Genomic DNA, 144,179 nt, shown 5'->3' on the forward strand with positions numbered 1-144,179 from the left:
ATTATCATTGGGTGTCACAAGTTGTAACAGATGTGAAAGCTTTGTTTTGGCATTTTAGCTTTCCATTTTATCTTAGTGGACGCAAAGAAGAAGTGTGGAAATGTCAAACCTTTGTGCTGAACAACAGTCCTTGAAATGGAGCTCTTCTGAAGGAAACCAGCGCACTAACACTGAGAGGGAAGCCGTGGTTAAGCAGAGAGGGGTTGCGTCGAGGCAGTGAGCCAACAGAGTCATCCTGGGCCTCTTCTGGGTGCTTTTCCAAGTAAGACAACTGGAAACACCGACACAGCAGAAGGTTCAGGAACTGGGCCTATAGGAGAGAAGGTGGAGACCAAAATAAAAAGTTAAACTCAACTGTCATCAATTCTGGCAATATTCAGTAAGATGACAGACGAGGCTTAACCCGCTCTCAAAGGTTTGCCTTCAGCCTCTTCTTTTCACCTGACGGTGATCCAGAAATAGGACTTTCAAAAACATTTCTATGTGTCTCAACTCTTAAAACTAACCCAGAGGAGAAAAGAACAAAAAGTGTCCCAGAAGAGGCATAAGCCTGGATGTGGTAATGCATCATTTTATCATTTGTGGAAATGTTTTCAGCATCCACCCATGTCCCAAGGGGGTGTGGAACATTAATCACACAGTCTACGGCAATCAAAATCTAATTTATACAATAATGAGAAAAAAAGTACACGCTTTTATTTCTATGGTTTTATGTATTAGTCGTCACCAGGTCTAAAACAACACCACATGATTTAATAAAAAGGGAGAGCTGCAGCAAAGTGAATTAAAAGGGTAATATCACAGCAAGGTGCCCCTTATCAAAAGCACTTAACTGACCCGTAAACGCAACTACTTCAATGAAACTAAATGTTTTGGCACATCGTAACTGAGAAAACACTCTTGACAAATGCCAGGAGTTTGTTCCAGCACGTCTATCCCATGTTAGACGGGGCAGTCCCCAAGGAAATTTCAAAACACCCAAGTGCTGCATCTCAGGTTGCAGCATGTTAATGTTTGAAACAGTAGTTTGGAAAAAAAGACTTCACAAGTGTGGCTTGCTTTGTGAAGGCTAGAAGAACGCTGCTTCTTGCTAAAAGGGAACATGGTGCAGCCATGGCTTGGGTTTACTGTTGAGTCTGATCACAGCAGATGGCTTCTGGAGCAATATCCTATAGTTGGACAAGACTAAACTGGAAATGTCTGGCCTTAATAGTACTAGGTTTGGAGAAACCCAAGCAGACATAAGCAGGTTTTCTTATGGCCACCAATGCCAAACCAAACCCCAACAATTAACATTGCATACAGCAGAATCGCCCTGCTGAGCTTTCTGAGTCTTCTTTAGATTTAATTAAGAATTCATCAGTTACACTGCAAGATGTTTTTGCACTAAAAAAAAAAAAAGAAGTTTTGTCTATTATTTCTTAGGCTATATAATGAAAACGTGATCTTATTTTCCCATATTCAGTCCTCCTTTATTAACATTTGTCAGTGTGAAATCAACCTTTATTTGCTTAGATACTAGCCTTGTTCCCTTTGTGTCCTCAGACTATTACTCACCTTGATATTAGATTTGTATTTTTTTGTTTGTAAAACATGAAATTAGACTTTTCTCCCCCAGTCATGAAGATGGCCATCTTTTAATCTGGTTAAATTTCTCACACAGTGAACACATAACCTGCCCCAGCAATTATTTTCCTGATATGCCAAAAAGCAGACTGAGATCAGGTTTAAATTTGTCTGAAATTGTAAACAAATCCATAGCTCTTGATTGATGTTTTATAAATCTCAGGCTGTCAAATAGCTGAAACAAGATTAATAATTAAAAGTCAGTTGGTATGCCTTCTTGACATGAATCAAACATTTGGAATGGAATTTAATCTCCAAATTTGCAGCACAAGTTAATATTGGTTCAATTCCATTTTTTTTGTTAAAAAGATGCAATTCCAGACTTCTTTGCAGTAAAACTTGAGAGCATCTGGGTGATGACAGCAGTTACTTACCGCTCTGGCATGCCTTGCTTTGAAGACATGGCAGTAGAGTTGTGCATCAATGCTGCCTGGATTATGGGACACAAAAGCAAACTGGGCGTTGGCGGGGCGAGCGGTGGACAGGGAGACTCTGTGCAGAGCGTGGGCCATCAGGAGGGTCTGGAGGACAGAGAGAGAGAGTCAATCAATGAATAACTTTATTTGTCCCCAATGGGGCAATTAATCTTGCAACAATATGTAGACATATACACATAGTAAAAAAAGGACAACGACTTTAAATCTAAAAATCCAAGCCCCACAACAGCTACCTTTTCCTCATGGAATTGAGAAGGGAGATGGCAGAAGGTACAAAAGAATGTTTATGTCTGTTAGTTTTGAGAAGTGGAAGTCTGAGCAATGTACCCGATGGAAGAAACTGAAACTCTTGGTGTAGAGGATGGAAAAGGATAGTTTTTGCTTTCCTATACAGCTGTTTGTTATACAGGTTCTGTAGAGTCACCTGAGCAGAGCCAATTATTTTGCTACAGACATTAACCACCTTGGTAAGAACAGTTTTCTGCTTTACCCTAAGTGATGAAAACCAACAAATGAAAGAAAAAGTTAATACAGAGCGATAAAACATGGACATCAAGGATGAATCAACATGGAATTTGGACAGTTTTCTAAGACAGTACAGACGCTGCTGACCTTTCTTGTAAATTAAGTTGGTGTTACTCTCAAATGTCAGCTTATTGTCTATTATAGTTCCCAGATACTTATAGGACTCTACAATTTCTACATCTTGTCCGTTAATCACTTTCCTATCCGGAGAGGGCTGAGAACGTCTAAAATCAATACACATGTCCTTTGTCTTTGATACATTAAGAGTTAAAAAAAGTCATGCAAGAATGACAGATTAAAACAATATCACCACTCCCCTGTTGGATGTTCTCATAACAACCACGTCCCACTTACCGTCTCGTCCTCGTCATACATTTTCACCCCTCTATTGGAGAACTTCAGGGATACCGCCCTCCTTCTTTTGCATCCCTGATGGGAACAAACACAGCTTTGCATTATGTTCACAACTGCAGCCATGAGTGAGCAAACAAATCTCAGCTATAAATAAGGACTCACTTTCAGGGACTTGAGCTGTGTGTGTAATTGCTCTATCTGGTCGTCCAAACAGCAGTCTTCCACAGGAAATGAACCCACATACTTGAGGAGGAGAGATATAAGCTTAAAACAATAAACACACACACACACACAAAAAAGAAAAAGATAGAAAAACAACAGGACAGCCATCACATCTGTAGACAAACCTCTGCTGATCGAGTCACTGTACCCTCTCCTGTGGCCGGTGCCTCACCCATGCTGCCCGTTTATCCTGTTAAACCACAAAACAAGATCAACTTCTCCAAGAAGAATAAATATGAAGCACTGCTGCTCCTAACATGGAAAGGCGAGGCATTTTGACCCAGTAGATAGAGACATTTCGCCTTGTCGGCCCCTTTTCAAGGTTAAATTCGCTGCCATTACACGAGAAAACAGCTTTTCTCAAACAAACCCCATTACGCCTTAAATCCAGAATGGGTGAATTAAGGCTGATTTATAGTCCCGCGTTACACCAACGCGTACCCTACGCCGTACCCTACGGCGTAGGCTCTGCGTCGATTTAACCATAATTCAGGCTTTAATGTTACACGGTTTTGTAATGAAACAAAACTTTGAACCGCTTCAATTAGAGGGAAGTTAGAGGGAAGTTTTAAAAGACGTGGATACTCACGGTTTGAGAGTCCGGGCTTCCCCCAGCTCTTCCAGCTGCGACTCTGCTTCCCAGCGAGCTCCGCTCCGCTTTTAACCCTTTAACCCTTCACCTGCTGCTGCGGGGCCAGGTGTGCGGGGGGAATGGTCTTAAATTATTCTTCTTATCCCCAAGAAAAATAGACTCCAACAAAATTACTAAAAAGATTTGTGACGATCTTGTTTTCTGCTTTTTTGATGCATGCCCTAGTCCTTGCTCCTCTTTTTGGTATGGAAGATTAGGGCTGGAGGCAGGAGAAAAAATGTGTGAGGGGAAGATTTTTTTTAATGTGCACTTCGAGAAAAAAGTCGAAATGTCGACATTAATGTTGAAATACAATTTCTCAACATTTTCTCAACTTTCTCAACATTTCAACTTTATTCATGAAATTTAAACTTTTTTCTCGACATTTCGACTTTTTTCTCGAAATTGTATTTCAACATTAATCTCAACATTTCGACTTTTTTCTCGACATTTCGACTTTTTTCTCGACAATTCAACTTTTTTCTCAACATTTCGACTTTTTTCTTGAAATTGCACTTCAAAATTAATCTCGACATTTCGACTTTTTTCCTGATGAAAATGATATGTTTTGCCAATGGCACAATTGATCCCGGTGTATTTTCTCTAACGGCACAATTTACCCCCTTGCTGGGGGCAATTTGTGCCACAAAACCACTTTTTTTTTTCAAAAGCTACATTTCTCATACAGTTTACTTTAGATTCAAAGTGATTGTTCCCAGAAATGCACAACATCCTAAACTGTATACAGTTTTAGTTGGAGGCTTTGCTGTAATCCCCTTGCTTTTAAATGCACTTAAAGTAAAAAATGGTACTACTTACCCCACTCTCCCCTACTGTGATACTTTTATAGTTTGCCCTTTATAAAAAACCCTGTTTGTCTTTTATTTCAATATATAGTTAATGGTTTTTCTATATAGCTCTATATTTGACAGCATCTCATACTATCATCCTTACGAGAAGATGTTTAATTACTGTTCTATGTTGTTTTATTGTGTTCAATAAAGAAGAAGAAAAAAGTGTGCGGGGGGCGGGGCTTCGGGGGCCAGGTGTGCGGGGGCGGGGCTTCAGGACCAAGTGGGCGGGGCTTCTGGCGGGGGGAGGTGTTTGTCTGAAAGTAAACTCTCCAGATAAAGTCAAGGCATGGAGTTGGATCCCCCTCTCTCCCACAGATAGTTGTAGCTCCACACATTCCTGTTTATTGCGCAATGCAAAGCCACACTACAGGCCTGGCAGTAGAACATAGCTCAAAACATATGTTAAAATCAGTTTTCACAGAAGCATGTCATTGTTTTTAATCAAGTGTCATTCTTTGTCATGAATTCTTTTTAGCTTTCTGATCCTTGTATGTTTTATGTTTGTTTGTTTCTTGTTTTGATATGTTTTTTTTTTTTTGTAAAGTTACTCGTCCTTGTATGTATTTTCTTTTATATGAAACTGAATTTATTTTTCTGCTGCCATCTTGACCAGGACTCCCTGGCACAAGAGATATTGTATCTCAATGGGACTTTCCTGGATAAATAAATAAAATTAAGAACAAAGAAAACAAAAACGTAGCCTATTCTTAGCATTGATTAGAAAGTGGTCTCCTTATTTGTCATCCTCTATGATCAGTCCGGTAATACAGTCCTTGGTTTTCTGTCATCTGCAATACTACTCCGTTATATGGTCTGCAGCAGCAAAGAAAGAAATACATAAATTGCAAAGTTGGTTCAAAACAGAGCGGCTAGACTGGCACTTCACTGTTCAACACGTACATATATAGCTGATATGCACTCCCGACCTTCCTGGTTTACGGTTGAAGTTAGTTAGTTAGTTAATATTTATTTCGGTCAATCACAAACAAAAATCAACAAACAAGATAACACAGGTTTTTCCCTGGTTAACTTTGTGATTATTTGACCGAAAAGGTCTGGGCTTGAAGCATAAAGCTTATCTTTGCCCACCTTTTAACTGAATAGAATATACAAAAAGAGCAAATGAAGTATCATAAGTCAACACAAAATAATAATAATAGTAATAGTAATAATAATAATAATAATAATAATAATAATAACAATAATGATGTTGATAATAGTAATAATAGTAATAATAATAATAATAATAATAATAATAGCAATAATATGATAATAATAATAATGATAGCTCTGAAAACAGAAAGTGAAAAGATGCTAAGGAAACCGACAAAACCAATTTAAGTTGTCATTTTATCTCATGCATGTGTGCATTCTTCTTTGTTTGCTTATTGTGTTTCTATATATGTGTCCATTACCTTTGCTTTGAATAATATCTTGTATGCTTTTATTGAGTTTGCTCATTTAAGGTCGTTATCTAATGAGTTCCACAGTTTTACTCCTAAAACAGATATACATCTGCCCTTTGTATTTGTTCTTATTGCTGTTGTGTCAAACATTGCTGTTCCCCTGAGGTCATGTTTGCCCTCTCTTGGCTTGAATAGTTCCTGCATGCAGCCCGGAAGTAAATTGTTATAAGCCTTGTATATTATCAAAGTGGTGTTCAGATTAACTATGTCTTGCAATTTAAGTATATTGTTTTGAATGAAAAGTGGGTTTGTTGAAGTTAAACTCAGCTACAACATCCTGATGTTTTTTAGAAACATCATATTCAATCAGACACCTGCATATTTTTTCAACCAATTACTAAATACTAGAGACAGACATAAGCATTACACCAGAAATGCCAGCTCTGGATACCTGATACCTCCAACTCCGAGAACCTACTCAGACACTCAGTTATCTATCGTTCAATAATGTCCTGGAACTCTACCTCCTCACATATCTCTCTCACAAAACAAATGAACTTTTAAAAAACGACTTAAGGCTCACCTAATGCTGCAGACCATATGAGTGGGAATGTATTATTGATATTGAAATGAGTAGAATTATTATTATGATAGCAGTGACTGAAAATATATTAGCCTACTAATGTATGGTATTATTAGTGCTATTATAGTGTATTAGTATAATTATAGTGTTATTAATATATTATGATTTTATGCAAATATAACGTGTATGTATGTGTGTGTGTGTGTGTGTACATGTATGTGTATTATTGTTGTTGTTATTGTTGTTTTTGTTACAAATGTGGTTATGCTAGGAATGTATGACTGTGTGGATTTATGTCTTACATGTTATCTTTTCTGTAATATTTTATGACCCCAGGAAGATTAGTGGTCACCAAGGCGGCAGCTAATGGGGATTCATCCAATAAACAATATTCATAGCCTACTATTAATGACTTTTGATCAAATTTTAATCAAGAAAATGAAAAAAAAAAAAAAAAGTATATATATATATATATATATATATACACATACATATGTGTATATATACAGCACGGTGGCTTAGTGGTTGGCACTGTGGCCAGGCGGGGGTCTTTCTGTGTGGAGTTTGCATGTTCTCCCCGTGCTTGCGTGGGTTTCCTCCCGCAATCCAAAAACATAAATAGTAGGTTAACTGATGATTATAAATTGCCCGTAGGTGTGAGTGTGAGTGTGTCTGTTTATATATGTGGCCCTGCGATGGACTGGCGACCTAATATCGGCTGTATGTATGTATGTATGTATGTATGTATGTATGTATGTGTGTGTGTGTATGTATATATATATATGTATGTATATATATATATGCATGTATATATATATATATGTATGTATGTATGTATGTATGTATGTATGTATGTATGTATGTATATATATATATATATATATATATATATATATATATATATATATATATATACATATATACATATACATATAAAAAAACTAAGATTGTTGCAGTTCCACGACAGGCCGCTGGAGGCTGGCTCTAAAAGTGAGTCGATCTCATTCAAAGTGTCTAACTTTAGAGGATAAATAAACATATTTTTAGACTGACTCAAAAAACGGTTTTGGTCTCAATCCTTTGATTTCAGATCCATGACCATTTTGAAATTGAATTTTTGGAGGTATAATTTATATAAAGCCTTGAATTTATTTCTGACATGATTGATTGACAGTTGGTTCAGCCGATGGCTAGCCTTTCACTTCATCTGTAACGGACATGGTACCACACTTAGGGAAGCAACCAGCGGTTTGTACTGGCCCGGCATCAGCATCACCGTTGAGTCAACATGTTATATGGAATATTCGGCTGGTAACGTCTACCAGCAGCTCTGCAAATATTTCAGCGGGATCTGCTGTAGGAGCTGGTACCTAAATGTATTGCTTTATAGGTCACCAGTCCATAGCAGGGCCACATACAGACTAACAACCAGACATGCTCTTACACAAGTCTATTGACCATTAAGAATCACTGATTAACCCAAGATGCATGTTTTTAGACTGTGGGAGGAGAGTGGAGAACCTGGAGAAATAGAATGCACCAAGCTACCATAGTTGCCCAAAGAGAAACCCTTTTTAAATTAAGGATGCAGTCGGGGTTGGATATCTTTGTGATAAAGCAAGAGAGGCTAGATTGAGATGGTTTGGAAACATAAAGAGGAGGAATAGAAAGATGCATTCAAACACATCATAATAGGATGTTAGAGATGGAGCTGCAAAGGCGAAAGAGATTGCTGGATCGGTTGGTGTGTGACAAAGGAAGATGGAGAGGATCGATGGATAATCTGCTGTGGTGACCCCTGAAGGCTGACAAGAGGACGAAAAAGGTTCAAAAAAATAATACTAGAAGGAAAGAAACTCTTCCCAGACATGTAGCATTGTTTCTGAAATAATCAATAATTTATTAAGGACAATCCTTATTAAAATTAATAGATGTAACACTCAGAACTAGAGAATAACTAATAATCCAACAAAATGAGAAAAAACTGAAACTGAAAAGGAGAAATGTATTCACTTTCCAAGACTTCATCACGTTATAGGAGAATTGTCTCTGCAACTCTGCAAACCTCTAGACTCACTCCTTTTATTTCAAGAGTCTCCAAATTACAGCAAAGTGCTGTTTTTTTCACTCTTAGACTTATAAATATCTGCCCTAATGTTTTTGAATCAAGAATCTTACAAAAATCCTTCCAAAGTCTCGCTGCACCACCCGTCAATCTGTCAGGTGAAGTTAGGGATGTAAGAACGGACATTTCCCTCAGTTAAATGAAAACAGGAAGTGGAAATACATGGGACTGTAAAGAGAGTAAGTAGATCGAGTTGGGTTCCATTTATTGTCTGCTCATGAAGCTTTCTTGTCCACCTGAACAGATGATGCAAGATGATTTTAAATATTTAATAACTATAGTAGCAGGTTTAGTTGTATATGATTGATTTTAACAAAAACTACTCATTTAACCAGGCATTACCTAACTCATCCACCAAATCTACACACCTTTATACATTTTTGCATTTCTACGTGTCGTTATAGTGACTCTGCTTTTGGTGGCTTCTAAGAATGACCTTCACCCTCCATCTTGTGCTGCTTTTCTGAGGCAACAGCCTGTGAGGAGAGCCCAACATCTTCCTCTACCCATCCACGCATTATAACCTTAATGAGGTGTAGCTTCTCCAGCCCAAGACCTCATTATGACAAGGACCATGTTGAAAGCAAAGACATGGAGGACATCAGGCTGGTGATGCTTTTAAACTGGTGTTGGAAGTAAATCTGCTGCTCTTTTGGCATTCCATTCAATGAAGAATCAGCCGCCACTTGTCTTCTACTTTTAACCTGACTCACAATTACAATTACAAAAACACACGAATGACCAAGTCGGCAATTTTGCAGAACGGTCTACGATCGCTTTCGTAGGGCAAGCAAAAGTTATTCCGAGTGCATTACTTTGTATAGTTTTGAGAGGAATTACAGCAACTGTTGGACACATGGAATAAATACTGGTGCTACTTTGTGCAGAAAGATGGGGGAAAAAAAGAGCTTTTAATTTTTACTGGAAAAGTAAACGTATACATATTTTAACCGCTATAGTAAAACACTAAACTACACTTGAAGACTTGTCGTTTAACATCTCCAGCGCTGTCATATGTAACTTTAACCAAAGATAAGTGGTACAAATCATCATGACCAAATATGGCAACTTTGACCTTTATGCCAAATTATTCTGCTTTTAGATATAAAACATTTACATGTTTTGTGTAAATACACTGGAAATTAACATAAATCATTGTGAAAAAAGGGGACGGATGTACAGACATCCTGTGACCATATCACATCCGATAAGCAAAATTTAATTACAGCAGATTAATAATCACTACAGGTTTACAAATATAGCCATTTTATTAATGACTTGGAAAGAAGCTGAACAACACAAGGAATACATGCATGCAGGGTATGTATGAGCTATCGTCCTCCTGACTCTTATTCACAACACACATTTCTTTTAAATTTGGTACCGAGTTAATGCTGCAAAGCAAGAAAAACACATTTATGTACTGTATATGCTTGTTTACACACACGCCGAGATATATTTTCTTGAATGTGACTTGAATACTGACTGTTTTCGTGTGTTCAATCCTGCAGGCTTTTCCAGGTTTTTTTTTTCCATTAAAAAAATAAAATCATCGAAAAATAAAATGAATAAATATGGATATGATAATGCATGGCCAAAGTGTTGCAATTTTAATCGCAAAAACCCTGGACAACAGTCTCACCACTGTCTTTTATAAAGTGTTAACATTAGTAATCATTTTAACTCTTTAACCCACATTTAACCTAAAAATGGACAGCCCCTCCAAAAATAAAACCAACACAGATATTTCACTTCTTTTGAGATCAGGAATGTGTGCTGCCAGCAGGTAAAAAGTAAATGAGGAACATATAAAAAACAGAAGTGGCTACGCAGCTCTAATTACAGTAAGTCAGATTTCGCTCTGCCTTCTTGAGCTGGCAGCTTTAACAGCAACACTAACCAAGCTTCTCTATGGATTGTGATTAAAAAGGAATTTTAAGAAATCCTCCAAGTACAGCTAACGCAACTGGTAGGTTAACGTTCTTATTCTATAATAGAAAAAGGAAAAAAACAAAACAAAAACTACCATAAACCCATAAACTACTGCCCTTTAAAAGGGGCGAGAACGATGGTAAAAACAGAGCACTGAAACAAAGTGGCAGACTTCTGCATATTCAGCGCAGCCCAGTTTGTGGAAGGTGCTCCTGGGTTCAGTTCCTCCCTCTCTTGGACTTTCGCGCCGACTGCTTGCCGCCTTTTGCCCCTTTTGCCCCTTTTTTGACCTCCGGCTCAGGGGACGGCTCCTTGGGCTCCGACCGTCTGGACCCGCCTTTGGTTGCCTGCTTTTTAGCGGGAGGCTCCTCGGGGGACGAATCTTCGACTTTAATCCGCTTAGCGCCGCTCCTCGTCGTCTGCTTCTCCACGGCGGGCTCCTCGGGCGACGACTCCCTGCTCGCGGCTCTGTTCGCCCCTCTTCTGGAGAGCTTTTTGGGAGCTGGTGTTTTGGGCTTTCTTGAAGGCGTGCCTCTCTTTACTGGCGTCTCTTTAGGGGGTGGCGCGGATTCCTTCTTAGCAGCCGGCTGTTTCCGTCCTGAGCTCTTGGGCCGAGGTGCCGGTTTCTTGGCGGGAGACTTCTTTGTGAGCGCGCGTCCCCGGCTTTTGGCCTTAGACTGACTTGTGCTCCGGGATTTCTTGGATGGGGGAGGGCGGCGAGCTTTGGGTGGAGGCCTTCTCTGAGGTGCTCTGAGGGCAATTTCAAGAGTTACAGTAGTTAGAGTTGGAATTGTTGCCCTAAACGCCACCATTGAGTGAAAGGAAGAAAACAAAAGGAAAGAAAAAAGAGCTTGTTTATTGACACACACACCTCTTACGGGGAGCTTCGTCCTCAGACTCATCATCCTCTTCCTCCTCAGACTCTTCATCCTCCTCATCAGAAGATGTAGCTGTCTTCCTCCCTTTGGGTGGCTCTTTAAACTTGTCTGGGCACAAGATGTTGGGACTAAAAAGAACAAAAATGAAAAAGACATGAATATTGGAGCAGGCAGCATGTTTTATAGCAGATTCAGAGCTGAAACATACAAATTACAAGTTGTAGTATGGTATACTTTTGCAGCACAGCACAAAAACTGTTGTTGACGCTAGGAATGGGTGATATTTTACCGTTCATGATATACCGCCAAAAGAATTCTGCACGGTAAGAATTTGTCATCTCGCGATAAAAATGATAAATTCCCGTCGATGACGTTTTTGTGTAAAGTTGATTTGGAAAGTCTGAAAGTCTGATTGAGGAAAGAAGGAAGGAAGGAAGGAAGAAAGGAAATGAGCCAGAAAGAAAGAAAGATATGAGCAAGAAAGAAAGAAAGATATGAGCAAGAAAGAAAGAAAGAAAGATATGAGCAAGAAAGAAAGAAAGATATGAGCAAGAAAGAAAGAAAGATATGAGCAAGAAAGAAAGAAAGAAAGATATGAGCAAGAAAGAAAGAAATGACAAAGAAAGAAAGAAAGATATGAGCAAGAAAGAAAGAAAGATATGAGCAAGAAAGAAAGAAAGATATGAGCAAGAAAGAAAGATATGAGCAAGAAAGAAAGATATGAGCAAGAAAGAAAGAAAGATATGAGAAAAAGAAAGAAAGATATGAGAAAAAGAAAGAAAGATATGAGAAAGAAAGAAAGATATGAGAAAGAAAGAAAGAAAGATATGAGAAAGAAAGAAAGATATGAGAAAGAAAGAAAGAAAGAAAGAAAGAAAGAAAGAAAGAAAGATATGAGCAAGAAAGAAAGAAAGAAAGAAAGATAGATTGATGACGTTTAGTAGTATTTAGTATCTTTTAGAGCAGTGTTTTGGGGGCTCCAAAGACTGAATGTGGTGATAGATTTATAGTTAAAAAGGTGGAATTGAACTGGTATTTTTTTTATAGTCATTTTTATCGTTATCGGGATAAATGCCAGATTGTGATACATTTTTTAGTCTATGCCACCCATCCCTAGTTGACGCCCAGCAAAACATGTTATTGAACAAAACATACCTTGGGTAGAAAGGGAAGGAGAGCTGGTAGGTCCCTGTGAAACCATGACCGGTGATCTGCTCCATCCAGCCCAGCACTTTACACTTCGTTAGGGTCCTCCTAAGGTTGGCAACTACAGGAAAAAAGACATGATTTTGCATTTACTGAACTCAGATCTCATGGTACTGGTTAAAACAAAACCTGCATCATTTAAAATTAAAAAAAAAAAAAAAAAAAAAAACATTAAGTGGCACTAAAATCATACGTGGTTGTGAAGTATCTTCCATTCTGACGTTTTACACATTTTATTACAAAAAACACTATATGGCAGGGTGCAGGTAACAGAGAGCAGGCTGTTGTGTGCTAAAACAATCGAGCCAATTATTAGACGTCATTAATAACTGGGATGTGCAACATCTGATGGAGCTTATGGATTAACAGGCAGACACATCTGCAGGCAGCCCCATTTTGTAATGTTTAATTTATATATTAAAAAAAAAAAAAGAAAAAAAAAGGAGCCTGAACCTGACATGAAAAGAATTTAAAAAAAGTCTTACTTTTATTCTGTGACATTTATCCGTAGTATTGTAAATCAATAATGAGACTATTCACAAAGGAAATTGATTTGAATAAGAGCGCACATCCTTCAGACTAATGTTAGTTGAGGGATTGTTCTGTTTGCCTGAACCGAGTCAATCAAATTTGACGTGTTCCCCTCTAAAGTAATAATCTTTGTTGCACATGGAAAGTAATGCGATACATTTAATTATATCCAGTGGCAGTTGTGGCTTCAGCAGAACCAACATGTTAGACAACAACTCACACCAGAGTCTGACCAGGTTTGAAGATGAAATAAGATGAATCACGACTCGGCCACTTCAGCTGCTTTCACACCTCAGATGTTTGTGTTTTTTAAAAGGCCAATAATATGCTTTTCTGTGCAAACTTATATTATTGATGAACCTTGTTGAATAAATGCTCATCCAGCGGTCAGCTGAAGTCCTGCTCAGACATGCAGAGACACTTACCCAACTGGTTCTCCCTTACGTCCTTGTTGGTGTCGACTAGAAATTTGCGTAGAGACGTGGTGCTGCACGTCTTGGGCTCGTTCATGGCCGTGATAGCTACTGTGATGGCGTCTTCCAAGACGCTGCCCTTAACCAGGTTCTTGTTGCCGGCGCGCTTCAGCTGAGGAAAGTCGGAGACATGTTTCAGGACGCACCGGTTTGGGTAAACTCTGACATTTATCTCTCACTGGAACAGAACAGAACATTCAGTGATGAGTAGGGCTGAACGATTCATTGCATTTGCGATAATATTGCAATGTGATAAAACAAGATTTTCTAAACGCAAAGGCTGCGATTTGACCAGTCACGTAATGTGCGAGTGAGCAGAGTCGACATCAGTGTTAGGGCTCGGCCGGGCGGGGATTTCCTCCGCAGCTTGCGCTGAGAGCGGGTTGCGGAGGAAATATATGAGCGCGGAGGAAATATAAGAGCGCGGAGTCGGCGTGGCGACGAGCACGAGCCGGGTGCGCGTCGGCGGACAGTGGAGTCACGCTGTGAGCCACACCTGCAGCTCGTCAGCTCATCAAAGGTGAGGTTAAAGAGCGGGGCTGCCAGTTGTTCATTGCTGGTTCGTTTGTTAACTCTGAGCTTTGTTGGTTTGCTTGTTAGTTTGCTGGTGTTTTTTTTCGCCCTGTGTTTTTGAGTTATTTGTGAAGTTCTGACTTCCCTGTGAGGAAGGTTTTTTGTTCCCTGTGGGAGTTTTTTTTGTGTTTTTCTATTAAACTACGCCTCGTTTTGGCTAAAGTTTAACCCGGTTTGGTGTCGTGTGATTGGGTTCAGAGAGAACGACCCATAACACATATATTATACAGACGTGTGTAGACGTGTTAAAGAGGTAAAGCCACAGATTTCTTTTCTTTATCGTTGTAATCTGTGCTTTAAATAAATCTGACATTGTTTATTATAAAACAGACTGATTTATTACTTGTGTAGTTGAAAAATACATGAGAACAGGACCTTGAAAAAATAATCGCATATTAAATCGCAATCGCAATATTGAGGGAAAAAAAAATCGCAATTACACGATTTTCAAAAATCGTTCAGCCCTAGTGATGAGGCACAATTTTCTTGTAAAAAGCGACATGTTTAAGTGCTACATTTTTGGTTGATGAAGTGTCAAAAATGTGGGGAGACCTGCTGCATGATGACATGAGGACTTTATGAAATTATACTCTTTATGTAAAGTAGGACACCTTAAGTTGTTCTGCACCAGAATTGAAAAGTATCCAGGCAAAATTATTATTATTTTTTTCTAAATCTAAATGTTGCCTAATTTGGATAAGTATGACAATGACGATGTTATTCAGGGATTTACCTGGAAAGTCCCCCGAGCTCCTTTCCCAGTGATCTGCTCCAAGAGTCCTTTCTCCACCGCCTTCACCAGGGCCGTCTTCAGGACATCAGGCCTAAAAATCAAACCAAATCCCATTAGCATGCGGGGAGCTTTGTTATGGTTGACATCCATGATCATTCAGTTGGACGACATTCGCTTGTCATTTACAAATAAAAAGGTTTTATGAAGAAATATTGCCATATGTCTAAAATGAACACTGATCGAGTCCGATTTACTCTGGTAACGGTTATCGCAAGGTCCCCATCAGAGATGAAGGTTGTAAACATACAATTATATTGGCAGCTTCATTTCAAAATATATTTTTTTGTGTGTTAAAAAAAAAAAAAGAAGAAGTTTAGTTTGCATTTCTTAGACAAAAATCAATGCAGCCACTGGCTGATTTTCCCAGTACGGTTGGACAACTACTCCCCCCATATAAGAGTCTAAAAATAAAAGAGGATGGACTAATGTCATTAACTTAAACTTTAATGGATGCATTTACAAAAAAAAAAAAAAGTTTCCTAAATAAAACACAAACCACCAACTAGTGTTGTTTTTGTCAGTTTCAATTTTAGTTTTAGTCTAGTCTTTGGGTCAAGCTATCATTTTAGTTTTTATTAGTTTTAGTCACGTTCATTCTCCTTTTAGTCGTGTCAAGTTTCAGTCGACTAAAAGTCTGAGCATTTTAGTCTTATTTTAGTCAGAATTGTCCAGGACCATTTTAGTCTAGTTTTAGTCAAATATTGTTTTTAGCCAAACCCATTTTACAATTCAAACAAGGTTATCTTATTATTATATTATTGTTACCTTATAAACTCAGGAATACATTAATTCCAGATATAGAAGATGCTCTAATTTAGTTTACAACATATTTATTTTTCCGCATTTCTCCCCATCCTTTTCTTTTCCACGTCTATGTAGGAAAGTGTATCCAGTGATGATCTCTTCTTCTTCTCCCGGCCCCAGAGAAGATCCCTGCGTGGCCGGCCATCGGCCCCTTTCTCTATGTAACTTTGTTTTTAATGTACGTGAACCTAGAGCTCTGCGTTAACGGCATCAGCCTCTAACCTGCAGCTGCATCTTCTGGATCTTATTCCCCGCTGCAGTGACTGGGATGGAGAACGTGACGTCACCCAGCAGCAGAACTAAACCAGAGGAAACTACTTAAAACATGGAGTTTAAGGATCTTTGTTAGAACATTTTGTCTCGTCTCGGTCAACGAAAATGAAGACACATTTTAGCAGTTTTTATTTTGTAATCTACATTTTAGTCTCGTTTTTATCCGTTTACGATATTGCATTATATATTTAATTATCCTTATCGTCACATGACCATTATTTTTGTTGCGTCTCGTTTTCCTCAGGTGATAAAAAGTTCGTTGACAACGATATTTAGTCAGAATTTTCATTGACGAAAGCAACTTTACACCCAACAAAGGCTTTCCCGCAGATGCACCTGCACGGTCATTTTCTACATAATCCTCAAAGACTTTAAAGGTCAACAATGACTCCATTCCCATTCACTACTCTTTGGAGGTTTGGCTTAAAAACAAACTCATGGGGGAGCAGACGACTGCAGCGCTCGGCCATACCTGTTCTCGATGTTGAAGCTGGGGAAGTGCTGCTCCAGGTATTTCTTGATCAGGTTGTAGGAGGCCTCCTTGGGCTCACAGAGCCGCGTGATGATGAGAGGAAGCGCGTCTCCCAGAGGCTCCTGCTTCTGAGCACCTTTCTAAAACATTCAGTAGCACTTATGAGGATTGAAAGCAAACATATTACCGTCTCGTGGAGTTAAATGAGAGGGATACTGTTGACTGAAAGTCTTCATCATAAGTTGTGACACACTATCAAAGGCTTAGCTGTATGCTCTGGAGGTATTTGGAATATATGAGCGATAAAACTATAAACTAAAACGAGAATTTACATGAGAGCTTAACTCATGGCTAACACAAGAAGAGCAGTACCACGTAGGGCTGGGTGATATGGACCAAAAGTCATATCTCGATATTTTCTAGCTGAATGGCGATACTCGATATATATCGATATTTTTTCTGTGCCATAATTGGGGTTTCCCCCAAAGCATTATAGCATAGCATCTCTGTTAGCATCTCTGTTAGCTTCATTTTTTTCTGAGGCAACCCCTTAAAATAAAAGTCAGTTTTAATACAAAGCCTCGTGCCAAATGTCACACAGGTTCCTTTATTAACAGAGGTCTGCACAATATCAAAATGTATAAAACAAATGAAATAAAAATAAACTGCCTGCATATATAGAATAAAAATGCTTCTTGAATAAAATAAAACAAATATCCCTTTCCTGCATAACAATTAAATTAAAATACACTGTGCAATTAATACATTGTAGACAGTAACAGGCAGACTTTTCCACTGAGGTTGACAGTTGTGCAAATAACAAAACATTTGTGCAAATCTCAAAACATTCAAGTCAATTTGTCACAAAATAAGCTATATCAAAATCATAATTTTTTTTTTTTAATTCGATATAAACGATATTGTCTCGTACCATATCGCGTTTGAAAATATATTGATATATATTAAAATCTCGATATATCGCCCAGCCCCGGTACCACGCTTTCATTTTGTTCGTAAATATGAGGGAGACTGAAAAAACCATGGATCTATACAAAAAAAAAACAACTAAAAAACGGTGTATTACAGCAATAGTTAATTGTTTCCAGGCAATCTGTTACACAAAGGGCAATTATTGCTTTCTTTCACAAGGCGGTTCAGCACAAAGTGACCTTTACAAGGACATACCTTAGATGCTGGAGGCTGCTTTCCAATTGCAAAGGTCCCGGAGAGGCCTTTACCCTTCAGCTGTGACACAGGAAACACCAGGATTAAGCAGACTTGACATTTCTCATGATTTTAAATATTTTAGTAAAACAAAAAATCTCATTCGAAGTTACTATCCTACAAGGAACAAAGCGGCAAACGCTCGTCACCTGTTTGATCGTGCCCCTCTCCAGGTGCTTCTTCATTGCTTTCTTCAGAAGAAACTTCTTCTTGTTAAGATCCATGCCTGGATATTTTTTTAAAATATATTTCACAACAGACTGGAAGGAAAGCCCGGACCTGTCGCTAGAAGACTGCAAACAAAACAGACGACAAGTCACACAGACGTCTTTAAACAGAGGAAAAGAAAAGAGTTATAAGACTAGCTCGGAGAAGTTCAGCTCCTGGCCTTTGTACACATCGTACACACCGCTATAGCTTCCACGAGGATGTTATCCATTTTGTTCTGAGTGCCTGCATAGTTGGTAACGGGGATATTTTTTCTCGCAGCCATGCTAGCCCACGCAGGAATCGTCCGTTTCACCTTCTTGGCTTTCGATTTCTCATATTTGTAGCCATCCTTCATCCTGCCACCAGAGGGAGCAACACAAGTTCAGTGAAGAGGCCCGGCTGTTTACAAGCGATATTTCACTGTGATCGTCACCACCCTTATCTTTATCCCATCCTCACCTTAGTAGGAGAACATAGCAGTGTGTTGCACACTGTCCAGCCGCGCAGTCCTTGCATTTGTCACTTTGTCTGTTTGTCACCGACGGGAAAGACAAAATCAAATTTCAGAACAATTTGACCCTGAGTGAACTGAAATGTCACTAATCTATGTGATCAAAAGATGCTTTGAGGTCGAGGTTTAGGAGGATAAAAAGGTGAAGCATCAAACTTAACTTACTAGATTAAAAAGTCAAATTATAACCTGTTGAACCTTGAGGGTTAATACTGCTAAGGTTCACACAGAATTGGCTTATTTTCATTAAATTCTCAATGAGGCTACAGACAAGCCTAATGAGTTTAATGACATTTAGCCAAAAAAAGGATATATAAATAATATATATATAAATAAAATAAAGAGGGCACTTTCCCTGAGAGGCAGCATTTCCCATCCTGAGCACTTGCAGTTATAAATATCTTGAACTTTAGGGGAAGTTGTTGGTTTAATTACTGCTTTTAACCAATCACTGTCACCCTGGTAACAAAAGAAAGTGGTAATGAGGCTGCTTCGCCGGCGTTTAATCACCTTATGCGTTTATCTGTTATAATTTCCGTCACAACTGTTCATAAGGAAGACAGAATAGCAGGTTTGTAGGTGGAGATCATCTGGACAGTGAGACTAGGGCTGTTCGATTAATCGATTTTAAATCGTAATCGCGATTATGTAATTAGAACGATGTTAAAACGTGAAAATCGTAAAATCGATTTTTCACTTTTTTTTTTTTTACCTTGTCTGCAACATATATTAATGATTGATACCGGCTCGTGTTCCTTGCAAAAAACTTGCAAATGTGAATAGCAAATGTAATGACTGACATTACACACCTCTACCTCCTTCATGGGTTGCATTATTATTTAGCATGCAAAGACCCAGTTTAGTTTAATTAGAAAATGTCTTGTTTTATTTAATTGGAAATATAACTTACTGTATGTTTGCAAGTGCTGATTTTTTTCCAGAGATAAAACTTTATATTTTATAAAACTTTTTTTCAACTTATTTTACAGAGCTTTGCACTTTATTCATTCATTTTTGGTTTAATAAGAGCAAAGTTTGCACTTAAAGCCCAATGGGGCAAATGTTCAATAAAAAAAAAGCATATTTGAAATCATTTCTTTGCCTTTTGTCAATTCACAAAATAATCGTAATCGAAAATCGGATTTTGAGAGAAAAAAAAAAAAAAAAATCGAGATTTTATTTTTGGGCAAAATCGAACAGCCCTAAGTGAGACTGGTTGTTATGGCCAAATTAGTTACAGGATGCTGGTCGTGTAGTCAGCCATAACCTGACTGGGAATGTTGCCAGCGCTCTTATCAGTTTGACAAAACACCCAAAAGAAAATAAGAGCGTAATGATGCCCTCTTTGGCTCGGCAAACATGAAAGGAGGACTGTTGCGGTGCTTCTCCTCCATGACTGTGGGCAGGTCTATCTGATGACTGTCATTCAGGGACTTATGTGGCCGTGACGGGTCACGTCATGTGGAAATGCAACACTGCAACCTTGACGGGAGCAGCCTGCTGTCATCCGGCAGAGGTAAGGATAATATAAACAGATAAAAGTGCTATCAAAGTGAAATATCGCAGTATTTACACTTGCATACTACGTCTCTGTTGTGACTCACTCTTTCTTTTCCACCTCTTCTCCTTCTTTCTCTGCTGAAGCTTCTTCAGCCTTCTCTCCATTTTCTGCAGGCTCGGCACCACCGGACGTCTCGCCCTCCTCACCCTCGACCCCGGCAGCCGAAGAGACAGCCTGCTCCTCGCCAGCAGAGGGCGACTCCTCCGGGGAAGCTTCCGGCTCTAGGAAGACAAAGAAAATGAGGTTGAGACAACAAATAACCCTCAAAATGAAACATGCACAATAAAGCTTTCTTTTGTTATTTTGTAATTGCAGGTGTTAATTAAAATCTTATACTAGCTAATGTAAAAATAATATTCAAATTATGTCAGATTATTTATATATATATATATATATATATATATATATATATATATATATAAAAAAATCTAACTCAGTGAATCGCCCAGTTTTTAAGCCTTATAAGCAGCACATAAGTGCATTAGGCATCATTAAAAATATGGTTTTGACAAAACAGAATGGGTGTATGTATTTCTGTTTGTAAACACAATGCACCTTTCAATAACCATGTCTACCTCATACTGCTGCACCTTTCACTTAAAAAAAAAATTATTGTAAATATGTTAATAAGAGCTGTCATTGGTCTATTTACTGTACAGTGAGTGGAGTCAAATTCCCTGTCTTGGCCAAATAAACATGATTCAGATTTTTTCGTTTATTTGTGATGGGAGTAAATGGTTTAAACAGTAGTATGCCAAACTGCAAAAAAAAAAAAGATAAAATAAAATAAAAACATTAACCAGTTTAAAAACAAATATAAAAACATGATTTTCACGAGGTACAAAGAGGAAGGGATTTAGCGGCTTTTAGGGGCCTGCAGATTGGGTGAAGGGGTAGATTTGTTTTATACTTATTTATTATACAGAAATGGGCAGCTAATTATATGTGTGTGTGTGTGTGTGTGTATGTATGTATGTATATATATATATGACTCCATCAGGTCCACTAGGATATCCTCAATACTAGATTGCACTATACCATTTCGCCGCACTGTAACTGGGCAATCAGCTTTTTCTGTAAGAGCCACAAACCAGTGGAATACCTTACCTGATACTGTAAGGAGCAGGAGCTCTCAGATTTGTCTAATTCTCTCTAATTTGGGCTGTCTTCTGGGTTTGTGTATGTGGGATAAGGGATGGGTGGGTGGGAGGCGTGTCGGGGATTGCACGCAGATGTGTGCAGCCATGTTGTTTTAAATTGTGTTTTAAATATCCATATATTCAGGGCTGCACATAATTATTTTGGTCTGGTGCTCAGAGGAGCCCCTGGATATGTGACTTGGGCCTCCAAAAACGCGGTGACCCGTCTCGCCGGATCGATAAAAGAGGGATGCAGGAATAAGTTATAGGCAAAACGATATTTATTCACTTATAAAGATGAATGGCTCAATATGGTCCTTTACAAAGTTAATTTATTTCAATAATTCAACTAGAATATGGTGTAAAAGTTAATTTATTTCAATAATTCAACTAGAAAATGGTGTAAAAGTTAATTTATTTCAATAATTCAACTAGAATATGGTGTAAAAGTTAATTTATTTCAATAATTCAACTAGAATATGGTGTAAAAGTTAATTTATTTCAATAATTCAACTAGAAAATGGTGTAAAAGTTAATCTATTTCAATAATTCAACTTAAAAGGTGAAACTAATATATTACCTAGTCTTATTACATGCAAAGCAAGATATGTTAAACCTTTATTTGTTATAATTTTGATGATGGAATTGTTTATTGATTTCATAAAATATTCTCTAATTTATTTTTTATTTGGGATTTACATAAACTTTGAGCCATAATCAAGAGAGCAGCAGCTGGCGCAGGTAACTGCTGAACGCAGTGACGGACGCTGGCTGATTTATGGTTCCGCGTTGCACCAACGCAGAGCTTACGGGGTAGGATACGCGGGAGCACGAACGTACGGTGCGCGTCGCCGCGTAACATCATGCAGCCACTTCTCGGCGAACACACGTTTTCTGTTTCTATCCACGGTAGTGGTTCAGTTTTGGCATCTCTTTGTAGTTGGTGGTGGTGGAACACCAAAATAATTACTTAATGGCGCTTGCTTCTTGGACATTTTGACGAGACGTGTCGGGTTTTGTTCAGTAAAACTGATCCTTACCTCTCTCCCTGCGCAACCCACCGCAGCAACGGACGCGCTGTGATTGGCCAGCCCAGTACCAACTTTTAGTGGCAGTTCTGGGGAAAAGCTCTCCCAATAGATGTTTTAATATTATTATTCTGGTCTGGCCACAACCAATAATATGAGCCCCAGCTGTTGGTACGCAAAAGCGCTCCGCAGCACAAGCTTGACAGCGCACTGTGGATTTTGACGGCGCATGCGCTCTGGCGGCCCACTTATGTGCAGCCCTGCATATATTTCTCTTGTTATTGTATTACTTGTTACTGTATTTTTTTATTGTGGCCTGTCAAGGGACTGCAGATGCAAATTAGCTTAAAGCTAAAATCTGTTACAATGCATCAGATGGCAACATTTATGTTTTAACTGTACACTGTCCCTTTTTAAATAAAATTGAATATATAGGTATGTATGGGTGTATGCGTATGTATGGGTATATATATATATATATATATATAGATATGTGTGTGTGTGATTATGTGTGTAAGTAGATATATACTTAGATATAGAGCAGATGCAGCTAATAGAGACAGTATAGTGTAAATAAGTATATTCATATAAATATTCATATGGGCATGTGTGTACAAATATATAGAAATATTCAATTATGTGTATGTATGTATAGGTATGTGTGTGAGTATAATTACAGTATATAATAATTATACTGTTATTTAGCAGTGCGAGTACAGTGTGTGGGTATTTATAAATACGGGTTAAATGATTAGTGAATGGGGGTAGGATTAAATTAATTTACACTTCTTCCTACTCCTTTTTTGCACATGTAAATTAAGATTATTAAATTTTATGATTTGTTTTATTTTAAAATCATGCAAATTATGTTTAAAGCAAAATCAAAAATGCTCCCTGACCCAATACAGAGGTTATTTTCAATTCAGGAGACTCGTTACAATCTTAGAGGTGTCTGCAATTTCACAGTACAAATAGCTAAAAAAAAGGTATGAAAAGGAGATGTGTCTCCATCGTTGGAGTTAAATTCTGGAATGATGCCAACATAAATTTAAAAACATGTCATTCTTTTGTTGTATTTAAGAAAATGGTTTGTAAAGCTATTTTTGAAGCTTATAAGTGCAATTGACCATCTGTAAATGTTTCTTTGCTTTTCTATTATTTCTTTGCCTTTTGTTGTTTCTATTCTCTTTCTATTCTCTGTTGTTTTGTGTTGCAATGACTGAATGAACTTCATTAATTCATTCATTCATTATCAAGTGTTAAAGGATGAAATTCTTTGTTTTGTTTTGTTAAACTTCTCTTGAAGTGTTGTCTTTTTACATGAACAAAAATAAATCAAACTAGAGCAGGTTTAGAGTTGACCAAAGTGAAGTGTGGGCAGTTGATGGTGCGTTCAGGGTCCGCGGTTCAGCCGGACAGACGACCGTGGTGCGTTCACGGGTCCACGGCTCAGCCGGACGGACGACCCCCGCCTCACCTTTCTCTGCGGCCGCAGAGGGGGCCTTTTCCGGGGATGGAGTTGCTGCTGCTCGGCGAATCGGCATCACAGAGATGATTTACCTAAGAAACAGGAAAAAAACTAATTTATGCATAGCATTTTTTTGTTGAAAATGTGTCTGGTTGAAACGTGCAGAAAAAACCCCCTTCATTCATTAAGGTCCACCCCCTCCCCCCTCGACCAGATTAACAACTGCAATCAGTCTTTTGAGAATCACGAACGCATCCAGTGTGGATTATCCACCTCTGCTAGCGGCTCCAACCATGCTCGCGCGAAATCGGATACATTCATTGCTTTAATTTTTTTCGTCAATTTCGCCATTTTGTCCGATGGTTCGGAACACAGTAATGGCGTCGCACAAGGCGGATGAAACACATTTCAGTTGCATGGAGTAAAAACCAACAAAGAGTTGCCTTTTCCGGCATCACGTCCGTGCAACAGAGTGTTAAGCAAACGCCCCAACTTATTTTGAATGGAACTTACCTCTTATTTGTAGTGAAAAAGTGAGTTATTTTAGGGGGAAATTTCTGCACGATCCTTTATTTCGATTTCTCCGTGAACGAGCCCCGCCCCGCTGGCAACGTGTGACGTCACGCAAACGTCGGAGGATTTCCCGCCGGCGTAACGTTTAAAAATAATTACAGCAGAAAAGAAGAGGGAAACTTTTTTCTTTTTTTCTAATTCTTTTTAAAAAATGATTTAATTATTAAACCTCGCGATAAAATCTCACTGTAGAGCTAAAAAATGTAATTCCTACAACAATCTTTCTTTAAAAATAATAACAAAAAAGAAGAGGGAAACTTTTTTCCTTTTTTCTAATTCTTTTAAAACAATGATTTAATTATTAAACCTCGCGATAAAATCTCACTGTAGCACTAAAAAATAAAAAAATGTAATTCCTACAAAAATTTTTCTTTAAAAATAATTACAACAAAAAAGAAGAGGGAAACTTTTTTCTTTTTTTCTAATTCTTTTAAAACAATGATTTAATTATTAAACCTCACGATAAAATCTCACTGTAGCGCTAAAAAAAATAAATTAAAAAATTTAATTCCTACAACAATCTTTCTTTAAAGGACTAATTTTTACAAAAATAAAAATTCACGCAGAACTATCCGAATATAATTCTGTACATCTCTGGCTTGATCCTAAAGTTTTTATTCACCGAGCCCCTTTCAGATTTGGGGGTGAAATTATCCAGCATCCACATCAGGCTGCAATAGCTGTACCTGTGAAGTGGGTAAAACAAAGTTTAAAACCAAGCCTAAAAAAAAAAAACCCCAACCTGTTGGAATGGGTCATAAAGTGGAGTCTAGTGCGTGATTTTAGCCCATTACACCAAAAGATTTTGTTGGTATTTTGCCCAAAACATCAGATGATAGGTTTTTAACCCTTCTGTTTCAGTAAATCCATGCTGGCCAAAAAAACAAAAGACAGTTACCTATATAATTCTAAAACTACAACCATCAAGAGATTTTCACTGTCTGTTTTGTGGTGATTTGTAGAAGGTGAGATTTTAGACCAGTAAGAACTCCTCCTGGCAATGATATGTTATCCGAGATTACTCTCATTTTGATCAGGTTTAAATTTTACCAAAAAGGGATGAATTTGCAGGATAAAGCGGGTATAGAAAATGGATGGATGGATGGGATGAATTTGGAATCGGACAACTAAAGAAGAAAAACAGATATCTGAAAGTCTGGTGAAACGGATCCGAGCTTGAAAGACGACGCAACATGCAAAAAACAACTCGTTACTCAAATCCGATCATGCACAGTGATCGATTATCTGCCCCGTTTGCATTCAATCACTTGTTCATCAGTTATCATGGCTTCAGTGTATCAGGATTCAACTGAGCTTAAAGCCACTTCTTCAAACTGTCTTATCCAATCAAGAGATCACAAAGTTGAAAATTCTTACACTTCTGGTGCTGGATGCATTTGATACAAGCAGCTTTGGCAGAACCATTTTCCAGTTAATTCTCTGTTGATACATTTGACCTATCACATTGTTTTTGTGTCTGTTCAAAGCGGCAAATGGAGAACGACAAAACAGTTGTGACTGCAGACATTGTGTTATACATATATGCTATAAATACAAACAGGAAAAGAAAGTCTGCAAAACTCCTTGAAAAAGAAGAGAAGAAAAAAGAAGCCCCCTTACATAAACTTGTAACAAGAAGTTTAGGTAAGCGGGCTTCTTTTTTTGCCCAGTTTTCTCTTTAAAACACCAACTATTGTAAAAACTTGGGTGAATGAAAACACTTAAAGAGCTGCAACAATTTCCGCCAACAATTCAGAGTAAATTCACTTTGATGATTGATGCTTGAGTGGCTCTGTGGATCAGATTAGAGCTCTGAAGCCGGTCGGTCGGGTCTCCCTCAGGTCGGTCAGGTCGGCTTTTCTTGGTCCAGGACACTGAAACATCCCCTCAGTTTATTCAGCCTACGCCACACATCAAGCAGACACTTAAGAAAACTAGAAACCCACACCTCCAGGAAAAAAACAATCAAAAAGAGAATCAGCACCTTCTTTAAATACCTTTTTTTGTCTTTAATGTATTTACAAGCTTTAATCTGCTCTGTAGGTTTTAAGTATTACAAGCATCGCATGTTCAGTGACCCTGGCCGTTTTTGCTTTTTAAACTTGCACTTTTGCTCATTTCTGGTTTGTTCGCCTGCGTTATGAGACAGTTCTGATTAGCTTCTTGGATGCATACTTCTACCTCTCACGAGGCGTGTGTTCATATCAATGCAGAGCAAGTCAAGGCTGAGGAAGAAGAAAAAAAAAAAAAAAAAAAAAAAACAGAAACAAAAAACAAACACTTTATGGTTATTACAAGATAACCTCTGATCTGGAACAGCACGAACGGTTCCCGTTTATTCACTCCTTTTTTAAATATCCGCTTTCACTTCATCCCAAAATAACTGTTTTTTTTTGTTTGTTTTTTTCTTTTTCTTTTTTTACCCTGTTTTCAACCAAACAGCGTGAAATTCAGGGAGGATATCTATCTCACAATTATTTTGTTATTATAATTAATTATATTGTTATTTCTGTTGTCGTGTTCTTTTCGTGAGCATCTGCAAATGTTAAATAACTTCCATATTTGCAGTCCTTAAAAAAATAATAAATTAAAGAGTCCAGAACCTATGTATCTTTTAAGTTTCTTCTTAAAAAGTAACAAAAGAAAAGTAAGTTAAAATTTAAAACAAAAATATTTTCTATGTATGATACAGGTATTTAGTGCTTCCACCGTTGGAATCCAAACTCAAAACAGCGGCATGTTTCAGAACAGTACCGCAGAAAAAGAATTCCAGCCGTAAACTTCTTGTCCTGTCCGCGCAGCCATTTTGGAAGTTTGTTCTGCTGTTAAGGATGCAGTTCTACTACGCTGTGTCCCGGGTGTCTCCCTCGTCAATTATCCTCCGACTCCTCTTCTGCCTCCCGCAGCCACGTGAAGAAGGCCGTTACGGACTTGAGGGCCACCCCCTTACCCTGCTGCTCGGCAGGGTCTTTGCTCGTCTCCCACTTGTAGAAAGCGTCCTCCGAGATGACGTCCTCGTCATACAGACAGTCAAAGAACATCCGGAGGAGGTCTGTCAAAGAGCAAAGGAACAGCTGTCACTCCATTTCAAAGGCCTTCATTTATTAAAATGAACCACCAACAGATGAGATACCGCTAATAATGAGTAAAGTCAAATAAAACTGACATATCAACTAACTCTATGAGAAGTCACTTCTTTTTTTTTTTTGTTAGGGAATCAGAACCTTCATGGAACCTTTTTTTAGACCTGTAATTGCAATATAATTGCAATAGTTTTAACATAATGAGATCATGCCTGAACAAGCACCAATGTTCTGTAAAAATGTGTTATAACCTTTCAGATGAATGAAATAACTGCAGTGTGCTTTAAGAATAAAGAAAAAATCCAACACTAAAACCGCAAACGTAAGACGTATTTTCGATCATTGAGAAAATTTTCCAGAAAACGGCAAATAATCCATATATGCTGGAGGAGGAGCAACCTTGGGTCCTGAAGAGGGGTTTTGATTAAATTATGATTGACTTTATAGTTTTGGAACTGATCAAAACTGAAGAATTCTATTCATGACGATTTTGATACTTGTTTTTTGTCACCTGCTGACCGTGGTCTCCACATTCTGAGTTTAATGTCTTTGGAAGCTTTAAAAAAGCCACAGCTGAGCCGTGGATCTCTTGTGCCTTTCAACTTCTGGTTAAATATCTTAATTAAATGTAAAGCGGCTGAAAGTGTAGATAAACACTCCTTGATCATGTAATTCAAATCCAGTTTGATGGTACAGTAAGGAAAAACTTAATATAGTCCAAATAGATTTGATTTTATGCCTCAAGAGGAAAAACAAGAAAAAAAACAAGAAAAATCACCAACTTTCCTTTTTTTCCCCTTTTATCCATAAGATAAAAATAAATTTGAAAATATGTCACTATAAAGCTAAGCAGGGAAGTGATCACTGAAGTAATCCTTTCAAGAGTTCTGCAGCTGTTTAGTTATTTTATTTATCAGAAATGTAAATTAAGTCTTACTCATGAATATCTGAGAGACTGTTTTAGCCACTGACAGCAACTTAAATTGAATCACGTAAAATCCAAAAAGGCACTGCAGTTGGTGTTAACATCAATAATTAACAACAGACGGGACGTTCTGCAATTCTTAAACAAAAAAAAAAACAAAAACAATATTTCTGCTGATCAACAACTTCAAATCATCTTCCATGTTCTCTGCATTAACTTAGCTAAAAACAGCATTAAAACAAATGTAGTTCCTGGTGATGAATATTTGCTCGGTCGCAGCACTCACTTGGTGGCTGATCGAGGGTAACAATCAGCGCCTGAAGTGCATAAAGTGCTTGCAGCTGTCGCTCAGTGTCTGAGTTAAGGTACTTGAGTAATACAGGCAATCTTCTCTGGATGATGGCCGTGTCCACTCGGCAGCCGTTGCTATCATCTGTGAGGAAAAGCAGGGTACAGGGTGTTCTGTGAGTACCGACTCTGCCAGGATGTAAATACCGCCACTAGAATGGAGAATAGCTGGGTCTCTCCTCGAGGTGGCGGAGAGCTTACCTTTCACTGCTGCCTTGCACACAGCTGTCATCAACGCCCTCAGGAAGGGAGACGAGCTCATCTGAGAGTCATCCAGGTTTGCCTGGGAAACGGAGCACAAAACGACACGAGTTTCACTTGACCGACCTCAGCATTGATACGGCATCCGAGATCAGAGCGAGTGAGTGGGAGCGGGGTGTAACGTCGGAGCTGTGGAGCAACAGGGATTAACTGTCCACCGTCATTACTGTGTGCACAACAGTGCAAAAGTGTCTAGTACACAGCCTGTTTTTGGATGAGGATTTCTTCCGAAACACAACAGCGGCACATCATCATCCTGTTATTCAGGGTCACTTGACTCCTATTTGTCCACAAAAAAAAAATCTGGAACCAACTTGGTGGCCGAACTCACCATCCATCACCTCCGGTAGAGACTCAAACAAAGTGGAAAATGGATTACATCAATGGAGTGCTTTTATCTAAAGTGCTTTGTCATTTTAGTCACACACACACGCACACACACACTAATGGCTGTGAGCATCCACGTGAGGCGCTGACATGAACAGTAAGGTTAAGTGGTGTTCAGTGTCGTGCACAGACACACTGTCAGAGGAATAATAAAATCCTCGTGTTACTTGTTGTTGGCAAACATCAGTGGGGATTGTCTGAATTTGCTCAGAGTAAAAAAAACTGGTGAAGTCATGTGAAATTTAATGAGGACATTACTCGTAATACTCTTTAAAGCAGATAAAGAATATTTTATTATGGACTAAAATCGATAATAAAAGGTGGATAACACAAGGATATATGCAGGCTAGGAGCATGGATACCAGACCAACACATTAGTCATAAATGACAGATGGTTCCCTCTTTCCTGGGTCAGTTATTAAACTGTCCGAATCTGATCCCGAACATTTCTTGTACTAACCTAATCATTGGTGGGGACTTTAATTTAGTATTAGACACTTACTTGGATAGTTATTCTATGCAGAGGGTGGAACCTTCCAAAGCATGCAACCTTCTGAAATCTTATATTGAAAATATGAATCTTTTTGATGTGTGGCGGATTTCAAATGCCAATGGCAGAGAATATTCTTTTCATTCTAAGGTACACAATATCTACACTAGGATAAATTTTTTTTTAGTGGATGGCAAACTGTTGCCACTTGCCTATATTCCAAAGTATCACAATATTATGATTTCTGATCACAGTCAAATTTCGTTTTCATTGAAGCTTGGTGAAAGTGTACTTGCTCAGAAGAATTGGAGGTTTAATCCCCAACTTATTACGGATGCAAAGTTTTGTGACTATCTTGAAACAAATATTAAAATATTTTTTGAAACCAATGATAAAGAGGACACCTCCCCTACACAATTATGTGAGGCCTTTAAGGCCTACTTAAGAGGGTGCATTATTTCTTTCCAATCCTCTCTTAAGAAACGCAATAAGGCAAAACAACTCAAACTTGAGGATGAGATTCGCCAGTTAGACATGGAGAACGCCCTGTACCCCTCATTAGAAAAGCATGCCAAAATTTCAACTCTTAAATATAAACTAAACAAAATATTATCAGATAGAATTTGCAGAGCCTTTATTTTTACAAAACAGAGATATTTCGAATTCGGTGATAAGCCACATAAATTATTAGTAAGACAATTACGAAAACTTGAAAATGACCATCCACAAAATTAATTCTGGTTTAGGTAATATCCTTACCTCCCCCAAAAATATTAATGGAAGATTTAAGCAGTTCTATGAAACTTTGTACAATTCTGAAGTTAATTCCATAACAGAAACAATGCAATCATTTCTAAACAAATGAACTCCTGACACTGAACCAGATGGGTCATGATGTCTTAGAGGCAGACCTTACATGTAAAGAATTACTATTGGATCAATGAAAAATGGTAAAAATCCCAGCCCTGATGGGCTTAGCAATGAGATATACAAAAGGTTTGGAGGATTGCTGGCTCCCTATCTTTGTAAAATGTACACCCAGTCGTATGATGACGGGGTACTACCTCAGACGCTGACTGAAGCCACTATCACCCTTCTTCCCAAAAAAGGGAAAGACTTAGAAGAAGTGGGTTCATATAGGCCAATTCCACTATTAAATTCAGACCAAAAATTCTGGCCAAAACGCTGGTTAGAAGACTTAATGCCCACATGGGCAAGCTGATTCACCCAGACCAAACAGGGTTTATTCTCAAACGAAATCCTTTCTACAACTTTAGACGACTCTTAAATATCCTACACTCTCCTAGACTCCCCAAAAAGGATATTACCGTCCTCAGTTTAGATGCCGAAAAGGCATTCGACCGGGTCGAATAGCCATACTTATTTGCGTTCTTGCAGAAATTCAATTTTGGTGATAAATTTGTATCCTGGACTAAGTTGCTATACAAGAACTCCCGGGCCAGAATACTTACTAACCAAACACTTTCTGACCCCTTTCTGTTGAGTAGGGGCACAAGGTAGGGCTGTCCGCTTAGCCCATTGCTGTTTGCGCTAGTCATAGAGCCGCTTGCCGAAACCATTCGGTCACATCCTGAGATCCATGGCTATAATACAGAATACACTAAGAATAAAATTTCATTGTACGCTGATGACATCCTATTATACGCCACTCAGCCTAAGATTTCAATTCCAGTAACAGAAATCCAATGGGGGGCTAGCACTGCCTAATTTTATTTTATATTACTGGGCCACTGGGATACGCTCTATGGTATACTGGCTGGATGACAACCCATCATCACATGATGGGCTAGAGATGGAACGGGAGGATTGTCTACCATATTCTATTAGAGCGATTATATTATCGCCCGTCCCAATCAATAAAACTAGTCTTAAATATAATCCTATCATTTATGACTATTAGGATATGGAAACAATTGAGGAAACATTTCAAACTCAATACAATGTCATTTCTGCTACCCATAGCAGCAAACCCCTCCTTCGCACCCTCTGTTTTGGATAGGACCTTTATTACCTGGAAGCAAATAGGATTTGTAATGTGGGTAACCTATACATAGAAGGGACCTTTGCTTCTTTCCAACAACTTCAAAAAAGATACAACTTGCCAAAGAGTCAGTCTCTGACCTGTAGGTACCTGAAAACTATGTTAGAACTCATCTTCCTAATTTTGAGAAGGCAAACCCGGACGAGTTGGAGAGTTTATTTAATCTGCCCCCTAATCCACGTTATATAGTTTCACAATTATATAAAACACTACAAAATATGTGCCTTCCTAAAATGGATAAGATAAAAGAATAGTGGGAAAGAGAGACAGGAGCCTTGATACCTCCCAACATGTGGGAGGATAGCTTGGAGTACATTCATGAATGCTCCATCAACGCCCGGCACTGTTTAATACAATTTAAAATCTTGCACAGACTACATTATTCCAAGATGAAGTTGCATAAAATATTTCCTGAAGTCTCACCCTTGTGTGAGAAATTTGGCTCTGTGGAAGCTACTGTACCTTATTACATAGCTATGCTCTCTGCCACAGAATTCAGGACTACTGGTATGAAATATTTTAATTTTTTTCTGTAATTTTGGAAGTCCAGATAAAACCAGAGCCTATTTTAATAATCCTGGGAACATTTGTTGGGCTAAGTAAACTAATTATTGCACAGCAACATCTTCTGGCATATGGTATCATGTCAGCAAAGAAACTGATCTTGATAAACTGGAAAAAGAAAGAGGTGCCCTCTTTCAAGCATTGGTTGACAGACACCTTACATTTGGAAAGAATAAGATTTATTCTGAAAGATAAATTGAAGGATTTTTACAAAATCTGGCAACCTCTGGTCTCTCATCTCAAAAAGGAATCTGACTGAAACCATAGTTTAATGCACTCCTAGTGAGGGAGGGATAGGTATGGGGGGTGAGAGTCTATGTATTGTTTTGTTGTTGTTTGTTTGATTTTGGTATTTGTTATTTGTTTGTTTTTGTCTCACTGTCATTCTTGCCAGGGATTGTTTTTGTGGAATTATTATTTTTTTCAAATTTCTGTAAAAAAGGAAACATGATTGCCGACTGTCCATGCCACTGTTTATTGACTGGTTTCCCAATAAACATATTTGAAACAGTTATTAAATTGTCACTGGCTTAAGTTCCTTTTTAAATGTGTTTATTTTCAATGTCCTCCATATTTAAAAGAACTCATGATTCTATATAACTATCCATACTCACTTAGACATATGAATTTTCCTTTTTTCTTTGTTCCTAGAATTTTAAAAGAGGTTGGGAAAAGATAATTTTATTTTAAAGCTCCATCAGATTGGAATAATCTTCCCCTCTTTTTGCATTCTATTACCTCTTCATTGTTTGAAGTTGGCATTATATTCTCATTTTAAAACAAATTGCCTATGTTTTATGTGTTGTAAAACTGCTGCTTGCTGATTGGGTAACGTATTGCGTCACGCATCGCGTCACTTCCTGGTGTTTGCGGTCCGTTGCTGCTGCACGGCGTGCAGGCTCAGATCTCTCCCGACTTTTTATCTAAAACTTAGACTGTTTTCTGGTAAAATAGCACTATATCTGGTACATTACTGTCTTTATTTCAACACTCGCTCATTTTCTCTTCCGTAACTTTCACTGTCACCAATCACCGATACATTTTCTGTCCGTTAGCCTCCGTTAGCATCTTAGCATGGCCTCTCCGGCTCCCACCGCTTCACCGCTTTCCTGCTCAGTGTGTGAAATGTTTAGTTATTCCTCAGCCTCCTTTAGTGAAGACGGTAAGTGCTTAAAGTGTAGTTTATTTGCAGGGCTGGAGGCGAGGCTCAGTCAGTTAGAGGTCCGGTTCGGCCAACTAAACCATAGTCCGAGAGCCTCCTCAGCTAACCAGGCTAAGCTAGCGGCGGACCGGCCCGTAGCAGCTGAGCGTAGCCGCTCCCCTGCAGCTCCCGAGCAGCCGGCCAGGCAGGGCAGCTGGGTGACGGTTCGGAGGAAGACTAGTCTTAAAGGGCTCACAGAACACCACCACCCGCTTCATGTGTCTAACCGTTTTTCCCCACTCAGCGACACATCTGTTGAGAAACCGACCCTGGTGATTGGAGACTCTATTGTGAGACATGTGAGGCCGACTCCAGAGACCATAGTTAGGTGTATCCCGGGGGCCAGAGCGGGCGACATAGAAGCAAATTTGAAGCTACTGGCAAAGGGTAATCGTAAATATGGTAAAGTTATCATCAATGTCGGAGCTAACGACTCCCGTCTTCGCCAGTCGGAAGTAACCAGAATGAATATTGTCTCGGTGTGTAACTACGCCAAGACCATGTCGGACTCCGTAGGTTTTTCTGGCCCCCTCCCCAATCTGACCAGCGATGACATGTTTAGTCGCATGCTCTCGCTCCGCCGCTGGTTGTCTCAGTGGTGTTCAGAAAACGACGTGGACTTTATTGACAACTGGGAGACATTCTGGGGAAAGCCCGGTCTGATTAGAAGGGACGGCATTCATCCCACCGGGGATGGTGCAGCTCTTATGTCTAGAAATCTGGCCAATGTTATTAGACACTCCCCCTGACAATGCAGGGTCCAGGCCAGGATGCAGAGCTGTAGTTTAACACACTTCTCTGCTGCTTCTCGAGGACCAACGCCTGCCAACAAAACTGTAGGATTGCATTATGTAATTAGCGACTCTAAAACTGTAGGATTACATGATATTGGCGACTCTGGCCAGGTGCCTAGCAAAATAGAAGTGGTTGCAGTTCCCCGCCCTCCAAAAGTTCACCAGGTGCAGCGTTATAGAGGCGTTAACCAAGATAACCTTGTAAAAAATTAAAACCAATGTACATTTGGTACCAATTACAGACCGAAAAATTAGATGCGGACTACTAAATATACGATCATTAAGTTCTAAGTCTCTGTTAGTAAATGATATAATTACAGAGAGCAGGAGTGATATTTTCTGCTTAACAGAAACATGGTTACAGGAGGAAGAGTATGTTAGTTTGAATGAATCACCTCCGCCCGGCTACTTTAATCATCACATTCCTAGAAGCACGGGCCGAGGCGGAGGAGTCGCAGCAATTTATAACTCCGGTCTCCAAACAAAAATTGAACCTAAGTGCAACTATAATACATTTGAAAGCCTCATGCTTGGTCTGAAATTTCCGAGCTGGAAATCAGAGAAGCCAGTTGTGTTAGTGGTAGTGTACCGGCCCCCTGCTGGTGCGTATCTAGAGTTTTTGTCTGAATTTTCAGATTTCCTTTCTGGATTATTGATCAGCACAGATAAATTCATCATAGTGGGTGATTTTAACATTCATATGGATGTTGAAAGCGATAATCTTAAATTAGCCTTCGATTCTCTTCTAGAATCAATGGGTATCTCACAAAAAGTGGATAAACCGACGCACTGTTTTAATCATACTCTCGATCTCGTTCTCACCTACGGTGTTGAAACTGATGGTCTGTTGGTGTCACCTGTAAACTCCCTTTTATCCGACCATTACTTAATAACGTTTGAATTTAATTTTGTTGATGTTGAAGTGCAAAATAGGAGGTATTATTTTAGCAGATGTTTGTCTGATGAAGTTATTGTTAAATTTAGGGAGGCCATTGCTTATCTTACGACAGTGCGAAATAGTGATGTAATCAAGGCCAGTGACCTGGGTTCTACCTCTGCAGATGTTGATTTTCTTGCTAGTAACACTGCTGATTTGTTGCATTCAGCTTTAGATGAAGTTGCTCCTTTGAAAAGGAGGGTTTCTAGCCACAGGAGCTTAACTCCCTGGTATAATTCAGATATCCGCATGTTGAAACAAAACGTGCGTAAAATGGAAAGGAAGTGGTACTCTTGTAGGTCTGTAGACTCTTATCGTGAATGGAAAGATATTCTAATAGTATATAAAAAAGCCATTCGCAAAGCCAGAACAGCTTATTATTCAACGTTGATAGAGGATAACAAAAGTAACCCACGTTTTCTGTTCAGCACTGTAGCCAGGCTGACAAAGAGTCACAACTCTGTTGAGCCGTGCATTCCTGCAGCTCTCAGTAGTGAGGACTTTATGAGCTTCTTCAACAGTAAAATCGCGAGAATTAGAGAAGAAATCAACCAGCCGGTTGTAGGTGTTTCTTCAGCTTTAGCGACTTCCCTAGGCTCTGACTTGCCTCTAGACTGTTTTGATCCTATAGACCTCCCTGAGCTGACCTCACTCGTCAATAGAGCTAAGTCAACCACATGTATGTTAGACCCCATCCCGACTCGACTATTCAAGCATATTTTTTCTCTTATTGGTACGACAATACTGGACCAAATTAACCTATCCCTAAGTTTAGGATATGTACCACAGGTTTTCAAAGTCGCAGTAATTAAACCTTTACTTAAAAAACCTTCTCTTGACCCAGACACCTTAGCTAATTATAGACCAATTTCCAACCTTCCATTTGTGTCTAAAATTCTGGAAAAGGTAGTTTCAAGCCAGTTATGTGACTATTTGTATAGAAATGATCTGTTTGAAGTCTTTCAGTCAGGGTTCAGAATGCATCATAGCACAGAGACAGCACTGGTTCGAGTCACAAATGACCTCCTTATGGCCTCAGATAAGGGATTAGTGTCCATACTGGTTCTACTGGACCTCAGTGCTGCTTTTGACACTATAGATCATGGCATTTTACTGCACAGGTTAGAGCATGTTGTTGGGATTAAAGGGACAGCTCTATGTTGGTTTAAATCATATCTATCTGACAGGTTCCAGTTTGTTCATGTACATGAGGTTTCTTCAGAACAGTCAAGGGTCTGTTATGGTGTTCCGCAGGGTTCAGTGCTAGGGCCAATCTTGTTCAGTTTATACATGCAGCCATTGGGAAGTATAATCCAGAATCACGGCATACACTTTCATTGTTATGCTGATGATACGCAGCTCTACTTGTCTATGAAGCCGGATGAAACAGAACCGTTAGTTAAACTTCAGGCATGTCTTAGGGACATCAAGGACTGGATGTCCAGAAATTTCCTGCTTCTAAATTCAGATAAAACAGAGGTTATCATTCTTGGTCCAGAGCATTTTAGGAAGGGATTAGATGGTGTTGCGATGGCTTCCAGTGCAACTGTGAGAAACCTTGGTGTTGTTTTCGATCAGGATTTGTCGTTTAAACCATATGTCAATCAGGTTTGTAAAATAGCCTTTTTCCATCTCCGTAATATTGCAAAGATTAGGAAAATCCTCTCGCAGAGTGATGCAGAAAAACTAGTTCATGCGTTTGTATCTTCTAGACTAGATTACTGTAATGTGTTGTTAGCAGGATGTCCAAGTAATTTGCTGAATAGGCTCCAGCTGATCCAAAATGCAGCAGCACGAGTACTGACAGGAATTAGCAGGAGAGACCACGTCTCTCCAGTGTTAGCGTCGCTCCATTGGTTACCCGTAAAATTCAGAATCCAATTTAAAATTTTATTACTTGCGTATAAAGCCCAAAACGGCTTAGCTCCGCATTATTTGCAAGACCTGATAGTGCCTTATGTTCCTGTCAGAGCTCTCCGTTCTCAGAGTGCAGGTTTACTCGTAGTTCCTAGAGTATCTAAATGTAGATTTGGAGGGCGGGCGTTCTGCTATCAGGCACCACTACTATGGAACCAACTTCCAATCTGGGTTAAGGAGGCTGACACCACCTCCACCTTTAAAACTAAACTTAAAACATTTCTGTTTAGTAAAGCCTATAGTTAGTGTTTAGTAAACCTCTAGCTGGTGTTGGTAAATCTCTAGGTAGTGTAAACTTTAGTGTGTCAGAGTCGCTCCTGTAGTTTCTTGTGCTGGCCCCCCCTTCTCCTCCCTTTTCTCTCTTTTGTCCATGTTGCAGCATCCTTTGCCGGACACCGGAACCTGCAGGTGGTCGTGGGTGGCTTGTAGCTTGCATTACGGAGCACAAGTCTTTCCCTGACCCTGCACCCCAAACTGGGACTTGCTGATTGGGCCGGAGCTTCGGGAGCTGCATGCTGGCCTGCGGTCCCCACCCCTGGTCATCCCGTTGCTGGCCCCCCCCCTCTCCTCCCTTTTCTCTCTTTTGTCCTACAGGTGGTCGTGGGTGGCTTGTAGCTTGCATTACGGAGCACAAGTCTTTCCCTGACCCTGCACCCCAACCTGGGACTTGCTGATTGGGCCGGAGCTTCGGGAGCTGCGTGCTGGCCTGCGGTCCCCACCCCTGGTCATCTCGTTGCTGGCCCCCCCTTCTCCTCCCTTTTCTCTCTTTTGTCCTGCAGGTGGTCGTGGGTGGCTTGTAGCTTGCATTACGGAGCACAAGTCTTTCCCCGACCCTGCACCCCAACCTGGGACTTGCTGATTGGGCCGGAGCTTCGGGAGCTGCGTGCTGGCCTGCGGTCCCCACCCCTGGTCATCTCGTTGCTGGCCCCCCCTTCTCCTCCCTTTTCTCTCTTTTGTCCTGCAGGTGGTCGTGGGTGGCTTGTAGCTTGCATTACGGAGCACAAGTCTTTTCCTGACCCTGCACCCCAACCTGGGACTTGCTGATTGGGCCGGAGCTTCGGGAGCTGTGTGCTGGCCTGCGGCCCCCACCCCCGGTCATCCCGTTGCTGCTTCCACCTGCCTGCTGTGCTGTTGCCGTCCCTGACCCACCAGTCTGGCCCTCGGCAGGAGGGTCCCCCCCACCTGGTCCTGCTCAAGGTTTCTTCCCTCCTAAAGGGGAGTTTTTCCTTGCCACTGTTTGGCTTAAGGTTTTTCTCCCACTAGGGGAGTTTTTACCTGCCATTGTTTATGTAATAACTGCTCGGGGGTCATGTTCTGGGTATGGGTCTCTGTAAAGCGTCTAGAGACAACTCTGTTGTATTAGACGCTATATAAATAAAATTGAATTGAATTGAATGTTTTTAATTTATTTATGTATTTTTTTGTGCCTTTTTTCTATTTATTTATTTATTTTTTCTTTTCTCTCTGTTATGTTATATTTATCTCATTGTTTCGGTTATTTAGTTAGCCTATTTTGTAACTAGACTTATGTGGGTAGGGGTTGTGTCTGGGACGGGGTGAGCAAGATCTCTGTGTTTGTTTTATGTCATGTATGTCTGTACTGTAATGTGATATATTGTAATGTTGTATGTTTTATGGGACCCCCTTGAAAATGAGATGTTACATCTCAAGGGGCTATCCTTCACTAAATTCCTAAATTCCTGTCTGGCCCGTCATACCTCCACCCAGTCAAAGATCTGCTCGTCACTGGCCATGTCCTCTAAAAGAAGTCTCTCCAGCTGCTGGCTCAGCTCCTCCGCAGAGAAGATCCTTTTAGCCTGAGCATCCTCAGAACTGGAGCTGTCCGACAGAAGGAACTGGAGCTTCTGTTTACGCCGACACGAGAAGACGGGGGTCCAAACACGGTACCGGAGGAGGCACAAAGACAAAGGTGGTAAGAAGGGGCATTCACACAGCTGCTGGATGGGGACCGACTTTTCTGGGTGTGAACAGCGGCCGTCTGTCCTAACCTGCTGTGAGAGGAAAGCCTGGACGTCCTCTCCCTCTGGCAGAATGTCAGTCCAGTTGAAACCAGATTCCCTCCACAAAGACCCTACAGTTCTATGGCTCTGTGGAAACAGGAGGGAACTTCACATCTCTCTTCCAGTTTACACGTCTCCTCACAGATTTACTGATGTAGTTGAAGTGTAGAGGTGGACTTGTTTATCATTATAGTATAAGTAAGTCAAATCAAACATTTTGTAAATAAAAATGCACATAAAAAAAAAACAACATTTTGTGAAAAAAAAAAAACAAATATTAATTTCAGTTTCAGTTAAAATGAACCCAACACATTGGGCTCTCATATTACAGTGTACTTCCAAAGAAAAACCCTACTTATTATTTAATCAACCTGATAATACTGTTTTCATAATGCCACATATACACAGACACATTCTTTTGGTATCCTTCCATGAAAGAAAGAAAACCCTTCAATGGTCACTGAAATCACTTGAAAGTGATGCAAGTAATAATAAATAATACTTACTGAATATTGACTAATGAAAATCAGACAATACTTTTTGAACTGTGATTCAACAGAACAATTAAAAACAGATGAAACTGGCCTGGACAGAAATTGTGGGAGTTTCAGCTTAGTACTTTGTTGGGAAGGCAATGACTACGTTTACATGCAGTCAAAATTCAGGTTATTGCTAATATTCCGGTTACTGAAATATTCCGTTTACATGGTAATTAATCATTCGGGATATCTCGATCAAACCAGCGACGTGTGGAGAACATCATGACGCAATTCCCGTCATTTCAGCTGCTTCTTCCTGTATCCAAATTCAAAACAAATGCTGCTTTGCACAACTATTCGCTGCATGTAAACGCAGTCATTGAGTCCAGGAAGTTCTTCTAAACACGGAAAAACGCAAGAACATGCCACACGAGTGAGGAGGAGACTAATCACTTCATAAATGTAATGAAGGATATGAACATTTTGGCATTTGTAGACGGTAGAAAGTACGGGGATAGCGAGATTTACAAGAAGGTGAGCGAAAAGTTGCGCAAAGTAGCATTTGTTTTGAATTTGGATACAGGAAGAAGAAGCGGAAATGAGGGGAATTGCGTCATGATGTTCTCCGCGCGTCGCTGGTTTGATCGAGATATCCCGAATGATTAATTACCATGTATACAGGGATGACCCTATTTGCTCACGCATGTAAACGGAATATTACGAATGTTTCAGTAACCGGAATATTAGCAATAACCCGAATTTTGACTGCATGTAAACGTAGTCACTGTAATCGAGTGATTTCAGTAACTCTCAGTGAGACCTGTGCACCTGTAGAGAAGTATTCTGATCCACCGATGAACTAACTGATCCGTCTGTCAGGTTTGAAGGGTTTTTTCTCCAGATGACTAGTTTCACATCTTTCCACAGATCAACAGCATTTACACATAACCGAGCTTCCTCCATGTTCCACAGTAGCTACTGTGACTTATTAAACATTTCTAGTTCTGTTCCATATGTTCAAACATCGAGTCTCCCAGAAACTTTGTGTCTTATTGGTTTGTATTTAAACAAATACCTGTCTGGCTTTTTAATGATTTACTTTCAAGAGTGGAGATGTCACAATTGTCCTCTTGCAGCTACGTACGAGGAGGTCGGCTATAGTTCCTAAGCATCTGCATGAAATTTGCAACTGTAGTCAAAGGAGCATCCAGCAGCTTGATGGTCTTATGGCCCTTTTTCACTAGTACCTTCTCAGGCTCGCCTCCACTCGGTTTGGGGCAAGGGGTCTAACCGTGCCGAGTAGATACTTTTCCTGTATCTATTCTGCCGAGGTTCTAAGCGGCTGAGTCGGACTGTATCTGACGTCATCACACTACAGGCCACCGATTGGTCGGGGGTTCGGAGTCAGACGTCTGAGTCAGGATGTGACATCAGGAAAGAGCGACTGACGGCTGCTTCGGGTTCATTTTATTTGACAGGCAATGGCAGCGCAAAAGTCTGTTTCATGATGCAACTCTGAGGTGCAGATGTTCATAAACCTGGTGGCTGAGGAGAGAATTAAAAAAGGATCTAGATGGGCGATAAGGAACGACCAGATCCACCAGGAGCTCTGTCACTTTATAGCTGCTCGCGGCTACCAACGACTTTTCAGCAGCGCCAAGACCAACAAAAAAAAAATTAAAAAGCGTAGCAGCTTGAAGCTTCTCTCACTCTCATGTTTTAACTTGATATCGAACACAAGCCACAGACCCAGCAGCACATATATCATCTCCTCCATGTTCTACATCTTTAGTGTTGTTGTCTTCTTTGTTTGTGTCACACAAACAAATACATCACAGCAGCTTCACTCCAACCCTCCTACTTCTGCTCCAGGTGCTGAATTGTTATGGAAAAGAAACCAGGCCGATTTGAGCCGAGATGAGATGAGTAGAGCCGAGTAGGTACTAGTGGAAAAGTGCCAGATGATACCAAAACCGCAATTACTTTTCACCCTCTAATAGTCAGACTGACTGAAGACTAGTTTCACATGTCTCTAGGGTTAAATCATTTTCAATCTTTTTAAGGGATTACTAATAATTTGTCCAGGCCAGTTTATGTAGTCTGGGTTTAAAATTATTCTGTCGAACAGCAATTCAAAAATCAATGTCTGATTTTCATCGGTCATTGTTCAGTAAATTATTATTCATCATCACTTGTGTCAGTTTGAAGTTATTTCAGTAACTGTTGTCGTTTTTTCTTTCTTTGATTAAAGAGGACCAACAAATGTCCCCGTGTGTGTAGAGTAGACACAAGAAAAGTGATTCTTACCATTTGTTTGCATAGTATGTGCAGAATTTCAGATATTAGGATCCCAGCTCTTCCAACAAGAAGCAACGGTTTGCTTAATTCACTGTGAACACAAAAAAAACAATGTGAGTTATTTCCCTCAATATCATTTTCCTCAACTACAAATCAAACGTTCCTCGATTCATTGTATGCAACCTTAGCGGCACACGTGTCAGTACCTAAAGAGCTCCTTCATTGAGAAGCCCCCCTCCTTCAGCACAGGGCTGAGCAGCTCGGCCAGATACAGCCAGATGTGGGGAATGTCGATAGCCATGTCGTCCGCCATCTCCAACGTGTCCACAAACCTGAGAAAACACAAGGGGGCAGTGATGCTTAGACATGGGGCTGTTTTTTTTTTTTTTTTTTTTTAACAATATCTTTATACATTTTTCACTTTTACAAGTGAAGGATGGATACATAATATAATCCACAGAAATAACAAGCAAAACAGGCAAACAAACAAACAGAACAAAAAAAAACCCCACACCAGCTCAGATCCATATACATAATACCCCGAGTTACAGTAAAAATGTACAGTATGACCAATCAAGAAAATCCCTGCAACATGATATTAGAGAGACATCAGGCTCTACATAGTTCAAGTAGGGCTCCCAAACTTTATAGAATTGCTCTGTTTTTGAATGTAATATACATGTCAGGTACTCTAATGGCACTACATCAAACACCACTCTTTGCCTTTAACAGTTGGTACTTTTTCATTGATCCAATGCAATAAAATATTCTTCCTCGCTTCATAAGTAAGATTACAATACAGCCTCCTATTATGTTTTGATGTTAAGTGTTGGCTTGGGAGGCCAAATACGAGAGACACGGGGTCCATATCCAGTTTAAAACCCAATATCTTTTCTATTTCAGATAGCACATTAGACCAATACATTTGCAGTTTACAACATGACCAAAAACAATGAGTTAGGTACCAATTTCTATCTTGCATTTAAGGCACGTGGGTGAGAGAGTAGGATTGAAGTGATATGTGCATTCTGTGTATAATTTTTAACTGTATTGCTAGGGTGCGATTGCAAACTGAAATTGATTTAGCATGTCTCCAGACATCCTTCCATTCTTCATCATCAATTATGATGTTTAGCTCCTTCTCCCATGTGCCTTTAAGCTTGTCCAACCCAACTGGGGGGGTGAAATACAGAGCTTTATAGACATGGATCCGTTAACTTTTGAGGGCAGAGTGTGTCCCCAAAATCAAAATATCTGATTCCGGTATCAGTTACTATATCTCAAGCTTTAAAGCATGATCACTTTTAATATTTGGGGATGAAGTGAAGATATTAGACATCTAGGAGAGGGTTGACAATGTATTCTGTTCACAAGTTTTTAAAAACTGTATAATGCACGCAACTGAACAGTTTTATTTAATATTCTAGAGCTTTTTTTTTTTAAGAGCATTTTTAAAGAACATGCTTTTGATAAAAAAAGCATAGAGTTAAAATATATTCAAATAACTTTTAACCACATTTTAAATGAGCTCAAAGAAAGTCACTTGTATCTAAAACTGACACAACATCATGGTGGGCACAGAACAAAGAAATCAATATTTTTGGTTTTATCACTGGTACAACATTTGTAAATGAACAATTCCCACTGCAGAAAAAACACTTTTTTTTACTGCTTGATTATCAATCATTTAAATGTGAACTGACCCTTTATAGAAGTGTTGTTTGGGGAGGATTCCCTGCTGCACCAGCTGGAAGAAGAGCTGGCCCATATGGTCCCGTGTGATGAGACTGCGCTCCAGGGTGGACTCCACTCCGATCTGCACAAACATGTGCAGCTGGGAGCCCAAGTCCAGCTCGTCCACACACTGAACAGCCTCCTGCAGACGAACCAATGTGAATCAGAAAATAGCAACAAGAGGGAACCTGCATCCAAGCTCATCTGAAGTTAAAGGCTATTCAAGAATACACTCAGCAAGTTTTTTTAATTTGAATTGTGTTTCATGGAGTACTGCCTGCTCATTTTCTCAAATTAATCAATGATCAAGTTATCATTTCGAATCCTGAACCATATAAAAGCAAAATAAACAAATGTTTTATGTTTAAAGTAAAAATCTAGCAAATATTCATGATAAAGATGGTCGATCTCATAAAGATCACTGAACACAACACAAGCCATCGTATTTTCCTGAGTTCACCCTGAGAACGATTTTCCGTACCTTGAAATCATTTATGTGCAGGAACTCGTCAATAATAGACTTGCACTTCCTCTCAATCTCCTCCTCAGACAGGGCAGGTCTGTCCGGGGTCTGGACCACGGGTTCAGGTTTCACTATCAAAAACACACACACAAGAGTCCTTATTGTGTCAGTCTGTAACAAAAGCAAGATATACATCCATGCCTGCTCTGCTGAGATTAAACACAAACGCCGGTAACAGAATTCTGATCTTAAGTTTAGCTTCCCACTGTAGGATTTATGCAGTCTCATAAGATAAAATGCAAGCCACAGTGTAAACTTGGATCTGCTTAATCTTGACTAAGATGTCACAAGCAGTGTGTAACATTGTAAGACTGTACTAAAGCTGAACAGAATTCTTGTAACATTGCTTAGAAAGGTGCTATACAAATACAGTTTATTATCATTACAATGACGCCCCCTTGTGTCGTAGGCTACAACCAGATGCGGCGAGATGTGGGCTGCGTCATCAGCATGTGAAGTGGTAAACAAAGCTCTGCAGCAGCTTTAATGTGTGCTGTAAATGCTTTGAAAAAATAATCAGCAAAGTAGAAAGTTCCTGGTCATGATTCAGGAGAAAAAGCCAACTTTGCTTGTCAGAATGCAGGCAATGTGACCCAGGCTGCTGATACACACGTCATGCACGACAACTTGTAATGTCGTCATAGTGTTGACATCCGTTACAAAAACTCTACCCAATACGATCGTTATCAGAGTCTCTTAAAACTTCTTTTGTTTCACTTTTTTTGAAGGAATTGTGCTGGGTGGCATTTATAGGTCAGTTTAACTGGTGACTCAGTGGTGTCTAGGATTTCTGATGCTGCTTGATATCTGTTACAGCCTGGTCACAAGACGGTTCTATCTTTCATCACTGCCCTCGTCTCACTGAGATGTATGACCACCGATGGCTGAATTATCCCGTGATGGTGCATCACAGATTTGTAATGTCGGTAAACAAACATAATATGCAAGTTGTCACTCAAACCATCTCAAAACTTGAAACAGTGTGCCAAAAGCACTGGTTGAAACTGACCACATCTATAACTGACAGACAGTGATGAAGCAGCTACATGAAGTGGAGTCACATAGCCTTGCATCAAATAACCTGTGTGCTTTGAAACTGTCCCGCCATCATATACTAGATGTGTAGCTGCAATTTGATTGGTTAACATTCATGGTGCAGCAAAAGCAATGTACAGGACACACAATACTAGCAATAATAGCAAAGCTTGGCGTTTCCCCGTTCAAACGAAGGGACAGTGATGCTGAGGACGCTTCCCCATGTAAGAGAGCTTGCAGTGAAATGCAATGCTTTTCTACGGTGGCCGAGACCCGCCATTGCAGAAAATTAAAGAAACGCTGCAAATAAGAAGAAACGCAGCTGAAAATAAAAACGAACGCTGCTGCAAATAAAAGAAACACTGCAAATATAAAGAAACGCCGCTACAAATTTTAAAAAAAACAACGCAAATGAAAAAGCCACAACGGAAGTTAATTACTGGGGACTATTTTTGCTGATGCACCGGTGTTTTTACGTGAGAGGAGAGAAGACGACGAAGAGGACGTAAGTGAAAAGGAAGAAATAAGAAGAGCGAGGAATAAGAAGAACAACAAACGAGAAAATAAGTGAAAAGGTTAGTGTTCAACGTCGCTACGTGTAATTTTTAATGTGCAACACCGGTGCATCGGCAAAAATAGTAATTCACTTCTGTTGTGGCTTTTTTATTTGCGTCGTTTTTTTATTTTTTTTGCAGTGGTGTTTATTTATATTTGCAGCGTTTCTTTTATTTGCAGCGGCGTTTCTTTTTGTTTGCATCGTTTCTTTTATTTGCTAAGCATTTATTTTATTTGCAGCGGCGTTTGTTTCTGTTTACAGCGTTACTTTTATTTGCAGCAATGGCGGGTCTCGGCCACCGTACTTTTCCCACCAGAAACCAGCGAGACGTGAGATTTTCCCAGGCTGCGCAGCACAGGTCTCTCACCTGTCTCCTTGGCTCTGATGCGCTCGGGCTCAGTTTTGTCCTCTGTGACGCTCGGCCTCCGAGGTTCAGCTACTTCTCGCTCCCGGTCTCGTCGTGGCTCCTCTGGGCTTTGACTCTCCAGCAGCTCTTTTGAACTGCTCGCTCTGCTGAAAGCGCCGGGCCGTGTCAGTGACTGGCTCGTCATCAGTGGCTTCTCGCCGCGCTCTCTGACTGTGCTGCTACGACCACTGGGAAGGGACAGACAAGCAGGTAAGTCTTTTAACATGTCAATGTACACGGGTTACAGGGTTATTGAGAAACCAAGAGATCCAACAGGTACTGAGCATTAATAAGGAGTAGGCCTGTGTTGAAAAAATCTATTTCCCAATTCTAAATCGATTCTCATATTAATTCCTAAAAATCGATTCATATGTCTAAAGATCGATTTAAAAACATTTTTTTTTCTTTTATTTATTTATGTATTTTTTTTTTCATCATTACATTACAACTTTTGGTTATTTTTTTGTTTATCCCCAAAAAATTTATGTTTTGTTGGACACGAGAATAACTGGTGCCATGTTTTTGCCTTTAAATATGTTTAAAGGTATGAAAACATTAAAGTGTTAGGTTATAATTGCAAAAATTGTCTATATTTCATTACTTTATATACTGTCTTGGGGTTACATTTGCAAAAAATGCTAAAAACCAAATGCTCAAAAATTAAAAACCAAAATAGACCGAAAATGGAACAAATAAAAACGGAATGTGGGAAAAAATAAAACCGATTTCATCCGTCTCTGTTTCCTCCCTGGATCTGTTTGGTAATTCTGACCCACATGATGTTTCTGAAAGCAGTTCTATCAGCATTCTGGGAGCTGATTGGTCCTTACAGCATCATTAGCTGCAATACTTGCTGTTTAATCTCAATATAATACTAGTAGTAATATTTTGCATAACTACAGTCATATAATTCATGCAACAGCTCAAAAAACATTTTTAATAACACTAACCCAAATCAATATCGGAATCGGATCGAATCTTGATAATCAATTCTGAATCTTAAGAATCGGAATCGAATCGATTCTTGACATTTGAATCGATCCCCAGCCCTAATAAGGAGAATCTTTACCTTCCCAGAGTTCTCCGAGAGTCAAACTCTGGATTCTGTGGAGGTGTGGAGGAGGGCTGAGTTGAGGGTGTGGATGTGAGCTGCAGAGCAGAGTAACGGTTGAGGCCAACTGTCCGAGACAGATCTGTCAGGAGGAGGGAAAGACAGAAACTCAGCTTAAATATAAATGATAACATAAGATTACATTTGAATGTTTACACAAGTTTTTTATGTCAGCAGCAGAAAATATTTGAACCCTAAGTAAAACTTCTGCTTCTTAATTTACACACCCTCAATGAAAAATGAAAAACTAACAAATGGCATCTTTTGACAATTTTCACACACAGTAGTTGGGGTCCATCCACTTATTTGGGGATCATTTTCATGATGCCTCCAAAGCTGAAAATGTACATACGGCTTGTTTACTATTGTATCTATTCTGTCAAAAAAACTTTTTCTTGTGCAAAACACACTATTCCACATCTAACGGTGAGACACTTGAGCACGTTTCAACTTCATTATGAACATCAGACTGGATTCCCAACACCTTGTTCATTCATAAAACATCAACTGTATCTTCTGTTAACTGCTAAACTTCACAAAATCGAAAACAACTAAAAAGAAAATTAAAATGTTTGGATGATTATTTCTTGTAACGCTGAGATACAGGATTAAAACGTTATCTGTTTGATGATCTGTGTTTTCTGAGCTCTCTGCCATCTCTCACATGTGCTTTAGTCTGCTCTCAGTTCTGATGAAGTTGCTGAGGCGTCTCACCTGAGTCGCTGGCTTTGGCTCCTCCGCTGCTGCCCTTCACCCACGTGACTTGAGCCCGTGGGCCCAGCTGGATCTTCTCATCCATCTGAGGCTGCACAGTGATTTAAAAACAAGCTTGAGAACGTGTGGTTTAAATAAAAACAGAAGAAAGACTCTGGAACGGATCAAAAGGCATGGTGACGCGATGGGAAATGAAAAAGAAGTGAAACTACTTAGAGAAGCGAGGCAAATTTGTCGTGACTCGACTAATACCTCCACAAATCCAAATTACAATGCAGACTCTACAATACAGAACCAGCATGAAGATTCAGTTTAGACTGTGTCCACAACATCTTTCTCAGCGACATCAGCAGGCCACTCTGGCGACACGACTCACCTTGGAGATCTTTGGGATCTTATTGGGGTCAATGGTCCTGCTATTCTTCGTCATGGGCACAGTGTTCCAGGTCTCCTCTCTTGGCTGTTCACGTCGCTGTTCACGAGGATCTATGGGACAGGAGGAGTGTAAACAGGCGCAAAGCATACAGGCAGGTAAAGTATAGTTTTATATTATTTCAGTGTAAATTCAGCAGTTTTAAGTGGAATTTTTTCATGCTTCTTGACATAAATGATGAAATGTGATAGTTCAGCTGTCGGATGGGAGAGAGCAGGGGGCTGCCTGCCTTGTGTTGTGGGAGTTTGCCTGAATGCCTGTAGATTTTCTGAGTCCCTGTGCCTGTGCCTGTGCGACTAAGCCTTAAAGAGGATTGAAACTGCAGGACTGACCTGGCCGCCTCTTGGTGTCCTTGTTGAGCAGTTGCTGGTGCACTTTTCTCTGCTCTTCCTGCTCTTCAATCTTAGCCTCCTTGTGGATCTGTTCAATGGTTTTCGGGCCCGTGTCGCCTCTTCGGGACACCCAATTGTGCTGGGGGAGGGGGGCAAAACACAAAGATTTTAGAAATTTGAACCTTCTACGTCAATTAAAAGACAGCTGGAAGAGCGTCGCGAAAAACTGTATTTGAGTATGCAATGTTCCTATTAGTCCAGGTGATTGTTGTATACTGAAAGCTTTTATCAATCATCTAAGGTCTGTGGCTTTAAAGAATTTCAGTCACACCGCAGCAAAATGCTTAATAATTAAATTTTTCAACCCACTAGTTCAGAATTTTTGTTAAATAAATAAGGATGCCATGTCTTATTATTTATCCAGTATGTACTTAATTTAAAAACACCTAAAATGTCGACGAATATTCTAAATTGGGATATACAGTAATCCCTCACTATAACGCGTTTCACCTTTCACGGTCTCGCTGCTTCACGGATTGTGCATTGTGTTCTGCATTCTGATTGGCTAAACAGTCTCCCCGCTTCTTCACTTCCTGTGTGTCAATAACATTACGGTTTAATATGTACTGTATATGTACATAAAACAGCTTGCCAAATTTAAGTTTGCAAATTTAAATTTACTCCAAAACCCATAATGTTGACAAAATGTTCTGCACCGATTCTCCCATTCAGTTCCAATTACTGGGTTCGCGGTGGGGCTGATCTCGGCAATTTGAAGCCTTGTATAATAATTGTAACAAAAGTAAAGGTTACTACTTCACAGATTTCACCGATCACAGGTTCTTTTTGGAACGCAAGCCCCGAGAAAAACGAGGGATTACAGTGTATTTGAATATTTATAAGGTGAAAATGAATATTCGAATGTGAGAAAACACACTTGCGGAAGCAGAGGCGCGTCGGTCTGCAAGTGGGTGCGCTCTGACTGAATAGATATCGCCCGGATAAGGGAGGTTGGATAAATTAGGGGGCGAGGTGGTACAGCTGGTAGTGCAGCCGTCTCACAGCTACAACGTCCTGGGTTCAATTCTCGCCGGGGACTGGGGTTGGCGAGTTTGCATGTTCTCCCCGTGTTCCCTTGGTAGCTAATGTGAGCTACTCTCACATAAACATGCAACAGTCCTGGGCTATACATGCCCCCTCTGGCCAGCCGGGGACAGATGGGGTGGGGAAGATCTGGTCGGAATAACGTGATCCTTCCACGCGCTACGTCCGGCCGGAGAAACCCCACCCTGTCTGGTGAAAAGAAGCTGCTCACTCCTCAGGTTAAGGAGGAGACCTGAGCTCAGTGCAGTACAGTACAACCCAGGGAGGGCTTAGGCCCTCCCTGGGTTGGAAGAGGGAGCAATTCCCAGGGCTGACTTAGGTAGGAGCACTGGGTGAAAAATGGGAAAACAAAAAAAAACAATCGGGACAAAAATATATATATATATAAAAAAAAAAGGGTTAGATTAGAGGTTGGAGGTCAGATACAGCAGTTTCATGCACTGCAGGCTTCCACTAGTTGGATTATTTACCATTTCATGTCAAGGAAAATGTCCATGTTTACCAAAGCACAGCTTGTTCAATGCCTATTGTAAAACTTAAATTATTGTTAAGAATATCTGTTTCACTGAATGAAGCCTGCTATATTTGGGACAAGAATCCTGACCTTAAATTGCTCGCACAAAACTCTTTATCAGCACATTTGTTTATTGTTGTTAGTTAGTTTTTGCGAGCGAGCAAGAGTGAGGTCTGCGGTCATTAGTGCCTATTAGTTGATTTACTTGTTTTTGTATACATAATACGTTGTCAAATATGTTTAAACTTAAATAAACAACCTATACAAGTACTTATGTCTCTTAGTATTCATTTGTACTGTTATTGATGTAATGCGCGTCATGACCAAAATCCACAACCAGAAGTTGGAATAGTTCGAAAATGTGTGTTGTTTTTTTTTTACTAAGGACAATGTTCTTAATTATGTTCTGATATATCAACCCTAACAATGCAAAGAGGATATTTACACCTTCTATTTCTGGGATTAAGATAACTGTTATGCACAACAAAGAAGTACTGTACTTTCCGGACTATAAGCCGCTACTTTAAAAAAACGTTTTTTTTTTTTTTTTTTATAAATACATGCTTTGATCCCTGCAGCTTTAAAAAAAAATGCAGCTAATAGATTTTTCACAGGCTAACGACCTTCATGCTGCCGATACATTTAGCGTCACGGTCACCTGCGGCTAATAAACAAGGGCCGCTTATATATGTACAAAATCTGTTTTCCTTTTTAATTTAGTGGGTGCGGTTTATATTCAGGTGCGCTCAATAGTCTGGAAATTGTGGTAATTGGCAAATTAAAACAGCGTATAAAACAACAGAAGACAAATGCTCACAGCTTTTTATAAATGCTGTTTGTAAGTTCATTCAGCATTTTGTATTAACGGACCAACGAACCGACTTGTTAACAAAATAACCTTTTCAAGGATTACTACAAAACTTCCTTCAAAAGTTCGCTTCAAATATTGCTTCCAAATTTTCTGTTTTAAATGATCTTAACTAATGGGTGAATGTTTATAAGATTGAAAATGAGTTCAAGCAAATCAGAGCCAAAATGAGGTAGGAAAGATCAGAGATCAAACTGAGGAAACATTGCATGGTGCTCCTTTACGTTTTAACTCTGTAAAGATACTAAAATAAAACCTACATGTTGGCAAGAATGTTACACCATGATCTGTGTTTTCAAAGCAAATATCAGTCACACTCACCAATCTCAGATCAATAACATCCTGTAACAAAAACCGTATCCTGGAGGACGTCTTCCTCTCCTTCACAATTTTTTCCATTTGATTGAAATATTGATCCATCCGAGGCTGGGGAGGGAAGAGAGAGAGAGAGACGATAAGCGGTGAATTCTTCCACTGTCGGTTTATAAATGCAGCAGTTTCAGGGACTTTCATATTAACTCAGTCCACAGATTGATTGTTCAGTTTATCACTTGGAGTAGAATCTGTCCTAAATTACAATATGATCTCTTGATGTCAAGGATGCAGGAAGGACAATCTTAAAACGTTCTGACAACCTGCGAAGAATGAACGCAATTTACTGTAATCGGTAACCATTAAAATGAACAAGCGAATATGGTGAAATACAAGATTTATGTCCATGTTCCTTCTGATTTAAGGCACAAAAATATTGGTTTTATGTTTATAACCAGTGTAAGCATCTCTCACTAGCTACAAAACAGATTTTTTTTTGTCGTTGCTGTATTTAAATCTAGCAGAAATCAGATTCCCTGCTGGTGAAATTGCTTTTCTTGTGACTGCTTCGGGAGAGTCAGACTGACAGAATTTCCAAAATATACATAAAGAATCTCATCCTGAATGAATGAATGTAGCCTAACAGGTGAGGGCTTCAATCCCACAGCCTTCTCTTCTACGCCTTTTTGAATCTGTGTTTTCGTAGATGAGAAAAAACACCTGACTCATTTGCTTTTAAACCAACTGCTGTAAAAGCATCTGTCCTTGTTGACACTAGTCCAGCTGTGCTGATGTATCAAAATGCTGCTGTTGTGGCATCAACATAAACAAGAAGGAATTTTAAGTTTCTTCAGATTTTACTACAAACACAAATGAATGTCAGAATGTTTTAAGATCCAACTAAAGTATCTAACAGCCTTCATGGCTGTTTACATAAAAACTTATGAGAGACGGTTATTATAAACTAGTCACATCAAGTTATATTGACTTAATATTTGGGGAAATTCACTTTGTGGAGATAGAAATAAAAATCTTAAAAGTGCAGTACAGTGAAAATCTTTAAATCAAAACCAATTTTCCTCTAACTGATGGTGTTCTTTGCAAACAAATTACAAACAGAGGTTTAAGTAAACCTGGCTTGGGTCAAAAGTAAACAACATCTGACCCATGGCTCACAACTCAAACAGAAAATCTGTTCAACCTTAAAAATAAATGGGTTTCTCCTTTTAACTTCCTGAAGTAACCACGGCTTTGTATGGTATTTCAGCTCAGTCATATTCCACACATAAAACCACAATGCACTATGTTTACACGTTTCTTTCCAATACATGAAACAACATATCAGATGTCTGTTTGTGAGCGTTAGAGATGTTGTTTTTAAGGTAACCCAAGGAGAGCACTGGGAAAGCTCATTCTTACAGTTTCCCATAATGTTGCTAATCTGAGTGAACAATCTCCACTCTGAAGCTTCTAATTTTCTGAACAGACACGAGATGTAGCAATTTTATCATGCAACTCTCTGATGAATAACTTTTTTTTAGCTCACCTTGGCCTTCTCAAAGTCAAGGTCCTTGCCGATGGTGGTGAGCAGTCTGCACAGGCATTCTAAAGACTCCTCATCGTGGTTCTTGAGCAGCTTCACCACACAGTCGTGCATGATTGCCTCCGTCAACATCTTGAGTTTAAAGAGCTCGCCAATAAACCTGATGTTGCCGATAGAACGCCGGCGAGCCTTGTTCTTGGCTTCTTGCAGCTCTTCCTGAAGCCGGTCGCGCTCCGCCTGAATGAGATTAAACAGTTTCCCCAGAAGTTATTACAAAAACCTCTTCACCAGAGTTGAAGCAGTTAGGAGCTTCAATCTATTCCTTTGAGAAAAAAAAATGCATTGGCACAAAACTAAATTAAAAAAAAAGACTACGAACCGATGCAGCAGAGTCCAGCTCTTTCTGCTTTCTCTCAAACACCACATCGTCCACCTTGTCCTTCTCAAACTCCTTCTGGCAACGATTTAGCAGCAGCTTGCGAAAATTCACCGTGGAGTTGGGTTTGTCCGTCATCTGCACTTTGAGCTGGACAGACAGACAAAAAAGAGCCATGAGTTTGAAGACAAAGAGAAGACGAACCTCGAAAATGTTGAACACAGACAGAGACTTAAATCTTCTTGAGATCGTAACAATAGCTGGCTTACTGTGGCGAGGGCGTGGCACATGTTTCCATAAGCCACGGAGAAGCCGGGCTCGTCGATGGCCTTCTCAAAGACCAGGTCGATGACCCCTTTTAGCCTCTCCTCCGTGTCGATGGTTAGATCCGTCACCTGCTTCATCAGCTGGCTGAACTTCTGAGGCGTCAGCTTGTTCAGGATGCTTCGTACCTTCCTGAAGAGCTCCTGTGTGCAAGAGCAAACAGCAAGAGCCATCACAGACTTCATCAACCAACCCAATCAATCCTACTCTTTGGGGACTTTTCTCCATACACACAAACACTCAGGTTGTTCCGTTTTATGCATTTTTCTTGTGCTTGTTGTTTTTTGCAGGTGTTGATTATGTATTCCTTGCCTGCGTTTGCTGCATATCTGAATCCTCCGGGGGCTCCTCCCTCTTCATGCCAGGTTTCCAGGCATTCTCCGATTTTTTCAGCTGAATATCATCATTAACTGTCACGTTCATGATGATCTTCCTGGGTGGAGCCCGCCGAGCCCCAATATTCATGAGCTGTGATGCAGCGAAGAGAAAACGTCATTAATTCAATTCATTTTTATTTATTTAGCATTTACTTACAATGCAAATTTGCTCTATATGCTTTTCAGAGAGACATAGCATGACAAATATTAAAAGAAACACTTAATATGCAGCTGATCCAGAACGCTGCCGCCAGAGTCCTCACAAACACCAGGAAACTGGACCACATTACACCGGTCATGAAATCGCTACACTGGCTTCCAGTGAGTCCAAGGATAGAGTTTAAAATCTTACTGCTGGTCTACAAAGACCTGAATGGTCTTGGACCAAAATACATGGTTGATCTGTTAGTTCCTATGAAGCTCCCAGACCCCTGAGGTTCATCTGGATCTGGTTTGTTGTGGTTCCAGAACCAGAACCAAGCAAGGTGAGGCAGTGTTCAGTTATTCTGCTCCTCACCGGTGGAACAAACTTCCTGTAGACCCGAGGTCTGCTCCAACTGTAGATCCTTTAAATCAGGCCTAAAAACATTACTGTTTACTCAAGCGTACTCCTTAATTAAACTTACCTGCTGTACTCTACTGCCCTTATTTTTAACAGCTTGTGCTTTTTATTATTTTACTTCTTTTCTTATCATCTTATTCAATCATATTTGTTATTTACTGTCTAATTATGTCGAATTATTTACTGTCTAATTATGCCTTGCCGCTTTTAATGTCAATGTAAAGCACTTTGAATTACCTTGTGTTGAATTGTGCTATATAAATAAATTTGCCTTGCCTTGCCTAATATCAATACAATACAAACATTAATATCACAGTGGGTTTCATGAAAGACTGCATGAGTTCATGTGTGACTCACTGCAGCTCCACGTCCTCCACCCATCTGCCTCCCAAAATCTGCAAAAGCAGGTGTGAAATCAGGTCCTCTGGAAATCACCCTGGAATCCACCACTCGAGACGGCAACTTGTTTTGGTTCATCTGTGTGACAGAGCATACAAAGTACACCGTCACACACGTACGCAGTCTTAGATTAGGTGAACAGCAGGGGGAGCAGTAGTCCCGTTGCAACAGGAAAAAAAAAAGAAAGAAAGAGGGAAAAAAAGAAAAGAAAGGCATGATGATTTTGTGTGTGTGTGTGTGTGAATTTCTGGCCCAGTGATCCTCTAAAGGTGACCCGCTGTAAATGACAAGTACACTACATTATCAGCTTTTGGTTTATGCATTTTTATGGAGCTGGTAATAAATTCTACTCGACTTGTTCTGTGATTGTTCAGTGAGAAAGAGTCTGAACCAGATGTAGAGGGGGGGGGGGGGGGACTACAAAAAGAGGAACGCAGGAGAGCAGAGATAGTTGTGGGGGAGGAAGGGGGAGAACAAATCCAGCTCTTTGTCGTTCAGCTGTCCTCGACTTCCCCCCTCAACACTTTTTCCAGAGAAAACTCCACTTTCTCCCACAGAGGAAACGAGACATTTTGGACTGCACCAATCAACCGGTCACCGGTCTGGTTGTTCTTTTGGAAGAGGTGGGGGATGGGCACGTAGTTTTAACACTGCCAAGGGTGACATAATAGCAATGTGATTTTAATCAAAACAGCGTTTCGGCAGGCCGTTTGCTCCTCCCATACAGACGAGTGGATCGGAGGAAGAAGGCAAGCTGGTGTAGCTTTGATCCAGTCAATCGAACAAACTAAAATAACACCCAACTTTGTTATTGTGTAATAACCCAGTTTCATTTGGAGAAAGGCTCAAAGTCAAAATATTTAACAATGATTATTTTCATGACTAATTTATCCCATTTTTTATAAATTTACCGTTTTAGCCTATGATAATAAATCACTCAAGAAAGTTTTCTGATTTATGATTATACAAACTTGACACTATTAAACCATGAAGTATGGAATATTTATGCTTAAAATCCAATTTATTTATCTAAAATATTCCAGATGACAATGCAGCTAAACAGCTGTACCGGTTTTGCATAAGTTGTTTCGTAAGTTAAAAAAGGAAAGAAAACAGACAAAAATTTTATTCAATTTTATCCTTAAATGCCTCCACACGTTCAACTTTGACGTAAAAATGTCATGCATAAAAATAAATACAAAGATTGATTGATGAAGGCAGATATTTGTTAGCTGCCAGCCAGCAAAAACAGATCATGAAAATCAATTTTTCAATTTTGATTTAAACGTCCACTCAAAGCAGTTCCCCATCTGTTAATGAAACTGACAGCGCACTTGAAGCACTCAGTTATCATTTGTCAAAATCATTTGACTGTTAGAGGCTTCAAACTCTCCCAGTGAAGCCTGGTTTATGTTTCAGCGTCGACCTGGCGGTGAATCTGTGCCTTAGTGGGGAACCCTATGGCATAAGCCACATTGTACTGTGACGTGCACCACTCCACAAATGTTACTACGCGCCAAGTCGATGCAGCCCACAATAAATATGATTTGTCCGCTTGGAAGCATTGTTGCTGTACGACTCTGTGTTTCCAGCTATTAATACCTCTTCACCGTTTTCAGGCCAAGTAGAAAGTCTCTTTGCTATCAAAAGGAAGCTCAGCACTGTAAGCCACAGCACTGCAGAAAAGAACGCGCATCAATGTACCGGTACAGTAATTACAAAATGAACCAAGTAGCAGTGTGTGACTATAAATGCCAAGAACAATTCGTGTCATTTGTATATATAAATAGGCTACAGTTGTAGTTGTTATTTATAAGCATAAACCATGCTTCAGATTGATTTTGTTTTTCATCCACTGGTCTGAGGAGTTAGCAGCATCGTCTACAGCTTACCTTGTCCAGCACCACATCACTGATTGGAGGGAGTCCTTCAGGCTTCAGTACGCATGCAGGCATGAACTGGAAGCCTAACAGGAAGTCTCTGTTATACTGTCTCTTCCCACTGGAGTCAGCCAGGTCTGGAGTTTCAGAGAGAAGAGGATTAGAAAAATAAATCAGTCCTGTTCTGAAGACCTTTTTTGTTTAAATTTGTGATAACTTTCAACTCATCTTCACTAAGATTACAGTTCCTCTAACCTTCCATGTCCTGAGGTCCCCCTGTCGAGTTGTCCTTGTCTCCAGGGGTGGCTCCACTGTCGCTGCTCTCTGTCTCTGAAGTGTGACCTGCACCATTTCTCATGGGCTCCACCTCGACCTCGCCGTTTTCTTCTGGAGCCGCTGGCTTTCCGTCAGCCTCCGGGCTGCTGGCAGGAGCAGGCATAGGAGCAGACGCAGACGCAGGAGCAGACGCAGGAGCAGACGCAGGCGCAGACGCAGGAGCAGATGCAGGAACAGACGTAGGAGCAGACGCAGGAGCAGACGCAGGAGCAGACGCAGGAGCAGCGGTGGAGGTGAAGACTGATGGCAGGGGGACTGGGCTGCAGCTCAGAGGAACTGACTGCAGGGCCTGCTCCCCAGAAGCCTGATCCACTGCCTTGGGCTCATCCTATGTGGAGATGAGATTCCGTTATGAGATACTTCATACCAGCGTGGCACCTCTGGCAAGATAATATATCCGAGTGGTTGCAGTTCTGTAGCTCTCTTTGAACGTCTTGCATAAACACTATTCATGTAAATGTCTGGTAGCCAGCTATAACACAAGTAGAATGGCATTTCATAGAGACAAATAAGGGACAACATAGATGAAGAAAGACTTGGTAAAAGCAGCTGACATAGAGAGATAGAGGGCAAGCCCCAAACCTACCGAGATATAATCTAATCTACACTCTCCCTGCAGCCAATAATAGATCATTTCAACACCCTGGTGCATTCAGCAATGCTCAATGTAGAAGTGAAACCATCAATGCATGTTCTCAAAGTTTTCATTGAGTGGTACCAAATGTTTTCCTACCGTATTTTTTGCATTATAAAGGCTTAAAGTCCTTAAATCTTCTCAAAACCGGCAGTGCGCCTTATGTATGAATGTTGTTGTGCTTACTGATTTCGACCAATTTTTTGTGGTACACTGAGCTCAAAAATCTGTCAGAATGTTTTAGTGCGACTTTGGTAAGTGAGAAGCCGCTCCGCTTGATTGATGGTCGGACCGTTCAGCTGACACATTAAAGTCGCTCCTTGGTTGGATACCGGTTGCAACCTCAGAAAACATTGGATAACTAATTATGTAGTGTTGGCAAGCAACCATCATCCAACATCTAGTCCATGTTACTTTACTAGAATTAGACATCAAGCCAGTGTCAGGTTTTTAGAGTAAATCCGATTTTCAAATCTATATCGCATTAACGTAAATATTCCAACCTCGTAACATTTGTACAGACTCACATCCGGCACTTTAAAAACCCCATATTGTACATTTCTGTTTATATTGTTCATTTCTGTTTATACATTTTATCTGTCATCTGTCATCCTACGTCACTTTTTGTAAAGACTCATATCCGGCACTTTTTAATCCTCATATTGTACATTTCTGTTTATTTCTGTTTATACATTTTATTTTATTCTATCTCTTACTTTATCTCTATATATCTGTTTGTTTTTATATTTTTATTTTATTGCACCAATCAGCACAACAAATTCCTTGTGTGTGTTAACAAACTTGGCAATAAACCCCCTTTCCGATTCTGATTCTGATAATATCTATATAATTTTGTTGGTTAATTCAGTTTTCCAACATGTTGTACATCTTTTCTTTTACTTTATATTTGATATTCCACTTATTATTTGTTCAATTCAATTCAATTTTATTTGTATTCAATTCAGTTTTATTTTATTTGTTGTTCTTTTATATTGCACCAAATCACCACAGCAAATTCCTTGTGTGTGTTAAAAAACTACTTGGCAATACTTTCTGATTCTGATCCCGTTGTAATCAAATGTTGGAATACAACGTTGTTCCAACCTCACACTAACTTCAGGTGTCCGCTATTGCTTGCAACGATGAACCAATCAGAGAACAGTACATAGTACTACGCTTACCTCTTCCCCTTTTTATTTGTGGATTCGTGGGAGACAAATGATTTAAAATGAGTATATTTTTCTGTATTAGTTACAATTGAACGATATTCTGAGTTATTGTGAATTAGCTGAATAAAGTTCGACTTACCAGATACTTTTGTTTCACTTTATACCTTTCATTATGCACCTTATAACCCAGTACGCCTTAAGTATGAAAATAAATGTGTTCATTGATATTGCTCCTCATAATGCGGCGCGCCTTAAAAGGTCCACAAGATACAGTACTGATCCTGCAGGATGACTGACCGCAGTTATTCTGAGAAACAGCTCAGAATAAAGTAACCTTCAGTGGGATTCAACAGTCAGTTTGAGTCTGTTTCCAGTTCATGTTATTGTCTCAGGATTTCAGGCTATCACTGCCAAATGATAAACAGGATTAAATCCTCAGGTTCTGCTCAACATCTGTCTTTACTTGTGGCTATGCATAGAAATCCTGTAAAGGGCCCTGAAATGATTTTTTCATGTTTAAATAAAGATGAATTGAACTACTCTCCTTGTGTACTTTGCCTCTCATCTTCTTGTGTCTTAGTCAATGTGCCAGAAACACTGTAATTTAATTCATTGTCAGCTCCGTTTCTTTCTATGTAAAAACTGACATGTTGAGTTTTCATAAGAGACACTGAACTGAACCCATTAATGATCAAAACCAGTACTGTTTAAAACCCTGATCCAATTAGCAGTTTGTTAAAAAATACTGAAAGAAACCCTTTAATGACATTTGTTTGTCAGCCAGTATTTGGTGGTCTGAGAACTTTCCTACGTGAACAAGCTTCAAGCAACAAAATAAAGGAGCAGAGCCAAGAGCTGATTTCTTACAGTGATGTGGGTTAGCATTAAAGATCAACGATAACTCCTTGCTGTCTTGCTTGGATGATAACAAGACCCTGAAGTCATTTATGCATCCTTCATTCACCACACATGTGGAAACATTTTCCACTTGAACTATTGCCTACATTGTGCCTTTGCTCTTATCTCACAGCCACTCTGTTGACATTGTATAGCCTTGATACAAAACAAGTATCAACTCAATTATAAAAAGATTTTTTTTTCTATTTTTGAAAAACTACAAGATTGTAGTAAAAGAAAAAAGAAAATGTTTCTACACTCCAGACTTGAAACTCAAAAGTTTAAATATTGCTATTTTCTGGCTCTTTCTTATCACAAATCATAAACTTACCTCATCCTCCTTTTGAGATGCGTCTCCAGCAAAGATCCCTTCATTTGGTTTTCTCCAGGTCTTTGGTATAGCAGAAGAAGTCTGATCAACTGCGGGGAAACAGAAATATTATTTGATTCTTAAAACCCATCTTGGCAAGAAAAAAAAAAAAAAAAAAAAAAAAAAAAAAAAAAGGTAATATTCAAACTAGGGCTGGGCGATTTTGGACAAAAATAAAATTCCGATTTTTTTTCTCTGAAAACACGATTTTCGATTTCGATTTTTTTGGTAAAACTACAAAACACAATGGAATAAATTGTTTCAAACATTTTATCTTTATTTTTAAAGAAAAATAGCAAACAAATTTCCCTATTGGGAATTAAGTGCAATTGAAAGATACTGTAAATCCTCCTTGAATTTAGTAAAGTGACAACATTTACAATTTTCTTGACCAAACAAAGATGACTAGACGAGCTCTGTCTGTAATGCAGCCAGCCGCAAAAAAGGAAAATCGATTTCCCGATTTTCCTTTTTTTAACATCGTCTTGATTAATAAATCCGATTTAGATTTAAAATCGATTAATCGCACAGCCTTAATTCAAACTGAAAGACTCTCAGTGAGATGTTCTGGACGGATGGTGACCCTGACTGAGCCGAGTTTATTCTGCTTCCTGAGGATCAGGCTATGACACTGCAGCGCGTGATGAGAGATCTACAATGTCTGCTGCGTGGATGTACATAGACAACCCTAATCCATCATCAGAGGCATTTGATAAAGATATTAAATGGTATAATAGGATTAAAAATTAATAGGCACATTAAACACCTACTGTCTAAAGCCCAAAAGTCCCACAAGCAAATATGGTACTTTAAAATATCACACCAGAAGCGTCACACACATATTACCTGTAGTGGGACTCTTTCTGGTAAGTGCTTGTGGCTGGGATTCTGTTTTGCTCTCCATAATGCCACTGTGAGCCTCCGTCCCTGTGAGGTCTTTAGTGTCTAAGGACTTGTTCGGTTCGTCAGCCTCTGCTGTGGCCTGCACTAGAGGCGGAAGGCCAGGGGGAAGCATCACTGGTAAAGCTGGGATGGAGCTTGAGGTCAAGGTGACTGGCACGACAGCCACAGGTGCCAGAGGGGACAACGCAGCAGCAATTGGCACCTCTGGCCTCACGTCAGAGGGCACGGTTTCAGAAGAGGAGGCGTCTCTGTAGGCGGAGACCAGGGCCTGGGGATGGAGTGCAGCCGGAGGCAGGAGAGACGGCTCGTGAGCTGCGGCGTCGAGCTCGGCCCCGGAGTCTGAGAGTCCGTTCAGAGCCTTGGGAGCCGGAGAGTGAGAGGCAGGTAGAGTTTGAGGGTGATCTGGAAGAGGCTTGTCTGTGTTGGGCATCTGTGGTGCTGCCAGTGACGTTTTGCTCTCCCCGACAGAAGAGGAGGGGGATGGAGCCGGAGCCGAGGGGCGCTCGGTGCTGGCCGTGGTTAGTGGGAGAGTGACGGGGGTGGGCAGGGAGGCGGGGAGGGGCAGCTCTTCTTCAACAGTGGCAGGGGGCTCGGAAACAGGAGTGTTGGCCTGCAGTCGCTCCAAGGGAACTTCAGGCTGCACGAGCCCTGGTGAGGAAGACTTCTGAACAACTGGCTCTAATTTTGGCATATCATCTGACAAGATGAAGAGATATAAAAAGAGATAACACAAAATGTTTAAAATTCTCATAAACATGCAAAGTAAAAAAAAAAAAAAAAGCACAGGTAAAATGTTCTCTTCTCGGCCAGTGAATATGGAAGTACTATTGTTATTATCGCCTGACAGAATCAATGAAACTTCAGTGAAAAATCAATGTTCAGATTTTACGTGATTAAGTGATTTATTTTCCAGAATTTGATCAAATTGATTTACCGTATTGTCTGCACCATAAGGCGCATCATATTACACCTTCAATAAATGGCCTATTTTAAAACGCTCTTCATATATAAGGTACACCACATTATAAGACGCATGGAATATACGGTAAAATACTGTACTGTAGTGGCTGAGGTTGAGTTACGTATCTACCTGATGGAGCTGCGCTACAGGAAATGCTACAAAATGCTATGGCTGGGCGATATATCGAGATTTTAATATATATCTATATATTTTCAAACGCAATATGGTATGAGACAATATTGTTTATATCGATTTAAAAAAAAAAAAATTTTTTTAATGATTTTGATATAGCTTATTTTGTGACAAATTGACTTGAATGTTTTGAGATTTGCACAAATGTTTTGTTATTTGCTATTATAACTGTCAACCTCAGTGGAGAAGTCTGCCTGTTACTGTCTACATTGTATTAATTGCACAGTGTATTTTAATTTAATTGTTATGCAGGAAAGGGATATTTGTTTTATTTTATTCAAGAAGCATTTTTATTCTATATATGCAGGCAGTTTATTTTTATTTCATTTGTTTTATACATTTTTATATTGTGCAGACCTCTGTTAATAAAGGTACCTGTGTGACATTTGGCACGAGGCTTTGTATTAAAACTGACTGTTTTTTTAAGGGTTTGCCTCAGAAAAAAATGAAGCTAACAGAGATGCTATGCTATAATGCTTTGGGGGAAACCCCAATTATGGCACAGAAAAAATATCGATATATATCGAGTATCGTCATTCAGCTAGAAAATATCGAGATATGACTTTTGGTCCATATCGCCCAGCCCTACAAAATGCTACAGCAAATGCAAAAAAAAAAAAACCCAGGAAGAAAAGTACCATAAGTCAAACTTGATTAACCAAATAAAAACCAGCTTTCTGAAAACCTCGTTCACTCCCAAAACAAACGCGGAGGGGAACTTTTCCAGTTCATTCCCCATCCCCGAATCCCTCGAAATCTTCTTCTGTGTTGGAATAGAAGAGCTGGGGGAGTGCAGCATCCAATGGTCCCGGCTCCGTCTCGTTACAGTCGCCATTTATGCGAGTCACACCAACTACATTACCCACAATCCCCCTGACTACAGTAACAGAAATTACCGTAATGATCACATATACGGCGCGCCGCATTATAAGGCGCACTGCCGGTTTTGGAGAAAAAATTAAAGGCTTTTAGGTGCACCTTATAGTGCGGAAAATACGGTAAATGTTTTTAAACTTGCTCTGGTTAGATTATTTAAGAGTGTTAAGCCACTTAGCAGCACTTTAATAAGTATTACAAAGGAAGAAAGATGACGTCGGGGCAGACCTGGCCATGGTTTGGTGTCTGAAGTCCCACTTGTCAGCGGTTGCTGCGATATCTGTGGGGGCTCCAATGCGTAACCTCCAGAATGGGTCTGCGGTTGATGAGGAGGCAGAGGCTGCGACGGCTGCTGCTCCGGAGTCTGGCTGCTGCTCAGCTGCTGTGGTTTGAGGTAGAAAATGTGAGGATAATGAGGGTGCGGCCATAAAAACTAGCAACACAGAAAAACCCGAAACAGAGGCACAGAAATGTAGCAAATGTGCGTACAAATAAACAGGCCAGGAGTGAGGAACCAAGCAGAAATAAAGAAATCCGACCAAGTATGGTCAGATTAAGAGGGGAGTGATGGATGACAACACAGGGAAAACAAAGAAAATGAGGGTCAGTGCCGGAGGAATGGCAGGAGGAAAATGAAGGCTCAGAACAATGCAGAGAATAGCAACAGGGTGAGAATGAAAAAAAAAATCAAAGGGGGATAAGAAGACAAAGAGAAAGAGGAAAGACTGTTAACATCCACAGGAGGACACACGGAGGAAGACGTCACAACATCCCTCTGCAGAATCCAGGGAGGATGCCCAATTTGTGTTCATTCTGGTTCTCACCACATTTCCATAGCTATTCTAAGTATCAAATACATCAAGTTAGTATTTGTTTGGTTTGTTTGTTTGCAAGAGCAGGCTGGACAAACTTGGTAAAGGAGTTAAGAGGATCTGAAGGGATTCTGTAGGAGTATGCAGACAGTACTTATGCAATCTACTCTTGAAGAAAGTGGGCGAAAACTGTGATAGCAAGAATTCGGGTGTAGAAAAAACTAAAAGAGCAGCTAACAGGATTACAGAGAGTTTATGGGTTGCTATGAGCCTCTACACTGTTAAGTGGTTTTTATGAACTTTAACCCCACCGCCATGTGCTGTTTGTTAATGTCATGTAGGTTTTTGACCTCAAACACAATAATAAATCAAGCGATAAAATAGCTAATACGATTATTAAACCATGCCTTTGTGTGACCATAGAGAGCATGCAGGTGTGACAGACTCGTAAGAGCCTTATGATTGCCTGATAAATCACGAGGCCGTGTACCGGCTCACGTATGGCATCAGGGAAAGATCAGAGCAGATAGTTTGCACTGTGACCATGCAGCGTGAGAAGTCCCTCCTCTTTCTACCGTGCGTGAGAGGTGGGCGAGTTTGCTGGAGCCATACCTGTGGTGGAGTCGGTGTAGAGGAGGGGGGGCCCACAGGAGGTGTTGAATTCCTGCTGCCAGAGCCCCCTGCCATGATCTCCTCTGTGATATCCCTGCCGCCCTGATTTGGGTCACGGATACGGATCTGGGAGGAAAATGGTACAAAATAATAAAAATAGTGATAATGACATTAAAAAAAAAAAAAAAGCTTCTCCATCGTGGACAGCCTGATGGAGCTGGTAGTCACACCTATTGATTGTCATAAGGTGGGCACGTTTAGGCGCCCTGCATCCCGGGGGAAAAAAAAAAAAAAAGAGATAGCGTGACCCTTGGTGTGAAGTTGCGCCTGTCCAACAATAATGGTCAGTAAAAATGTCCACGTTACCACGTTGCTCCTGTTACATGTATAAGCGGTACTTTCACATTGTATGGTGCATGAGCAAAGCAGACTTGAACGTTATCGGTAAAACATTGAGGTCAGACTTGCCAGTCAAGCTGGAAATCTGCAAATTCTGGTGCCTGGCGGGGCAATTGGTGCACCTCTACAAAAAAGATGTAAATCATAAACTGGCCATTTCCATTGGTTGGTCAACTGCACCAAAAAAAAGGATCAAAACATCAAAAATGCTACTCAGCTAAGTAGGGCTGCAGCTATCGAATATTTTAATAATCGAGTATTCTACCGAAAATTCCATTGATTAATCGAGTAATCGGATAAAACATATTTTTGTTTAGTTAAAGAGCAATTATAAATATACATAAGATGTTAGATGTTAATTGACATCACTAAGACTAAATTATATAATACAGTAGGTTCATGGCTTTGCATTTAAAAACCCTGAACTTACACCAGTTGACCAAATTCACTGCCTTCACTCAAAAAACTAAGGATCTTACCAAGAAATGTTCTTATTTCTAACCTAAAAATGCCATTACACCTGATAACACACATAACTTAAAAGGTTAGCTGTTTTTCCCACGTGTTTCGATTGAACTTTCATTTGTGTCAACCAAATTTTAAGTTCTAGTTACGGTAAGTTTTAAGTTAAAGTCTTTAAGATTTTGAGTTTTGGCAGTGTTCAAAATAAAATGATGAGACGTGCTGTATTGGAGCACATTTTCTTTTAGTTAAAACTGTAGCGGGAACAGATGTTTAGAGGAACCTATGTATGTACCGGGTGAAGGCTGATTTATGGTTCCGCGTTAAATCGACACAGAGCCTACGCCGTACCCTACAGCGTAGGCTCTGTGTCGATTTAACGCGGAACCATAAATCAGGCTTTAGAGGGGAAACATATAGGAGAACGGACCAGAAGAATGGATTAAAAATAAAAGTTAAGCACTGAGCTACATGTGTCTCCCGTCTGGGCCATTGCAGACTGCCTGAGCATGGCATGTTACAAAAACCAAACATATCTGCCGCCTCTTTCTTCCCCCTTTAACGTGCGTGGCATCAGCGCGTTGTGCCGCATTTAATGTAGTCCGGGCGAAATACCTGCTTTGAGCTGCAAAATTAAACGATTCCTCGAGGCGGAGAAAATTCCTCGATCATTTTTTGTAATCAAATTATTCAAGGAATCGTTTCAGCCCTACAGCTAAGTTGAATATATTCCTCCAGAAGTTGATTGCCTGTGTGTCAAATACTGGTCTTTAACAAACAACCAAAAGGCCCTCTAAGATACTCACTGTTTTCTTCTCACGCTTGGCTGGTTGAGGTTGCTGTGGTGTAGGCACTATGATGGGGGGTGAGGGGGGGTACAGTGTCTGTCCAGGGTAATAGGGTGGACCAGCTGTTTGAACGGGAGCAGCAACAGAGGGTGAGACTGGAGGGTGGTACCTGAGGGGATCTGAATTTATATCCAAAAAACAAACAGAAGAAAAGACAGTTTAGTAAAACAACATTAAGCTTCTAATGTCTAACACAAAACTAATGAGGTGGTATGTATTGGTGCAGCTGTGGAGTGGTACTGTTGAATTAAGGACTCACGATATGGGGTGGGGTACTCCCCTGGTCCAGGACCAGGATAGAAGGTGCCGGACCCTGGAGGTTGTACAGAATACTGCTGCGGGGGACCCACGTAGGGTGTACTGTGGCGGTACTGGAAGTATTAGGGAGGATAATGAGAGACAGCTGCTTGACGACGGGACGGATGATGCACACACAGATTTTAATAGCTCTCCACAGAGAATTGAATAGTTCATTTAAATCTATCTACAACTGGAGACTAAAAGCACAAATACAATAGAAAAGAACACCTTTTACAAAGGTTTATGTTCTGGACAATTTCTCTGTAGACTCAAAATGTTTGCATCTCCAACTTTATGCTAATCTAAAACAAATCAGAAACCAGCTCTGGCTTAAGGTAAAAGAGAAAGTGTCTTTTTTTTGTTTTTAAAAAGGCCTTACTACTCGTTGTGTCTAAGCACACACTTTTTCTGTTATCATTTACTACACAGAAGGGGAAAAAAAATAAACATTTTGGTTAAGGCTGGGCGATTTTGGACAAAAATAAAATCCCAATTTTTTTCTCTGTAAACCCGATTTTCGATTTCGATTTTTTTGGTAAAACTACAAAAGACAATGGAATAAATTGTTTCAAATATTTTATCTTTATTTTTAAAGAAAAATAGCAAACAAATTTCCCTATTGGGAATGAAGTGCAATTGAAAGATACTGTTAATCCTCCTTGAGTTTAGTAAAGTGACATTTACAATTTTCTTGACCAAACAAAGATGACTAGACGAGCTCTGTCTGTAATGCAGCCAGCTGCAAAAAAGGAAAATCTTTTTTCCGATTTTCCTTTTTTTAACATCGTCTTGATAAATAAATCCGATTTAGATTAAAATCGATTAATCGCACAGCCCTAATTTTGGTTATGTCACAGTAAACAGCTTCAGGTGTGTGTTGTTTCTTGTACCTGTGGGATGTAGTACTGTGCAGCCTGTGGGGAAGGAAAAGGCATGGGTGCCATGGTCATCATGATTGGCTGGTTGGCGGGGTACACAGCCGCTGTGGGAGTCTGTGAGCCAGGCCGTAAGGTGGGTGTGTTTGTTGGGATGTTGGGCCTTGCAGTCTGCATCTGAGTCCGCTGAAAAAACTGAGGGCCAAAGGTGAAAAAGAGACAGAGAGAGAGAAACAAGATACATTAAATACTTTCCAAGAAGTTACATTTTTATCCTGGCATGTTACTGTATTTGATAAAAAAAGAAACAAGGAATATTTCAAATGTATGAAAGCTTTATTTTTTCCTTCCCTCGACACATTTCTCCATAGTTAATTTTGTTTTTTTATCAGCACCCTAAAGAGACTCATCATGCCAATACATGCAGCAACGCTCTCATCAGATCACTGAAGTGACAGATGAAACATCAGGAGTTTCAGGCAGACATGCACAAGTTTGCACTATTACCTCCATAATTACCGTGCTGCTCTCCTGCAGGAATCATATGAATAAATATTGTTCTGACGTTTAAAACGTATATTTTAAATGAAAATCAGCAAAATCATATCCACAAAATTGGCTGCACAAGTCTGTATGCTAGTTCATTTCGACATTGAAGTACCGGTACCAAAACTTTCTCCCAGAAATCATCCAACCAGCAGCCTTAAAATCATGACTGCATAATTCAAACAAAAGCTTAAAGAAAGTAACTGGTCATAACTAACCACTCTGCTAATGACTCCTGGATAATGTGTACATTACCACTTGGAACAACTGAACAAAGCAATAGTAAATAGATTCATCAGCTTGTTAAAGCTTACAACCAGATGAATGAAAAGCAGTGCATGTGTCAAAGAGACTTTTCCTCTACCAGGAACTGTGAAACACCTCCACATAACTGGGGTGCTGGATAATTTATGATCAAGAGAGGATTTTCCAAACGGAGCATGTCAATGTTGCTAGGAAAGGGAACTTCATAGTAATATGACCTGCAAACATTTGGCTCAGTCGGTTAGAAATGTTCATTTATGTGGTTCATATGGTTCAAAACCACCTAAACCTTTATGGTTTTGACTGCTTAACAAAGTGGTCACAAAATATTTCCTTTCAATGATTAATTCTGATGTCATTTTTAAGACAGACAGACATGAAATGGGGTCGACTATATTTGCAGTGTAATACAATACACATATGTGGTTCATTCAATGTCTAAAAGGTATTTTGCATCTTGGTGACTAATGATTTAATATATTTTCATTAGATGCAATCATATCTATACCACACAGATAATTGAGATAACAAATAAATGACTTACAATTTCCCGAGAGACGGGTGTTAATACGTTTTATTTATAGTTTAGAAAGGACTTTGGAGTTTTATTTTAAAGAGAGGCAGACCCACGTTGTGGTTTCCTGCAGAAACCTTTAAAAGTCGTAGCAAAAAAGCCAAAGTGTAAATTTCCAGTCCCCTACGCTGAAGAATTCAAGTCCGTCTGCACCAGACTCCACAACTGTAACAAATAAAAGCTCTTGGGCTGAATTCAACTACCTTTTTATGTGCCTGAGCCGCGCAGCCAGGCTTGCAGTGGCACTGAGCGGTGACACACGGCACAGCTCTGCTCATCAAACAGCCATTTTTCCTACGGCAACGCCGTGTGCGGCAAACGGGAGATATAGCGACTGCAGGGACAATGACTCCAAGGAAGCACATGTCACACTTTAAAGTTTAATGTTGGGCGGGCTTTACGTGGCAAGCACATAAAAGCGCTGCAACAGAATCTTGGTAGTGGTCTTTCCTCAGGTCCAGCACACAAGCAGCCTGAGCTGACGCTGGGAATATGTGACCACAGTAACACTGTGCCTCCAGTGAAGGAGAGCAAAATAAACAATGCTGTAAAACCGTCAAAAATACCCAGGAGGGAAATCACCTTTAACATAATAAATCAGCCTCAGTGGCTTTATTGTAAAATGGCTTGTGGAAATCTGGGAAAAGACCAGGAAACTGTTCATTAGCAGACACCCAATGACAGTCTCAGTAAAACTGCTGGCAAAGCAAGAACTACAAGTAAACAGACAAAACAACTTTCTAACAATGTCGACAAAAAGGAGCTTTTTGGACCGGAAACAATAACGCGACTGCACTTTTCAACAATCTGAAACTATTTCTACTAAACGTTTGACACAATACGAATAACATTTCATATTCTCAACAGATGGCAGACATACTATAAGTGAACAGAAGGAAAACAAACATCCTAGATAGAAATATGCTGCATCTCTCTTTTGAGCCATGCAGTTCATCTACCTGAGCAATGAATCGAGCCGTATTACAATTATGAACTAAAAAGTCGAGTGATGATCCTCAACAAGAGGAAGGAAAGAAGACAAGGATAAATGATATTAGAAAAGAAGAGTATATACTACAGCTAAGATTAGGGGGTGCACAAGGTTAAAAGTTAGGAGTTAGAGGATCATCCTCATCATGCCATGCAGGTCTGTAGACTTTTTACACAGAGGTCAATTATTACCTGGATGGGTCTGAATCCTCCCTTGGTTATTGAAAGCAGGAAAGAGAGAAAAGCCAATTGGGTGACACACTGGTAAGATTCAAGCAACCACACACAAACAGAAAACTGCTCAGTTACTTTCATGCACCTGACACAGTGACTGCTCCCAAGTCACTTTGATCAATGAAAATTGCTCATTCAACAGATGACGACCTCCGAATGAGCACTGGTTTATCATGTAGTAGGTGGTGACTAGGGCTGTTCGATTAATCGATTTTAAATCGTAATCGCGATTATGTAATTAGAACGATGTCGATGAACGATTCACGACGTGAAAATCGTAAAATCGATTTTTAACTTTTTTTTTTTTTAACCTTGTCTGCAACATATTAATGATTGATACCATATTAATGATTGATGGAAATACCTCTCAATACCTGCGACAAGTGCCCCATCGGAGAGGCTCTTTAGTGTAGGAGGGGGCGTTGTAACATGCCACCGGGCATCCCTCAAGCCAGATGCGGTAGACCGGCTCGTGTTCCTCACAAAAAACTTGCAAATGTGAATAGCAAATGTAATGACTGACATTACACACCTCTACCTCCTTCATGGGTTGCATTATTATTTAGCATGCAAAGACCCAGTTTAGTTTAATTAGAAAATGTCTTGTTTTATTTAATTGGAAATATAACTTACTGTATGTTTGCAAGTGCTGATTTGCTGATTTTTTTTTCAGAGATAAAACTTTATATTTTATTACATTTTGTAAAACTTTTTTTCAACTTATTTTACAGAGTTTTGCACTTTATTCATTAATTTTTGGTTTAATAAGAGCAAAGTTTGCACTTAAAGCCCAATGGGGCAAATGTTCAATAAAAAAACAGCATATTTGAAATCATTTCTTTGCCTTTTGTCAATTCACAAAATAATCGTAATCGAAAATCGGATTTTGAGAGAAAAAAATTGAGATTTTATTTTTGAGCAAAATCGAACAGCCCTAGTGGTGACATGGAAGAAGTTAGTTTAAATGTCAAATCACTCATTGTTTTCATTAACAGGTATAATCTGCCACCCTGATGTGACATATGCACTAGCAAAGTTAATACTGGTGCAAGAGCTTTTGCATTTTTCTGTTTAAGAGTCATGTTTATACAGCAGTGTTCATACTCAACATACATACCCACAAAAACTGTAAATACTGTGCAAACCAAAAAGCATGTTTTATAAAGCCTGTAGATCTTTAAGTAATGCATTTTGAAGTCATCCAGAAATAAATTCATAAGGACCAGCTTCATGCCCCACTCTTTACCTGCTGACCTTTAATCATACTGCTCACTTCAAAGACCCTCATGAATTTTGATCCATAGAAATGAACCCGCAGCACTTCACGGTGAATAATGGCAACAATGGGTGCCCGTGAAAAATATGAAAGATGCACAGTAGTGTCAGTGTTCGGCTTGGGATACTGTTAAAAACAGCTGGATGCTACAACAAAGTTGACCGCATGGAAGAAGATCTGCACTGTGAATAAAAATGAGTTGCTCCGGGGTTATGAAAACATGACCCCTCTTCTTTTCATCTTATTCTATACCGTAGAAAATACCTTTGAATACTATGTTGTATTTCTGTCAGTCGTTGATCCAAAACTCTGCTGGTTTTGGGGGCTTTCATTAGAAGTAATCAGTCATAAAGTGGGGGCAGGGCTGGAACCTGGGTGGGCTGTACGAGGACGGTAGCCTCCGTACACAGGGAACCTGCTTAACCAACGCGCTTACAGGCTGGAAAGTTAATTACTCTGAGAATATAGCTAACTAGGAACCTTTTTTTTAGTTTTCTTTAAATGTGCCGTCATTGACTTATGCCATTACACCCTTCTTAATCACAAGCATCTGTTATCTAAATCCAACATGCACTGTACTTCAGGGGAGTATTTTTTTTCCCTTAGTTTTAATTTTAGATTAACCACATCAACCCGGGTGCCATTCAAACTCTTGTTTTCTTCAAATTATGTGTTCCTACCCCAATTGGACCTCATTGTTACTACAACTCTGAAAAGCGCTTGAGACTGTATTTGAGTCTATGCTATTTTATTTATTTTTTATTTATTTCGTGCATGGTAGTGCATAGTTTGACAATATTACAGTAGTACATTTGTACACTTCAATCTACACACCCATGACCGAAAAGGAGCGGGATCAAGACAAGTCTTATTTTACCTGCCCCTTATTCAATACCAAAACAAAAAGAACAGTCAATGTAACCAATATTTAGACTAAAATATACACTTAAATAGAAACCAACCACATATATCAATAGTACTGTTTAAGTCCCAGCCTATTCATGATCATATAACTTAAATATTTTATCTTTATACATTTTTTTGAACCTAAGTAAATTTGTACATTCCTTTAAATCATTCTGTAGACAGTTCCACAGTTTTACTCCCACAACCGATGCTAGGAAACTAATAGAGCAGTTCCATATATTTATGGGAAAATATCAATATATAATAATATATACACAACATTTCAATTAAAAGCTTCTCCATCCTTTCGCATGTAGACCTTTCCTAAATTTACCTCACATATGGTGAGCACAGACTATCATGCGGCACAAATAGATAAAACTGCTGTTTCAGTGATCCAACAAACGGTCAAATGATGTTGTTATTATGGCCTGTGGTACAAGTTCAAGGGAAATTGCCTTTCCAAAATGAGTGACATTTGCACTAACAAAAATGGCACTTGCACTTGTTTCAAGGTCTAATTTACAGTGAAGAGCTCTCGAAGAAACAATGGCTGCTTGTTTTAGTTGTAAGAAACCTCTGACTTTGGTATTCTGCTTCACTTACAATCTTTTTTTTTTTTTATACCTTATTTAAAAGAATTATCACAAAACAGTATACACGAACAGTATACAAATAAAAAACAGAACATGTGCCAGGGGTGATGTTTGTTATTCATGAAGATTAAACATATAATACAAGTCTACGGTTTTAATAGCCTTTTCATTTGTTGATTTTAGGATTAATTTCAAGTAAAGTTCCATTTCTTTCTGGAAAACAAAAAAACAAGGGGTTTTCTTTGAAAATTTACTCTTATGAATATGGAATTTGGAATATGGAATAAAAACAGATTTATCAAAAAGTAACATTTTCCTTATTTTTTAGAGAAACAATGGAAACCAAAAACAACATTTTCCCAATATAAATTAAAATCTATACCAAAGGAGTCAATAATAAATTTGCTAATATCTGCCCATAGTTTTTTCGAATGAGAGCAAAGCCAAAATAAATGGACAACTGTTTCTGGATGTAAATTACAGAAGGAACAATTTGTATTAATGTCCTTTTTAAATTTCTGCATGTAATGGTTAGCAGGATAATATTTATGTATGATTTTGTAGGAGACCTCCTTAACCTTATTTGTAAGTAAAAATTTGCTAGGAAGCATCCAAGTTTTTTTCCAATCAATATGATCTGTGAAACGATTCCAATAAACAGTAATATTAGGGGTAGCAACAATATCTTTTTGAAATAAGGCACTTCACTTACAATCTTAAAGATGACCCGCCTGTGAAGAGAAATGGATTTTCCACAAATGATTGTTAACGGGGTTGTTTTTTGTTTCTGTTTGAATCTATACAAATTCTTTGCTCTCGATTAAACAAGTTTCAGGAGGACAATAAGCGTCTTCTCCACGAGCATAAAGGGCCACTGTTCTGCTTCAACTGCTTTCCGATTCAACTTCCGTGGTGACACAAGAAATCCCAGCGCCAGTTTGTGACAGCCAAGGCACACATTCAAGTGTGTGTACACGCACACACACCAGAGCACCCGTTACACTTGACACCATATTACTAATAGTCTATTTAAAATGTGTCCGCACAGAAGCGTCCAGAAGGTGAGCATGTTAGATGGCAAGTTACATGATCCTGGGAAGTGGGAGCAAGTAACACATCAATCTTAAAAATGGCCAACTGCGTGAACCATGACAGTGTGAATCAACATACGCAAAGATAAAAGGAAGGCACATGGAGCAAATGTCAGCAGCCAAAAATGCCCAAGATTCTTAGCATACGCAAATTAATAAACATATACCACCTACATACTGAACCTTCCGACATAAACACATTAACATGTCCTCGAAAATGTTGGTTAGGCAATTGTCTTGTAGTACCCAGATCGTTATTTACACGAGTGTCATGAGCCAGCTGGATTTTAAATTAGGTGTAGGGGACCAGTAACAACTTGATTACATGGCCTGAGGGTCCCAGATGAAAGATACAGCTGCAGAAACTCTGAAGTGTGCGAAGGGGCTTTTGCATGCCCACCACACAAAGTTGGCACCTAGACTAATGGCACTTTTCCACTAGTACCTACTCGGCTCTACTCATCTCTGCTCGGCCCAGTTTCTGTTCCATAACAATTCAGCACCTGGAGCAGAAGTAGAAGGGTTGGACCGAAGCTGCTGTGACGTATTTGATTGTGTGATCTAAATAAAAACGACAACAGCACTAAAGACGTAGAACATGGAGGAGGTGATAGATGTGCTGCTGGGTCTGTGGCTTGTGTCCGATACCAAGTTAAAACATGAGAGTGAGAGAAGCTGAGGAGCTGGTATAAACCTGAATCGCCTACTCTAAAACAGTGGCTGGATATTACAAAAGAAATATGGACGATGGAAAGACTGACCCATATCCTGGGTTTGAGGGAAGGGCTATTTGAGAAGAGATGGCAAAAGTGGACATTTTATCTAGAGAAAGCATAAGGATGCGGACCTCTTTTTTTTTTTTCTTTCTCTTTTCTTTTTTTGGATATATTATTAATGTGCTAACCCACAAGTTTATGTTCATGTTTTTCTACTTTTTATTTTTATTTGTTTGTTGCACGGTGAATATACAGATAATTTTTGTAATCTGGTAAAAATGTGCAGTTGTAATAACCTGAAAATCCAATAAAGACAAAGTGACAAAAAAAAAAAAGAGTTAGAGAAGCTTAAAGCAGCAGCGCTTTTTAAATTTGTTTGGTTTGTTTGTCTCGGCGCTGCTGAAAAGTCTGTTGGTAGCCACGAGCAGCTATGAAGTGACAGAGCTCCTGGTGGATCTTGTCGTTCCTTATCGCCCGTCTACATCCCTTTTTAATTCCCTCCTCAGCCACCAGGTTTATGAACATCCGCACCTCAGAGTTGGATCACCAAACAGACTTTTGCACTGGTCGAATAAAATGAACAAGAAGCCGTCAGAGTCGCTCTTTCCCTGATGTCACATCCTGACTCAGACGTCTGACTCCAACCCCCCGACCAATCGGTGGCCTGTAGTGTGATGACGTCAGATACAGCCCGACTCAGCCACTTAGAACCTCGGCAGAATAGTTACAGGAAAAGTATCTACTCTGCACGTTAGACCCCTAGTGGGAAAGCGCCAAACCGAGTGGAGGTGAGCCGAGCCGGGCTGAGTAGGTACTAGTGGAAAAGCGCCATAAAATAACTTTAAAATGACACAGGTAGGATTAATGCCACTGTTGAGATGTCGAACACTTTCACTGGATAGATGCTGCTTTTTTGGAATAGCTGAGCTTTTTGTGCTCAGCTGATTTTCCTTTTTTCTCCTTCACAGGAAAACAATGTTCAAGAATAGTAATGTTTTTGTTTAAACTTCAAACAGTGTTTTAGCGGTACCTGGAAAAGTGGAGATACTCTTTTCTTTACTAACGTTACAGCAACTTGTGAGACTAGTTTGCTAATTTTGGTCAATACAAAAATGGTTCAGTGGCCTTTGTACATAACTGCTGCTGCTTGACATCTGGGATAATAACATTATTATTAAATAAGGGCCCTAAACTTTATGCCAAATTCTAAACAATACATGCAATGAAGGAGACTTCTAGCCAGTCACAGCCAGAGATGAGCTGGTCACACCTGTCAAATATCACGTGACGTACATCACAGGAGACTGTTGCTCGCAGCCATAAGTCGGCACTGCTGCTTCAGCCGTCCTGCGTCGGCAGGTCTGTCTGGATTCTGAAATGCTTCCCAGTCCATGTCTAGTTCTCAGCCAGATTATGATCTTCCATCCAGAGGTTTTTGTCATCAGTGTTTTTCTTTTCCTCCCAACTTGCTAACTTTGGTTCACCTCATTTTTGGGGTTTTGCGTTTGTAATTAGTTTAGATTACTCTAGGCTGCGTTTCAGATCCTTGGGCATCTTTGCTACATGTCTAATAGACAGTACAGAACTAAAGATTTTAAAAAGGAATAACTTTATATTTCCAATTACACCTGATTTATGAGGAGTCTTCGTTCCCAACAAGTCGGGTGTGACATGCAGATGTGTGTGGTCTAGTCATTTGTTAGAGGAAAACACATGTCCTCCCCCACAGGAATTACTGATGCAACATAAGTCTGAAGCTGGAGGTGGAGTGTGATGACTTGACATCAGCCGAGAATCAAAAACGCCTTCTAACCAAAGTCTAAACATTATTACTCATCATGCTAACAAACCAGTAATTTCTTGTCAGGCTTCAGAAAATAATAGACTGATATTTACCATGAAAATCTATTTCATTCAAGACCTAAAAATAGGTCAAATGTGTGTAGAAACTATTTCACAGGACAATTAACATCACAGTTCAACCCCACATTTAGCACTGAAAGTAGCACCACTGATCTTAAAGAGTGTATCACATGAAGCTACAATGAAGGACAAGACTAGGCCTGTGTTGAAAAGATCGATTCTCCGATTTTAAATCGATTCTCATATTAATTCCTAAAAATCGATTCATATTTCTAAAGATCGATTTAAAAAATAAATAAATAAATACATTTTGTTTTTTTTCATCATTACATTACAACTTTTGGTATTTTTTTGTTTATGCCCAAAAAAGGAATATTTTGTTGGACACGAGAATAACTGGTGCCATGTTTTTGCCTTTAAATATGTTTAAAGGTATGAAACATTAAAGTTTTCTGTTATAATTGCATAAATTGTCTATATTTCTTTGCTTTATATACTGTCTTGGGGTTACATTTGCATAAATGTTAAAAACCAAATTCTCATAAATGGGGAAAAAATAATAGCGATTTCATCCGTCTCTGTTTCCTCCCTGGATCTGTTTGATAATTCTGACCCACACGATGTTTCTGAAAGCAGTTCTATCAGCATTCTGGGAGCTGATTGGTCCTTACAGCATCATTAGCTGCCAATACTTGCCGTTTAATCTCAATATAATACTAGTATTAAAATGTTGCATAACTAGACAGTCATATAATTCATGCAACAGCTGAAAAAAACGTTTTATTAACAATAACCCAAATCAATATCGGATCGAATTGGATCGAATCAAAGCGTGATAATCGATTCTGAATCTTAAGAATCGGAATCGAATCGATTCTTGATATTCAAATCGATCCCCAGCCCTAGACAAGACTATTGTGGGTGAGGCATTTACTCTGTAAAGCCAAGTTACATATTTGGTGTATTTGTACATAAGTGTTCGCGCATAGCACACGCAGTATGAACTGAGCTCAAACCTGACAAGCCCATAGCATCGGCAAAACCATTCTTTTTTCAAGATAAGGAAAGAACTTCAAACAAATTTTCTTTAGGAACAGCTGACACCCAACAAACAGCTCTTTGCCAGCAGGGACAAGCAAAATGCTTTCATGATGATGATGCAAAAGAGAGCGTTCAGCGGGGGTAAATTACCTGATGGTGAGTTGGTCGAGGGCCCGTGGCAAACTGGTAGAGGAAGGAGGACAGGTCCAGCAAGGATATTGAAGCAGTTATGGCAAAGCGAAGAGAAGAAAGGGCACAAGAGAGACACAGATGGAGTATAATATCAGCAATGGAGGCAGATGCTTGAAAATACAGTACAAAAATCACAACCAGCAACAAAGCTTTACAGACACATGAAACATGATGCAGAACCAGTCCTTAGTCATAGCTTGTACTTTGAATGATAGTTTTCACTTTGTACTTATATATGTGGTTATACACAATATATATATACACTATATGTGGTTATAAGTACCACATATAGTGGTTATTTTTTGATAACAAGATAATGTGCATGTAAACACACACTGACTGAGGTCTGGTTAGGTTTGCTCTCCCGATGGCTGCCGAGCAAGAGCCAGGTGAGGTTTGTAAATAAAGTGAATGTGATTAATCATTTTCACTAGGCTTTTCATAGTCTTTCACAAAAGATCAAATTTTATTTTAATATCCAACAAAAGGAGCCTCAGAAAAACTGAAATTACTCTTAAAACAATATATGAAGATACAGACAAGCTGGGTCGACGCAGACTCCAAAGCACTGCTCTACTAATGTGGTTTCTTTTCCTTTAAGATAGATGGGCGTCCATACCCAGTTAGCTTCCTAGAGGAATAAAGTTGTGCACACCTGTGTCACACATTGAAAATTCCCAACTCATTGTTACTTATCTAAACTACTGATAAGGTATCTGACAAAATCTAGAAAACATTACATCCAACTCTAGTGCTCCTCTAAACTCGTCTTTCCAGACTTTTTTCCCCCTGGCATTTCAAACTTGTATACAAAAGAAGTTTGGATGTAGGCACTTCGGGGCTGATAAGATTTAAAAACAAGTTATTTTAAACAAATGCCAGCAGGTGACTGGAAGTATGAATTAGTATATGAAGCAGCGCCCATGTAAGGCCATTTTGAGGCAAATTTCCTAGAAACAACAGTACAGGGTCATCACACTATTACCATTTTTCCTCGAGAAAGTCTCCACAAACTACTAGGGTGGACAGCAGGCAGGCCAGTGCAGGGCCCTGTTCTTATACGGCCATGTCTTCATCATGTGTGCATCATATTACTGAAAACAGATGTCCCTTGAAAAAAGTGTCTTGAAGTCTAGAAATGTTGCTCTAAAATCTAAATTAACTTTTCTAAATTAATACCGTCATTATAAAGAGTACTTCGCTTTTGCCAAAGATTCTGATACAACAATATGCAATCAAATAACTTTTGCACTTGCTACTGGCAACAGCAATGACAGCCCTCTGCTTCTTTGGAGCAGAGCACACACTACTCATTCTTTTATTTAAAATTAAAAAAATATAATCTGATTCATTTCACCAAAATACACATGTACCACATACATGTCTGGTGGTTCATCTCAGAGGATTTCAAGAGCATTTAACATAATCCCTGAACAGTGTTAAAATAAAGCTTTCTTTGTTCTTCAAGAAGCACTACTGGGCACTACTTTTTGAGCCACAATATGATTTGTTCATCTGCTGACCCCAAACTGCAAGAATCATTATTATAATTATTACCATGTACTGTTGCATGCTTTAAAAACAAAAAAAAACATAAATATGACAACTACTAAATACACACTTAGCTTAGAGAGTGTGCTTAGATAAAAAGAAAAAAAATCATGAATAGAAGTTAAGATGAAAGTTAAACAATGACAACAGTACAAACTCTTACTGTGTCCTATGAAACATGCAAACGCTGACACCTAACCCACACGGAACAATGAAACCTGATCAAATCAAGAGCCAATACTCAAGTACCTAGCCAGCGTGATCATACTAGGATCAGTCAACAACTACTGAGCTTCTGCAGCTTTTTCACCACAGATCCCTCTTTCACCGACTCTGTGATCCACCGAGTTGCTACACATTTATAATATATAAAGCAGCAAAAGACTCACCGGGCGACTTTGTGGCTGTGCATTCATTGGCTGTGTCTGGGCAGAATATACTAAAGGAGCGGAGCCAGCATTTTGCCCAGGGTTGTATGGAGACTGTCAAAGGAACAAATAAAAGAGAGGAGATGTGCTTTGCTGTATACTCATCAAAAACTGCACAGGAATCACATCACAGCACGCCACACTCAAAAGGAGAGAAGAATACACCACACATCACAACATTACATTACACAGGATGTTGCTGGGGGAAAGTGTTTTCTGTCAGGGTTTGTGTACGGTGTAAAAGGTAATTAGTACACTCAAAGAATGCAAATCCTTTGTTTCTTTATTCCTCATCTAATGTAGCAGAGAAGGGTTAAAAACTATATTCCACTTTTTCTTCAAGCTGCTGATTGTTGATATGATTGTAATGACTGTCTAAATGCTTGTGCCGGCTGACAAACTATTTATAGAAGGTTGGTGAGATACTAGATCTGCTTTAGTGTGAGGCAGTGAGCCAGCAGGCTTTAACAGTAAAAAGCAACAACAAGATTCCTCACCAGCATAGTCACACATTTCCACAGACGCTGAGTCACGGTGTCAACATGCTTGTGAGTGCAGCGAGCCAGGCACAGATGCCAGCTTTGCAGTAATGTCACTGTTATCGTCTGTGATCAATGGACTGACCTTTTCCGACCACACCTGTATGCATCTAAATGATAAGGGGTATTCCAATGGAAATTAAAGGCCATACATGCCCTCACTAAAGGCTGATGAGGGGAAGTGAATCATCTTATGATACTCAGGCCTGATTTATTTCGGCTCAGTCACTCTCAAATTTGTCATATCCGATCATGTCTTCATAACCACCACTGATGTCACTGTAGTTGCAGTGGAAGAGGCTCAGTCAGGCTAAATTGTACTGCTAAATATATTAAGTTCTTCACAATTTCATTCAGACATGCCTGCAAGGGTCATTAAATGAGGCATTTTGCCAACGTTCTCAGTCTATTTTAGTGATAACATGCCATTATTTCAACAATTTATGTTTAGCATGGCAAATTATAATCAGCTGAAGAAAAATAACATGTTTACATTTTTGAACAATCAAAGACAACACTGTGATAGGATGCCTGTGAAGTTTTAAATTCCACTACAGACTACGTTTACATGCAGTCAAAATTCGGGTTATTGCTAATATTCCGGTTACTAAAACATTCGGAATATTTCGTTTACATGCGTGAGCAAACAGGGTTATCCCTGTATACATGGTGATTAATCATTCGGGATATCTGGATCAAACCAGCGACGCGCGGAGAACGTCATGACGCAATTCCCGTCATTTCCGCTTCTTCTTCCTGTATCCAAATTCAAAACAAATGCTGTTTCGCGCAACTTTTCTTCCACCTTCTTGTAAATCTCGCTATCCCGGTACTTTCTACCGTCTACAAATGCCAAAATGTTCATATCCTTCATTACATTTATGAAGTGATTAGTCTCCTCCTCACTCCAAAAGTGTGGCGATGTCTTGCGTTTCTCTGTGTTTATAAGAACTTCCTGGACTCAAAACACCAAGATTCCTTGCGAACAGAGCATGCGCAGAAAACAAATTCCTGTTCCGTTTGATGGGGATATCCCGTTAGGCGTTTACATGACCGAATATTCGGGTTTTAAAAAGGAGTAACCCAGGGGTCATAATCAGGTTTTTAAAAACCCGAATATGAGCAAATTCGGGTTATTCAAAAGGGGTTATTGGTGTTTACATGGCCGTGCAAATTCGGGTTATTGCCAATATTCGGGTTTTAAAAGGGTTATTGACTGCATGTAAACGCAGTCACTGGTGTGTGGGACAATAAAGCCCTGAATCCACCGAGCTGTTCGGTACGGTCCGGTACAGTTCAGTACGGTTTGGAATGGTCCAGAAAATTCAGGTGAGTGTTTCCACTGCAGGTGGGACCGCCACGGCGTATTGCGGGGTGTAGACCTAATGCCTAGCGTGGCGTCGTCATAGTGCGACGACAACAAAAGCGAAGCTACCATAGAGACACTGCCAACAGCAACAATGACTCGCTTTTTCAATTCAATAAACCATGTCTACCTCATACTGCTGCACCTTTCACTTTTTTTAAAATTGTATATATATGTTAATAAGAGCTGTCATTTCCCTATTTACTGTACAGTGAGTGAAAATAACCGAGGCTAATTCCCTGTCTTGTTTGACCTGACTGGCCAAATAAACATGATTCTGATTCTTTTGGAGCCTCCAGCGGTCAGTCCAGGAACGGTGTCGAATCTTAGTCCCGCATGAGACCTGACCCTTGGCCCTTGATCATAGCTAAATTTATTTACCATTACTATTCATGGTAAGCAGTTCAGATTTGCGTTAAGTTCAAAGTGATGCGTAAATATTACTCACGTCTTGCCTTACAAGTTTGAGTATCGTTACACCCATTTACACATTAAGCCCACCCATTCGGTTCCTGTCCGATTGATGGAGGATTGCTTGTTTGAAAGTGGCTTCAAAATCTGATCTTATTTTTGTTTTATGCTCTAACCATCAGATTTACACTGTAACAGAAAGTTGATCATGAAAATAACTGATGCGTAAAAACTGATATATGACAACATATTGTGAGTGTTTTGCTATTTCGTCATGTTGTCTTTGTATGTTTGTATAGATATACATATTATATTTATATCATAGTTATATTTATATCATAGTCATATTATATTTATATCATAGTTACGGTATATTATATTTATGATAGAGCTTACATTTGGTATTAAACAGGTTATTTTTGTAAAAATGATATATATTTATTTATTTATTTATACAAATTAGTGTATAGTATAAGACGTAAATACAGGCAGATAATTTATGTTTAGTTGTGGAAAGGGGGTGGGATTAAATACGTTTATACTTCCTCCCACTCCTTTTCGAACATGTAACTGAAATTTGTTTTTTTTATGTGTTTTTTTTTTCTTTATGTGGTGGAATGCCCACCTGTATTTGTTTCTCTTATCTTTTTTCTTGTTTTTTTTATATACATGTTCGAAATAAATAAAAACAAATAATAGTTGTGAGGAGTAGAGATTCAAAAATGGAGATAACCATTTTAATTCCTCTTAACCTTATTAAAGTTTTGATGTCTTTAATGAGTATACTGAGTGCATAACTGCAAATCAATCAATCACAGACAAAAACAGGACAAATGAAATGACTAACAGTAAGGATGCAGAGAGGAATAAGGTGGCTAAAGGTACAAACTCACCCCTCCGCCTGTCTCCCAGCCTTTAGGGTAGCGATATGGGGAAGCTGTGGGTACTGATACCTGAGAGAGCGGCTGAGAGTGGGCATGACCAGGCGGGGTTCCCGCCAAGCTAGGGTGTCCCTTTGTGATATCGTGAGCAGTGTAAGGAGCGCCAGCATGCCTTGGTACCTGTACAACACAAAATAGGTTTTTCATTTCATTTCATTCTTTATTTCATTCAAAAAATGTTCATAAATTGTGAATGAAAAGGGAGCAGAAAGAAGAAGATTCATAATCTGATCTGCCCCCTTTTCCAAGAAATAAATTCACAAATGACATAAATTACAAATTAAAAAAAACAACTAAGTAAATAAAAAAAATAAAATTACCGCCGTCTATGGGTATGTCAAACTTAACTTACATATTTCATTATATTTACTTAACATACAGGCTTTAATTGTTCTTTTGAATGTTTGATTTGGATTCTTTGTTTTCTTTATTCAGATTGTTCCATAAAGTGATTCCTTTCACAGAAACACAACGTTCCATCAATTTTGTCCTGCATCTTGGTTTTTTAAAAATCTCTGTTCCTTTTAAGTTATACTTGCTTTCTCTTTTTTCAAATCTTTTCTGAATGTTGATAGGTAAAGTTTTTTTATGAGCTTTAAACATAATTTGCAGAATACTATAGTCTACTAATAATAATGGATTTGTTGGATCTCTATATGGTTTTCTACTGATTATTCTTATGGCTCTTTTTTGCAGAATGAAAATTGATTGAATATATGTTTTACAGGTTTTAGATGGATGCCGGGGATGAACAGCAAGCAGCTGGATTCAACAGGTCATTAGCCCCCCACCCCACCCCACCCACCCAGGAGTATAAATAAGACACTCAAGCAGACGGTTGTGTCTGGAGGTGAAGACCTGCACTCAGTGAAGCCTGGTGTGGTTGGTGAGAGACTGGCACGGTGAGCTACAGAAAATCCCCGGCTGCCGAGAGCCCAGATGGCTGAGTAATCACATTACAATCCCACTCATCTGTGATTGATAGAACGCTAGGTGGAATAGTTAGAACCGGGTCTTGTTTATCTTGTTTGACAAGCCTCACTGATGCCAACAGAAGGTTCACAGTGGGCATCAGGCAGGAGTTCTCAGACTGTAGGAAAAAACTAAGCAATTCACATTTTCACATCAATATTTACAGCAGAGCGTGCAAATTACCTCAAATACATGCTGAAATGTCTCTGCTGCTAGATACAAACTTTAGGATGTCATTTTTTATGAATAGTTTTCAATAAGTCTGTCTGAGGTAACAGCTTGTTGCAAAGAGTCCCCTTTTCAGTCTACATGTAAAATGTAGCCTATATGTGCAAAACTGTTTTGAACTATTTCAAAAGAAATTATAATAAAAAAAAAAAATCAGACAGTGTTGAAAATGCCTTAAAATATTTGCAGCAAAAAGCATTTTTGGGACATTTAAATGTGTTATATGAAGCTATTCAAAGACATAGATATAACCAGTTTTTGTCTTCCACAAAGAGATGCTTTAACAAAGATTGTGGCATTCATAAAGGTTTTATTTGAGATGTCAGGCAAGAAAAGAATCTGTACACACTCAAGAACACTAATTTGAATGCCAACTATTTCATAATTTTATAAAACAGGCATTATATTTTAAATACGAGCTGCTGGATACACGGAGACTGATGGTTTGCATTTCCACCACAGGAACCTTTTTCAGAAACTAGGGTATTTTCCTGGATCCCCTTGTTGCAGGAACGAATATTAAATAAAGTTTGGAGGGAGAAACGAAGTTTGTGTTGTGTGGACAAAATGTAACGTTGTTTACCAACTATACGACCTTAAAAGCAGAGAGGAAGAACTTGCTGGATTACCCAGAACCTTTGGGGTGGAGTTTGCAGCTTTAAAATTCTAGATTGGTCAATTATTAATTTTATTTCTCTTTCTCTCTCGAGTATAAAATTCCCAACAGGTCATGAAAATCTCATCATTTTGAGTGGTTCTCCGAGGATATTTGTTGCCATTCGTGAACAACATTCAGCGTTGAGACAATTCACATCTACATTGATCAGATGAGAAAACACAGGAGCACCATGAGCGGCCCGCAAGCGACTCAGGTTAAATTTGAAAAGTGCAGGCTGGCTGCTACAAGAAAGAAGCGAGGCAAAAAACAACAAACAAACAAATATTCTTTAACTTCAGATTGTTTTGTAAAGATTACATTCAAAGACAAGATTAAATTAAATTAAAATCCACTGCAATTAATAGAAATATCTGAAATTACACATTAAACAAAACAGACTTAGATGGAAAGTAAGAAAGAAAAAAGCAACGGGTCAAGTAATTATTCAGTTCTTTGAACGAGCCGCAGCCTGTTTTAGGATGTAATGCTTTTGGTCAAAATGCACCTTATATATTTCAGTAATTACAAATCACCCACAGTGTGATTAGTTTATTTTTTTTTAAGCTTGTTTAAACTGAATTTAATAATATAATTGTTTATAGCTTGGTTTAAATCATCAATTAGACATGTTTGATGCTTCTCTTTATTCTACAAAAATGTCATTAATTTCTTTACCCTTCTTGGACATTGTGGCAACCATTAGGGACATTTCTGAATTTTACCCTGGGTGTTATTGTCTTTTATTTCTCTGTGCACTATTACACTTGCTGTAGTATAATTCCAGAGTTGTTTAGGAATTTTCCCATGCTGATTAAAAACTGACGAGAACATGGGATCCATAACAGATCACAAGTGCACAACTCATCTTGACTTTGATGTCAGAGAAAATATCATGCGACAAAAACTTTTCTAGACATTAATAAATGAGGCCGATAGAGGGAAAAAAGCAACATATGAATACATTGTCATGGTGAGTCAACAACTTTACTGGCACTATAAAAACTGGCTCATGTCCACCTGGAAATGTTTAGGAGTTCTCAGCACTCATCTCATATTGAGTTTGGTGCTTTAATGTCACTTTAAAAGGTCAAGAAAGTGTAGTCTGTGTTAAAAGTCTTCATGCTTCAAGAGTTTTTCTTTTAATACCTCACAGGGCTTCACTTCACAACAAAAAACAGCTGTCTTTTTTAACAAATAGAAATGGTGTAGCTCATTACTATATTCCTTCTACCTCTTATACCCTTTTTTTTAAACCAAAATATAATTAGCAAAAAAATGATTCCAATAAAAGGTAAACAAATATGGCTTCTCCTATTGACGCTGCTGATTGATAAGAAATAGCAGCGTTGGAGGTCAAACATCCCTGCTTTGTAAGGTCTGGTCTAGTCTGCGGCGCTGCAGTTATGAGCTCGCTGCTACTGCAGGTGCTGCTTGTTGCTGCAGCAGACCTGACACAACAGCGAACGAGAGAAGACACTGCAAAAGGAAGCAGCACGCAGACACTGAGCTGAGCAATGCAACTGTACTTTTTACCCTCTCCAGGGCTCGCTTTTCTCCTGCATATAATCCATCAAGAGCACCACAGGCAAATTAAGATGGCCAATGGTGGAAAAACTAGCAAGTCTGATTATAACATTATATAAGCAATCATACTTGTGAATACTACGCATTACATGCAGCATTCTTCATACATCTGGCACAGATCTGGCATCAATGTATCTTCCCTGTATGGCCCACTTCCCTCAGATGACCTGGGATAAAAACAACTAGCTGCTGTTGCCTGGGGAGGAGCCTTTTCTCTTCAGGCAAGTAGCTGATTCTGAGGACATACAGTACAGTGTGACAGGAGGAGCATGGGGGAAGGGAGGTAAGCGGCTGTATAGAGAGAAAGGAAGGGGGTGTACTGGCTGAGTAAACCTCACGTCTATCACGCAGGGCAACAGTTTCATCCCATGGGCAATGTTTATTTCCACCAGTGTCATCATTCATGCAGTCTTAAGCTCCTAAGAACAAACCTTTAGAGCTTAAAAGGTTCATAAAACCTTTAATGTTTGCAGTGCTGTTGTGGTGAAGCAGATTGAGGAAAAAAAGGAAAAAAACAGAGCTCAGAGGTTAACTGCCTTTCCACATAGTGACATGTCTTGTGCAATGTTTTGTACTTCTCACGTTTCGGAAATGTCCAAGATTGAAAGTAAAAATGTTTCATGTTGGCAAAAAGTGTCAATAGTAAAGAATATAGTCACAAAAAGGAATATAAAATGAAAAAATGCATTAAGGGGATACCAAAAATAAAGATTCCGGGTCAGATCAGGTCTAAGAAAACAAGACTTGCTTGTTTCATTTAAGGAAAAAGCGAAAATGAAACCAAGGCTTCTCCTTTATAGGTTGTGCAACAATAAAACACAGTAAATGGTTGTCTACACAAACAATAGCATCTATATAACCCAGGTCTACAGGTAAACTGTAATGACAACTACTGGGGTGGGTGCATGTGATCAATATTAGAAAATAAGTAACTAAATCATTAATATGTTATCAAAAGACAACAGCTTTCACAACAGTTTTAGATTCTTCTAATTCCTCTTGCCATTGTATAATTGTGAGAGAGCATTATCTTCTGGGATTCTGTCTAACACATCCGTGATGTGCTGAATATTATCTACTAGACCTCTAGATTGTACTCGAGCCAGCTGAAAGGAAAAACAGCAACAATTATCTCAATTATCTCACAGATCTGACAATGAAAATGTTAATTAACTACTGAGGAGTCTCTGAATGGCAGAGATATCCCGCAGTGATAACTTGGCACGCCAAGCAAGGTCAGATAACATCATGTTTTTAAAATTAGTTATGAGCACTAATTAAAATATATATATATATAATTTAAAAAAATTAAACGTAAAGAGACGTGGGCAAACCACTGTTGCCCGAGATCACAAGCAAGCTTCTTCAACGTAAAAATATGAAAATACTGGGTTACAATCGTTGATGTTGGTGATATGATTTCATTTTGAAGTTTTGAGAAAATCCTAATTTAATTTACAGAAATTGTTCAATAAGAGACATTGAATTGCTAAACAGCATTGATGTTAGAGTGTGAAGCACGTGACTCACGCTGTAGACAGCGACTCCAGGCTGTGTGGGGAAGAGTCGGTCGTCCAGTGATTGCTGAACCCGAGCGATTCTGGAAAGGGTGTTTTAAGGAAAATTCAAAGCAATTGGACACAGACATTTCACATAGGATAAGCGCTGAACAAATCAACAGGTAAAACTCCCATCATGCTATCAGCTTTCTAGTGTGAAAGCCCATGCAACAAACACTGACACAACTGATGGATAACAGATGGCGTGATTCTACAACTGCACATTTTCAAAGATTGGAACCATCTTCGCCAGACAAATGTCTTTCCTCAAACACCAAGGCCTTGCAGTTTGCTTTGTAGGATGCCCCACCCAAAAAAAACCCATCTCTAAAAGCACACCATGTACTTTCTACATTTTGAAGAGTTAAAAGGAAAATGTGAGATGGATTTTTGGGCTACTTCAGGCAGGGGGCAGCCAGACCAGGCTATTATGCAACTGTCCAGACTTAACACAAGTTGAAAAAAAAGAAACTAAATTCAATATTAACCCTCTCCCTAAACTAGCACAATCCTATACCAGGTAGAAGGCATGGTTTAAAAATGAAAACTTTGTAAAACCCTGTGTTTCCTATACTTTCGTTGGTTTGATCGAATAAACAGTTTTTTTCTTCAGATCTTTTCCATGAAACATCATCATCTTAAACTATTTAAATAATGACTAATTCAAATTTTACTTCGTCAGTAAGCACACAGCGATGACACAGTCACTGGGAAGCGTGATGCAGAGGTTTTTCCAATGCAGCTCGTGGAGGAGCAACAACCGACACATTTGGGACAGGAAACGTAATCCAACATTTAATACAGCATCACCCTGCTGAACATGCTCACTGTTATAAAGCTACGTAAAAATAAAAAGCTATTAAAGCACATAGACTGCAGCCTCTGCTACATTTCAGTGTTAAATTAATTTAAGTAGTTGATTATAGTTCTAAGAAAGAACATCTGAACCTTCTAAAAACTGTATTGGCATGTCAGACTTTAAGGGAAACCAAACCGGAGAAGATGCAAACCCCTTATTCTTCTTTTCTTTTTTTTTTAAATGGGGACAATTAAGTGCCAATAATGAAGCAAATATAAGATAAGCCTTTTTTTTCTTTCTTTTTTTAAATGGAACATGTCAAATCAGGGTAGCCCTGATTTTTGCACCGTTTCAAGTGTATAACATTTTCCCCACTTACTGATGATGGTTTTGACCGTGTTCACGACATATTCAGTGCCTTTTGATAGTCTTTTATATCCCTTTCCTTGTAGTTTCTTTGGCAACTCTTTGTAGCCCTGGCCTCTCAATAGAATACAACCTCAAACATTCAAGAAAATACTACAGAAACAGCTGACGTCTATCTGGTGTTAATCAGAATCACTGGTGTGAAGTGTGTGCCGGTCACCGACTGGTCTAATTCTGGTTAAATCTGAGGACAGTTGCAGCCAACCATTGTGAAAGGCTGTGCAGATCACACAGTGTGCTAGTCTTAATTCTTTTTTAAACTGTTCCTAATTGTCAAATAATTTTCTCTCTCTGGGGTTTTGTTTGTTGGAATAACATTTAAAGACATAAAAAGCCTGACATTTTTGTTGTTTCCATTTCTGTGTTTTCAAAGCCTGCAATTTTGTAATGGTGTGTAAACTTTTTACAACTGAGTTTATGAACTGAAATAGGGTCAAAAGTGTAACAGCTGTGAATGAAATGACTGACTACACAATTAACTTAAAAAGTCAAAAGGTAATTTGAGAATCCCTTTTTTTTTTTTTGTCCAATTGGTTAGAGACAGACATTTTGAAAGGAAATGTGTAATATTCAAACAGCAGTGGGAAGCCCTGTAGCTATTAACATGCTCAAGCAGTTGTCTGTGACAGACAGGCTCATATACTGCAGATCACATGGTTTAAGGGAAACCGAATGTCTGCCTTTCTTCCTTTCATCCAAATAACGCCTCCCTTTGCTCTAAGCTTTCTTCCTTTGCTCTGCTCCTGCCTGCAGGGGCCCGTCATCTCTCCTGGCCCCCTGCCAGCACTGCTATGCATAGCCCAGCAATACAATGGGGAGAAAGGAAGATAAAGAGAGAAAAGGATCATTAAAATAAAACAAAAAACAAAAAAAAAGGGTTGAGGTCTGAAGATGTAAAAGCAGACGGGATACATTGTCCGTTTCATTGCCGGGGAGTTTAGAAAAACATTACCGACCCCACCTCCACAACATGCAGTACACATACATGCACACAGACATTAGCAGTAATTAGAGGCTCACTATGTTCACAGTGACATGATAATCCTGGTTGGGAGGAGCACAAAACCTGTGGGGAAGATGGTATTTACCATTTTCTTTTGTAATAAGTACAATCATGTGGGAAAACATTTCCCACATGATTGTAAGATCAGAAAGACTGATTTCTCAATGATTCCGTATCGAGAAACTGAAAAGCAACTACATCCAAGAATATACAACACTGCAAGTGAATACATGGCAACTTTATGATTAATTGTGGAAAATTAATCAATGCAGAACAAAAGTGTCAAGATATTCTGATTGCAGCATCTCCAATATGTGGGTTTTCTTAGTTTTTAATTAATTGAACAAATATTTCTGTGATTTAGGACTTTTGTTTGAACAATACAAGATTGATTTATGGAAAATTGACTGACTGACGCTTTTAACATTTTAGATTAAATCAGAAAAATGTCCCAGTCTTGTTCTAAAGAGTGTCAGGGAGCTAGCCGCATTGACACAACCTGACCACTATCTGGCAGGGGCGACTGGGATGGTGAAGAGCTCGAAGTTGGGAGGTGAAACCAGGGTTGAATCTGCAACAAGAACAACATGGATAATTCTGCTTTTTAGCCTGGGTTTCTGAGGAAAAGCAGTTGCAAAAACATTCAGGTAGGACGAGGCGGAGAAGTCCACCAAGAAATCTGGCAGACTTCATTTGCTTACAACTGCAGCCAAATTATAGAAGCCAGCTATTTTTCTAAATGGCTCATTGTCAATATGCAGTTGTCGGTTTTCTTATGAGGAACAACACCTGCAGTCATGCATAATGCTGTTGTGAAACAAACTAGCATTTTTGGAGGTTAAAGGAAGGCACTTGTGTCACTCCTTTGCTCTGACAATGTTTACACATCTTAGTTTTGGGGAAACTGTTCCTGGCAAAAGATCTATTTTACGCAATAGAGGACAAGACTTAATAAATCAAAAAACTGATTCAGTTTTGTTTTCCATTCTTCTAAAAACTGTTAGGTTTCAGATGTGTCAGTATGAAAGCTTACTTCATACTTGTTTACACATCGTAGGAAACAGTGAAATATATCCACTCATACGTATAAAGAAACCCATGCTGGAGCAGGTCATAAAGTAGCTTCAATAATTCCTTGTCCCCTGACCCCACAGTTACACGTTAGCTCTTGATAGGTAAAAAAGCCTGCGCTTCATCATCAGCTTACTGTAAAGCCACTTTAGTGCCGAGTGTGTGGGAGAGAAAAGGGAAAGGCAGGCGGAAATACTGCTGCACAAATTGCTGGGGTGTGATCGGGAGAATGATGCAGCTCAATAAACCGTAATCAGCTATTAGTGAATAAATGAATGCATCACAGCCGTAAAGTATATTGAATGGCTAAATAAATTAGATAAAGCATTCAATAAAATGAGGGTCAGAGCGAGATCTGAACTTTGTATTTGCTGACGATTAGCCCCCTAAATCAAACAGTGCAGCCTGCAATGTCTTATGATAACATGCATGCAGTTTCTTTACCGTGGAAAAAGTGTCATAACAATTATGGCCTAAATTTCTCAGCCGTAAAAGGAACCTGCTATGAAAGAGCCATAGTACCTGGAAGTCTCGCTGCAGTAGGCTCTTAGTGGAGGTACAGGAAGCGAGTGGAGACAGCCCAGATGGTGCAGATACAAACCCTCTTTCTCCCAGCTCTCCCTCTCTCTTTACCAGCTCTCTTTCTCTCTGCTCCTCTCTCTCTCCCTCACACACACACACACACACACACACACACACACACACACACACACACACACATACGTACACACAAGCGCACGCACAGTGTTGGACAAGAGCAAATCTCACAAAGCTCTCACTGGCTGTCTGCTGTTGCTGAGACTACTCTTTCACTACAGTTTGAACAATAGATGGTAGGTTGGTGGATTCGGAACTACAACAACAATAGATGAAAAGAAAAAAAAAGAGAAATAAAATATTTTCTGTGGCATTTTTTTTTGCTTTAAATTTGGGGAACAAGAAATGTCGTAATTCTGAGATGGTGAAAGAAAGAAAAAGAAAATCCCATGACAATACGACCACTTCGTATTCTTTCCAACATACGATAAACCCACATTCAAGTAAATACAAGATACATTACATAAAAGGTTTAATCAATGTTTTTTGCTGCTTGAGAAAACCAGAAATTCTTTGTATACGCAAACCTTCAATTATTTATTGCCCTCACTGCTAACATTACTTTAAAGAATACATTTACTTCATACTTGGCACATTTTCCTGAGGTCTTACTGACCAATCTGTGGCATGTTTTGGTCAAAGTCCCACAGGGATCAGGTACAAAAGCAACCCTTTCTATCCCGTCTTCACACCTCTGTTTAGGGCAGCCTGTTTCAGACAGTGAAGTGACCCACTCAACTACACTTCCCACACCAATTACGCTCAATAACATAGAACATAAAATATCCCAACCAAGAGTCCCTACAACCACTTACAACACTAACTATAATATAGTTTGTATATACTTGAATGACAACTTTACTTTTAAACACTTCAGGCACATTTTGACCAATGGGCCTACAGTGCAAAACCTTTTTTCTAAAAGCTAAATGTTATTTCATCTTTGGATATTTACCATTTACACTTTCGTAAAAGTTATATAAAGTTAGTATGGCAAATTAAGTCCAGGTAAGTGCGTTTCAGCTGTGTACAGTAAAAAACTCTTAATCCTACCCAATTCTAGGGGTTTTGAGAGGATTCATATGTGCTTTATAAGGAAACTATCACAGATTCACAACAGTCTTGTCATAATCCAAGCCCCCGTGGTGAAAAAACAACCTTACATCTTTCCTCATCTGCAGTTCATGACCCTTTTTTGGACATTCTCATCACGAGAATAGTGTTGAACCGGCTGTGATTGAGGAAAACACTGCACAACAAATAGGAATAGGGAAGTAACATAAAGGCCATTCAACAGTTGGTAGATTATTCAAAGGCATGTTCTAATTCATTCTGTATAGCTATCACAAGAGACAGGTATCATTAGCAGGAAATCTTTCGGAGTGAATTCAGCGTCAGCTCTGTGGCATTCTAGCTGGGTTTTTTCCCCGTGCATCATCTACCCTCACATGGAGAACATGGTGCTCTTGGGTGGCCACCCTGCAGTTGAAGCTGCAGCTGAAACCTGCCTGGAGCTTCCTGTGGGGTTATTAATCATTTTTTATGTTAGAACTTAAAAACAAAGCAGTTTTGTTTCGTTTATAACGAAATACTTATTCTTATAACAAGTGCTTTACCTTGACTTGACGAGACTGAACCGACTAAATCAGAGCTGCAGTAGAGACTCTTCTAAAGCAGTTAAATACATTGAGCTCTTTTAGATTAACGTTGCGTCTCATTCGGAGGTGTTTCATGACATCAGTGACTACGTTTACATGCAGTCAAAATTCGGGTTATTGCTAATATTCCGGTTACTGAAACATTCGGAATATTCCGTTTCCATGCGTGAGCAAACAGGGTTATTCCTGTATACATGGTAATTAATCATTCGGGATATCTGGATCAAACCAGCGACACGCAGAAGGAACGTCATGACGCAATTCCCGTCATTTCCGCTTCTTCTTCCTGTATCCAAATTCAAAACAAATGCTGCTTCGCGCAACTTTTCGGTCACCTTCTTGTAAATCTCGCTATCCCCGTACTTTCTACCGTCTACAAATGCAGAAATGTTCATATCCTTCATTACATTTATGAAGTGATTAGTCTCCTCCTCACTCCAAAAGTGTGGCGTGGTCTTGCGTTTCCCCGTGTTTATAAGAACTTCCTGGACTCAAAAGACCAGGATTCCTTGCGAACAGAGCATGTGCAGAAAACAAATTCATGTTCCGTTTGATGGGGATATCCCATTAGGCGTTTACATGACCGAATATTCGGGTTTTAAAAGCAGTAACCCAGGGGTCATATTCGGGTTTTTAAAAACCCGAATATGAGCAAATTCTGGTTATTCAAAGGGGTTATTGGTGTTTACATGGCCGTGCAAATTCAGGTTATTGCCAATATTCTGGTTTTAAAAGGGTTATTGAGTGCATGTAAATGCAGTCGTGGGTTATGGCCTGCTACATTATCATTCAAGGGATGTAGAAATCAAGCAAAGTATTTCAGTTAAACAGTGTGAAAACACTGAAGATACTGATTACAGTACCATTTTTCCTGTAGCTTGTCGGGCCTTTGGTACTGAACCAATTAGGTGCCAATACTCAGTAACCATCGCTACGTATCAGCTCTGTAAACTGAGAATTGTCAAATAAAATCATTTTTTCATCTTTCATCCTGTGTCATTTTAAGGAAAATTAGAAATGTCATCTAAATCGGGTCAGTCTTCAGTCACTACCATCCACAAAAACCACCCAAGGTAACTCTTTGCAGCACTGTCAACATCACCGCACTAGTTCACACGGCTGAGGTTGACACCATGGCAGAGGTGAATGGAGACCGTAGAAAGTAATGACACAGGAAATGATGAAAAAAAGAGAAAGCAATTGAAAAAAAAGAAGAGTAAAAGCAACAAATCCTATGCTTATAGGAGCCCTCTGAGCTAAGAACTGCAAATGTTCCTGTCGCTTTAAGGTTAGAGGTCAGCGTTAAGAACTGCTGCTTGTATGAGCTGCATTTACTATTTATTTTTTGTAATATGGGTTTGCAGTGCTGAGCACATATGGTCTATTTGTTATCAAATGGTTAACAAGTGTACAAGTCCCAGCAGGAAAGATACTAAATAAAGCAAACTTGAAGCTCCTGGGCTGAAATCTGGGTGGAAATTTGGGCAGGTTACATAACTCTAGCCTGAGCTGATCTTGCAGATCTGAATGACATATTTTCAGACTTCAGTAGCCTCAGAGTTTTGGCTTTTCCATGGTTTTTGCATTGATGATCACTTCTAACACAATAAATATATGATACCAAAATTAAAGAGAGACCTGTTTCATTAAATGTCCCATTTAAAATCTGATAGTCAGTTGCTGACACTTCATAGTATAATCTTAGGACAAAAACATTATTTTCTTCAGAAAACGTTTTTTTAAACACGAACGAAACAAACTAAAAAAATTACAAAAAATAAAGATAAAATTAAAATAAAGAGAAAAAGTGAAACAACCACGGCCCTTCCTTACAGTTGTAACCATAGAGGACAAGGCTTCATTTGGTATGACAGCCATTTTCTCTGACATTTTATCCCTCCCTATTTCAGTAAATGTAACTGTATCCTAGAATTTATGATGACTTTGTTGATCGATCGATCGATCAATCGTCCATCCATCCATCCATCTTTTACATTGGTATCTCTCATTGGTTTTAAAGTGGGATACACCCTCGAGAGGTCACCAGCCAATCACAGAGAGACAACCATGCACACCCGTGTTCACACCTACAGTTAATTCAGGACTTAATCTAGCATCCACATCCTGAGACTTCAAAAATAAACCTGCCCAGGGAGAACCTGCAAACTTCACACAAAATGAACCTTCCTGCATTATTTTTATCTGATGAGAGACTCTGGGTCATGCACCATATCATGCCGGGGAGAAGATACAAATATTCTTAGCTTCTATTCTTGACCTTGATTGGGTTTAAAATGCATCTAAAGCAAATTTGTTCAAACGAGCAAACCACGATGTAAACACTGTGTGTAAATATCTCTTTGGATCAAAACACTGGGAGAGAGCTGACAGTGTGCAGGATGTCTTCTTCAGCAGGCCACTCCCTCCCTGGAAAGAACAGTCCTGCATGCTGGCTCATAACAACTCAGCAGTTTATTTATAACAACCCACCGTGAGTACTGTCATGAGAGTATCTTGTCATGCAAGCGACACACACCTGTCCTAAAATACGGGACTGCTTCGCTGTCTGACCTACCAGCTGGGTACATGCATTACGTAGAAGTACTGAACAACTAACCATGAGCATACCTACATGCCGGGCTCGTCGGCAACATTACTGCTTTTTACTGGCAAAACGTGTTTGCACAAAAGCCTCAAAAGCACACAAACCATAAAGATAAAACACTTTACAAACTGGCAAAGCTCCGAGTGAGAGAGAGATAAACTTACTAGACCTTGAACATGAAAGCTGAAGGGGTGGCAGAGTAAAAAAGCTAGTGCAAATGAAGAGAACCCCTCCGTTTTCTCAGCTGGGACAACACTAGGGTGAGGTGAGCTATGGGGGATGGAAGGAAATAAGGGGGGGGCTTAGGCAGGCTGGGTGACCTGGGCCTTTGTTGGCAGATGGTGGGAAGCACCACCTTGGCCTCTCACTCTGAATGCTAAAAAGAAGAGCTTTTGTCTGGCAAATGCAGCAGCAGAAGCATGTGCAGAGTTTCTCTGACAACCAGGAGCAGGCAAACTGCACACCCTCTTGCACAAACTATTCCCACATGTATGTACGCGCCACCTCGACATCATGTTTCTAAATCCTCTTTCCATGTATCTCCACAAACACGTGGTGACAGCCTCCAGGCAGGAATTCCCATGCATCAGGACACCAAACCAAACTCCCACACTCCTGACCTCAGAGGCCAGCGGAGAGCAAGAGGTCAGCAGAGCAGCAACACTCAGAGGGGCCATTTTCCTAGATGCATGAAAATAAAATACAGCACTGTCTATTGGTGTGGTTAATGAAACACGCTTCAAGAATCACAAGAGGATTGCAGAGGTTACAAAGCCATCACGAGACGAACTAGAATAGTTTATTTCGATCGTAATTTCGGTATGTTGTCACTTCATTTCCCCTTGACTTCTTGCCAGGAGAGAAGCTCATGCAATGAGCAAATCAGACTTGATTTCACTGAGACATTTCTTTACTTAATAAAACCAAACAAAAACCAACAGCACTACAAAATATTGACAAAATTCCCAACCACTTGGAGCACCTCCTAAATCGGTCACAAAAGTTAGATTTAATTAAAAGTAGTGTATTGTTAAGAAACACTTAATATGAGCCCTCAACCAATTAGTGACTGATTATTTGGCTGGCTAATAAATTTGGGCAACTTCTGCCATTTTAAATAAAAAGGTATATCATGACTTTAGGATTTGGGTTACCTCAGGACATTCAATTAGTTGATACATTTCTTTATTTAGAAGTGCACTGCAGACAGAGCAGAATAAATCTACTTCAGCCAACAAACAATGCTGACATAAGAGCAATACATAACTTCCTTTAAGTTAGACTTATTTTCAGGTGGATAAGCCACTGAAATGGCCACGTTGACAACAATCCCATAACGTCTACAACAGGTATGGATACGTGGGAGCTTCCAATGAAATTAAACAAATGTTTGTTTTGTTTCCAGTTCCTGATTTAATTGTTGAACTTGGTTCATATCTTTTAATGTAACATTAAAAGCCATAGCTCTATGAACTAGTTTTCAAAAGTAGCTAGCTGATATTTTATACAAGTACCAAACAGGAATCAGACACCTACATTGGCAGTAATCACAAGGTGTTATATGTATTAGCTCATATTGAATATTCATGATGAATTGTATGTAATTAGAAAAATCTACAGGCTTACAGAAACTAGACATCCAATGACTGATCAGCTGGCGACGGAAACTGATCAATCAGTTTTGACTGGTGATTGGCCAATGAAGCCAATTTGCCCACATTTTACATTATATACACAACCAGGAGAAATAAGGAAACTCATTTTTAAGTAACTGGGTGTAACATGTTGATGCAGCAATGGGAAGCATCTCTTTCGGTACAATGTTTTTCTTATTTTACAAAATGTCCAAGGAGAATAATGTACACATCCTGTAATGTAAAAGTAACCGAACCATTTGGGACAACTGACTCGATTCAACACTTTAAAAAGCATTAACATGCAAACAATGCCCAATACTATGAAGCTAACACGGGCTAAGTTGCTAAAAATAAACCAGCAGCGCAAAAAGCAATGAGTCGCTGCCATCCTGCACTGGTTGTGCTACGGTAGCGATTATAGTTCTTGGAAAGAAAATCGGATTTGGGGAAAATCTGCACATCAGACCTATGAAAAAAAACAAAAAACAAAACAGAATTGTCCCAAAATATAGCATTCGGTACATGTCTACTCGTCTCATCACTTCAGTTTTTTTGTCAGCAAAGGAAAAAAATAACCAATAATTTTCTTTTTCTATTCAACCATTTACTACCCTCCCTTAAATTGTGGATAGAAGGGGTAGTTTGACACAAACTGCATGTACTTCTAGTCTCACGTGTGGAAGTAGGTTAGGAAAGTTGAACTATCATTTCAAACACCTCAAGTAAAAAAAAAAATAAGGGGGGTTACAACAGATAAAATTGTTTGTTTTACTCATCCAACTCTCAGACAAATCACAAACATTACATCAAACAGGAAGTAAGAGGCGGCTTCATACTGGCACCTACATACGACCCTCTATTTCGGAAACACAGGGCAGCTATGATCATGGGTGTCAGGAAATCGAGCTGAGACATCACACCTCAAAGCTAAACCACAACAGAAGCTGACAGATCACAAAAGACGCATCTATCTGCCACTAGCAGGCAGGCAAGAGAAATCTACTTAATCCTCTCTCTCACACTACTGATACCATGCTGTAAATAAAACAGGAGGTTACACAACCACGGTGACTTCACTCCACCAAATGTGGGCTAGGGTAACACTAGGCCATCGTTAAGTAAATTCAGGGCGAAAGGTACATTTTGGCAGTGACAGGACAAGTCCATGACAATGTTAAAGGTACACCAAGTGTAAATGGCCGCATAATTCATGAGACTCTTATTTTGAAATCGCAAGGCCAAGGTAACCAATAAAAAAATAACAAGTAAAAAACAGATCTCAGCTAATGGCAACTTGGTTGACATGAACAACCCTTAGTGTCTTATTTATAAATTTTTCACTATATTATACAGTAAGTAAAACTAACAATTTGTTATTGTTTTACTTACATTTTATGTGTATATATTTGTTTTGAATGACATTTTTAAATGTATATCTATGTATTCAGTCTGTCACCAGCAATTAACTGCTAAATGGATTGCTAGTTTGCACCCTTGGACTTTATTAATCCCTTTGGGAGGTTCCCTCGGTGAAATTGACATCTCCATCTCACTCACACAGCACTGTCATGTACAAATCAAACACCCCAAAAGCCAAACACCCATATAAAGATAAAAGATAAAAAATAAAGATAAAAATAGGAAGTGCAGTGCCATAAAAGAATTATATGAATAGAAAAAGTGTTGTATAATATTGCACAAGTTGTCATTTAAAACAAATATCTATATACACATAAAATGTAAGTAAAACAGTGATAATGTGAATAATAATACATTTTATTTATAACGCACTTTATATTTAGTAATCTCAAAGTGCTACAGAGCAGAAAAATAAAATTAAAAAAAAGTTAGGTTTACTTACTGTAGTTTATAAATAAAGTTTATAAATAAAAACAAATTGATGTTCATGGCAACAAATTTGCAGTTATGCTGAGATCTGTTTTTTTTTTATTTCTGGTATTTTTTTAAACGGATACGTTGTGAGTACGATTTCAAAATAAGAGTCTCATGAATTATGCGGTCATTCATATTAAGCATTCAAAATATTTTTTTTAGGACTTCAGGAAAATAAAAACAAACGTTACTCAATATCCACCAGGCAATTTAAAAATAAAAATAAACAAATACATAACAAAACACAAAAGCAAGTCCCATCTTATGCTGGTTTAACATACCGGTCATACCAAAAGCTCAGGGCCTGCCAAGATGCACCTATAAGCACCTTTTCCAAAATAAATATCAAAGCTCAGGACTGGCACTGGTCAATAATTCTGGCTCAATTCCCCCCATGAAGCAACTGCCATGAGGCTGAATTGGACGAAACCGAGCCGGGCACTGGTTCTGGTTAAGCCGCAGCTGCAACATTGCTCCAAAACTGGACTCTGAACAAAAACCACCGTTTAAACCAAACACTATCCGCACTATTTTATTATTATTAGTAAATGTACCGCCCCCCCACCGGTGTAATTAGATGACATGTGCACTTAAAATGCCACACACAGTCGTGTTGAGACCGGCTTGATTAGCTCACGTTAGCACACGTAGCCGGCTAAAGGCTGATTTTTGGTCCTTTAACCTTTTAAACCAAACAACCCCCACCCCGCACTATTTTATTATTATAAGTAAATGTACCGCCCCCACACCGGTGTAATTAGATGACATGTGCACTAATGCTGCGTTCCATTTACCTCGGAAGTCGGAACTGGGAACTGGGAATGACGTCACAGCCGAGTTATCAGCGTTCCAGTTACAAAGTAGGAAAACAAGATTGTAGTTCGCATATACCACATGAAAAATGTAAATTACACTATAGCAGCATATATATGCCAAACAATACTTGTATACGACTGATTTAGTGTGACCAAAACTAGAATGAAGTGCTACGAATTTTTACAGAGCTCTCTTCTACTGTTTACAACCGGGGCAGCCATCTTGGAATGTGAACTCGGGGGTGGTGAAGACTCTCCCACTTTCCCAGTGGGAAATCCCACTTCGAAGGGCGTTCCAGTTGAAAAATCCAACTGGGAACTGGGAAATCCCCACTTCCGAGGACAAATGGAACGCGGCATTAAAATGCCACACACAGTCGTGTAGAAACCGGCTTGATTAGCTCACGTTAGCACACGTAGCCGGCTAAAGGCTGATTTTTGGTTCCGCGTTAGAGCGTACGGCGTACGGTGCGCGTCGTCGCGTAACATACGCCGTACGCTCTGCGTCGATTTTTGCACCCTCCCTCCCTCTCCTCCCAAACCATCATCTATTTTCAATTTAAAAACAAACAACGGCACATAATCCCGTAAAAGGGGGGGTGTAGAGATCCCATAGCTCAGTTTGCATGAATAAAAGCAGCACATGCATGTGTGGTTTACCCAGGGTAAAGGATACTGCGGCGGCGGCGCGGCGCCGGGCTGCTGCGGGGCTGCAGCGGCTCCCGGCGGCAGGGCAGCCCGCAGCTGGCCGGCCGGGGACGGGCCACCTCCAGCCCCGCCGGCCGCCACAACGGCAGCGGCGGAGGAGGCGGGCTTGGAGACCACTTTCGGTGGCAAACTCATCGCAACAAAACACTCAAACAAATTAAAAAAAAGCTACACCTTAATAATAAATACTGATGCAAAAACAGCGCGCAGGCTCGCATGCATATGCGAAGCGAGGATCAGGAGGTGCTGGGATTGTTGCAGCGGCTCTAGTAAGGTCCGGTGTGGCTCATGGAGAGTCTCGGTTCTTCGGGGTCATGCTCATGGGGACGGAGGGAGGTTTTCAGCCTCCCCTGGCCCGCTCCGGTCCGGAACCGCTGCAGGTTCTCCGTAGGGTCCGGGTAACGGGGTTGGTGTCCTTTTTTTTTTTAACTAAAAAAAAAAAAAAAAAAAAAAAAAAAAGCGGAAAATAATCGCCGTAAATCTTCGACTCCCCCCCCGCGAGTTTTTGCGGAGATCTACCTTTTCTTCGCGGCAATTGTGTTTTCTATCATTTTTTTTTCTCTCACGGAGATGAGAGACTTCGCCAACATGGCGCTGCGGCCGCTGTTCAGCAGTCCGGGCAGGACGGACTCGGGCTCGGAAACGCTCGGCCGTTTACGGAGACGCTCGGGTTACGAGCGACTCAAGGCTGATTTGTGGTTCCGCGTTAAAGCGACGCAGAGCCTACGCCGTAGGGTTACGGCCAGTACTCCAGTTGTAAAAAAAAAAAAAATCAGGGGGGATGGTGGATTTTATTATATGGGGACAGATCATTTGAGCTGATTATAAATAATAAAATATATATCACAAATAATAGCACTGACCAAAACACCTGCAGAAATACTGCAGGAATGACATAGCAGCCTTCTGTAAGCTTTAAATATCCACTGGGCTTACATCAAATACATCAAAACACAAAAATAAAAAACAGTTTAATGAACTTATCAATATGCCTCTGTCCTTCACAGGATAAGTAAAATGGATCACTGCAAAAACTCAAAATCTTAACAAGAATATTTGTCTTATTTCTAGTTAAAATGTCTCATTTTAGGCCCTGTGATGGACTGGCGACCTGTCCAGGGTGTAACCCCTGCCTCTCACCTGAAATGAGCTGGGATAGGCTGCAGCAGACCCCCGTGACCCTGCAAGGGATAAAGCGGGTATAGATAATGGATGGATGGATGGATGTCTCATTTTAGTAAAAAAAAATCTCATTAGACTTAAAACAAGACTGATCACTGGAAAAAACAACAATTTTCACCTGTTTCAAGTAGATTTTCACTTGAAATAAGTAGAAAAATCTGCCAGTGGAACAAGATTTTTTTGCTTGTAATAAGATGGCAGATTTTCCTACTTATTTCAAGGGAAAATTTACTTGAAACAGATGAAAATTGTCATATAAGTTATTTTTCTGCTGTTATTTTTCTGGTGATGACTCTAAATGTTGAAATAGCAGTAAAAACACATTCATTGATGAAATGACATAAGGGATGGAAAGGAGGGATGCCAATTTTACAGGGGGGATGATTTTGACCGTTTTTATTTCAGGGGGGATGCCATCCCCCCTCATCCCCCCTCAACTCCAGTACTTGTTACGGCGTAGGCTCTGCGTTGGTGTAACGCGGACCATAAAGCAGCCATAACCCTCAATCAAACACAGATACGCCGAAGATTTGGATGACTGGTTATCCCCCTGAAGGTGTCAACTTCTCTAATCTAACAAAAGAAAATGTTTTGTTTGGTATACTTGTGAAAGACTCAACACATGATTTGGCAATTAACACGATTATCATTCTTGGGAAGTTTTTTTTATACATAAAAATAGATTAATGAATCCATATAATTCTATTTATAGCACTGCACTTTTTATTTATACCTGTATTTTATATATATATATATATATATATATATATATATATTTTTTTTTTTTTTTTTATTTCTACTTTTTATTTTATTTGTTATCTTTTTATCTTTATAGGTGTTTGGTTTTTGGGGTGTTTGATTTGTATATGATTTGTATATAAAGTCGTCTGAATCTGAAAATAAAAACCAAACTATGTCATAATGAGCTACTGTAAGTCACTATTTTTCCATCTTTAAAGTGTATGGAGAATAAGAATGCTGTGAAACTTTGCAATTTAGTACAGGAACTTAATCTTGCAAAGTGCCCCTAGCTGTGTTTTCTTTTAATCTGTATTATATGGGTGTTTGGTTTTTGGGGTGTTTTATTTGTAAGTGACAGTGCTGAGAGAGTGAAATGGAGATGTCAATTTCCCAGAGGGAACCTCCCAAAGGGATTAATAAAGTCCTCTGAATCTGAATCTGAAAGTAAAACCAAACTGTTATGTTTCTCATAAGGAGCTATGTCACTATTTTTCATCTTTAAAGTGTATGGATTCTTAAAGAAGAATGCTGTGAAACTTTGCAATTTAGTAGAGGAACTTAATCTTGCAAAGTGCCCCTACCTGTCTTTTCTTTTCTTTTTTTTCTTTTTAAATTTGTATTATTTAATTTCATCATTTAATGTCCATATTTCCTTTCACTCTCTATCTTACCTACGTGCTTTCTACATTGTACCATCCCATTACTGTTTGTAAACCTGTTCAACATTGCTAATAAAAAAAATAAAAAAAACTTTTTGAACATAAAAAAAAGAAAACACAGATACGACGAGCCTCACGTCCCCCAAAAACGTGCATGGCAGATGTGTCTGAATTCAAGGCATAGGACATTCAGTTTACAAAATTAACAAGATTTGAGAATTTTGCAATGTTTCATTATTACCTCTACTACTACCTTTAACCACAAAGAGAGATATTTAAACAAACACAATTATAATGATAATACTGTACATTGGTTTTTGGTTCATTTGCATCTTGCAGTATAAATAAATAAATAAACAAACAAACACAATGTGTGTTCAGTTATTGAGGCTACAGTGCTGTTTCTGCTTTTTGACTCAGGACGTTAAGCTGAGTGCGTTACTAGCGCCACCTACCGTTCTAATGGCAGCATTGCATCTGCAAATCAGCTGAAAAGCTTGTTGTTGTAACTGTTTGATTAAATAATGAAATCTTAGGTACCCTGTAAGGGTTTATTAGAACGGCTTAAAAGAAATTGACAATTAAACTTAGATACATGTGATTTAAAGTTGTTTTTTTTACTATACAAAATAAGTTGACAATCTTACATGTAAAACCAGTTATAACGGATCATGGTTAGGCTATGTTCATGTTCTGAATGACACAGTTTTTATACATTTATACAAACATTTCTGTAATGTTGCATTGGCACAATAGCAAAGCTTTAAGTTTAACATTATCAGACAACGTTTTTTATTTTATTTTTTTTAAATCACAGTTAAAAATCTTGCAGGTCCCTGGTACATTGTTTATAAAAAATATAATTATAAATAGAACACAATAAACCAGAGAAGATCAAAGAGAAAAGTAACATGAACAAAAAATAGAAAGTGTACTTTGCTTATTTATCATCTGTTGGGTTTCCAGTGTTGAAAAAAAGAAAAACACATTTATAGATATACATTTAACTTAGGTGCTGGAGGGAAGCTGTTACTAAGACAAGTTGTTGCGGTGAAGCACTGAAGATTGCAAAAAGCCCATACAAAGCAGGCACATTTTATCCTGGTAATGAGCCTGATAAGCATTAAGTGGTGTGGCATTAAGGGTTTCAGTGATTCTCGCATCTCAGTCCACAAAGACTTTGTCAGTGTCCGTGTCTCATGCTATTTTTCCCATTCCTCTCCTTGTTGGAAAAGAGCACTGAGGAACAAGGCGTCACCAGAGTTCACACTTATGTTTCGGGTTCATGGGAGTATCTGCTTTGCAACCAAAGTGCTTTGAGAATTCGCGTGAATTGGAAATGGTGCCGATGACCCTGAATCTTGACGGGCTGTGAGGATCCGTGATTACCCCCTCGTGTGAGCTCTCAGGCGTCCTGACAGAGCACCATACCTGGAAGTGAAATATATATAAAAAGTAAGATTTTCTGTCTTCACATATTCCTTCAAACTGGCAGAATGAATCACTCATCAGTTGTAATCTTTTTTTAGACTCACTAAATGCATAAGTGTTTTTCGGATAAGTTGTTTCAAATTTCCTGGCAAGAGACATTTTTAGTGCTGATATTTTATTCTGTGGCAGCAGCACAAACATTCACTTACAGTTTACGTGTCTGCGCACTTTTAGATGTGATTTGGTGACATGTCTTTATTGTGAGCTAATCACAACGTATAAGCAAACTGTGTATAGTGTCATATTGAAACTTGATGGACTCAGCATTTGCTAAAAGTGCTTTTGTCATGGACATTAGAGATGGCGGCAGATGAACAATAAAAGACATTCACAGATCAAAGATTTTCGACCACAAGGAAAATGAGCAGGTAGCACTTACGATTTTCTGAAGAATCAGACACTATCTTACAATCCAAGCATATCACTGTCATACCTCAAAGCACATTTGAAGATAAGATTTTTGAACTAAAATAAGGACTGGGCCAGGATTGTTATCTGGAGAGGATAGAATATAGTGTGACGGATACAAACCTGTGCAAACCCGACGAAAAACAGCTGATGGTTCGTCATTCCCACCGCAGGCAGCGTGGCTTCCTCTCCATTCTTCTCGACCCAGTTCACGTAAGCCTTCAAAACAACAAATGATCATGTTACGCACAGTCATTTACAGTTTTCTCTAACCAAACAAACAAAAAAAGTATGTAGTGTGTAAGTAAGTGTAAGTATATGTTAATGAGAGAAAGACGTATTATTTTGCAGTGACAAAAACTGAATGCTGGGTTGCTTTTCTTCTATGTTACTTGCTCATCTGCTTTGTTGCTTATGACCTTTCATTACATGGAAAGAATGTGTGCATGAGTGGAAGCAACCAGAAGCTGACAAGGCCGCTCATCACCACCTGTTGCATTACCGGGCTTCACTGTAAACCTGACAATCCATTTTATTTCCAATACAGATGGAGGACTAGAAATAAACACATTTGAGGAGACTTCTGAAAAAAAATCATCATGATAATTCTCTGATCTTGTAAACAAGGAAGAATCAATGATGTTGACGTGAGAAACATAACAGAGGTCTACATTTTCTACAAAAACCCAAATATTTTACTCGCAAGAATTTTCATCTGTGAAACTCAACAGAGGGTGCACTTTTCATCGATTCTTTTTTTAAACCTCAGGAAAATGATTTAGAAAATGATAAAAGTGAGGTTTTGTTGTTGTTAATCTGTCTGACGTCAGACCTTATAAGCAGCCTTCAGTCCGCCGTTGTCAGCAATGTTCTCCCCCAGTGTGTGCTTTCCATTCAGAGGTTCTTGGTTGATGCTGTAGTTGCCGTACTGCTCTATCATGCACTGGGTTTGCTTCTTGAATGCCTCCACAGAAGAGTTCTTCCACCAGGGGCGCAAGTTTCCATCCTTGTCGTACTCCCTTCCTTAGAACAAAGTACATTACACTGACTTTAGTCACAACTCCTGCTTCAAGAAAGTAGCTTAAAAAATAAATAAATAAATAAATAAATGACAAGGGGAACTTTTTTCATCGGAAAAATAAAATGCCCAAAGAATTTCAGTAAATTATTTTTCTACTTCTTATTTACCAACCTTGGTCATCGAAAGCATGAATCAATTCATGACCCATAACCACTCCAATTCCACCAAAGTTAAGAGCTCTGGAAGAAAAAAAATGAAAATATATATATATATGTATTTTTAAATGTGCATATGGCATAAAACCTGGGATATCATTCCAAGGAACAGATTTTCAACATTTGTGCGCACGCATCCCAAGATGTCAAAGTAAAAGATAACTAGGAGGTTAAAAATGATTAATTCATGATTATGAATATATGTTAAACATTATTTCTCAATATTATCATTATTATTATAGCATTTTATCTGACTGTATAAAACCAAAAGCTTTGATTTTACAAAGAGCATTTTTATGCTACGCTTCCCCTTCTTTCCTAACTTTGATTCTTAACTGACATTTCTGAATTAATCGATTATTAGGGATGCATCAAATAAAACAACCACTGGATGAAAAGCAGCTATAAAATGACATTTTCAGCTTTATTCCTGAGTGTGTTGCCTGATGTTTGTCTGTTATTCAGCTTTTACATCTCTGACAACCGAGGATACAGCCGGTGTCAGTTCTGGTGCAGAGCAGCCAACAAATGTTGTTTGCCGCAGTCATCTGAAAATCATCCAACACAATTTCACAAAATTAAAATGCTATGTGGGAGACATACTTGGGCAACGTGCGACTATAGAAAGGAGCTTGAAGGATTCCCGCTGGCAGAACCATCTCGTTCTTGGTCGGGTTGTAATAGGCATTTACAGCCGGAGGGGTCATGCTCCATCTGCAGAACAAGGAGCAAAAAAAAAAAAGCCACAACGTGTTACTGGCATCAAGGTCACTACAAATGGTGAATATTGATTCTGCAGAAGCTGCTGTTTCCAGGCTGACTACAGATCAGCTCGGAGGGCATGGGAACTCTAATCTAACCCTTCCCCCAGCAGCCTAATTAGAGACAAGGATCGGTTCAGCGGAGAGAAGCCGGTTGCCTGGGAACATTTGTGGACGGTAGCAGTATTCCGCTGAGTCAGTATAATGGGAATGTGCTCACATCGGAGCGGTGGGTCGGAGGTGCAGCGGGGAGCTACTCACTGGTTTCTGTTGGGGGTTTTCCTCAGCTGGTCTGCAGTCACTCTGGCCGAGAAGTTGTAATACTGCATGACATTCTGGAAGTAAAGTTTTGGCACCACCACGAACTAAAAGACAGGGATCAAAAGCAATGGAAAACTGAATTTGCCGTTTTAATGAAGTAGCATGATATTCATCACACACGTCCACATTTACCTACATCATTGAACACTTTGTCCAGCTTTGTGGCGTTCATGATAAACTCTGGATATCCAACCATGTTGTATATGGCATCCGCCTGCAAAAGATGAGTTAGAAAGCTGTAAGAGACATGTCTTCTCACCAGGTGGCAGTGCTGTCTTTCTCTGCCACTACAGCACAGAAAACATTTTGTAACAAGCCTCTCTGCAAAGACTCTGCGGGAGGACTAACAGGCAGAAAGATTTGTCTCTTTTCCTACCTTTTCTTTTGCTGCTTTTTTTGTCTCCGAGTCCATCCAGCTCACATACTTCAGGCTATTCTCAAAGGCCCATTTAATTTCACCCACCATGTCTTCCGCCTGAAGCGCAGCAGAGATAAGAGATAAGTCAAAACCACATTATCTCACACAGAGGAGAGAAAGCGCTTTGAGATACTTACAATGGCTTTGCTGTCCTCATCAAAAGTGGCTTTGACAAACATGGCTCCGAGAGCAAAGCCCAAGGCGCTGTCGGTGTCGCTGACACACAGCTTCCAACGTGGGGTGCAGCTCTACAAACGCAGCATACCAGGACATGTCGAGGTAAAGGTTGCAACATTACTCGGGAATGGTTTTCACTCATTGTAATTCAGTCTGTTCATACTAATGTTTTAGTGTTTCAAGAGACCATTTCTTAGATATTACAAGAGCACACTAACCCACCCCCCCGTGGAGTAGGACAAAGGATAACAGTTGTGAAACTGTGGCAAAGTGAAAGCACGCAAAGGACAGACGCTCTTTTCATGGAAGAGTAATTAAAAAGAACCCCCCCCCCCCCCAAGTCACAATCTGAAAATACATCCTCAGATGAGCTGAGACGCCTAGCATATGACACAAATTGATTAGTAGTAGTAAAAACTGAGCCGGAGATGCAGAAGCAGGGGGAAAATTGGATAAAAATAAATCAGGAGGAAAAATAGACAATATTTGACCCACATGCAACTGAGCTGGGCATTTTAGACAAAACAATAACAAGAGGACGCCCCTACATGTCAGATTTGAGCCTATCTGCAGTCAAAACCAAAGCAATTCATGTGAGCCAACAAAGATGACATGAAAACAAAAACAGAAAGATTTCAGAGCTGTAAACTAATCAATTACAGTAAAAAGGGCATCGAGTTCACAAAAAAGTGTTTTCTCTTCATATTACATTCAAAAAGTGAGATGGATTTAAAAGTTAAAAGAACACTGGATTGGTAAAACAATGATTTTACAGCTGAAGCATATTTCTTGACAGCAGGTCACAGTCTCTGTGGGACAAATGCATTATCAGGTGAGAGGAAGGACAAGTGGAGCTGCGTGTATGCAGGAGGAAAGCGTGAGGAAGTGAGGGGTGCTCTGATCATGTGGAGCTGTAAAATCTACTCAGACACAGTTTGAAAAAGAGACACTGCTGCGCTCTCATACAAGGCAGAGGGACAAAGACACAAACAGAGAGTTTTGGTTTGTTATTACAGCTTGACCCGTGTGGAAAAGCAGGCAGAGGGAACAGGATCTTGCTTGGATAAGAGCTGGTAACTGGAGCCTTCACCGTCAGACAACTGCTCACTACAAGGGAAGTGCATGTTGCTGAAGGGTCTTCCTGTGCAAATATTTATGTTTAAATGTCTCCAACCATGTGTCAAATTAAAAGGTCGGTTATCCCCTAAACATTTTTTCTTTTCTATTTAAATCATCTGTAGCATAAAAGATGTCTAGCCAAACATATTGTTCATTAATATCTACATTTAATGTGGATATTTTTGCTTCTACTCAAGACAGCTGAAGCTGAATACACTTAATTTTTGGTTGAACTTGCAGTACAGACAACTATTTATGTAGATTATGATTACATATAAAATAATACGAGGAAATCCCTTTTAAAAATTTTAAGGCTTTAATATATATATCAATATTAAAAACGCCCCAATTTGACACCTTTAATGGACTTTCTCAAGCAACAATAGAATATATATGTCTGTAGAACAAGTGTGACAATCTTAGTTTGTTTGTGAGGCTATTGAGTGTGACATTTTTTCTTTTAGTTTTTTTTTTCTTCCATTTAGTTTTTTATTTTTTTATTTTTTACTTTTTGATAATCTTTTTCTGTCTTGTTTTGTTTTTGTCTGTATGGACACAGCAGGACCTGCTTACATTTTGTTGGATAATTAATATGATACTTGCTGATTGTTTTGCTTTTTTTGTACATTTATATTGAAATTTAATAAAAATATTGTTAAAAAAAAACAAAAAACACCCCAATTCTGTCTTTAACAGATTCCAGATAATTGCTTGTATCATAAGGTAATTTTATGTTTTTTATTTATTTTATTAAATGTTTTTATTAAAAACTGTGTTTTTTTCTTGTTGATTATGTGAGTTGTACAGCAGTATCATAAATGTATACTGTATGTCAAATATGATACACCTGGGATTATAGGGTTAATTTACTTCATTCCTCAGACCTAACCAGAGTTAAATGGATAATATATATATTTCTACCAACTTGGATAAATGCACCCTTTAACTTGACAAAATCACAGTAATTACCTAACATACAAGTGACACGCAGGTTCATTTACAATTTCTCCATTGTCCAATAAGATTACATCAATTTATCAATAATATTTATTCCATTCTGACTGCTTCAAAAAATGTAATTATTCTTCAGTCTTATGGACTTGTAGATACATGTGCTGCCTCTTATTTCATACTCTTATTTATGTATTATTATTTTGTATTCCACACATGGTTACAGCAACATGCTGCCAAAATCCTACAAACACCCCCTCTAGAAATAAGCCCATCATACCTAAATATAGTCAAAATTGTATTATTTTAAGCAGAAATATCTTGACAATGGGGTATAAAAAAAAAATTCCTTGGCTAGAATTTTATAAATAGAAAATAGTAATTAAATTTTCTTGAAACGGGGTAAGTTTTTACAGTGTAGTTATTCATTTAGACCAAGACATTAGCCTCCCTTGCCTAAAATGTAGCCATATTAAGCAGGTTCCTCTTTTAAAACCTTTAAAGTGATGAAACTAAATGAAGTGATAAGGTAACAAACTGAATGCATTATGAAGGGAAAGTCCCAAGTGCCTGTTTTTTACTACTTCCATTTATCTGAGTTCAGTAAAAATGGACACTGTGTCAAATGCAAGAACACAGGGGTTAAGAGAGAGGCTCTCTAAACTCAGCTGTTTGGCCATGGGCCATAGCCTCTGTGAGCATATGCTTCTTAAAAAAGCATGCACATACTTAGCTGTTGGAGTGTTGTTGTTTTTTGTTTTACACTTTTCTACTGATTCTTCTTCAGTGAGACATTTAAGTATAAAACAGCAACTTGAGACTCACATTCAGAGCAGAAATGTGAGTAACAATAGATGATACGAGTGAAACAATCGGTCTTCAGCTCAAATGTTTACACGGCATTGCTTTTTATCTTGCATTTTTATCTGCTTTGTTGCCATCTGTCTATCTTACACTGGATTACAGCGGGTGTGAAAAGCCTAGACGTTCATTTCTCACCTTCTTAGTGCCGTACATGACCTCCAGGAAGTGCTGCTCTGCATCCTGGAACCGTTGGTCTAAAACGGACACCATCTTTCTCACCACCTTCATCATCATGTAGTTGTTAAGTAGGCTGCACAAAGGAAAAACACCAGATGAAAGATTTATTAGTGTATTTATTTGAAATAACATGCAAAGCGTCTTTGAAACATTAATGCCTATTGATGTTTATTCCGAATGACTTAATGTGCCACCTTTTATTTGTTTCAGCTATGAGGTCAGACACTTTCTGGAGGTATTCCTTGGCATAAACAACCACGGGCTCTGTCTCGTTAAGCGGCACAGGCGTGAAGACTTCTGTGAGAAACGGCATCCAGTCCACAGCAGGAGCCAGCTCCTACAAAAGATAAACCGCAACAAAAATAAAAAAATATAAAAATATATAAAATATATATAAAAAAATATATAACGGACACGGGTTGAGTAGTGTTTGAATGAAAATATTAGTACGGTAATTTCTTGTCAGGAAAACACTTCAACACACATCAGTCACGCTTTTGAAAGACAATTATGGTTATTATTATGTGGGGTTTTTTTTGCAGGTTTTAGCTGAGCACCACTCACTTTCAGGTCTTTGGCCTCCATTTTATGGTAGATGAGCTCCTCATCCCTTCTCTCCTCTAGAGGAACTGTGATGTTGGCTAAGGCGGTCTCGAAGCCCACAACCTCCTCCATCATGGTCCGAGACGTCTCCTCCGAGCCACCCAGGAGAACGCCTAACTCCACCAGGAAGTTGAGGTACGCCGTGAGATACTGCAAAGTCCATGCGAGCAGATCAGCAAAGTGGAGTTGGGAGGGTTTGTGGAGAAGAGGTTTGGATGTGCATGCATGTGTGTTTAATAAAAGTAATTTCAGAAACTAATCCTAAACTATGCGACTACTATCAGGGCTTATCCCTCAGAAGCTGACTTCCTTTGCAGACATGTAATGAGCCGTTGGGTGTATTCAAATCCAAGTGAGGTGAAGTCATGTTTGATTCTCAGTGTGCACACACTATTAGCTTCAACATCTGTACAATCAGTGCTGTTAACAACTCGCTTTACCTTTTCATTGGCCGTTTTGTTGAGGTAGTAATCCCGCGACGGCAGACCCAGGCTGGACTGGTCCACCTGCACTCACGAGAAACATCCCACGGCCTTCAGTTCACCCTCCCTCTCAAAAGTCTCAAACAACCTTTTTGTTTTCATTCCTGTGTTACCAGCATGCAGGTTAGACGAAAAAGGATTCCTCAAAAGGTCACATCTTTACAATTCATTACAGTCCCATGACATCTCTTGAAGGAATAAACCCATCTCAAACTGCGAATGTGACACCGCAGTAATAATAAGAGGATTGTTCTGAAAACATGAACGGAGACATGATCTGACCCTTGGGAGAAGCCTGTGTAGAAGCTGCTCCTGAATGGATTCTTTAGGAGACATGAATAAAAAAAGCAGCCTCTGCACAAATCCTCATACCTGGATGACGTTGCTGTTGGAGTTCTTGGAGTCGGTGCTGACGAACACGGTAAAGAAAGGAGAGGTGCGCAGGCTCGCCGATACCGTCCGTAGAACCTCCTGGAAGTTGTCCTTGTTCCAGGATTCAGTCAGACCCCATCCTCCTATCTGCACCACACAGAAACAAGCAGGCTCTCGAGGGTGAGACGACGGACTGAAACTGTGAATCTCAATGATATTTGACTGCTTTTAAAGAAGCACACCTGGCTGATTAGTTCCTGTAGAGGCTTCGCTCCTAATTCCTCAATCTTGGTCTCATTCATGCAGGCCTCATAATACCGCTGGGCCTTTTCCTCAGCCTTACTCAAGCCTTTCATCGTTGTGTTTTCTGTTACAGCACACGTTAAAAGAGCGTCAATGAAAAAGAAGCCGACTCGCCCAGCCTCGGAAAAAAAAACGTTCTGGAAAAGGACACGAGGCCCGTCTGCCTGTTACCGAAGACCACCGAGGACTTTAAGCTACTTAAATTAAGACCCTTACCTAATAAATGCTTCATTACAAGCATGTTGTGCTCCCAGAGGTTGCTGAAAGGCCCCCAGCGGGACTTCCCCTCGGGGAGGGGGTTATTCTTGACCCAGCCCCCGCAGGCAAAGTTGTAGAAGTCGTGACAAGGGTCCACGGATCTGTCCAAGGCCCCCATGACCGTGCTGGCCACACTAATGCACGGCTCCGTCAGGCAGAAGCCCGGGTGAGCTATGAGAGGAAACAAAAGAGACACTGAGAAACACGCTGCAATTCTTAGAAATTTCACTTTTGCCTGAATCGTTCAGGGAGAATGAGTCGATAATACAAAAATATTTCACGGTATGACAAATATGCATGAGGGGTTTTCAGAGCATCTGGAAAGCATCATTTTTTAAGTCAAGATATACAACCTGGGGGGACTGCTTGTCTTTGTACAAAAAAAAAAAAAAAAAAAAAGTTACTGTTCGTGGATTTGACTCGCAAATAGAAGCGAGTTCTCCTCGTCGTATATATATATATATATATATATATATATATATATATATATATATATATATATATATATATATATATATATATATATATATTAATAAAATAAATATATATGATATATATATTATATATTAAAAATGCATACCAACATTTCTTTTCTTTTATGCTTTTCTTTTTGAAGTTGTGTGAAATGAAGAAACGGTAAAAACAGAACATTAGAAGGGGTAGGACTAGAAAAGTTTTTTGAAACTTCATCCTACACCCTTTCAAACAGGAAATATGTATTTACATATAGATTTGTCTCTTTAATTTGCTTTGTTTTGCTTATGGTTTTCTTTGTTCTTTGTTTTATGTATTCTGATTATTTTGTTTTTGTTTTAACCTGTTTGAATAAATAAATAAATGAAATGAAAATGAATGAAATGAAATGGTATTAGCCATTAATATATATGCAGACAAAAAAAAACAAACAAAAAAAAAAAACCCACATTTCCATCGAACTGATACTTTGTGTTGGTGTTCTCTTGAATAAAGCTAAAAGGAAGCAGCAATGGGGACTCTCGGGACTGTTAAACTGAAAGAGGTCTAAAAAAAGAAGCTGGAGGATTTATTACGTGGTGCAAAAACAGGTCCGCCTCTAACACTTGACTCGCACTGAGCCTTTCAGCATCAGCCCATAAAAGGTGCAAGACGGGCTCGGAGACGAGCCGAGGGCAGGGATGAGGCTGGCGCTTCCCCAGAGGAGAGTTCATCCTTGTTCCTTTTATTATTCCAAAGTGTGACCTGACATGCAATGTTGAATGGGAGGAAGTGTTCTTCGGTTTCCCGTGGTAAAATTGAGGAAACCAAGGCTGATGAGAAGCAGTCAGGATCTGTGGTTAAATCCACAAAACCTTTTCCATAATGAAGAATCTCAAGGGGGAGATTTAAGGTTGCTTCACGGCCGCTCAGCTGAAGGTGTGGCTTCAGTTAAAGAAGTATAAACAACATAATTCTGCAGAAGATTTCACAAGAAACTGATACGTGCACATTTAGTGGAGAGAGACTTCACTTTTCAGCTGTTGTTGGTTTGCAGATGATATCCTTCAATCGTGTACTTCATCATTTTTCTTCCCCACACATAGATCGACTGAAACATTCCAAGTGAAAAAGAGCGAAAACAAATGTTTCTGAAGGTGGATACACGACTTCTGCTTTTATCAATTCACGTCCATATAAGGAATAATTAGAAATTTCTGGGAAATGTAAGAATGGGGGGAAAAAAAGGAATGAAAAGCCGTATTTCAACCCAAAACAGAAATTTAAACAAAATCAGGAAGGAAAAGATCACTGCAGTCTGTTGCACAAGAAAAGTAAGGACAAGCAAGTCTGCTTAAGAGTGAAATATCACTTCTTCTCACTGGTGCGGTCCAGCTGCTGCACAGGTCACAAAGAGGAAGTACACCCGGCACGTCTACTTCAGCTGAAATACATCAAAAATATCTGCCAATGTTACACCTTGATGTGTTTTTGTACATTTAAAGGTCCAAACGTCCATCTAAAGCGCTTTAGTCGGGTTCAGGGGGGCTGTAACTGGGCCATTGCAACATCTTTTTCTCTGGAAATACCTGATTATCTCCATGACCAATGTGCAGGATCTTTGGCAGCAGGACCAGCCACTACTGCTTTATCAACACCGATGGAAGCAGGAATGATGTATGTAGTTCTTCACAAACTGCTTTTTTCGTTTTGGATTTCTTTTTTGTTTAACAAATCATATTTATTATAATTATGCTGAATGTTAGTCTTCATCTGAGGCTAATTTTTTGCCTAGTAAAAACCTTCTTTTTAGTGAGCTGATATACAAACTTAAGAGTTGAAAAAGGGAATTGTTGTATTTTGTTTTCAAATGACTGTAGTAAAAGAGACTAAAGCCGTAAATCTGTTTTAATTAATAAAACTTGCCTGAGACGCTCTATTTGCCTTTTCTCTTCTGGTACAATGACACCAGAAACAGGTCGTCTTTAACACAGGTTCGTCTGTCACTTGATGTGAATAAAAACACTAGTGACTGACGATGCACTGCACTTTGATCAGTGGAGGACCTGAATGCACATCTGTGTAGTGGCTACAAATCTCATAAAGGGAAATGTACTGCTCATAAATACTGTAAAAGTCACTACACAATACACTAATAAAAAAAAACAATTGCTATTCCTGCAAGAGACCTCTCATAAAATGAAAGATTACAATTTTTATATTTCAGCTTTGAGCAGAAATAACTCAAAAGATTTATTGTGATGATTTATTCGGATTCTTTTTTATTTCCCCTCATATTTATTAGCTTCTTAACTAATGTCCTGACATTCGAGTGTTATCTATTTTCTCAAGTTTTCATGTGTGTTTTTTTTTTTAAATGATTCATATGGGTTATTTTGCATTTCATTTGAAAGTATATACAAAAATGAGAATACATTTTAAAGCAAACTGGGGCCACTTGATCGGTCTTCTTCACAGAGTCTGAGGTTGTTCAACATGTCCCTCTGCCAGATAACAAGGATATTAAAAGTGAAAGGAAAAGAAAAACAATAAAAACAACTCAAACTCACCCTGTTTGTAGAAAACTCCCGAACAAATGAGGGATATGAGCAGGACGGCGGACAGCGCACACACTAAAAGCAGCAGCTTCTTCTCCCTCTGCGTCTTCCCGGGAAAACATGTGGTGCCGCGGCCTTGTAGGAGAGTCACCTGCCCTCACACACATACACGCACAAATACACACATGCACAAATAAACAATAGCCTCATTAACCAAGCAAGTCAGAGATAATCTTTAGTAAGCGGTTTAGCATGGTTGCCTCAAATAAGAGTTTTAAAAGACATGAACAAACTTGATAATGGTACTGTAACTTGGTGAACTGACACCGTGTGGAAAACGCTGCGTTAAGTCAAACAGTTTCTCGGGGATTTGATGACAGGTTTGATTTCAGAGCACAATGGTGCCTCTGTGGCAGCCTTATCAACCCTCATACGCAGAAAGGTTAAGCATTATTCACCTGTCCCTGCAATCACAAAGGGGGTTTTTGCCTCTGTTCTGATTGAGGACAGATATAATAATCCTGCTCGGGCGCTTGCCTGTTCACCTTCAAACAATGGAAAAAGGGCCAAAAACGGAACAAAAGTGATCTTCTTCAAAAATTGAAAAATGTTGAATAAAATAATCAGTAACTGATTTCTTTTTTTTGTGCTTTGATTAAAACGGCCATGCAACACAACTTGTTCCTAAAGCCACTACAAACCCTTCAATGGCCACAATTAGCGCTCTGCTTGTCTTTCATTATCCTTCCTCAAATAAAAGCAGCCCACTTAACCTCAAGTGTACATGGAAGTCAGTTATATAAATGCATACAGATCTGATCAAACTTAATATGATGGAGTTAAATACTGAAGCCACGATTACCTCTTAATCCCAGGACCTCAGCAAATCGCTCTGATTTGGACCAAAACTGTGTCTCTGGATATAATTTGGAACGGTAGATTTAATTCTAATCAAAAAAAAGCATCTGAATTAAGGATAAATTAAAATGATATGTGTATGCCATCATAGAAAAAAAACGTTGGAAGTTATCGTGTTCATGGAAACCAGAGCATCGGCATATTTTTAGGGCCCATAAAGTGGGTTAGTTACATAAAGAAGTGATTTTCTTTTTCTCCCAGTACAAAAGACTCCAACAAAGTTTCCAATATTGACCACAACAATGAACATCATGCACGTTTTCCTCTTTAGTCCCAGCTTTTTAACTCTGAAACTAATAACTGTGGTCACTAATCTCAAAGTCCAAGAATCAGTTTTGCAGGTTGTTTTTTTTTTCTTCATTTTAAACGTCTCCACAAACAAGTGTGTGTTGGGTTTCAACATGACATAAGACACCTTACAGCCTCCAAGCTATACACGTAAATGCCGAGCTGACGCTGATATGTGTGGAATTTAGACATTTTAGCCGAGCGAGTTGGGCCGGGTTTGTAACCCCGTTCTCAGGTTGAAACTTTTCAAATAGTACCTGTGATTTCACAAAATTACACGCATGTTCTGTGTCAACTAAACCCTCTGCTTAAGTAGATGTTTTATAAGAAGGTGTTGCGTTCTAAGCTGTGCAATCAGTGCATATCAGTGGCGTGAGCGCGTTTACCTGCATGGGGGATGACCGGTAGACGTCGTCACCTGCCGAGTCCACGAGGTCCTCCTCATCCAGCGTGGCTCTCTTGTACGTTGACATCTGAAAAGTCAAATGTAGAAACGACTCTCTCAGTGCTTCCATGTTCCTTCAAGCCCAAGTCTTCTCCCGGTCATGTGTGTGTGAGGCTTTCTGAGAGTGACGTCTATTTCTCAACCGTCTCTGAGGTTTCAGAGCAGAGTTGCCCTTTAAACTCCATCAGGTAGAATCTGGTTTATCTGATTTACACTTAAGCTGAGTTTCCCTCTAAAAAACAGTGTCAATCTTCTCTTTTGAAAGCTCTTTTCTGCTCCCTTTAATCTTATGAACAACCTTCACAGCCCCCATGGCTTCAGGCAGGGTTATAAAAGCAACACCTACAACAAAAAAACAAAAAACCTCCTTCCGAAAGTCCTGGTAAGATCTCCTCGTGGGTTTCTCTCCCAAGCTCTTCCTGATCTCCCTTTTGCAGGCCAGCCTACGCAAATGGCACGAGACAAAAAACGGAACTTGCGGAAAACAGGAAGGAGCCCTGACCTGAGCGCTTCACGCCACCGAGACTTGAGTGTGCAGAAGTGATTGTGGGACTGTGGTTGCTGTTGTAGGAGCGCATTCCCCAATGTGGTTTCACTTAGATTTGGGGAGGGAATCTCACAGTTGTAGCTCACACCCAGTGTCCTTTCTATAGGGCACAATACACTAAGGGGAGGAGCACAGAGAAAAAAAGAAAAAGAAAAAAAGATCCTCCTCCTACTACACGTTGTGTTTTCTTCCTGTGGTAACTATTACCTGACAGACATTACAGCCAGTCCCTCTAATGTTTAATCTCTCAAGCGCCTCCAAAACACACACATTCAGGTTTCTATTGTTTCCGCATCATTAAATCCAGAAAGAGTTGACTGGTTGAAAGGTTATTGAAATGTGGCAGAAAAATAAAACAAAGAAGGAAAAAAGCGAAGAAAAATGTGTCACTAGAAGACATCACCGCTTATAATGCAATTATTAGACTCTGCTAATAAAAAAAAAGTTAAGGTAAGAAAACAAACAGCTATTTTACATCATTCTTTCCAGCTGTTTGCACATGCAGAAATGTGACGCAAACTAATTTTTTACATTTGAATAATTCAATTTAACCTGAGTGGTATCACAAGCAGGACACTGAACAATGATAAATAACATTCGATGACTCCATCTAGCAACGTGATGTAACGCTGGATTAACTCCGGAAACTTGCTGGTATGTTTGCCTCCGTATCAAATGCGTGACAGTTAACATCTCTTCATGACTTAAGACATCTGCGTGTTATTGGTTGTGTGAAAGAGGCTCATCAATTGATGAGAACTTCTCCAGTTTAGAGCCCTGACCACAAATAGGTCAGAAATAGAGACACACTTTAACTTCCATGAAAAAAAATGACTGCTGCTTCTGTGATCGAGAGAAATTTTCGTTATAAGGCTTCTTTCAGAATTAAAACAACCCCAGGCCTATCATTAGATGGTAAAGAGATTAAATGGCTATTTAAAGACTCAAAAATGTCATTACACAAATGTTAACTTTGTAAGTGTATAGAAAATGTATATTGAAGCGTCTGAGATCTTTAAAAAGTGTTCTATAAATAAAATTGATTATTAGGGCCTTCGCACTTACAGTGCGAAGGCCCTATTGTATCTGTTTTTTAATTCTTTCTTTCTTTCTTTCTTTCTTTCTTTCTTTCTTTCTTTCTTTCTTTCTTTCTTTCTTTCTTTCTTTCTTTCTTTCTTGCCCCAAAAGTCACCAAATTTTGCACGCAAGCCAGGCCTGGCAAAAAATTTGATATTTAATGGTTTGCATTAATGGGCGTGGCAAAATGGCTCAACAGTGCCCACTAGAAAACTTTGTGCCTCAAGCCCCACAATACGGTTTGACGTACATGCACGAAAATCGGTACACACCTGTATGATGTCGCAACTTAAAGAAAAGTCTCTTGGCGCCATGGCGGAAACCGAACAGGAAGTCGGCCATTTTGAACATTTTAAATTTAATCGCGTAACTTTGGTGCAATTTATGCCATTCCTTCTGCAGTTAATACGGCCCGAACCGTAACATGCACCCAGGTATGTTATACATCAAAATGTGCGTCTCCATCCTGCGACGATGCGCATTACTTTTCTTAGTCAAAAGCGTTACCGTGGCGACGAAAAGGAAACTTTTCTCTGCCATAACTTTTGAATGGTTTGACATAAAGACTTGTGGGTGGTGTCATCTGACTTGGTTTTGAGTACTTGACCTTCATTGGCATGAGTTAGCCCCACCCCTTCTTCTGATTGGTCGATATGTGATACTTCCGATTTTCTGCAATAACTTTTGAATGGTTTGACATAAAGACTCATGGGTGGTGTCATCGGACATGGCTTTGGGTCCTTGACCATAATTGGTGCAAATCAGCCCCGCCCCTTCTTCTGATTGGTCGATATTTCATAGTTCCTATTTGCTGCCATAACTTTTGAATGGTTTGACATAAAAAAGTCGTGGGTGGTGTCATTTCTGATATGCTTATGGGGGGAGGTGGCCATGAGTGCGAGGGCCCGTTCATGGCTGCTTGCAGCTTTAATTATTATTATTATTACATACAGGCAGTATATACAGGCAGTGAAATCTGACATCTCTTTTCAAGTTGCCACCGCCTTGTTACAAGTTTGTATGAGTCGACGAGTCAACTGCTGAAAGTTGCACAAACTGGAAGCAAAGTTTATACTTTTATTTCTGTGTGAAAGTTGGACATTTTAACATGGGAGTCAATGGACGGTGACTCACTTATGGAGTCAGCCTCGAGTGGTCAGTCGAGGAACTGCAACAGATTTTAGTTCCGCATGAGCCTCAACCCGGAGATCAGACGGCTGCTGCTTGGTACCCATATTTAGCAGGTTTTCAGACCTGATTCGCAACTTTATTTCAATGAAGCTAACAGCGACAAATCTAGCCACTTTTTCAGGTGTTATTGACGACTGTTGTAGACTCACTTTTCTGAGCGAGCAGACCGCCTACTAAAACAGTCCGAATGTTTACATGCATTAACAGATCATTGAATTGTTGCCTTAATCCGACCAATATTGAAGTTTTGAAAGCCATGTAGGCTATACACTTTAGTTGGGCTGTAGTCGAACCGAACCGAACTGAAAGTCTTGAGATCAAGCTTTTAGTGCCAGATAATGCGTCCTAATCCGAGTTATTTCGGCATATATACGCTAAACCGAGCTACTGATTGCCCCGGGACTCCCCCCATCCTGAAGTAACGACACCAAGAAAGCCAGAATATCAACAAATTAGGAGAAGAAGAAGACAAACAACAAAGAAGGAACTGGAAGAAAGCCTAAGCAAAAGTGCGTGTGGCGCCACCTAGCATCGCAGAGTCGAATACACCTCACTCAATAGTCGATTGTCTTCTCGGATGTATACTCAGATTTCTCTGAAACTCCAGTTTAATCCTTAGCTAGATTGTTGACAATAGCTTGTTTTAGATGTGAATGTAACCCCACTGAGTCCTTTGGTTCATCTTCAGGGACCCTGTCAACATCATGAAAAGCTTAAAATAGCAATCCTATTTTTATTTCCTGAACAATTTCCACAACACAAGTTCCCATTTTTCAGCAAACACTTTCTGTCTCAAAAGTGCATCAATTCCTAATATTTTGGTCTTCGTCAAAAGTTTACATTCCTTACCATCTAATAACAGATCTGTTGCTTTAACTTCAAACTGCTGCTACTTTCACATTAGACCTAACATATTTTAGTGATTAGTATGACTGCCAGCCATTATGCATGTACATAATCCTTTGTATTATGTACTGCAAAAGACAATACACAATTCATTTTTAATCTAATGACCGTTTCCTCGGTTAAGAAGGAGCTTCCTCCCACTTGACAGATCTTTTAATAACAGGCGCCGCCACTCAACAAAAACCTTTGTTAAACTTTTTTTTAAAGTGACGTTGGTTAGATCTTAGAAAATGTTTATACTTGTTTAGACTTAAAAAAAAAACATGATTTTCAACCATCAATGAAATCCCATGTGGGACCCTACAAAGGTTTGGTGTTCTAATATCTGACGGTAAAATCTCAGTGCTGCCAAAAAACTGCTGACTAACTTCCAGTCATCATCACAGTGACGCAACTCATTACTGACTAGTTTATAAACACGGGGCGATAAACTCCAGAGGTTCCTCTGGTGTTTTTATCTGGTTTTAAACATATTGTTCATCAGATGAGCAGCACGCTCTAACTGACTTCTCCACATTAATCCCTCCAGCACAAGACAAGCACATTCAGTTTTTTTTTCCCACAAAAAGTCATCCGCTCCCGGGTCCTTGCTCTATTTAATTTCCAACTTGTTTCAGCTAAACATGTGCAGAGGAAAAATGATGTTCCCACCACAAACATCCCAGAGAATTCCAGGCAAACAAGGAGCATCGGTTCCAGTAAAAATCTAGTCCTCTGTCAAGGGGGGGGGAAAAAAAAGAAAAAAGAAAGAAATGTTAAAAACCAGCTCCTGTTGTATGAAGAGAAGGGAACTGCTGTTTGCCTAATCTCGACTCTTAATCAACCACAAACATGCAAATCCTTCCTGCGGTGGTGTGTTTATTAGCTCTTTTAATAGACCTGCAGCTGGCGGGGCCGAGCCAAACAATCAGCTCATGAAAGGAACGACGGACAGCTTAATGGTGATGAGAGATGCAGGTAGATAAAGAGGTGGGAGGAAGGGGCAGAGAAAGAGGACACCAATGGCTTTGGGACACTTCCAATGATATAAATGGTTTTGCAGTATAGCAGACATGGGGAAGGTCTTATGAAGGCACTTGTTTTTTCCCTCTTGCTAACACATATCTAATTTGTTTAATAATTTTTTTTCATTGGAATTTCTTAAAAGATTGCAGCTGCTCCAATAAACGAAACAAAGAACTGACGGTTATCAAGCTGCTCAAAGTAGTTTTCCTGTAAAAGAAAACAAGAAGAAGAAGTGGTATGGCCAGAACATATCTGTGATTTATTCATGTGGCCTGCCATGGATCAGGGTGCATATAAACATGCACCGCTAGCACGGACGGACCATTTTTGTCGCCAACACATTCCTGAGCACACATTCACAGTTTCTGCAAGATTTCCTGGCATTGAGGTCTTTGTGTAAGCGCATGCCACACGGACTGACCCACCAACGCTGACTCACCGCTCATAGTGAGAACACTGTTCCCGTTCAAATTTGATGACTGATTTCCAATATTTCTAGGGAAATATGCCCACGAATTTGTCACTCCGTGTTTCACACCACAGTTTCCACCCAAGTTGGCCGTTTCTGGATAATCCCATACCAGAATATTAGACATACATGTGTAGATGTGTTTGAACGTGTAATCTACTGAGGGGTTCCTGTTGATGGTCTAACCTAAAAGGAAGTCACGCTAAGTGGCAAGTGGGAGTCATTTGGCGAGGCAAAGGGATGCTGGTCGCACATAAATAGTCCGTGGTCAAGGTCGGTTTGTTGGCAAATACTTTGCGTGGTCCCGCGATGTCATCCCAAAGAAAAGCTGGTAGTAACGCAAGGTTAACACGAGGCCACAGCCTTTGACCGAGGCTATAAACCTCAAACATGCGTCAGTAATTCGTCACTGATCCTGCAAACCGGACGATTATTTGTGGCACGAGGGCATTCCTCCAAGAATAACTGGAGTGTGTTAAGTGTGAGGGACGGGGGTGTTGTGTGTACTGTAGCGGGTAACTTCAATAGTTTACTTCTGCAGCGATAAATCAGGGAAAAAGAACAAGGAGTTGGAGCCTAACACATAAGTGTGAGAGCATAGAGAGAAGTGTGTTTGACATAAACTGGCAGTATATGCATCAACCACCATGGTAAGCCAGTGGGATGCACGGTCTAGTTGTGGCTCCAAACCATATGTATAATTAATGGCTTGCAGGATCAGATGGAAATCTGAGCCTCTAAATCTATGACAAGTGACAGGATTTCCGTGAAAGAAGAGACGACTGTTGTAATCGGCCTTGTGATACGAGTCAAACCCTCCCCGTAACCTCTGTCAGAGACAGGAACTACAAACCACAACTTCATGAAAAACAAACTCAGCTACGTCTTTTCACAACAAACACTTTCAATTAAGCCTTGCTTATGAAGCCCTAAGCAGAAAAATAATGCAGGAAATCATCCATTTAGCCAATGTAAATACGTTTACACTTCCGACTACATCATCGTGCCACCTGAAGGTAATCTGGCTGTAATCACTACGAGTGTATTGAAAAAGGTTTTCTGCCAAAGCTTCAAGTGTAATCTGTTGCCTTGTGCTTCCCTCCTTGACTTGCATGCAAGGTCTCGACCCTGCACCGCGTACAGTATTTGCATGCGTGTGCACCTTTGTCTGTGTGTTCACATGCAAAACGGAGCAAGCTAATTTGGGCAGTGAGTCAACCTGCAAACATCCATAAATGCATCCACCTCGGCTCTAATACTTCATCTTTTGTTCATCTGCCTGTGTTTTCTGCCTGGCGGCCGAAGATAAGACAAAGCTGTCTCAGTCAAGACAGCACTGGAATTTATTTTTTTTTGTCACTGGGGCAGAGACATTTCCTTCGGAGAAAACACCCTGATAATAAAGCATTAAAACAAAAAAAAACAGCTACTTTCCCAGGCAATCGGCTTTAGGCTGCTCTGGAGTAAGAAGTAAGCTAAGGGACTTTACCGGAATCATAACACTCAGGATTTATTTCTAGTGTTTCATTAGCTGCATTGGAAAAAAAGACAAAAAAAATAAAAAATAATGGTAAAAAATTATAAAAAAAACAGAGGCTGCATTTTTTCTCACATGGTTTATCATATGTTGGCTGCAGCTCTGAAATTCCTCAGATTCCTGCCTATATCATTATCCTGTGCACGTTTCAGGTGCTCTGACGTAGGGACGCAGATCAAATATCACCCAGCTGGGTGATATCCCCCGCGAGCAGCCAAAGTGTTCAACCACCCCGAGTCTGCAAACACACCACGGAGAAGCATGACGTGAGATTAATGAGCATGCACGCGCATTTGAATTATAAGGTACGTGTCCCCTTGAATGCAATTAAACAGCTCCTGGCGCGAGTTTTGTCAACATAAGGCCAGGATTAAAGAAGTGGCACATGGAAGCTTGCACGGGCACAAACGGATAATGGGAGATTACCCGTTCTAGTTGTTATTGTGGTGAGCCACAGCACACTCCCCATCTAGGTAATGACTAACTAAAGAGCACATAAAGCTTCCAAGCACATTCACATCTGTGTAATGTTTTTAAACCAGTAAATCTCACAAGCCTCATACGATTCAGATCATGATCTGATGTCTTACGTGCACGGATGCTTTCAAGCCATATTTCAATCCTTGCATGCATTTCACCTTGAGTTATGACATCTATACATTACAAAAATTGCAGCAAATAAGGCAACACAACGCATGACAAGACATCCTTTTTTTTAATTAAAATTATGCAATCTATACTATACTATATTATCTACTTTGGTAAGAGTAAATGTTTTATTTGCTCTCTTCTTTAGTCTTCTTGCACAACCTTTTGTTAATGATGTCTTTAACAGACATTAGTTCCCACGCATATTTTTTAGAGGCAAACAAGCCATCAATTTAAGGGTCCTATCTCAGACCAATGACAGACTTTCTATTACAGGTTTATTGTTTACTTTCAGAGATTTATGATTGTCCATCTGTTATGTACGTTCTAAACTCTCTTCTCAATCCAGTCTCCCGTTTTGATTTTCTCAGTGAACATTATATCTGCAGAAAGCAAACAATTCCGTTCAATAATACTTCAGTAATCCCCAGGGTAAATTCTGTGTATAATTGTGTAGTATACAGACTAATATAGGCTCAGGCGAGGTCATGAATGCAGCTGATGGATTGGGAAATGAGGCTTTGCAGAAATGGATCATTGAAAATGTATTGAGCCAACAAGTGGTCGATGTGTATGCAACATGATTCACTGACAATGCCCCTGAGTATATGTACGCACAAGGCTGAAACCTAACAGTTGTGAGGTAATAAAATACAATCTTCATGAAAAGTATTATTTAAACTTAACACGGAGCAGCAAAAGTTCAAATCCCCACTGGACTCCTACATCACTTCCATAAGAGATAAAAAAACAAAACACCACAGCAACGATAAGGCCACTGAACTTAATGCAATGTCCCACGCAAGTCTACTTTGCGTTAAAGGAACAGACTTTTATTAGTTTCCTCAGACATTTATTTAAAATAACATTTTCATTCCACTGTATAGCCAACTGAACACAGTAACTGAATACATATAATGTCTAAAGCATAGTATTTAAAATGTTAAAAATGTACTTAAACAGATTCATGCATCGGGAATAACAAAGCGCAGTGGCCATGGTCTTACCCTGCTGTCACTGCCGTGACTCCAGCTCTCTGACAGCGGGACAGTCAGCAGCCTCAACTAAAACAACCAAAGAGACGCGGTGCGCTTCTCCGTCAAGATAGGTGTCTTCCCCTCAAAGCGCTCTTCGCTTACGCCGATAACCCGGAAATAGGCATTTAGGCATATTGACATCAGTTAAAAAAAACTAAATCCCCAGAAAAAGGGACAACATAGAGGTTTACAGTATTGTTATAGCGCACATTTTTATTAAAAACAAAACAACATCAATAGCACTGCTTTGATATAAGTTGTTTGATTAATAAACCCCACTTGAGTGGATGTAAATACCCATCTGTAAATATCCGTCTGTTATTTTTTATATACCAGTATTCTTATTATTTATTTTTCTTCTTATTATAATTATTGTATATACCAGTTTACTGTTTATAGTGTATCATACTGATATTATTACTGTTATTAGTATTTCTATTAATGCCTCTTGTTTTTGCACTATCCCCTTTGCTGCTGTAAACTGCAAAGTTCCCCCTCCGTGGGACTATTAAAGGATTATCTTATCTTATCTTATCTTGCAAACCTAATATTAGCTCACCCTAAAAGTGGTTAAATTTATGTCAAGCCAATTAAATTAACAAAATAAAAAGTACCTGTATTTTGAAGTGTAAAATTGGAGTGTATTTCAAAGAAGTGTAAAGCAATGACAAATGCATGCTCTGTGCTGTTTTGGTTTGTGTGTGTGTCAAGATACCTTCACGTGGCTGCCAACCGATAACGTTGCAAATATAAATTGTCTTCATTGCCCATTATTTCTATGGAGAAAATCAGAATCTGCAGTGTGGTGAGTCAAAGCTCTTCAATGGCATTTCAAGTTCCAATCTGCTCATTAAAATGTATTTATTTATTTGTCATGTTCATTTGATGTCTCGTGTTCATTTTTTTTTCACAGACTCATTTCCTTTAATATTATTTGCTCTTTTGTATTGCACCAATAACCGGAGCAAATTCCTTGTGTGTGTTAAACTACTTGGCAATAAAGTTCTTCTGATTCTGATTCTGATTATTGTTGTCAGGCCGCCCAGTTATGCTCAGAGGGGGCGCAGGATTAGTTGGGGTTAAAAACGATCGAAATGCACTGACAGACTTAAAACAAACAAACAAACAAACAAACAAACAAACAAACAAACAAACAAACAAAAAACTATCCTGCTGGAGTCACAAATGGGTTAACTCTATAGTGGCCTCAGAAAAGGCTGCACATGTTCATTCAGTTAAACAATAATTGAAAAACGGCATGGGGGACTTTAAATAAATAAATGAGACACAAACTAAAGATGTGAAGCCATTGAACATAACTCATCTAAACCTGTTAAACCAAACAAATCCTGTTCCACAGCGACATCCAAAGGAGCATAGAGGAAACAGCAGGGAGTTTATGCCTCTATTAAATAAATACACAAAATAATGAACTCTTAAAAAAAAAAAGTGATCATAACAAAAGAACCACTACTTACTCTATCTTTAGCCTTAATTCTAGCTTAAGTCTAACTTTTTTTTATTCTGCCACTGCACTGTAAGTCATAATTTTTTTCTCCTCTTCATTTTTCAGATTTTTATTATGTGACGCATCTTGAATCTTGTTGCTGAAATGTGCTTTAAAATAAAACTTGCCTTCCTGACTACAAGCCTACTACTTACAAATAAGGTTTTTGAGTAAATACCGAGAGCTTGTATCTGAGTGAAAGCTGCCAGATGAGTTTGCAGTGCTATACAATTAAGTTCAATTCAATTTTATATATATATATAGCGTCTATAACAACACAAGTTGTCTCTAGGCGCTTTCCAGAGACCCAGAACATGACCCCCGAGAAATAATTACATAAACAACGGCAGGTAAAAACGCCGCTAGTGGGAGAAAAACCTTAAGCCAAACAGATCTCCCCTTTAGGAGGGAAGAAACCTGGACCAGGACCTGGATCATAAGGGGAGACCCTTCTGCCGAAGGCCAGTCGTGCAGAGCAAGAAAAGACAGACAGCGATTCAATTCAATTCAATTCAATTCAATTATATAGCGTCTAATACAACAGATGTTGTCTCTAGAGTCTAGACGCTTTCCAGAGATCCAGAACATGAACATAAACATAAACATAAACATAAACCCCAGAGCAATTATTACATAAACAATGGCAGGTAAAAACTCCCATAGTGGGAGAAAAGCCTTAAGCCAAACAGTGGCAAGGAAAAACTCCCCTTTAGGAGGGAAGAAACCTTGAGCAGGACCAGGCTCATAAGGGGGGACCCTCCTGCCGAAGGCCAGACTGGGGGAGTCAGGGACGTCAGCAGCACACAGCAGGCAGGTGGAAGCAGCAGCAGGATGACCAGAGGGGGGGGGGGGGGGGGGGGTGCAGGCAGGCGGAAGCAGCAACAGCAGACATCCACGTAGGCAGGTGGAAGCAGCAACGGGATGACCGGGGATGGGGGGACGGGGCCGGGAACACAGGCCAGAACGCAGCTCCCGAGGCTCCGGCCTGCAAACATGCACAAAAGAGAAAAAAGAAAGGGGGCCGGCACAAGAAACTACAGGAACGATGGACAAAAATGATAGCTATGAGATATTTATAATAAATAAAAATGGTAATGGAGAAGAGAGGCAGGGAAAAAGAGAGGAGAAGAAGGGTGAGAGGCACCGCCCAGTGGATCATGTCGGTGCCCCCCTGCAGCATAAGCCTATAGCAGCATATCTACCACAAGGCTATATTTGAGACTAACTATTATAGTTTTGTTCTATAGCTGCAACTATGACTACTGACTGTAACACACTAGAGTTTACACTACCTAGAGATAATGAAGAACAGAGAAAGGAGAGACACATATATTGTCAAAGGTACAAAAGACAAGATATATTAGCATTAGTTATCCATTAGTAGGAGAGTTCTATGTAAATATGACTGATACATAGTTGGTTGGTGGACTACAAGGATGACTATATGAACCGATGTAGACAGCAGACACTGAGGTGGTCAGAGGACGGGACTGCAGGTCAGGATGTCAGTAGATATCCAACTGAGACATCTACAGTATACAGACAGACGGAGGTAGCTGTGACAATCAGAGGGGGGGACTGCAGGGCAGCATGCAGCTCCTGAGGCTCTGGCCCGTAAACATGCACAAAAGAGAAAAAGAGGGGGAAGACCAGCACAACAAACTACAAGAACAATGAAGAACAGTTATGGTGATGAGATACTTCTTAATGCCTGAGGGGTTGATCTGAAAAAAGGAAAGAGAAGAGGAGAGAAGGAGGGGTGAGTGGATCATGTTGGCGTCTCCACTGCAGCGTAGCTCTATGGCAGCATATCTACAACGGAGCTATGTTTGAGATGAACTATTTTAGTCTTGTCCTATAGCTGCAGCTATGACTACTGGCCCCAACACACTAGAGTTTACACTAACTACAGGTTTACTAACACTAAATAGAGGTTTACTAACACTAACTAGAGGTTTACTAACACTAACTACAGGTTTACTAACACTAACTAGAGGTTTACAAACACTAACTAGAGGTTTACAAACACTAACTATAGGCTTTACTAAACCGAAACGTTTTAAGTTTGGTTTTAAAGGTGGAGGTGGTGTCAGCCTGGTTAACCCAAACTGGAAGTTGGTTCCATAGTAACGGTTACTGATAGCAGAAGGCCCATCCTCCAAATTTAGATTTGGATTCTCATTTGGATAGTACAGATATCGTGGAGCCAGGCCAAAGTAAGAACTCAATTTAACCACTTACATACAGTCTTTTTACTTAATACTGCTTCATGGTAAAACTATTGCACTCTCCTTGTCATATTTCATGTGTAATAATGTTTTTGGCACACTGTAACTAACAAAATTACATAAATTGCCTAAATCAGTTATTTCTCAATAATTAGCAACGTTTGATTGTGTATTAATTGATCATGTTTTTTACTTGACACGTTTTCATTTAAAAGTTTAATTTAATAATGGCATTACAACAAGGTTGTTCTGTCCCTGGTGCAGTACACAAACCCTCCGGGAGGGGGCGCTCTTGGCCTATCAACTCCCACAGTAGCAGTCCATTGTTATTTCTAAGGTTTTTTTTTTCTTTTTCTTTTTTTTTTATTCTTTATTTCCTCCCTCGTGGGATACAGACCGCTACACACCGGCCGCCGACAAGTGTGGCCTTATAAAAGCCAGAGTGAAGTCATCGGCAAGGACACAGATCCCCAGAGGAGGAACCGCACACACAGTCGGATGTTCATTCCTGCCACCTGCAGTAAGTATAAAAACCATTCACTTTTACCCCCCCAGACTTTCAGGTTGCAATTGGGAAAGCACGCAAGTATTGGAAGAAATTTGCTCAACTCATCTTGTGGCTCCTAATGCTGTTTTGCGCTCTGATAGAGAGGTCACTTCAGTTTCACGTGGATGCAAGTGAACTACTGAGATTTTTTTTTTTTTTTTTTTTTTTTTTTATTGCGAGGTGTGTGTTTGTGTTTATGTGTGGGTTTTTTCAAAAGACCGGCACAAATTATTCAAGCAGTTTTAATTCATTCAAAATAATTAATCTCATCTCACCCCGGACACTCACTCTTTGAACTGTTGCCATCAGGCAGACGTTTCAGGACACTGAAATCACGCACAAACAGACTCAAGAACAGTTTCTATGCCAGAGCCTTAACTACACTCAATACTGCTAAATAATCAATTGACTTTTTCCATGTGCAACACTGACCGAACCGAGCAATACCTGCCATAGAATCGTGCAATACCTGTATGTTGTCTTCCTGTTTGTGTCCTTTTAGAGATTATTTATTTTTTATAGTTGTTCTTGTTTTAATATATCTATTTTTTTTAAACCATGCACCTTAAAGAAGATAGCATCCAATATCATTGTACCTGTACACATGACAATAAAGACATTCTAATTCTAATTAAAAACATTTTTTTCAGGCAATGTCTTTGAAAGTCATTTGAATTTGTAATGTTTAAACAAATCCTGAAAAAGTAAACTAAATTCAGTATACCGGTAAATGCTAGTTAATCAGTGCATAGACGTTGTATGAGGCAAAACTAGTTGCTTATTTAAAAAACAAACTAACAAACAAACAAAAAACAGTCTTTATCAGACAACAGTGACTATCAGATACACTGATCTTCTCATTGTTTGGGTATTTCGAAGGTAACCCCCTCCCATCCCTCCACTTGTGAGCATAATCAAAAGCTTAATCCACCTGAGTCCTTGCAGGAGTGACACATGCATGTGTGAGCTGCCTAAGACTCGGACAGGACCTCAGGACTCCGAGCTGAGCGGGTTGTAGCTGCAGAACAGTGGGAGACCAGTTCAGACACTGCAGTGGAGCAGCTGAATGCTTGGTGACACCATGTCTGACGTGGGATTTAATGTGATACTGACCACTCTGCTGACCGGCACCCTGCTGCTGGCAGTCCTGGCCCTCCTCTGCTATTTTACCTGCAGACTGGCCGGGTCGATGCCTCTGGGTGGACCTGGCCGCTTTTGAGGTCGGTGATGCGGCTGCAACCGGCCTGCCGTGTCCGAGGTAAAACAGGAACCCTGACAGGGTTTCTCTTGTCTCCGTATCCTTCACACTTTGCCTGGTTAGTGCGTGAGTTTTGCTTTTATAGACCCAGTTTGGTCCAGACCTGATGGAGTCATGCCTCGTTTCGAGATTGAACTTTTTTAGAGGTTAGATAGATAGATTGATAGATTTATTTATTTATTGTACCCTTGGGTAAATCAGGTTTACAGTGAGTGCTTCCTCATACAATCTAAAACCATACACTCAACAACACAGGATAAGATAAAGTGACGACAGTGCTTTATCTAACGTTATTAAGACGTTGTCTGCAAGCTGCTTTGAGATTTGTCTGTACCTGCCATGCAAAGTGCGTGGTGTCCAACAACAGCCCGGGGCTTGATGAGAAAGAGCCAACGAAATAGATAAAAATGAAACCAAACAATGCAGAATTCTTACTTTCAATTAAGAGGGGTTGGTTTTCTAGTTGTTTTCACATTATACTTTCCATTTTGTTTGAGTATATGGGAGTTTTCCCAGAAGTACTGTTTGGATACAACAGATGAATAAAGTGTCATGAAAGCTGTGGCATCTTGGAACTTTTTGTTGACGATTGGATGGGTCTGCTCCATCATTTTGTGTTAATCCGCTTTGTTAAACCTCTCAGTGCTCCAACGCTCAATCCCATTAAAATGACCTTGACTAGAAGCACTGGGAAGAAAGGAGGAGGGTGTGGATAATTACAGATGAAAGCCTTACTGGCGAGACCCATAAGGGTCCCCGTTGTGCTGTTGTGACCGGTACCATTTCCCCTTAAACTAAACGTTTGTGTCACTTCTCCTGGAAGGTGTTTGTGAGTTCAGAAATCCACTTTTTAAGTGGTGATGAGAGCAAATGCTAAAAGGTAAATGTGTCAGGTGGACCATTCTGACTACTTTCTTATTATTGATTAGGTCTTTATTTTTCTAACCAAACAGGTCTGACCAACTTATATGAAGTAGTGTTGAAATTCGTGTTGTGTTGGTCAAATTGGGGCTAAAAATGGAAGAGAATTTTTCTATATAAGTGCCGAAGTAACACCGATGTGAACGCCGGGATGCAGATTTTCACAGCGTTTCATTGGATTCCAACAAGACAAGCTTTTTACCCTCTAGTTAGTGATTTTAAATGTGTCGCTGACCAACGTATCTATATTTATGCAGCTTTAATTACATGAAACAAGGCAGTTGTACTCTTTCTGTCCTTCCTGCAGTTGTACTTCACCTAAAGTTTCAGCAAAGCATGGATGGAAAAGTAAAATCCCTGCTTCTTTAAAAGCAGAATATCTGGATTAATTCAGTGACATATGATGCCTTGCCATCTCTGGATGTTGAAAGGATGATGCTAAAGGAAATCTAAACTTGTGAGCTAAATATTCCATTAGTGTTTGCATTAAAAAAAAGTATAAACTATACAGAATAATTTAAAGTAAAGACCGGGTAAAACTAGTCATAAATCCTGAGGTCCATTGTCAGGTTTGCTATTAAAAAGGTTCAAGGAACAATTTAGCTTCATGTCACGATTGCAGCAGAGAGATCCAAAATGCAGGAGACCAGGAGGAATGATAATAAACTTGGTTGAGCGGGCGGCCCATGTTTGGGGGCTACAGTTCTCAGCAGCCAGCCCAAGTTTGGCTCCTGGCCGGTGGCCCTTTGTTGTGTGTCCTCCCCTCTCTCTGACCCCATTTCCTGTCATGTCACTTTCAATAAAGCCCACTAAAACCCCTAAATCTTAACTGAAAAAAAAAACACCCCAACAACAACAACAACATTATTTGTAGCTATAAAAACCAAGATGAAAAATGTCAAAACCAACTCTCTTAATCAGCTTAAGAAGCACCTGCGTCTATGTTCATTCATAATATGGCTCTTACGTAACAGTCAGGATTGAAGGAGATGGATCCAAAACACAGGAGATCAGTGAGCCTGGAGTAATAACAATACTACCTTTTATGTAACCTACAACGCCATTAAGGCATGTTATTCAAAAAGCATCTTATTCAGACAGTTCAACAGCAGGGTCTCTGCATGCAGAATTTAAATTTAAAGGTCTTGTCAATGTGCCAGAAGCGCTTCATGACCAAATGCCTTGGACCCAGTAAGCAAGGAAATGTCACATACAGTCAAGTATTGTTCTTGATGTTATCATTATTGCGTGTTTCCACAATGTATAATGATCAGGCTGCTTAAATAATGTGTATTTTACATTCCATCCACCCATGATCTCCTGCTAAATCCATATCCTGCCTTAGCAGAGAGGACCAGGCCTCCCTCACCCCCACCAGCTCCTCCCCGATGAAGACAAGGGGTTCCCACGCCAGCAGAGATGTAGTATAATCCCCCCAGCTTGCCGTTGGTCTAAGGTCTTTCTTGCCACCAGGAGGCATCCTAACCAGATGCCCAAACAAACCGCCTCCTCCTGTGGACTCACCACCTGCAGCAGGGCAGTGAGGGTCGGGTGCAGTGGGTTTTTAGGCCAGCAGCCGAAGGCTTGGACTTTGGCACACTTCCACCCCCCGACTATGTTGCGTTGGTTTAATTTAAAGGGATCGCCCACCCTAACTCTAAATCAGAGTTAAATTAAATCATTTTAAATCACTGAATGGCTTGGCTCCCCAATACCTTACTGAACTTCTCCACTCTCACACACCAGCCAGAGCACTGAGGTCGTCAAGTCAGTTGCTTTTAGACGTCCCGAAATCTAGGCTCAAAACTAGAGGTGACCGAGCTTTTGCGGTGGCCGGCCCTAAGCTGTGGAATAGTTTGCCACTAAATGTTAGATCTGCCCAGACCCTAGTGGTTTTTAAGTCTTCTTTGAAAACGTATTTATTTTCTTTGGCTTTTAGTGTGTGACAAATTAGTTCCCCACATCTGTGTGAAGTGATTGTGCACTTTATGTGTCTGTTCTTTGTCGTCTATTCTCTATTATCTATTTTTTATTACTATTTTATCGATCATTTTAGTATGTTAGTGATTTTATTGTTTCTACACTGTGTACTGTGTTTTTCTTTTGGTATTGTTTTATTTTCTTGTATACTGTACAGCACTTTGGTCGACCTCGGTCGTTTTTAAATGTGCTTTATAAATAAAATTGACATTGACATTGACATAACTCTAACCCGAAATGAGCGTTAATATCAACAAAATTAGTGTGTAGTGTCTTTTTGTATCAAAGAAGTGAATGTTGTTAACACTTCAGATCAACGTTGTCTGCAGGTTAAACGACAGGCGCAAACAACAGGTTAACTGGGTTTTAGGTCACTTGACTGTCTTACATGATGCAGGGGTATAACAACAGGTAAAACACTAAACTTCAGCCGAGTTATTAACAGCAGTTTGTCCAACACGACTCAAAAAACCCCAAATCAAAGCCTGAAAACCATGACACTTCAATTCCTGTGTGTTCAGTCAAATCACCACAGAGTAAATAAATATTAAACCCGTTGTCAGAGTCCGTGTGCTACACCTGACACATACTTAAATACTAGTGTCCGTTCTGACTCTCTTGCAGCTGTGACACATCTCGGCTCCTCAAAGTGACATCATATGGCTGTCTAGCTTTGCAGCACAGAGACGACAACATGAAGGCATCCGCTCTGCTCATCATTTGCTCCTGTCTCCTCCCAGTGAGGTCGGAGAAGCCAAAATTCCCTGGTAAGTAATGAGTAACCAAAACAAAACACAGTATAGTTTGACGTTGACAGCAGGTGTTGCGCAAAAAAGATATGTACAAGCTTGTTTAGCATCGTGGAAGCATGTTTCTTCTCTTCTGAGGAAGTTTATTTTTCCAAATGGACTTCCCGTTGTTGAAAAGACTGGATATTTTTTTTGCGGCGGCACTCAGTTTGGTGGCCGTCTCATAACAGGAAAATGTTGTTTGAATTTGTGTTTGTATTGTGTAGCCACGAAACTCTGGGGTCACATTTTCTTTACTGCAATCCAATCAGTCGGGTTTTGGTATATATATTCTGCAAATGTTGCATGATTCATCTGAGGAGACCAGAGAATAAAACTCTGACTAAAACAGATGTAACATTGTTGTGCTTCATTTGATTCATCCTTGGTTGAGGATTTTCAAAACAAGTTCAACAACATCAGTATTCATTTACAAGTCTGAATAGGTTGAAATATTTTTTATTCTGGCCTGATTAAAGTCCCCCAAGGTTCTCCTGTCCAGCCAATGATTTTTTCTCAATTTGTCAATTTAAAGATTAGCAGCTTTTAACTGGATTCAAGGAGATTCTCATGTTTCAAAGTGTAGGTGTAGGTTTATCAGTCGTGAAAAGAGGGAGTCAATAAATGTCTTTTTCTTGTTCTGAACAAGTTGCTTGCCTCTGAATTAGTTGCTCTTGTTCTGAACACGTGCTAAGTATAACAATATTACTGTAGGTTCACTACGGTGAAAGAGAAGGATTTTACCAAATGCCACTGAAGTGTCACTGTTTTATATCACGAACAGCTCCATATTCACCATGTTTAACATGTTAAACAATGTTTTATATGTTGCTCTCTGTGTGATTCCACATGTGCACAGAACAAGAGAAAGATCCCAAGTTTTGGAACGCATGGGCTCAGAGGACCCTGAAGAACGCCTTGACTCTGCAAATGCTCAATAGAAACAAAGCCAAGAATCTCATCCTCTTCCTTGGCGATGGTAAGATGCTGAATGATGATTGTTTTTGTATGAAGCAAAAGTTTGAAAATTCCTAGATTATGTACCGGTAAAAATAAAGCTGGATGTAATTATAGCTTCGAAGGGATTCGATTTTCTGTAAAATAACCTGTATAGGTCCGCAATGTCAGTGCAAACCTGACCACTTCAGTGGTTTAGGTCACTGATGACTGGTTTAATCCAAGGTATATTTATATTTATAAGGATGCGGGGATGGATGAAAAGGCGAATAGGATTTACAAATGTATTCTTTCACACGAGGTGCATGAATAGTAGTAAACAAAACCAATGAATGACAGCTTGGCAGTGTACGCCCATTGGGTGCATGAAAACATGGATCCCACGGCAGGCACAACGTGAGATTCTTGCAAATTGCTGCAGTTACAGAGTACCAGTCTTATTTAGTAGAAGTTGCAAAAAACAAACAAAAAAAAGGAAATAATGTTTAACTAGACAGCATTTCTGAAGCATTGTCTACTTGAGACTCGTAGGAGTCTGTTTGCAGAACTCAGGCTCAGGTTAAGTGAAAAAGTGCAGTTTAAGTGATGTAAAAAAAAGGTCTTCATAACTATTCAGAAGTGTCCTCAGTCTTCTGAACAATGACAGTAGACTTAGAGCTAGGACCTTAAAGAGAACATGTTTTCCCCTGTTTACAATACAAGGATGGCCACAATGGTGTTACCTTGAAATACTTCAAACTGTTTATTTCAGGGGTTTAGATTACAGGCTAAAAGAAAGAAAAACATTTAGGTCTATCAGATTATAGATTTACAAAATAATGGCCACTTTTTATTTCTTTGTTTTTCTTTTTTACTTAAAACACATATACACATATCATCTTGATGTGGTTATTTTCATGTCTGGGGGTTAATTATAGAGAAAAATCAAAATCTTATGGGGAGTTGATTTCTTCTTGTATAGTGTAGGTTATCTACCAAAGATTCTCTCTGCTTTGGATCTTTTGGGCATTTTAGTTTGTGTTTTTTAGGGTAACTTTCATCTCCGAAAATGTTTTGCCTGACAGCAGGTCGCCCAGCTCAAAAATCTCAAAACATGTTGATGGGTTGCCAACTGTGGAAAATGAAACGGAGAATAAAAAGTGTCGATGTTTGAGTTCTCTCCCCGTCCCCGCTGAGGGAAAATTCAATCTTAAAAAGAAAACCTGTTTTTGTTCCTTAGGGATGGGTGTTGCCACGGTGACGGCCGCTCGAATACTCAAGGGTCAGCTGAACGGACAGAGTGGAGAAGAGACGCTGCTGGAGATGGACAAGTTTCCTTTTGTGTCTTTATCCAAGGTCTAACTCTCATACAGTTTGACACAAATGCATGATGAGTAATAGTAATGTACTTTATTTAAAATCTTAGGATATCCCCAACAAAACATACCAAAAAAAACCTACAAAAAAAACATCAATGAAGGCATGGAGGAGACAGGAAACAGATGGATGTGATTAAAATACAGAACAGAGAGGAAAAGGAACCGAACAAACAAAATAAAAAAGTGGAAAGTCTTAAAACAAAATTCAGGCCTATCGGAACAATGACTACGTTTACATGCACTCAATAACCCTTTAAAAACCCGAATATTGGCAATACCCCGAATTTGTACGGCCATGTAAACACTTTAAATAACCCGAATTTGCTCATATTCCGGTTTTTAAAAACCCGAATATTACCCCTGGGTTACTCCTTTTAAAACCCGAATATTCAGTCATATAAACGCCAAATGGAATATCCCGACCAAACGGAACAGGAATTTGTTTTCTGCGCATGCTCTGTTCGCAAGGAATCCTGGTCTTTTGAGTCCAGGAAGTTCTTCTAACCAGCCTTTCTCGACCGGGGTGTCGCGGCACCCTGGTGTGTCGTCAAAAAATGACCTATTCTGACATTTCATATATAAATACCGTATTTTCACGACCATTCGGCGTGCTGTGTGGAAAGGCATACCCTCATTTTTGTGTCATTTGTGTATTTAAAACACACACACACGGCGCGCCGTCTACACACGCACCGCGGAACACACACACAAGCACGCAAGTGTGCGTTTTTAAAAATAGAGCCGGAGCAAAACTTATTTTGATTTACTTTATTTCAGTTTTTACATTAATCAACCCCATCGAAGTCTCATCCTCTGTGTCTGCATTAAAGAGCTGCGCTAAATCAGCTGTGCCAGTCCGGATTCCTCGCTGTCAGAGTCTCTTTCCGTGCCGCGCGGCGCCTCGAAATGCTTTTGCAAAAGCTCGCAAAATAGTCCCAGCAGACACCTTAGCCCACGGATCAACAATCCATCTGCAAACTGTGGCATAACTTGCCTGGCGCTGCTTTCCACTCCTGGAGAAACTGTTCCCCCTCAGTCATCCATCTCTCCCACGCCGGTGCAGCCTTAAGGCTGATTTATGGTCCCGCGTTAAACCGACGCAGAGCCTACGCCGTAGGTTACGTAACCTCCGGCGTAGGCTCTGCGTCGATTTAACGCAGAACCATAAGGCTTCACTTTGAACGGCCGGTTCACACCGACGTCCAGCGGTTGGAGTTACTTTGTCAGACCTCCTGGAATAACAGCAAGCACAGCGTTCATATTTTTCACTTCTTTTTTTACACTGTCTGTGTGAGATGGGTGCGCATAGAGTCACAGATCAGCAGCGATGGTGATGTGTGGAAAATACCACCGGGTCCCCGCAAACATACACCTGCCTAAGCCACTCATCATCATCCCTTCATCCATCCAGCCCTTTTTGAACATTTCTGCATTTGTAGACGGTAGAAAGTACCGGGATAGCGAGATTTACATGAAGTTGAGAGAAAAGTTGCGCAAAGCAGCATTTGTTTTGAATTTGGATACAGGAAGAAGAAGCAGAAATTACGGTAATTGCGTCATGACGTTCTCCGCGCGTCGCTGGTGTGATCGGGATATCCCGAATGATTAATTACCATGTAAACAGGGATAACCCTGTTTACTCACGCATGTAAACTGAATATTCCGAATGTTTCAGTAACCGGAATATTAGCAATAACCCGAATTTTGACTGCATGTAAACGTAGTCAATGTATTGATTTTGCTGTGGCCATTAAAGGATCCCGATGTGACCGTACACACGTTACACCTATTTTAATTTGTTGTGAACAATAATATGAGAACAAAAAAACAAACCCAAAACATCGGAATAATTTAAACTTAGTTTAAATTCATTTTAACTAATTTAAACCGTTAGCAACAGTAGCCTGATTCGAACCATAAATTTTAAACTACCAGTCTAGTTTATGTTAAAAAAATTCTAACGATAAATTGATCTTTACAAAAAGCAGATGTAAAGCGTAAGGAACATTAAAAAAATAACAGCGCTTTAAAATAATTCACATACAGAACTGTGTGTAAAAGATCCGCTGTTATACGCCTGAAGAGATTTTTAGTTAACTCATCCTACACGAGTTGTTACCAGCTGCAAAGCTGGAGGCATCTAGGTGTATACTTTAACCAACCAAACTATGAAAATTGCTCTCTTAGTGGTTCTTAAAAAGACACTGTAAGCAATTCACACAAAACACCAAAACTCTTTTGCGGCGTTCACTGGTTATATCTCCTTACCATCCCCTCATTCTTCATACCCAGAGCTGGCTTCGTAACTTGGAAACAGAAAGGGGCAGCCTGCCCCCCTAACTATAATAAACGTTGCTGCTGCCAATCACCAACAGGGGACGGTTTATGCTTGTGGTTGGTCGCATGAAGTGAGAATGGAGGGAGATGCTCGGGAAAGTTAATGATGGGCTTGTTTTCAGAAGCAGCGCAGGAGGCGGGCGAGGGAGGGGCTCTCCGTGTTCTGTTTTGTTTGCTTTTCCAAATATAAACAGACTTGACATATTCCAGAAATCCCTTACCCTGCCTTTAACAAAATAAAAGCCATATCAGCAATACTGGCAAAACAACTAACCTACTCTTTAAGCGAATAATTGTTATGTATATTTAAGGAGAGAAAAGGGCAGAAACAACAGCCATAGTTTTCCGCAGCTATGTGGTTATTACAGAATAAGATCACATCTAAGGATTTAAAGCTTGTTCTGCAAAAATGTGCATTGCTATCAAGACATCACTTAAACTTAAACCTTGTTTCCTTTATTTTTAGCTATTTCACTCGTTATTTGCTAAAATTCCGGTCTGTTTTACACAAATGATGAAACGCATTTTAAGGACCATGCTACATATTTTGGAACTGTGTAGAAGCTGAGAGCCACACAAATTGAAGGATGTTAGTAATCACTGACAATTAAAGTGAAGTTCTTTTCTTTTGTTACAAGAATAAAGATAATTGCAGCCTTATTCTGAAACTCTGCACCCCGGGATTGTTGGGTTTTTTTTATAGACTAGCTAACACATTGCAAAGTGAAGAAAAGGTGCTGACGTATCAGCAACTTGTGTTTCTGCAGACGTACAACACCAACGCTCAGGTGCCGGACAGCGCTGGGACAGCCACGGCTTATCTCTGCGGCGTTAAGGCCAACGAGGGCACCGTCGGCGTGAACGCAGCTGCCATCCGCTCCCAGTGCAATACCACCCAGGGCAACGAGGTCACCTCCATCCTGAGATGGGCTAAAGACGCAGGTGAGGACACACTGAATAAACTCATCAAAATATAGTACATTTTTGTGTAATTTTTTTATTTTTCTGTGTAAATTGCAGAATTTTCTGCATTTCACGCCTGTGGAAACAGTTATGGGCAGCATGGTGGCTTGGTAGTTCGTATTGTAGCGTTACAGCAAGAAGGTTCCTGGTTTGACTCCCAGGCCCAGCAGGAGTCTCTCCGTGTGGAGTTTGTATGTTCTCCATGTGCTTGCATGGGTTTTCTCCGGGTACTCCCACTTCGTCCCACAGACCAAAAACCTTCACGGTGAATTGATAATTGTAGAAATTGCCCGTGAGTGAGTTTAGTTGTTGTTTACGCTAACCTCTGACAGTTATGGCCGTGACCCTGCACAGGTTTGGTTTTTCGGGTCGGATCGGGTGTCTATATGCGCAATTTTAACTCTCCAATTAGCAAAATACTGGATACCTTCCCCTGCCTCACCATCATCTGGGCTTGCCTCGACGCGGGGCCCTACGGCTGCTTGAGACCCGGTCGGATCTGTGATTTTTGTAACAAATTTATCAAACGAGCCTTTCAGAGAGGCATTAAACTCTTACATTCTTTAGTTTTTTTCTTTTTTCATCCCCTGATGGAAATTTCCTGAATCTGTCTCGTTCTCTCGACATTGTGTGACAGTTTGTTACACACTCCACCCGTCTGGATCAGAGCACCTTGTGTCTGCGCTTGGTCTGACGCAGTTGTATGGAACAACAGACACGCGCATCATTACACACATATTTATTGATATGCACAGACTAGTACACATTTAGGTCTGTAATGGAACGTGACTGTTGATATTTATAAGGGAAAAAAGGAACAAAAAACAGAGAAAAGAAAAATTGGAAAAAAAAAAAATAAAAATGGCCCATAGCGCGAGGCCCTTTGGGCGCGAGGCCCCGTGCGGTCGCACTGTTCGCACATCCCTTGCGGTGGCCCTGTATGAGGTGACGGAGCTCTCGTGACATTTGTTTTCCTCTTGCTAATTCCCATTTTCAGCTCTTCAACATCCAAAATAGAAAAATGACCTTCAAAGTAATTTGCAAGTACAATTCAGTTGACTAAAAGACAAAACATCACAATAATATCTAATTAATAATAATAATAATAATAATAATAATAATAATAATAATAATAAAAATAAATTTTATTTGGTGGCGCCTTTCAAGTCACCCAAGGTCACCTTACAAGAATAAAAGCATAACACATAAGCATAAGCATAACATACAGCATAAGCATAACAAACAAGCATAAAATGACAATAAGCAGTATTAATCCAAACAACATTAACCGATATTATAGCCACAGAGACAGTGTACAGTCAGAGGGATTATGCCAGTGTGAAAAGGGGAGTTTTGAGTTTGGATTTGAAGGCTACTATGGAGTCTGAAAGTGTTATGTTTGGGGGGAGGGAGTTCCATAGTCTGGGTTAATTGAATTAATTAAGTAATGTATTTATTTACAGGAATTGATTACAAGATTTAGTTTGAATTAAAAATGTCACACCTGGAGAATGAAGCGCTGTGCCAAGACTGGGACGTTATGTTTCCACAGTTAAGGTAGGCTGAAGAGTCGGGTAGCTAGATGTGAGATACACAGTTGGGTAACGGAGACTGATGTACTTTTGTAGGCCTTATTCAGAACATGATTCTGTTTGGGTTTGCTTCACCGATTCCACCGTATGACAGAGGTCTAATTTCTTAATCTCTTGATTTGATAATTGATGGAAAAAACTGTTTAACACCTTAACCTCACAGTTCAGTCCAACTGTAACTCAATGTATGGTTTGAGAAATTATCATGGAACACATATAACATGTTTTAATGCAAATCTCAGCATTTTCCAAACTCAGAATTTACACAGAAGTACACAATGTTGTACAAAAACCCCTCAATAGTTTGAAATAGACGGTCTGACAGGTATTGGGCAATCCTGCTTCTTCAAAAATCAGAGCCCCTTCATGTTAATTTTGTGTCTTTAAAGACAGAAGAAAGTGTGTTTTTACTCTTCAAGGACTGAGAGATGCGTCATGTAATCTGCTTGTTGAACATGTTGTACTCCCTTGAACT

General features: G+C 39.6%; 5 protein-coding genes across 11 annotated transcripts in view; 1 reads left to right on the forward strand and 4 right to left on the reverse strand.

Moving 5' to 3' along the window:
* The window catches only part of sh2d5 (SH2 domain containing 5), a 6,741-nt gene extending 2,908 nt beyond the window's left edge, over positions 1-3,833 (reverse strand). Inside the window, exons 1-6 of one of the 2 annotated variants that reach the window (XM_061728449.1) lie at positions 3,754-3,832; positions 3,290-3,354; positions 3,105-3,185; positions 2,943-3,017; positions 2,001-2,147; positions 110-310 (exon numbers count right to left, since the gene is read on the reverse strand). In XM_061728449.1, coding sequence (XP_061584433.1) covers positions 110-310; positions 2,001-2,147; positions 2,943-3,017; positions 3,105-3,185; positions 3,290-3,340 — 555 coding nt within the window. In that variant the 5' untranslated portion in view covers positions 3,341-3,354; positions 3,754-3,832. Of the gene's footprint in view, positions 1-109; positions 311-2,000; positions 2,148-2,942; positions 3,018-3,104; positions 3,186-3,289; positions 3,355-3,753 lie in introns of both variants that reach the window. The other variant, XM_061728450.1, reaches the window with a different exon arrangement.
* A 6,115-nt stretch (positions 3,834-9,948) lies between these two features.
* hp1bp3 (heterochromatin protein 1, binding protein 3) lies at positions 9,949-24,464 on the reverse strand. 2 transcript variants are annotated; one of them, XM_061726928.1, is made up of 13 exons: positions 24,353-24,464; positions 23,849-23,931; positions 20,248-20,425; positions 18,592-18,660; positions 18,332-18,488; positions 18,072-18,215; positions 17,884-17,943; positions 16,699-16,838; positions 15,090-15,180; positions 13,736-13,895; positions 12,729-12,840; positions 11,567-11,701; positions 9,949-11,445 (listed from the first exon to the last, which is right to left on the reverse strand). In XM_061726928.1, exons 2-13 carry the CDS (start codon positions 23,913-23,915, stop codon positions 10,914-10,916), a joined length of 1,845 nt encoding a protein of 614 aa, XP_061582912.1. In that variant the 5' UTR covers positions 23,916-23,931; positions 24,353-24,464; the 3' UTR covers positions 9,949-10,913. The 2 variants fall into 2 exon arrangements, with proteins under 2 accessions (XP_061582912.1, XP_061582913.1); XM_061726929.1 differs by lacking the exon at positions 18,592-18,660.
* Positions 24,465-26,401: 1,937 nt separating this feature from the next.
* On the reverse strand, positions 26,402-102,279 carry eif4g3a (eukaryotic translation initiation factor 4 gamma, 3a). Of its 4 annotated transcripts, none has more exons than XM_061726931.1 (35): positions 101,635-102,279; positions 88,426-88,495; positions 83,406-83,573; positions 80,158-80,250; positions 78,176-78,208; positions 70,495-70,515; positions 67,944-68,123; positions 67,013-67,124; positions 66,712-66,872; positions 65,045-65,170; positions 63,849-63,999; positions 61,535-62,287; positions 60,650-60,738; positions 57,538-57,946; positions 57,295-57,419; positions 55,361-55,480; positions 54,377-54,532; positions 54,010-54,207; positions 53,744-53,890; positions 53,368-53,601; positions 51,831-51,935; positions 49,024-49,162; positions 48,635-48,744; positions 48,259-48,349; positions 47,503-47,626; positions 46,395-46,621; positions 44,395-44,507; positions 43,883-44,055; positions 42,386-42,511; positions 42,189-42,270; positions 39,391-39,489; positions 39,100-39,246; positions 28,970-29,051; positions 28,707-28,853; positions 26,402-27,464 (listed from the first exon to the last, which is right to left on the reverse strand). In XM_061726931.1, exons 1-35 carry the CDS (start codon positions 101,799-101,801, stop codon positions 27,283-27,285), a joined length of 5,460 nt encoding a protein of 1,819 aa, XP_061582915.1. In that variant the 5' UTR covers positions 101,802-102,279; the 3' UTR covers positions 26,402-27,282. The 4 variants fall into 4 exon arrangements, with proteins under 4 accessions (XP_061582915.1, XP_061582914.1, XP_061582916.1 ...); XM_061726930.1 differs by having other exon boundaries at positions 63,849-64,002; XM_061726932.1 differs by lacking the exon at positions 70,495-70,515 and having other exon boundaries at positions 63,849-64,002.
* A 2,744-nt stretch (positions 102,280-105,023) lies between these two features.
* On the reverse strand, positions 105,024-119,323 carry ece1 (endothelin converting enzyme 1). Its single transcript, XM_061726934.1, has 18 exons — positions 118,793-119,323; positions 117,213-117,351; positions 114,148-114,360; positions 113,871-113,995; positions 113,629-113,775; positions 113,215-113,280; positions 112,736-112,924; positions 112,366-112,508; positions 112,130-112,244; positions 109,021-109,131; positions 108,842-108,940; positions 108,602-108,679; positions 108,406-108,509; positions 107,987-108,097; positions 107,340-107,407; positions 106,980-107,170; positions 106,271-106,366; positions 105,024-105,679 (listed from the first exon to the last, which is right to left on the reverse strand). The coding sequence occupies exons 1-18, from the start codon at positions 118,919-118,921 to the stop codon at positions 105,503-105,505; spliced, it is 2,301 nt and encodes a 766-aa protein (XP_061582918.1). The 5' UTR covers positions 118,922-119,323; the 3' UTR covers positions 105,024-105,502.
* Positions 119,324-131,393: 12,070 nt separating this feature from the next.
* The window catches only part of alpl (alkaline phosphatase, biomineralization associated), a 23,412-nt gene continuing 10,626 nt past the window's right edge, over positions 131,394-144,179 (forward strand). Inside the window, exons 1-5 of one of the 2 annotated variants that reach the window (XM_061726937.1) lie at positions 131,394-131,523; positions 136,334-136,476; positions 137,357-137,476; positions 138,674-138,789; positions 141,917-142,091. In XM_061726937.1, coding sequence (XP_061582921.1) covers positions 136,404-136,476; positions 137,357-137,476; positions 138,674-138,789; positions 141,917-142,091 — 484 coding nt within the window. In that variant the 5' untranslated portion in view covers positions 131,394-131,523; positions 136,334-136,403. Of the gene's footprint in view, positions 131,524-132,559; positions 132,809-136,333; positions 136,477-137,356; positions 137,477-138,673; positions 138,790-141,916; positions 142,092-144,179 lie in introns of those variants that run through there. The other variant, XM_061726936.1, reaches the window with a different exon arrangement.

This window comes from Cololabis saira, chromosome 8 (assembly GCF_033807715.1).
Source record: "Cololabis saira isolate AMF1-May2022 chromosome 8, fColSai1.1, whole genome shotgun sequence".
In the NCBI taxonomy this organism is placed as follows: Eukaryota; Metazoa; Chordata; class Actinopteri; order Beloniformes; family Belonidae; genus Cololabis; species Cololabis saira.

Coding starts and splice junctions, on each gene's coding strand:
- eif4g3a (XM_061726930.1), bottom strand. CDS start 101,801: ATGAGTTTGCCACCGAAAGTGGTCTCCAAGCCCGCCTCCTCCGCCGCT. Junction 48,350..48,634: donor AGATCCCAAAGATCTCCAAG/GTGAGTCGTGTC, acceptor ATCACTGTGCAG/CCTCAGATGGATGAGAAGAT. Junction 42,271..42,385: donor TCAATGAAGGAGCTCTTTAG/GTACTGACACGT, acceptor TTGTGTTCACAG/TGAATTAAGCAAACCGTTGC.
- hp1bp3 (XM_061726928.1), bottom strand. CDS start 23,915: ATGCCGATTCGCCGAGCAGCAGCAACTCCATCCCCGGAAAAGGCCCCC. Junction 17,944..18,071: donor AGAGGGGCACGATCAAACAG/GTGACGAGCGTT, acceptor CCTGTGTCACAG/CTGAAGGGTAAAGGCCTCTC. Junction 12,841..13,735: donor CGTAAGGGAGAACCAGTTGG/GTAAGTGTCTCT, acceptor TTTTTCCTGTAG/TTGCCAACCTTAGGAGGACC.
- ece1 (XM_061726934.1), bottom strand. CDS start 118,921: ATGGAAGCACTGAGAGAGTCGTTTCTACATTTGACTTTTCAGATGTCA. Junction 113,776..113,870: donor TACAGGAACTAATCAGCCAG/GTGTGCTTCTTT, acceptor TGTGTGGTGCAG/ATAGGAGGATGGGGTCTGAC. Junction 112,509..112,735: donor TGGAGGCCAAAGACCTGAAA/GTGAGTGGTGCT, acceptor TATCTTTTGTAG/GAGCTGGCTCCTGCTGTGGA.